Below are 121896 nucleotides of genomic sequence, written 5' to 3' on the forward strand. Positions count from 1 at the left end.
ATCTTATCTTTGGGTGGGTAGAGCGAGAGTATACACAGTGCAGTGGAGCCGCAGGCATAGATGGCTCTGGCGTTACTAGCCCAAATGGAAATAAATTTGGCAGCGGCCCAAGGGGGGGATCACGCCAGTTCCTTCTCGTTTTGATGCCATGGATTCTTTGGTTGCATGCGGATTCAGCATCTGCTCCTGTTCAACCTGCCTTCCTTTCTAGCCAAAGCCGCTGCTTCTGCAATCGCATCCATCCGCTGCTTTGCACAGCCCTGCACTTCCATAACAAGGCCAACACAAAGGGGAGACGCACCGATGGGGGTGTAGACAGTAGAGACAGACGTATCTGTTGGCTGTTTGTTGCATCTGTGCAAAAAGATAAATAATCGGTGTTTTTGACAATGCGAAAAATTGAACTTTTGATCAAATAAACAAAAAATTGTAGTGTGCTTAAGCCCTATCTTCACACCAGCAGCTTTTCTCTTGCACGAAGCAAGTTGAGAAAGGACCTATCAATGCCCAATGACGAGAGGACATTAGTGGCTGTCAGAAGGCATGCAGCTTCACATACACATAAAGCAGCATCATGCCGCAAAGCTTTTTTACTCTGTTCTGTCTCAATTCCAAGGCTTTATAGTAGTAGTTTATACTGTCGCCATGCCATTCTGAATTTCCATATCTACTAGTTGCACGTAATTCCCTCTGCTCATCAGCTCCACCAGCTTCCAGCCCAACAGTGTTTTTCTCTCATATTGCCCCAGCATCAGACTCTAAGCTACCAGCCAGCCAATAGTGTTTTTCTCTCACACCACTCCAGTTCCAGCCCAGCGAACCAAGGGAATGAGAATTTTGTCGTGTTTGACACAAGCAAATTAATTTTTGCAACCATAAAAAATTTCAGCAACAAGTGCAACGTGGGCTACGGCTTCGTCAACATGACCTCGCCGGAGGCCGCCGTGCGGCTGTACAAGGCGTTCCACAAGCAGCCGTGGGAGGTGTACAACTCGCGCAAGATTTGCCAAGTCACATACGCGCGCGTACAAGTAAGGCAGCTGCTGCCTTTCTCCTAGGCCAAAAATATTTTTCTTCGTATCTGCGTGCTCACATTTATTTTTCAATTGTGTGACTTGACACGCTCACGTTGTGGTGGCGCATCGCAGGGCCTGGAGGCGCTCAAGGAGCACTTCAAGAACTCCAAGTTCCCGTGCGACAGCGACGAGTACCTGCCCGTGGCGTTCTCGCCGCCGCGCGACGGCAAGCTGCTGACGGAGCCGGTGCCCATCGTGGGCCGCTCGCCCGCGGCGTCTGGCTCGTCCTCGTCGCCTCCCAAGAGCCGGGCGGCCAGCGTGGACCCGCTGGCGCAGGAGCTGATGCCGGCACCCTCGTCGTCCGGCGACGGCGACGGCGACGGCGCGTCATCCACCACGACGTCCACCCACGCGCCGTCCGACGACGAGCCCGCCGACGACGACAGCGAGGCAGACAAGCTCGCCGGTGAGCTGCGGCGCCTGGGCTACACCGACTAGCTCGCCGCAGCTCTAGTCCCGCAGAGCTAGCTAGCCGGCCTAGCTTAGCGGCGATCGGCAGGCGCGCGTGCGCTGCGTTGCTTCGAGAAGCGGATGCAATGATGGCGGCCAAGGCTTACGCTGATCCGTAGCTCCGCTCCTGCACGCGCAGCGAGTGAAGTGGCAATTCATTTATGGCACATGAAGAACATAGAGGGGTTGGAAAGAGAAGGGGAGGAGTGGGTGTTCGTTGGCTCGTAGAAGCAGAAGCCTGCAGCAGGTGGTCGTGTTCTTTTGGGTTTTGGTTTGAAGTTTCTGTCGTCGTTGAAACTTGGAGCTAGCTAGCGTAGCTTTAGCTAGGACTATCATCAATTCTTTGTTGGCCATGCTTTTGTTCATTACATTGATTACTACAGTTTACTATAAATCCATATATATTCCGAGATAGAGATAGCCTCTCTGATCTGATCTCATCATGAGTTGCTAGATTCTATCGGATCTCTTGGATTTGATGATTCGCACCAGCCTCCTGCCCCCAGGAGATGATGAGATCTTCGCTAGCTCTCCCCTATACTGGCACTTGGCAGAGCCTCTTGTCCTCTTCCGTGCCTCCTGCCCAGTATTTGTTTGGTTGATCTTTTACGGTGCCAGCTTGTATTTTGATGAAATATACTATCTTGTATCTATGATGAAACATTTTTATGGAATTCTGTAATGTTAGAAACTCATTTTTATATCTATTGACTCTTCATGGTTTTGCTTTTTTGTTATTTTACTAGCGTTTTTAGATGTTGCTACAGGTAATATAATATAATACATATATGTGTTACCATTAATTTTTGTGTTCATCCACTTCATCGGACTGTGATTATGAGAATGGATTGTCCGTGTTCCGAATGTGATTCCGATCAATTTGTTCCAATTAATAATATTTCTAAAACATGTATTATTTCCTTAGTCCGTCATATACAGTAGAAATAGAGATTAATCTGATAGGAATTTAATTATCCTTGCTGTCTATACACGTGGACCACGGGTCAAAATCCCAGAGAACTGGTCTTCCATCACAGTGTTGCAAAAGAACTGAGGTGCAGTAATGAATACTCTATGGGTCCTAAAAAAACAAGTTGTTCTAAGGTTCAAATTTATCCCCATTTTACCCTAGTTAGATAGTGTATATGTATCTAAGAATCAATTACTGTCAAATATAGGTAATAAATAGAGGCAAGCATAGTCATTTTGTTTTTTTGTTATTTGTCCTAAAATTTCTAGAATGACTTGTATCTTGAGATGGAGGGAGTACCCAAGTAATATTTAACAATAAAGATAATAACAGATAATCAGCTCCAATTTTTTAAAATTGAATTATCTGAACCGCTGCATCAGCCAAAAGATGTGCACGGTTTTATGTGTTTACCTTCATGCCACCACCTAATGTAGAGTTGTAACATTAATACATAGAGCCTTTTGTATATCTTACACGGAAATTAGCATGCAAGATCCTAAGATCCAGTGGCATGGAGTAAGTTTCTCCTCTCATCTCTTGTCTCGTGGTTCTCTAAAAGGACGTCGATAAAAAAAAGTGCATTCTACTCCGGCAAGTAGATAACAAATTAATTATGTAGATACTGTAATAAAGTGTTACTTGTATTTTTTAAAAATTAATTAGACATTGATTTAGGGTGCATCCATTGCCTTGCATTGATGTAACTTGACTTGATATGACTGGATTCCGTCATAAGGGAGCTCGTGTAGAAACCTTTTAGGGACAATGAAGGTATATCTATCTTTCACCCTTGGCCCGGCTTCAATGTGATTGGTTCATAAGATTCATATGGAAATTGTACCAATGTCACGTCAATATACATACTATTCCTCCACCTGTAACAGAAATTAAAGGGAATCTAAGTTGGTTTAAAGTAAACTATTTTAAGTTTGATAAAAAAGAATACATTTTATATTTCACTAGCAGTGCGCTTGCTACGCATCATATAAATTTTATCCGGGCTTACATAAGACCACCAACATTGTGCTCTTTTCACTCTATGTAAAGACCGTGCTATGCCTGTGGAGGCATTGATTATCCAGGTTCCGGTTGAGATTCCAATTAATTTGTTCGTGTTCTTATTTGAATTTTGATTGATTTGTCTTTTGGTTGTCCGTCTCGGTCCTTCATCAATTGGTAGATTCTGAATGGATTCCGATTGATCCGTCAGTGTTCCAATTAGAATTCCGATCGATGAATTAAGAAATTATTTTTTTACTTTAGAAATAGTAAAGATTTGGAATATATAGTTTGTAATAGGATAAATTCAGATTCTCTTATATGTTTTTTTCTAAGGCAGAGGGAGTATCAGACCCAGCCTACACCAGTTCGATCAGGTCAATGAATTACAAAAGTCGGGTGCTAAGTTTTTTTCAGTTGACATTTACAGCTGCATGTTTCACATCTTTCTTTATAGCCTTGCAGACGACTACAAATATACTACCCCAAAAGTTCTCTGCGAGTGGATATTCGAAACAAGAAGCATATGGGAAAACACATGCATAGACTTCAAGATATTAATTGTGAAAAGCATGATAATATTTTTTTTCTTGGAACGAGCATGCATGACAAGATTTTGCCTTAGCTTCTGCTTGTCCTGCATGTGCCCCCATTTATTTGGTGGATGCACGTACCACTAGCAATCTGCCCGGTGGTGTACTTGTCTATATTTCATGTGTTGGACCTCGCCTTCCTGCCACCGGGGGAGACACTGCCGTGTGGGCCATCCCTCTGGTGTGGTCTCGGCCCCACGCCACATTCTGCCAGCGTTGGCCGCTTTAACGGCCAGGGTGGTGGTACGAGCGCACCGCATTGCCCTCGGGTCACAACCATACAACGGATACCGAGCCGTGTGGGTGCGTGTGTCGGTCGCAGCGCTCCATTTGACCGGCCGGCTGGCTCAGCTCTCTCGCTCACACTGCATGCATGGTTAAATTACAGCCAAGAGGTTGCCAATGATCCTTATTTTCTCGTCATGCTGTACGAGTACATAGAACAAGGATTAGCATGGAGTATAATACGGCGTGTGTCCTGTTTGTTAATTAATTAGCTCGGTGTGGGCCATGTGGCTTCTTCGATGGTCTACCATGGCATGGCACTGCCGCATCAGAGAAGGTGCCACACTGCAAGCTAGCTGCTGCACCCGTGCGGGGACGCCGATGAGTTCAGTACACACCGGCGGCAGGGCTATTTTAGTCTTGTTGCACGTACGACGCTGACACTCTAGATCGAGAGGTTAATTTGTTTAATTAAACAGTTTAGTTTATGGTGCCGAGGTGGAGCGTTTTCAGGTAGGATTTTGTGCTGCGTGCGGCGTGGCAGCGCCAAAAAGAATTGGTGGCCGGGGGGGCAACAAGTTGAGGAAGCTAGGTAGTGGAGCGAGGTGAGCCAAAACCTGCGATTTGCGGGCGCTTTGGGGGTCACCGAGGCAGGCACGGTGGCGACGGGCCCCGAATTCCGAGGCACCTGTGTTGTGACTCGAAACAGTGGGGCAGACAGTCGCATGCAACCAAGGAGAGAGACCTCATGTGTCGCAGGACATCGCAATGAACTCCTTTGCCTTGCTCTCCTTCGTTGGTTGCATAAAACAAATAGGGTTTGGCTGGGGTTTACCATTAGCTTAATCGTTGGTTTCGACCGTCGTTAACAAGGAAGGAACACTGTTGGAGGAGCGTTACAATGAGTCGTAGTAGGAGTGGTAGTGTGGTTCCAGCACTGCCGACCAACCGAAGAAGCCTTTTTGGGATTTTCTACCGGTCATGTGATTTTTTTGGTGATGGAGTGGACCTTCTGTCTCCTGAAAAGCGCTACTAGTGCTTGGCCACCCTGCTTGTACGGCAAGTACTAATTGTAAACACTTTTGCTGCTTGATGGGCATCTAGTGCGTAGAAAAAAGAAATGCAGAATTAAAATAGAGGATTCTTAACATAAAGGAAGCAAATTCCTATCTACTCCCAGAAATTTTATTTCGGAGGTTTAATATGTTTCTGGTCAGAAAAGAGATTTCAACTTCCACTTATTCCTATGCCGTTTTGGATTTCCATTTTACTTTTTTAAAATTCTACCTCTGAATAATAATAAAGAATTACGCAGATTTTTAATAAAATAGAAGAGATTAAATGGACGATCTATAGCGGCCAGACTGTAGTGTTACTTCAAAATGTTCAATTTACTCGCTGGCTATGGTTGGTGGCTGGTGTTGATTTATTGTGGAAAAAAATATTACTGGTTGATTGGTAGCCGGTGGCTAATGTTGATTTGGTGTGAAAAAAATACTATTAGGCGATTGCTGCGAATAGAGTGGCTGTGAAGCAATTCTAGAGAGACTGCATCCCATCACATTCAAGTATCTTCACAACCCCTAGTATAGTAGAACTAGTACACGGCTCCACGTAGCTGTCGTGACAAACCTATCATTCAAGTAAGCGTCGTATCACCACATTTGCACACAAGCACTACGATTTTTGGCTCCCGAGGTCTAGCTGTGCAGCAGCTTGGCATGGCGAAGCGAAGCCTAGCTACAGTAGTACCTCTAGCTGTCATAGCTAGTCGTTATGCACTCCGTACGCTGGACCAGTGGCCGGAAGCTGGTGTTGGAGCGGTGTGAGAAGAAAATACTGTTGGGCTGGAGGCTTCCAGAACTGCCGAAATGAGTAATTCTGTTCCCAAGGACCACAGAGGGTGAGAAAAGCATGAGGTAGCAGACGCAACGGACGAAAGGCTTGGCCAAAGTGGGACTGGGACAAGGTAAACACGACAGTCAAACGTAAAGTCAACGCCATCGTCTCCTACCCCACATGCAGCAACTCGGCGCGCCATCCATCCATCATGTTCCTCGCCTCGTGGTCGTGGCTGCCTTCTCTCCTCTCGCGTCTCGATCGCCCAGCCGAGCTGAGAGAAACAGGCAGGCGCATCCGTGCATGCGATCACGCACCACGTGGAGGAGCCACGTGAAGCGAGGCCCACGCACCCAGGAGGGTCTCACGGCACCGTCGTCTACCTCCCGACGGACGATGTGTGTTCCAATGACGCAAAGGCCGTGCCTGTACAGAAAGAGAGTGAGAGAGACGACGACGACGACGACGCAGGAAGGGGAAAGAGGGTGCAGGCTATTACCCGGTAACAAGGGTGCTCCGGCCATGCAAAAGGGTGATGCGTGTGCTGGCTACTAATAAAAAAAATACTCTCATGAAGAGGTCAATAAAAGAGGAGAGAGAGAGGGGAGGAGCGAGAGATGCTTGGCAGCGCGGATTACGAAGCAGTGGTGGGAGAGGGAAGATGGGTTGGCTGCTGGCGGGATGGGGGAGAAGAGGGGAGGGGGAGGTGGCAGCGGCGGTACCCGCCCCGTAGGACAGCGGCCTCCAATGACATGGCGGTCCGCGCCGTTGACTGGATCCGTACGTCCACGACCTGCAGGAGGGCCTCGGTGGCTAGAGCCGGTGCCGGGGAGGGGTCTTCAGACTTCACTGGGCGCGCACCTGTCAGGGGCTGAGCTGTGGCACCGTGCACCCACTATCCATGCTTGGTTTTCACCCTCAAATTTTTTTCAAAAAAAAATAAATATATGCGTGTAGTACTAAACGAAGTTTATTTGTGAAATATTTTTACGGATAGGTGTAATTTTTCGAGACAAATCTAATAAGCCATGTTCCATCATGATTTGGCTACAGAGATGCTACAGTAACCACCTCTAATCATCTTCTAATTATCTAGTCAAAGGCCTTATTAGCTACAGCACCATAATTGTGGAGATTGTTTTATAATTAGACTTTATTTAATACCTCTAATTAGTAGTCAAAGAGGCAAAAAAAATTTCATAAATTTTTTTTCACCCCCTAACCAAACAAGGCCTTCGCTCAGGGCACCAGGCCGGTGGGGTCCCGAGTTCATTGACTGTATTAGGCCAGTCTCAATGGGATTTCATGGAGAGTTTTATGCCGTTAAATATTATCAATTTTGCTGACATGGCAAGAAGAGAGAAGGATGGAGTTTCATGGGATGTGAGGAGAGTTTCATCACCATAAAACTCATTTAGCACGGTTATCTAATTCCCAGTCTATGTATCTGTGTTCATGAAACTTCCACTAAGACTAACCTTAGTGTGCAGGTGCGCGCCACATTTACTGGCTGCAAGTGCACGCAAAGCCGGTTAAGTTTAGTTTTCACCTGCATAATTACCAGAAAAACTAGGTGATACCCGCGGTGGAAATTTTTAAACAGAACTTTAAGTTGAAATCTAAAAATGCATTATATATGAAAACATGTTAATTTAGTTGAGAAAGGCTCTTAAATGATTCCTCCGTGTAGAAATTTTGTAGCGTGGTACTTACAAAAACTAATAAGTAGTGCATTGATGGTATTAGTCAGCGGAAATCGATACTAGGATGCATGTATATAGGTTATATAGATATGCTCACATTCCGAGTTCATGCTGATTGCATGTGTAATTAGCGGGGACAGTCTCTTTTTGACGACTAAAAGGCCAGACCAACTCGAGGTAGATAGTTCTTTAGAAAAATGATGTAGTTATAATAAACAAAAGTGGCTAAAATTAGCTAGGGGTTATGGTTCTTCAAACGAAATGGAAAAAGGAAACATAAACCGGGAAGAAGAACCAACATAAAACTATTAAAGATTAATTCCAATACTAGCTGGAGGCATCTATCAGATTGCTTTTGTTTCTTGATCTGAACTTGTGGGGAACGAATCATATATGCTAGTGAACTCAAATGACATGTTCAGCTAGCTAGCTACTCCCTCAGTTTCAAAATAAATATCAAAATTTATTTTCAAAATAAAAGTACATCTATGTATGAGACAACTTAGTTCTAGTTGTTTCTTCTACTTTCTATCCTCGCAAAATGTCATCATTACATCTTTGTAGGGGTATATATATAATTTTGCACTACCATTGATCTCCACACCCAAACTCTATAAATGCATTTATTTTGAGACGGAGTAAGTATATAAGTATTCGTGTGAGAGATCTTTTTGTCTGCACACTCACAAAAAGAAATGAGGGATTTTTATATATAGCAGTGGACTTCTATATCGGCACTATAGTATGCCCTATGATAACTTTTAGCTATAGTGCTGAGAAATGGTTAGCCCTGTTGAGAACGGAGTAGCTACTATATGCACCTCTGGATGCATAAGATGAGCTAAGAGGCAGCCAAAATGAAGCAAGGTAGTAGCTGTCCTTCACCCCGTTCGCCGCGCTGCTCCTCCGGTCAGCCAACAGTATTTTCCTCTCATACTATTCCAGTAGCATCCTCCAGCCACCAGCTAGCCAACAGTGTTTTTCTCTCACACCACTCCAGCAGCAGCCTCCAGTGTTTTTCTCTCACACCACTCCAGCAGCAGCCTCCAGCACCAGCACAACGAACATGGTGAGTGGCTAGCTACCTTAATTTCGATTTGCATGGTGATCCAAATTAAAATATAAGTACAGATTTTCATGGATGCAGATCGTTCGCTCGCGGCGGTACCAGGCTCCCAGTCTCTGCGGTTAGCAAATGGTCCGTCAATGCTGGAGTTATAGATGAGCAAACGGGCGGCCTGGCCCGGGCCCGGGCCGGGCCCGGCTCGATCGTGCCGGGCCAAGTTTGGCCCGTCGTGCCACCGTGCCGGGCTGCCCCGGGCTTCGTGCTTGGCCGACGGCCCAGGCCCGGCCCATGGGCTTATTTTCATGCCGGGCCGGCTCAAATGGCCCGACCAAAATAGCGTGCCGGCCCGGCCCAAATAGCTCATAAACATATGACGATATCAATTTCACAAATGTTTAAAGAATCGTATAAGCTAAATATTATTTCTCAAATATTATTAAGTTCATAAATATTAAAAAAACACATAAGTTACACCTATAAGTTAACTTATTGACAAATGACAAATTATAAGTTCATATATAAGTATATAATTATAGTTATATATAAGCTAACGGGCCTCTACCGTGGCTTCCACTAATTGCGGGCCGTGCCGTGCCACCCGACGGGCCTGCCTAGCGGCCCAAGCCCGGCCCGGGACTCGTGCCGTGCCTAGCCCGGGCCCGGTGTCTTCGGGCCCGTGCCGTGCTTGGGCCATGCCGCGTCGTCCGTGCTTGGGCCGGGTTACCGGGCCTCAGGCCTTCTGCTCATCTATAGGTGGAGTTGAGCGCGACAGGTTCACGGATAGACCTGGGCATGGGCTGCCCGACCCGACGGACCCGACCCAACCCGCCCGAAAATAGCTCGACCCGACCCGACCCAAAGAGTTTGGTGGGCGGGCTCGGGTCAAAATTTTTGACCCGGTATGACTGACGGGCCGCGCACGGGCTAAAATTTTTGACCCGAAACCCGAAGGAACCCGACATTTTACATAGGCCCGGCCCGACCCGACCCGAACCCGACCTGACCCGACTGGCTGTCGGGTCGGGTGCGGGCTCAATTTTACGGCCCGGCCACCGGGTCGGGTCGGGCACGGGCCGCTAGAAAAAACACTGGGCTTTTTTTTGGCCCGACCCGAACCCAACCCGGCCCGGAGGATGCCCAGGTCTATTCACGGACCACCGATCGTCCAATCCACCATGCATGCCGTCATAGCACTGGTGAGCTGGAACTGATGATGAGAAAACAGTGAGATTCAAACATCTTCAATTTGTTTCAAACATCTTCATAGCACCTATCGTTTCTTTAATTTGATTTTTTCCCTTGATGAGCATACTAGCAGCAGTATTGAAGGAGTACCTGCTGTCTGAACACCGATTGTCGCTAATTCTATAACATCACATAAAATGTCAAGGCCTCTATTTTTTTCACTAGAAGCATCAAAGTTCAGTTACTCTATCCCATATGCGTCTGAACATTGATGTTTGTTTTGTTGATTCTGGGCGAAAGAACCTGAACACCGATTGTCGCTAATTCTCGAACCACAACCGGCAGCCGAATTATGCGTAATCATTTGGGTCGTTCTGTTTGTGGGGGGCTGAAGCCAGAAAGACCCATTTATTGATTATGATATCTTTTGGCCAGGAGCGGTTGCTTTCCGCAGACTGGTTGAGAAGACTAGGCGAGGTCGATGACACAACTGAAGTGGGTAGCCATGGGCCCGCCCCTGACGCCTGGCCGTCGCCTGCACCGCGCCCTGGTCTGGCTCTGGCCTTTGGCCCCCTCATCACAATTGCGAGCAGCAGCATGCCAGCAACCAGCAAGGCCGGGGGAAGCACACGCAGAGGCCGGCCTGCGTCGATCTGCCATGCACGTACGTGCGCTGCTGCCCCCTGGCCCTGGGTGGCACTGCCCAGTGCGTGTGCGCGCCCGCGCTTGTGATGCAGCTGCTGCGTCCGGCGTGGACACCACACCACACCACGGCGCAGCTAGCAGCAGGGCGCACTGGCACAGTGGATGATGCCAACAAAGATGGCCGGGCTGCGGCGGCGTGTGGGCACTGTACCGGCCGGCTGCTCCGAACTGGCCGGCAAACAGTAGCTATATCGGGCAAAAACTTGCCCCGCCATTTCTGGCGGTGGCGGAGCGTCTCGCTTTGGACGGACCCCCTGTCGTCCGTCGACGACAATAGAGTGTGTGGGCGATTCGCCAGGGGGCGCTACCACTACCGCCGGTCTAGCTAGCTCTCGGCCTCCTGTGAATCTGTGATGATATGCATGCCATGCCATGGAGGCCTGGAGGGGTCGGACTCGGACACTTGGAGAGATCATGAGGCATGGTGCTGAGCTAACCGGGAGTTTAAGTGTTTCTGAAATTAAAGCTGCAACCGCGACATGGGCGGAGGAGAAGTGGGCGCCCCCTGCTGGTAGTAGTTTGTTCAGTCTTGCAGAATACTTGCTCAAACGAAGCACTACACAGCACTACATCAAGTTAGCAAATGATGCCCTATTTAGATATTTACCAGTAAACCCTGTAAACACAAAAAAAAACATCACATTGAATGTTTTGACACATGCATAGAGTACTAAATAAAGTCTATTTATAAAATTTTTTGTATGGATGGGCTGTAAATCGCGAGACGAATCTAATGAGCCTACTTAATCCATGATTTGCAACAGTAATGCTACAGTAACCATCCACTAATTATGAATTAATTAGCATCATTAGATTCGTCTCGTGATTTACAAACCATCTGTGCAAAAAGTTTTGTAAATAGACTTCATTTAGTACTTCAAATTAGTAATATTCCATCGAAAAAATTTTTTGCGTTGAAACTAAACACGACGTGAGTAACTAGGTTAGCAAATGACGGATGCATGCGGCGTGCTGGCCGTGCGCGCGGCACGCGGCTACGAAGGGCTCGGCCGCCCCTGGCGCCTGTCGGAGGCTGTTTGTGTCGCTCGCATGCTCCGGTAACGCCAACTTCGTATCTGGTCCCCGGGCGACATGTATACGCCTACTCGGCTACTCGTGTGCTACCATGCGGGGCGACTGCCCGGCCGGCTCTCCCACGCGTGTCCCCTGCGCCGACGCCGCACTTCGTAAAACCCGGAGCCTGAACTGCCCTAAGCCTAGCAGCACATAAAATTTTTGTGCGAAACCTGATAATCTTTTGTGTGGATCATGCTGAACTGTTTCGTAAAATTTCCGGTGCTATTATATTGGGGCGCTCATCAACCGCTAGCACGGCGGCAGCCAATTTCTGGCTAGGCATACAGTGCAACCTGTGGAGGGGAACAGTGCGTGCGGCTGCTGCCGGCGGCGATCCATGCGCTTGCAGCATGTGGCCGCATGGAATCTGCAGCGGTGGCGAGGCGTGGTGTCATGGTGACACCGCGCGCCGCACCAGCAGGTTTCCATCGCCTCGATCACCGTCAGCTTTGGGGGAGAGGCCGAGGCGCGAGTCCTGTTCCACGGATTTGGATTACGCCTGGATCGGCGTCCGTCAGAGAGACCCAGCGGCGGCTTGCATCCGAGCAGGCAGCAGCAACACTGCAACAGGGAGGGGGCGGCGACTACAGCCTATAGGCGCTCCGCTCCGGCCTACCTCTGCGCCCTGTACATTTTGTCGCCGGCGTTGAGATCCCTCGGCCCCTGTTGCAGCGCCTCCCCCGGCCGGTCTTCGTCGTCCCCACTAGTCTCTCTCCTGCATGCTGGCAGAGAGCAGTGAGTAGGACAGGACAAACTAGCGGTCGCACCCGTATCCCACTATGCATGTGCCATGTGTTCACTTGCCCGGTGTCGTGCTCGTGCACCCTCCCATTCCGAGCGCAAATTCTCAGCCTCACACGGTAATCTGCTTCGGATGGCATGGTATATTGGTATGGAAGAGCACGCACTGCGTTCCACCTTCCGGTCAGGTCCGGGCAATGCCGAGTACTCGTGGTGTGGTGTCAAGGCCCCGGCCGGCTACGCCGAGCGAGCGTTCCTGGTGCAGGCGCCAGGCGGCGCCGGCGACTCGTGAGGATCTCCGCTCTCCAGGTCCGGAGACGGGGGGCCGGCGGCGGCGGCGGCGGCGCCCCCCACTGGGCGCCGCCAAACAGTTCCCGGCGCAACGATGCGAGAGGGCTGCTTCAGCACTGAGAACAAGGAGGGAAAGCGAGGCTGTAGCCTTTCGGCGTCGCGGAAGCTTCCCCTCACCGGAGCACCACTGTTCTGGGATATGGGAGTCTCTGTCACACGAGCACACTGGGATAGTGATGTGATTGATACGCATACGCATATGCATGTCATGAACATGAACCCTACCATACATGGCTTCTGTAGGAGGAAGCTGCCGCTGCTGTTGCAGCTGGCCTGGGAGTATACTTCAACAGTAAAGACGAACGTATAGAAGAGTGACATTGGCAGAGGAGAGACCTACAGTGCGGCTGCAACCTGCAGTTGGGTGCGCATACCAACTGGTACGTCAGTACATGTAACGTGAAAATGTCCCCCTTCAGAACCGAAACCCAACCTAATTGGTTAAGGAGAAATTAAAAAGGGCAACAGATAAGCCAGGCGCTAATTACACCACCTTGATTACTCGGGGTACGTCATCGTCAGGTCAACATATACAGGTCATAGAATGCAACTTGTCGGATTAATGGACAGGTATCATAACGATACATAAAACAATGGTTCAAGTCTGCTGCTGCTCTGCGGCTCAGTGGAAGTTTTCTCTGAACAAGCTAGCACAGCAGCGCTCCACGCCGCCGCGAGAGCTCGCTTCAGTGCAGCTTGTTCGCGACGTACAGGAGGTGGCTGATGTTTGTTGGGGGGTAGTTCTGCAGGAGCTTGAGGTTCGAGGTGAAATCGCCGGCCAAGAGCCGCTTCCGGACAAGGATCAGCATTGCGCAGCATATTCTGAGCAAGGTTTCCTGTGTTGGGCAGATAAAAAAGTTCAGCTAAAGAAACACAGGATCGAAGGCTTGCAGAGTATACCAGGGTTTGTGTTACTACCTGGGGACCGTCAGGATCGCTCAATAGCGTGTCCCATATATGAATAGTATCGGCAAAGTTGAACTCCTGGGTCAGCAGCAACGTTATCCATCTGAATGCATAGAACTGGGGATTAACCTGCAGAGAGCAAGCTTTTGTCAACGAAAACTGCAGGCGCTTAACCCTACCTTAAGATAGTTGACATGATGATTTCAGAAAACAAAATACCCTGGAAACAGGTACAGCTAAACCATTTTATGATATACACTATAATAGTACCACCTACATTTTTGTTATACTATCCTTACAACAGAAATACCGTTCTTACTTGATAGTTTCATTCAGTTCACTACATTTTAAGTGACCTAGAAGGCAGAAGGACAGCAATATGCAGCATGTAAAGACTTACTTCTGTCGTTATTTCCAAATGGTGCTGGAGTTCTGCATCATATTTTCCTACAAGTTGTGATAATTTTGCAAGTGTACCTCGAATGCCAACAGCACTGTTGTCGAGTTTCTGGCAGAAGTTGTCTCTAAACCCACTAAGCAACTCAACGAAGCAAAAGAATGAATCGGCTTCTGCAAATTTCTGCAAAGATTCCAAATAGCAACATTATGATACAGATAGTTGGTTAGTCACTCCGGCGGCACCCCTCAGGTCCTGAGTTCGACTCCTCGTGGGAGCGAATTTCAGGCTGAGGGTAAAAAAAATCCCCTCGTTGGCCCCGTGTGCCAAAGCACTGATTGTGAGATGGCCCAGGTCGGCCTGAGGACCCTTACATGGCCCGGGCACAGTTCCCCCAGGGGTTACGTCTCCCAGTGTCAGGGCGGGGCCAGTGTTCGGAGATTTTCTCGGTCGGGGAAGCCGAGGCTTGTTTTTAAGCTAATACCGGTGGGGCGGTCTTTCCCCACCCGGCCGAGTTTTTTTTTTTTGTTGATACAGATAGTGATGACTAAACCAAACAGGAAAAGCTTCAGCTGTAAGCAGTACAACAAAGGGCACTAAAAATCTGGTAAAACGATCTCTTACTCCATACAGCATTTTTATCATCTGGATCACTCCGAAAGACAAAGAAGAGTGGAGCCAGAATTTCATTCATCCCTTGCACATATCTTATTCCAGCATTCAGCTTGGCAAAGATTAACAGTACATTTTTCAGAGATTCCTGGTGAGAATCATAAAAAGATCAGACAGGCATCTGACAACACTGTTTAATCTCAAAGCGCGTGGTGATTTACCTGATTGGACTTTGCAAAAGATGAATCACCACAGAAGAAATGCATGTCAGGGTGTGTCCGCTTTACATCGCGGTCAATTTGTTCCATAATCTCCGTGTACTGTATGAAAGAAAAATTCCAGACATCATATGTTATAACAATAAGAGCAATGAAGTAAGGTGGGTCAGCTCATACTTGCAACGAACTCAACAGCATATGTGCAGTGTAGTACACACTGCATGCATGTACACTCAGAAATAAAGCTGATGTTTCTGAAAACTATGGCAAAATAAACTAGCTGCAGAATAATTGATTAAAAAATTTCTTAGCATCATTTTCTTTTTCTCTAAGCACGGTGCACCTAGATTTTGGAGCAGAAATAAATGGAGCTGAGAGCCAATTGCATCATTCCTTTGATTCTTGTTATGGTTAAACCATGCATTATAACAGCAAAGCCAATAAATCATAGACTCCACAACCACTGGCTCATGCATAGTTCAAACACAGTACCGAAGAAAGTGTAGTCAAATGCATTCGGTGAACTGAATTCTAGCTACATAAAAAAACATAAACAATTATAGCATTGCAAGGCACTGATGTACCTCAAAAAAATTATTCCAAACACTGGTCTTCCCGAGGCTCAAAGGGTGCTCCTCTTGGGTTACCTCTGACCTGTGGAGCAACCCATTCTCAACATGCTCTGCATTATCGTTGTTGTTGCCTTCTTTTTCCACTTGCCGCGCTGTTTCTACCTACCTAGCAAATTCAGGATTCAGGATCTCTATTTTCTCGACAGGATCCAGTCAGTCACATGTCTAAACTGGCAATCAAGATACCATAGGGATGACCTGAATTTGCAGTGACTTACAGGGTTGCTAAGAAACTCATCTTTGAAAGCTGCGTACTGTGATCTCTTCTTTGCCAGCTCCTGCTCCCACAGCGAGCGGTCGTCGGGCAGATAGCCCAGTAGCAGCTGCACAACAATAACATGCGGTGTCAGTGACTGAAAAGGCAAAACCAAAAGCTTGGACTGCAACCTTTCCACTATGAAATCAGAATGCTTCGTCACCGAGGGTGAACAGAAACGAGTAGACAGTTTCAGTTTCAACCGACCATAAGCATCCAAAGCAAAATGACAGACTTAAATCTCCTACATAATAGAGGGCTGATTAAATTAAGGCCATCCTACAAATGAAATACGAATTAGTTTGTTAGTATATTGCACTGTCATTGTCTCGATGCGATTAATTTCTTAAGTCTGAACTCTGAAGTCTCTGCCCATAGAACAAACTACAAAGGCTAAAAACACAAAAAAGCGAGCCAATCAGGTACCTTCCACACAGTCGACCGGACTCCGGCCGCGTCCGGGACGCCCTGAGCCGCCAGCATCCTCAGCTCATCGAGATCTATCACCTTCTTGGACAGCTGCAAAGAGTCCAGCACGCCTATGAATCCTCAAGCCAGAAGCCGAAAAATCAAGACCAACTGACCAAGCAATACGCAAACAGCAGGAGGCCTTACCGCCGCGAAGATGCGGGACTGCCGCGAGATCTCGAACTCCGGCGGCGGCGGCGGCGGTGGAGATCTCGGCGAGCCCGCCATGGATTTGGCCTTTGAGACGCACCCACCGGCCACCGCCCGCGCGGCTTGAGAAACGTGTCGGTTAGCGAGATATGTTTTGGGATCTATCCCTAACCGTCCATTTGTGGGGCCTAATTGAAATCGACCGTACAGATCGTCCACTCCCTTTGATGCTTCCCTAGTCCCTACGCCTTTCACGGGATGGGCCTTCCTTCTTTTGATGTGGACGCCGGACGGGCCTACGGTCCTCCTGCTGTAAAAAAAAAAGGTCCTTCTTCTCCCGACATAAAAAGCCCAAGGCCAGCCAGTTGAATGTATGGATCCGTATGGACCAATTAGAAGTACAAGTAGGGGTGGTAATGGGCCATGGCCCTAATGGTCTCTTCACAGCCCAATAAAACCCTTAAAATTTTTAGTTCAAAAATACATATGTTTAGAGCCCGGTCCTTTTAGGGCCCGATCCTTAGATTTTCTAGTTCAAAATATTGGGCCCTTTACCACACCTAAGTACAAGCCCATTAACAACGAGATTCGTCCTTATTCTCTTACATTAAAAAAAACTCGACCAGAGGTATGACGGCCCAAATATTAGGGGTCACACGTGTGACTGACAGTTATACCGAGTGCTGCTGCCTGCTGGGGTCACACGATCCCAGCAAACCTGTCACACTAGCCCTTTCCACCTCAGATTTTATGTTTTGGGTCTAAACTAGGCCAACAAATCGGCCCACATGTGTAATCCAGACAAATTTGTTTCAGAATAATTTTTTAATTGTTCCAGTAATACAAAAAATTTGTTCGGAAACAAAAAAATTATTTTGGGACAAAAATAATTATTGAGCCTTCTGTGATGGTTAGATTGCCAGTCACCCGAGCGACTTCTAAAATTTTCGGTAAGCCACCACACAAAGGCTCAATAACTACTTTTTTATTCCACAACAATTTTTTTGTTCTATAGTTTAGGCTCAAAATATAAAATCTAAAGTGGGATAATTTTAGTGTGACAAGTCTATTGGGAGTCACACATGCGACCCCCAACAGCGCACTATGACTTCCCAGCCGTTTTACACTTCATGGGAAGCGACTTCGGCTTCCCGGTCGAGAAAACCCTCCGAAGTCTAGCTTCTATGGCTAGCGAGGAGGATTTTTTTAATCTCAGTCTAAACCCGCTCCCACCTGAAGTCGAACTCAGGACCTGTAGAGTGCTACCAGAGCCATCTAATAAAGTCAGCTAGAGGCCCTCAGCACTGGTGACCGAAGTATGATCAAAGGTAGCGGAATTACCCGACATAATTTTTCCAGACAATAAAAAACTGAGTGATTTTTCATGTCACGTTTTTGCACACGTGTCTCATCAGCAACGTGAAGCAACGAAAAAGCAGGAGATGGAAAAATGGAACTGAGCAAATGACACCATGCCGAGGTCCAGGCCAGTTCAGATCGACCAACCACGCGGCATACAGAGCTTGTGCTTGTTGGGAACTCCTAAATCCTTCTCATGCCCTAGAAAACTTGCTTATTAGATAAGGAGGGCCCCACGATGGAGACAACAATAATATACCGCTCCTACATATACTAGCCTGTGATCATCAGGCAATCTTTTGTCACGGTCAGCAGATCAGTCAGTGCGAGATCAGAAGCTACAAACGGATAGGAATGTCCGGCAAGAAAAGGTATAAATAAGGATAAAACAAATGTATAAAGATAAATCGTACGTGCAGCCAAGTCAGCGAGGTCACCTGGTCATGCATGTGTACGAGTGCACGCATACAGTTGTTCTTGTGCACAAGTACAGACATCTGGACGGTATATCTCAAGCGTAATTAATCCTGCAACAAACAAACAAACAAACAAGTCTGAAACTGAGGCAAAAAAAAAGAGTCTCTGTATATTAGGATGTTAATCAGCAACGCATTTTTCCACAAAAGGAGTTGAATTTGCGCGTCTTTCTCCGTACGTGCGGCAAATTTTATATATCCCAGTAGATTTCAGTTAGGAAATACAGATGGCTATGAGGGACGAAGCAGGCCGGCGCGCCCGCACGTCTGAACCCAACCCAACTCCTCGTCGCAACCGGTTTCAGTGGAGTCCTTTTGAAAGGGGAAAAAAATCATTTCGCCATCGAGTAACACAAATCTTTAAAACCTCAGCATGCATGGTCTCGCGTGTTATGTATAAAGTCCCTGAATTTTACGAAACGGAGCCACACCGTCATAAATAAAATGATAAAGAGTTTTGAATTTGAGCGTTTGACTACGATCCGTGTGACGGTTTATATATACGCTGTATGCACATAGACAAAATTAGTGCAATCCGCCGAGTGGATTTGAGTTGGTATGGTTCGAGAGGCGCAGAAGCATCAAGCAGAGTAAACCCGGTGGTATCCAGGTCCGGTCGTATCCTCCTCTAGCTAGGCGCCATACGCATACGATTTTCTAATCCCCGTGTGGGAGGAGGATTACAAGTGCTAGGTGCCCATCAACTTGCCACTTGAGTACTTGACCCTGATGAGATCGACTCTCAGCTCGTGCATGCACACACTGAGAGCTAACCAGGACGATGATTAGGGTGGCCCCGGCCCGTCATTGTCACTGGCACACACAGCAGTCGCTGCCGCTGCCACGCCCTGTAGTCTACTGTGCACGAAGAGCCGGAATTTCGGAACGCCTCCTCGGAGGGCAAAACGCAGCGTGTCTGAAACGTCAAGATGACAGGGAAACCCACGCTATCCGTCGGTGAACGAAGTGAATACGTGATCAATGCAAATATCTCGAGAGAGATTTCAGGCGAAAGCGTCAGAAGAAAGTTCTTTTTTTTTTGGCGAGTTCTTCTTCTGATCTTGGAGTCATTCCTGGAGGCACAGGAGAAGAGATGAGGGTAGCAGCCTAGCAGGTCAGGCATCAGTGCTAGAGATTGCTCCCCCCGGCAAGATTAAAACGCTATCACCCGGCGCTTTTTCCTACGGAATCGGCTGCGCTTTTGACCCCTGGCGCACCTGAAGAACCAAAAGGCAAGAAAAAGCGCATCTAATTTACTCCACGAGTACTTGTCAATCCGGCTCCTCGAACAGTTTCCACTATAAAACCTTGTGCCCGTTGATGCTCGCAAGTGACGCAACCAGACACTAAATGCTCCAAGGTTAGTGCTACTAATAACGGATGAGATCGACAAAACCTTGCAGCCCAGGCGCCACGTCCGACACGAACGCATGTGGTTCAGACAAAGCCCGGCAGGGAGCCAAGTCGAGCGGTAAACTAATCGCCGCCACGTCGGACCCCGTCGCGGCTAGGCCCGCCGCTCGTAGTCGTAGCGGGCGAGGCCTGAGCTGTCGCCGGGCTGTGCCGTTTTGGTCCCGGGCTGGGCCCATACGGTGGTGATACGGATGAGGCCTGCATGGGGGCCACGGGCGCGCCACGTCGGCGCGGGCGCGGCCACATGTGGCGCTTGCTCGTTCCAAGGGCCGTTTTGGCCTGGCTGCCCGCGCGCCCCTCGTCGCCGCTGCGTCCGTCGCGTGTCAGCGTCGGGTGATGGATCCTCTCGGCCCCCTTCTCCGTCGTCGCCTCGCCTCGCCTCCTCGTGCAAGAACGAACGTTCCCTTTGGGCTCGTGTCGGCCGGGGCGTCGGCTCACCCCTTCGATCGCAGGTAGGAGTAATTAAGGTTTTAAGCTGAGCTGAAGCGATCATATCATAGCGGTTGAATTGTAAATGTACTACCTTACTACACTAACTAATCATCAACTTGCTACTCCGATGAAAAATGATCTAACAATTTGACGAAAGATAACCTAAAATTTAAGCCGAGCTGAAAGCTAAACACTACTGGCATTAACAGTCTTTTACAAGTGCAGGTAGTGATCAGCAGAGCAGACCAGGCGAAGGGCAAGGCAGACTTTTACAAGGCGAAGGGCGTCTGCGAATCACATTTCTCCCGCGGGGCTGCGATGGAAATTAAAGCGTGGTGGGGTGGGACGGTCGGCGCCACCTATATAAAAAGCGTTCGAACGCCGCGGCAACTGGCCCCTCCCTCCTTCCCCTCCGGCCCCCGTCTCCTTCTCCCCTCGCGGGCAGAGCACACGACCCGCCACGCAGCGACCAGCGACGCGACATCGCCCCCATCCCTCCCCCCAAACATCTCGCGCGCTCCCCCGCCCGCCAGATATTTTCCATTCCTCCCCTGCTGCCTCCTCCCATTTCCTCGCCGCCGTCGAGACTCCTATCCGCGCCGGAACACCGGAGGAAGATGTGCGAGGCACCACGGCTCCGCTGCTGCGGCGCCGGCGACGCGGCTGCCGCGGTCGTCGACGTCGACGCGGCTGCCGCGGTCGTCGACGTCGACGTCGTCACCACCGGCGGGCGCAGGAGGATCCCGGCGCGTTCCTCTGTTCTGGTAAGCGTCAGAGCGTCCGGCCGGCGACGGCCGTCTCTCGGCGGCGCATTTGCTCTGCTCGTTCCCGAACGATTAAACAGCTGCTGCTTCGTTCGACCATCCGTCCATCCGGCTGACGAGAGATCCTCGTTTCTGTTTCCGCGCGCACAGGCCTCGGCGTCGCCGGTGCTAGCGAGCATCCTCGAGCGCCGCCTGCGCAAGGACAGGGAGAGCGGCAAGGCCGGCCGCTCCGTCGTCCGGATCCGCGGCGTCACCGACGACGCCGCGGCCGCGTTCGTCCACCTCCTCGACGCCGGCAGGTACCGCGCCCCTGCGATCTGATTCGCTGTTCATAGTCTTATTTCTGGCTGCAAAAGCCCGCCCGTCTGTCCCTTCCTTGCGAGGCTGGGCAAGCACGCCTTGCAAGGACTAATTCTGACGAGTTTATTCTAAACGCACGAGGAGAGAAAACATGGCACACGTTAAATGTTAACAACAGTATAAACTCGCAATTCTAGTTGTCTGACGTTCTAGGAATAGGAAAGCAGTCTATGTGCATCGATCGATCTGAAAATTAGCTAAACAAAATTCAGTCTAATCAAGCTCCCTACAAAGCCTTATTGCACCCCAAACCTTTGGGGGCTTTGGCAGAGATCGCCAAAATGCAGGAGAATCGTAGTAGTACTATGATCAAGGCAGATCCTTGGTATTTTTCTTTCCCTGGGGCATCCAATCATCAAGCCGACCTGTCTGCAAATGGCGCTGACTGGGCCGGGACAGCAACCTGCCTTATCAACTGTCATGTTCCCCCGGATCGGCAGCCACGTCGGCCGCCGTACCCCTCTCTCTCTCGACCACAGCCACACAAGTCTTGCCGAACCCATGGCGAGCCGGCGATTGGCCACCGCCGGAAAATCACGGAAAAAATCCCGTCGCCATCCCGGCGGCGAATACGACGGCTCGCCAAGGCAGAAAAAAAAAGGGAAAAACAAAAGCGACGCAAAGCTCGTGGGAGGAGGGAGTGAAAAAAACATGGCTTTTCCCCCGCCGCTTGCCTAGTTGGTGCGGCGCGGGTGGCGCCTGCCCGGGTTGGACCCTCCCCGGCCGACGTGCGCGTCATCGCGCACCGCACGGCGGCGACTGGCCCGGAGGCGACCGACCGGCCCCCCTTGCTGTCGCGGGCGCGGCCGGCACTGGGACGGGTGGCCTATCATCGTGTTGCTTGCAGGCCTCTCTGCACATGTGGATTCCGAGAAAGGGACTGCCGGGACGACCGTGGCCTTGCCTCCAACGAATGTTCCCCATGGAGCCTGTCGAAGATTCTTCGTATCGTGCTGCTAACTACTGTGGCTACTAGCACGGTAGCACCATACTATGTGGATAGCAGGAATCTAGCAGAAATTTGAATTTATCTTGGACCACTAGAAAAGTTTGACAAAGTTTTAAACAGGGCCTGCCTAAACTGTGGTGCTTAATTTTAATTTTCCGACGATTACGATGAACCCCGGCAGGTGCGGCGACGGCGAGGAGGACATGGAGAAGTACGCGGTGCAGGTGCTGGTGCTGGCGCACGCGTACCAGGTGCCGTGGCTGAAGCGGGCGTGCGAGGGCGCCATCGCCGCGCGCCTCACCGCGGACTCGGTGGTGGACGTGCTGCAGCTCGCCGCGCTCTGCGACGCGCCGCGCCTGCACCTGCGCTGCGCCAGGCTGCTCGCCAAGGAGTTCGCCGCCGTCGAGCGCACCGAGGCGTGGCGCTTCCTGCAGGAGAACGACCCGTGGCAGGAGCTCCAGGTCCTGCAGGGCCTGCACGAGGCCGACATGGTACGCTCCTTTTTCTTTTCTTTTGAATTTTCTCCCCTCCTCCTCCTGCACAACACAACACGATCGATGTAGATTGCGTGCTGACACGTGGGCACACCAAATGGAAGCGCGACGATTTTCACCTGCACGACGCCTCTGTCGTCAGTGCGCCAGTGGGGAGCATGCTTTCTTTAGCGTCAAGCTTTGTTCCAGGAAATGGCGGGCAAGGCCGGACCTCCATGTCGCGTTCGTGCGCGTACGACAGGACACTAGTTTACTAGTGTGTTTTCTAGGTGGTTGGTGCGTCTGTTTGGGGCGGCGGTAGTCTCCATGGTTGGCGAATTGAACGAGTGTACACATACTACTCCGACCGACCTTGCCTTTTCCTCTGTTTTTAAAGTAAAGTTTTTATTTGGGGTACAAAAATCGTGAAATGAAGCAGTTCCAGGCTCCAGGCCAGGTCAAGTTTAAGACTTGAGACCAAGTAACGTTTTAGTTTGACGAAAGTTTGCAGCCTTGGCGGCTACTCAGTTCTAACTTCGAACGGTGTTCAACCCAAGGATAGGAAAGTCGTAAGAAGTATCGTTGATCGATTTGTAGATCCAGTTTGTGACGGATGCACCTTCGTTCTGTTCTGAATCACTGACCCTGTGTGAGCTAAGCGCTGACGGATGGGTGCTCGGTTTCCGACGTGCAGCGGCGGCGCAGGTGGCGGCGGAAGCGCGCGGAGCAGCGCGTGTACGTGGAGCTGAGCGAGGCCATGGACTGCCTCGACCACATCTGCACGGAGGGCTGCACAGAGGTCGGGCCAGCGGGGCGGGCGCCGGCGCCGGCGCCGTGCGCGCGCTACGCCACCACCTGCCGGGGCCTGCAGCTGCTCATCCGCCACTTCTCCCAGTGCCACCGCAAGAGCTGCGCGCGGTGCCAGCGCATGTGGCAGCTGCTCCGCCTCCACTCCGCGCTCTGCGACCGCCCCGACCGCTGCAACACCCCGCTCTGCAAGTAAGCGCCGCCGCCGCCGATCAGAGCTCGGCAGCCATTCGTTGCAGCCCTATGAAGCTCAGTCACACCTGACATTGTTGTGTGTGCTGCCATGCAGGAGGTTCAAGCAGAAAGAGGAGGAAAAAGCGGCCGGGGAGGCCGGTGATGATGGCGACAAATGGGGGCTTCTGCTGAAGAAGGTGAAGGCTGCCAGGGTCTTCTCTTCCCTGGCCAACAGGCAGCAGATGAGCTCCACCTCCCAGTGCTGAGCAAATGCAGTTTCAGCTGGGGATGGTTAGGGTTAGTTAGATTAGTGAGAGTGAGAGGATTAAGTGAGCAGTTGTTGTTTTTTTGATATGCCAGATCTCTGTGAGCTATGTACTGTACACGCGTTTTGGCTATATCCTGTGGTATATACGTACTATATAGTAGTACGTTGCTAGAGTCCTTCAGCAAGGTGTCCAGGTGGGGAATCAATGAGCCCGAAATCGTTGTAAATAAATGCATGTATTGTAACAGAGAAATATGAGAGAAATAAATATGTTTATGATTATCTTTGAGGTTTCTTGCCCCTGAGAGGCAGCAATTCAAAATGACTTACACCCAGGATACAAGGCCTGCATTTATCTACGACTCCAATCATGATTTCATCATCCAACTGACCAACTTGCTCTTGATGATAAAGATGGGATCAACTAAGATTTCGTTAAGCATAGAAAAGCTCAGGGTTTCATTAACATTTTAGGCACAAGGTGGAGTCATCATAACAAAATCAAAAGGCCACTAACAAGCGAACAGGTAAAATGGCTACGCTGAGCTCTATAAACTGCTTTGGATGACACCCAAAAGAGATGGCGAGAAAGAAAGGCATTGTTGCACAGGGCAACTATCAAAGCTACACGGAACAGAAACAGCACTATACGTGTCAAATTAGAGCACAACAGAAAAGCAACCAACATGCTGAGACATGTATGCCCCGAGCACGAGCAAAAGAACTACCTGAAACACAACCACCAAGCATTTTGCGTCCCAACGACAAGGGTTTCTTCAAGTGAACAATGAAATATCAGGACAAAACAACACCCTTATAATCAGACAAAAGATCTGAGTGTCGAGTCGTGCTGTTCTATAACAAGAACAAAAACAACAACAATAACAAAGCCTTTTGATCCAAGCAAGCTGGCTAGGTTTGTGCTGTTCTACAAATTGCAATGATTCAGCATGAACATATCGGCTTGCATTCAACAAAGTTATGGCATCTCACTTTATTGGAGGTGTCGAACATACATCAGTCAAGATATCACTTGGAAAATACAGCAGAGGAAATATGATAAAGGAACTGCCTGAAACCATTGGCCAAATGATAATCATTATTCACTCTCTTTAGCTTGGGCCATTAGCTCTGCCTGCATTCTCTTTATCTCCAGCTCCCTTTCCATCCTCTCTTTCTGAAAGAACAAAACCACTATCAGCTGCTTTCGGGAAAACAATCACAAGTATAACAAGCTACAGACACTGACGGAGCATGAATTTGCATTTAGGGATGTTAGTCGTTTTGGTGGCCAGTTGCATATAGAGGTGATGATGGTGTTTTTGGTGGAAACAGAACATAAAACAAGGGTTTCTGGCCATGAGCTCAATGGGCAAGTTTAAAGTTCGATCAGACACAAAATCAGTTTATCTGTCTGTGTTTCTGCCTAGCACTACAAGGGTGCATAATGCTGTCATGTCTTAACATCAACTTTGAAGAATGGGAACCCAAAAAGGATTAAGCAACAACAACAACAACAACAACATAGCCTTTTTTCCCAAGCAAGTTGGGGTAGGCTCCAAAAAGGATTAAGCATGCATATAAAAACCAAAGGCGTTGCCCCTCCCCCCACCCCCCAAGAAATACAACCAGAGCAACTTTTCATCCCTCACAAGTCTTAATAGTGGCAATTATCCAGTTTCCACAAAATGAACTTTTGGGTGCAATGGAGACCAAAGTTTAATAATAGGATCAAAGTGTCATGGTGTGAACATACCAAATTATTATCACACATAATCAATGTTCTTATGGCGTCGCCTAGGCGACAAGGCGCTCCCCTATTTTGGCCCGCCTAGGCGTCGCCTTAGCCCGCCTAGGCGGCTAGGCGGTGGTGACTCGCCACAACTCGCCTTAACGCCATAAGAACATTGCACATAATGTGTTTTCAAACAGGTTACAAACTTCCCTGGAAATGCACCCCTAATTCTAAATGGCTTTGGAACTGCAATATGAGCACTGAGGACTCAGAACAAACCACAATCATACAGCCCTACAGCAAGAGGCAGCTGAAGGCTAATTTTCATTTCACAGCTAATTTCAATTCACATTTTATTGCAGACATGGAACACTTGAAGGCAACTATTTTGATAGGTGTAGGCCTTGGCTGATGACTAAATCAGCACTAATGTTGCAAATTTTGGGTGCCATAGTTGCAGATTCATGAGGTAAAAATCTCAAATGCTTTCCTACAGTACGTCTTCTATGGATCAAAATGGGCTACTTTCACTTGCGTTTTCTGTCAGAAGATGTATCGTCTGAGCCCATTATGTTTGTCGCATAACTGTATAAGGTTTGTTCCTAGTTTAGGACACAGAATTGGCGTGTCTCTCAACAAATAAAAATGCATATTCCAGAAGAGAATGCCCCCCAAAAGGGTAAACCCGTAGCACAGACCAACTGAAGAAAACCTATGCTTCTAAATGATCCCTTCTCAAAACTTAACACCAGACTCAGAAATAGAATCTCACATATATCTAGAAACTCCTTCCCGAATCTGTTAATCAGGCCATGTCGGATCCAGCAATCCCTAGACCATTCGGAGATTTAAGTGGTTCGAGCAACTGCTAGTCTCAGGCACATAGGACCCAGATCTAACAAGCTAAGGCGATAAGGGAACCCACTAGCGGCACATGCATAGTAACGAGGAATGGATTTGAATTCCGAGGGAAAAGAGGGACAGATGGGGCCAGTGATTAGTTCACCTTCTCGTCCTGGTGGAGAGCGATCCAGACGTGGACCTTGTCCATGGACTGCCAGAAGAGGAACGCCCCGAAGGTCATCGCGAAGTAGGTCGCCACCCGCACCATCTTCTTCCTCCTCTCCGATCTCTCTGGCTGGCTGCGTCCTCTTCTCCGGCTCTCCGCGGCGGATTGGGGAATTTTGGCGACGGCTGCGGCGTCTTCTGGGATTCCTTTTGGGCTGAGTGGAGTGATTTGGGCTGTCCCTTCTTTCCCTACTGGGCCTAAATCATCTGTCCAGTGATTCTGTGTGCCACTGACAACACCGAGTAAATGACCGAAATTCGTGTAAAAAAGAGTAAAGAATAAAGGAATCCTAATAAACAGAAATTTTGTTTCCAGCAATTGCGATTAAGAGCCCGTCAAATGAGTGGACTAAACATAGACTTATTAGCAACATCCCATTTTCATATCTCGTAGTCATAATATGTGGCAATTGCTTGAAGAACCTGAACAGACTATAGTACCACGAACGACAAAAACATCTCGTCATAATGAACAGTCAAAACTTTTGATATGACAACTTTTACTAAGGCCTTGTTTAGTTCCTTTCAAAATTCCAAAATTTTACAAGATTCTCCATCACATCGAATCTTTTAACGTATGCATGAAGCATTAAATGTAACTAAACAAAATAACTAATTACACAGTTTGTCTATAATTTGCGAGACGATTTTTTTGAGCCTAGTTAACCCATGGCGGGACAATAATTACCAAATATAAACGAAAGTACTACAGTGCTTTACACCCAAAACTTTATACATCTAAACAAGGCCTAATTTTCTTTCATGGACTCCAACTCGGTTCTCTATAATCTTCTTTAATGTAAAAATCATCTGTCCCCAAAGTGGTCTCTATAATTCATGATTTCACCCATGAATTATTGACACAAACATTTTATTAATTACAAAAGCTAAAAAAATTACTCAAAGACCATTAACACCCTCCTCTCAGATTATAGCCGTAACCGAGTTGACAAATTCATCCTTGAGGGAAGACAGACTTGTAGCATTTTGTGATACAACACTTCGCACAACAAGCTACAGGTAACTAGGTACAGTACATATACAACTGCTCCAGAAACGATTACAATAGCAAGTGCAGAAACCGCACTAGTATGGTAAACAGTTGCACACCAGGTGCGAGACAAAATAACTGAGTTGCCGCGTCAACTGTGCAGCAGCAAATTTACAACAGTTCTGTTGCTCCCATTACCCGTTTACTAGCAGTACAGAAGATGTTTGCCCCGATTATGTACCGAGCTGCATGCCAATCTCGCTATTGGAGAACTTTGTCAATCTAGTTTTCTTTGGGTGAAGTCAAGATGAACGCTTCTGCCATCATTGCAGCAACCCACTTCTCTTCCCCCAACCCATGGCTACAATGTACAAAATCATACAGCCAGCAACGGTCCCCAAAGTGGTCTCCCAGAATTTCATGTTTGCTGCCCTTTTCTCCTCCTCAGTTGTTGGATCGTCGTAAAGTGATATGCCAATATTCATCCCAAAAAGTCCAACAACAGCCACTCCAGCAGTAATGACGACAGTTGCAGTCGAGAGCATAACCCCCATCTGTAGAAGCTGATTCTGCTTGTCATCCAACATTATGTTGATATAATCTTCTGTGTCGTCAACATACTCCCTCAGCTTCAATCATACAGAAGGCATATGGTTCAGAATACTTGAATAAGACATCATCAGAATCTGATTTATCAATCCATAAATGTAGACCCTACACTAGTGTCCCTGTAACTTATGGCTCATGGCAGACATCAAAAGAACGAACCATGCACAACCACCAGCAAATCAGCAATCAGGTGCAGAACAAACTAAGCCAGTGCCACAGGATTCACTAAATACAGCAAAGTTTCGATCCAACAAAAAACTGCTAATTCTTAAGATTAGATTGTTTAGAGAAATCATGTCATTACTAAAATAAACAGAAATGTTGCCCTAGCAGGCAGTTTATCAAGGTACAATAATGTCAGGGGATGCTCAACCAAACCAAGTCAACCTACCAGTCTATCAAGGTACAATATCTTTTCGTTGTGACAGCGAGGCAGCAGTTATAAAACTCAACATAGTTTATTTTACTTCTGGCACCACTGTCTTAAGCCAAATACTTTCATCAATTTTTAACAATTCTGATGTAAAGTGACACCACATGGCAAATATATATATATATATATATATATATATATATATATATATATATATATATATATATATATATATATAGCTGTCACCAATAAAAGCTTGTAAACTCAACAGTATTAAGAACAATATAAGTATAAGATGCAATGTGAAGGTATATTACATGTGATAGCTTGTTAAGTGTGCCATCAATCTGCACAAAGTAAGCCTCAAGAAGCATTTCCAGTTCTTCAATGTTAGGCTTATAATCAATAAAGCTACCATTGCTTCCATCTGGCTCACTTCTATAATCTTCAGCCCTAGACACAATAAAAGATGATAGAATACATTAACAAATTGGTACACGCAAACTTGCAAAGAGATGCATACAAAACAGTTCAGTTTATTTATGGACATAATGATTGGGGTATGGCTTGTTCTTGTTTCAAATAAAAATATCTAGCTACAATGACTTGCCTGTCCTCCTCAGTCTGAGATGGATCATCAACCTCAACTCTAGATGAAGCCTCACTGATTTCTTGTTGAGTAAGCTTCTCTGTCAAGTACATTTCAGCCATATCCATTTCATCATCCAGCAAATGCTCAAGCTCATCCCTCACCTTGCAGAACATGATGTTTGCACAAGGGCAAACTACATTAGTAAAGTAAGCAAGTCTCTTGCAAGGAAATTATATTGTACATAGGGGAGGTAAAGGGCAGAAAATTTTTGCCTAAATAATTTGGGGGGTAGGCTAAAAAGGACCGGGCTCATAATTTATATAATTTTGAGTTAAGAATAATTAAAGGCTGAATTGGAATATTGGATTGTGAAGGAGGCATTAGGGCCATGGTCCATTACTACTCCTAATTGTAGATCACCTTCCTATTCGACGGAAATAGCACTTAACTGCAATTTGTTTGATAGCAATATGACATGTGCATACCAGGCACCCTATCCCCACCATTATAAGACTCGATTCAAACAAAGGACCTATCGTTGACAAATTTGAAAGAGGATGGCATTACGTATATCAAAGAATCTCAGTTGAGTACCTTCTGTACACGACCAGATATCGCCACCAGGCGGCTCTTGATTTGCCTAACTCGCTCAAGGTTTAATGTACTGATCTTCGATGTCAGCTCATCTAATGCTGGATATGCCTCTTGCTCCAGAGTAGAAGTCTACGAAAGAAGAAAACGTAAGGGATGGGAGTTATTACAGGAATCTGCAAGAAGGATATATTTTGTTTATTTGCAAAAACTACTTGGCTATCTTAAAAGTAATCCATAAGCCTTAATCTTAAATGCACTATAGAAGAAACAAGTAACAGATAGTGGTCATAAGTTATTTTAAACAGATCAGCTTCTACAAGACGCATAGCTCAATCTATCAGTAGCGTCTGGAGAGTATCCGATATTCTACGAACAAGAACAACAAAGATACACATGTCTGAAGAGATTATCCAATATTCTATGAACAAGAAAAAAAATATAATTCCTGAACAGCTAATGCAATGGATAAAAGCATGCTAAAGCACAGAATGCAGGATGTGAGAAATATGAATTCGATTGAACTCAGATAACCTGACAAAAAGATCCAGATGCAAGCACATACTTCCTCTTCCAAAGATCTGCAGGCTGACTCAAGGCAAACTTCAAGTGCTCGGAATTCAAAAGGTAAAACCTTGGCATATCCGTCTTTTGCAGCAGCCAAATTAGGCATACTGGTGCTGCTTGTCATTTCTGGCACTACAGTAGTAGACTTCTTAGTCATCTCCAATTCGTGTCCTTTGGATGAATTCGGACCAGGAAATGGTGAAGCAACAGCTGATGATTCACCCTCCATGTCGGTGAGATCTGCAGCCTAATATAGAAAAGGGGAAAACAATTAGTGATAGATCCCCTAATCGCATTATCTTATAACAATAAGTGACCAATATACCCCATCATAATTTTTTTATCTTTATGCCCCAAATATCACCACTTTCTGTCCACTTCGCAAAACTATCTGCTCATTTGCCCCACATCGCTCCAGTCAAAGTGCTGCATAATCCACAACTGAGGCAGAGCAATGTGGTATTGTGATCGAAGCTCAGGACCAGAGCAGAGCAAGCTTTTTTTCCAAAAAAAAAAAAACACTCAGGAACAACTCTCAAGTACAGTGCCCTCCACACATATTTGAAATCTCACACCACGATTCCTAATATTTTGTAAGACTGAGAAGAAAACATTTGACTACTAGACAACCGAACAACAAACGAGGGGGTAGAAAACGCTACCTGGTCCGAAGAGGATGCGAGGACGCGGGTCTGGAGGTCACGGACGAAGCGCGCGAAGGCGGGGTCCTTAGAATTTGGAAGCAGCACCTCGGCGGCGGTGATCACGGCCTTGACGCGCTCGAGGTTGACGACGATGGCGCGCTCACGGCCCAGGATCGTGGACGGGTAGGAGAGCAACGGGTCGAGCACCCTGAGATCGCGCGCAGGAAGCCCCGTCCGTGCCATCACCGCGTACTTCCCGGCTTCCTCCACCCTCGCCGGGCCCGACGCCGGCACCACCATCCACTCTCGGCTCGCGGCGGCAGCGGCGGCCCCCGCCTTCCGTCTCCCCACGCCGCCGCCGCCCGTCCCCGTGGCGTGCGGCCTCATGGCTTACTTACCACCTACAATTAGGGTTTCGGTCGGGTTCGTCGTCGGCGGTGGCGAATCCGCGGAACGAAACGGACGGGTGCGTGCCCGCGGTGGGTTTGGTGGTGGTCGGCTGGGAGGCGACGTGGGGGTTTGCGCGAAAAGAACTGATGCCGAGGGGGTTTTCGGAAAAGTCACGAGATCGAAACGAGCACAATGGCGTGGCCCAATCTGATAAAGCCCATGACCGCGTGAATAATTGGGCCTGAGTTGTGGCCCACGCAGTTCTCCATTGTGAAGCTGACGAAGTTTCCAGTATAAGAAGGAACTGACTGGGGCTAAAAATCATCTAAACTCCGCTAAAGCAGGATCGCCGGCAATGACGGAAGGAACATGCAGTGCGGCGAGCCGCCACCTGCTCCCTCGGCACCAAGAATCCACGAAGAAGCGCAAGAAGGCTAGCGAGGCCACGATAAGAGAGACTTGGGCGGAGCTAGGCCAAGAAGGAACCCGGGGGTCGGAGATTGAAGGATCTGAGATGGCTAGGTCTGTTTTGTTCGTCTTCCTTTTTCTCTTTCCGTTTTATGGAAATGGAATTGAGATTTTCTATTTTCTATACATGGTGCATGGTGTTTATTTCATTTTCCTCTCTATAGATCTCTAGTGAGATTTTTCTATCCCTCAAATCTGATAAGATTGGGCTCATACAGTAAGATTAGGTTACAGATTTATTAATTTAGGGCTTGTTTGGTTGCACATGGATTCATTCCATGCCGAGAATGATAGAAACAATAGAAGATATAACAAGAGATCGGAATTCACTTCGAATCGGAAACTAATTTTAATAAAATAGACTTATAATAACTATAATAGGGGACCGAGATTAATTTCACACTTCTAGACACATGGATTGATTCCCGGTCTCCTATAGTAGCTATCATGAGTCTATTTTATTGAAATTAGTTTCCGACCCGGAATGAATCCCGGTCTCTTGTTATATCTCTTATTGTTTCTATCATTCCCGACATGGAATGAATCTATGTGCAACCGAACAAGCCCTTAGGGGATTGAGGTTGGAGATTTGTGATTTGGAGAATTAAACGCAAGGCTAAAGGATAAAGGTTGGCTCGGCGGTGGAGGCGATTGGGATGCTATTAGGGAGAGTTGAATTGAAGAAATTTGCAGCGATAGATCAGGAGTAGATCTGGTGGCGGTAGTCACCAAAGACGGTATAGGTGGTGGGAGTCGTCGAGGATGGTACAGGGTGAATGAGGAATAAGGGAGTGAGGGAAGGACCATAATTTGACCTTGCTGGTTATGGGTGTATTTGCTTTGGTACCTTGTAAATCTAAATATGCCTTGTTTGACTTTGGCACCACTTGGTTGTATCAAAATTTGCCTCATTTGGCATCTCATTTCGTTCTAATAAAGAACAAAACAGACCACTTAATTGTGAATCCCAATTTTGCATGCCAATTTTTTTTTTTTGCTTGGCTACTAGATACCAAATGTGGGTATCAAAATTAGTGTTTCAAAGGCGTCCGCCTAAGCATCGCCTTGGCGTTCGGGCGGACTGACCTAGCTTGCCTTGGGCAATAGGCATGCCTTGTCACCTAGGCATCTAGGCGTACCCAACTCACCTTGGGTTGCCTTGTCGCCTTTAAAACATTGATCAGATTAAACTCTATTGTTTTTTTTTCAAAAAAAGAATACAGAGATGCCTATATTGATTGAGATTCATAATTGGCCACTTTATCCATGGTATAAAATTCAATTCAAAAGTCGTCATGATAAATAGTTTTTGCAGAGTTGAGATGAGGATTATAGAACCCCTGCCCAGCACAAAATCCACTAATAGATGACATCTAATTACACAACTATATATTTCATTTAATATGATGCCCTAATGCATCAAGTTAAGTTTTGGTCTCATGTTGGTCAAAAACTATAGTTCTTCTTTAGTATAGATCCAAATTGGTTATCAACTATTGACAATTGCCAATGTTGACAACAAATTCAAAAACAAAGAATTGCAAACCCATCAAATTAAGGTATTGTAGCCAACTAAAATAGTAATTATTGACAAAGAACTTCCTATTATGCTTGCTTCCCATGCTCCACGTATACAAAGATTTTTAGCTAGTATTTGCATGTGGTTGGCGTTGCCACCTTCAACGACTATATAACCTACCTTGTAACCAACATCATAGAGCCAAGGAAAAAGTCTACATAACCCCCAACATATCGAGGGTAGACTACATCACCCCTCAACTATAAAACCGGATTTTTAACCCCCTGAGGCGGTTTTGCATGGTGGTTTTGCCATGCTGGTGCACTGAGGTGGACCGATTGACAGGTGGGTCTGGCTTGTAAGTGGCAGACCACATCCCTCTCCTCTCCTCCCCCTCTCCTTATCCTTAGGCCACCCGCTGCCCGACTTGCTCCTCATCGCCGCCGCCCGACATGTTCCGCCCAACGGCACCAGAGCCCTACTACCCGACCGGCTTGGCGCTGTTGCGGTGTGTTCACGCTTTCTGTTCATGCTGTTGTCGATTCCATCATTATCTTCGTTGGACTCCTTCGTGGCTAGAAGGTAAGGAGAGGGAGAATGGGAGTGAGGGATGTGATCAGCCACTTACAAGCTGGGCCCACCTGTCAGTTCGTCCACATCGGCAACTTGGTCCACCTCAGCACACCAGCGTGGTACAAGCACCAAGCAAAACCTCCATAGGGGTGTTTTAAACGGTTAAAATGAAGGGGTTAATAAACCCGATTTTGTAGTTCAGGCGGTGATGTAGTCGACCCTCGATATGGGGGGGGAGTATGTAGACCTTTTCCTAGAGCCAATTGGATACTTTGTTCCATGGCAAGTCAGGATGGGCATTCGGTTGACAGAACCAATCGATTAGGTTCTTTAGTTTTTCTTAAATTTCGGTAACCCAAAAATAAGGACCGATGAGTTACTTTGGATTCTGGAGACCGAGCAAATTCGGGCTCGGTTAGTTCAATTTGGTCTCGGTCATGACCGAACTTACCGAGCCAGTTAGCCACGACATCAAACAGATATAGAAAATCACAAATCGGTGCCAGATTAAGCTAGCAAAGAACATGGATGAAGCACAAATCAATAACGACGACACACAAATCTGGATAAATCAACACAAATTGAAGAAGGATGAGATGTCCCCCACTCCCAATCCTTCAGAGCCGTTGTGACGCCGTCCATTTGAGTGGAGTTGGAGGGCAGCGAGGCACCGCCGGGCGTCGGAGGTGAGTAGGGCGATGAGGATGCGGTGCTGCTCGTCGCAGCGGAGCAGGAGTGCAAGGATGCGGCGCTACCCATAGGAGGCGAGCAGGAGGTGGACGCGGCGCTGCCAAGGGTCAAGGGTTTGGTGGGGGGCTGTTCGTCAGGTGGGTTGAGAGATGGAGGTGCAGTGTGGGAAGCGGCTGACTGGCTGAGGGTGGAATGTAGGTTAGATGGTTAGGGTTTGCCTTGTTAGGCCGTATTGGGCCTAGAATTCGGAGGCTGATAAGTGTAAAATGGGTAGATTTCTGTTTTTTAGAGTAAATTGGTTAGGAACCGAATTGACCAGACGAATTTCGGTTATTAAGAAGTGGAGATTGAAATTATGACCAAAATTTTTGGTTTCAGTTTCGGTTCCTGTTTCGGTCATTTTGGTTTGGTTTTTCGGTCTCGGTTAATTATGCCCACCCTGAATGGCAGGTCAATGACATTGGCCATTCTCTCTGCTACCAAGAATTTTCTTATGTGTATATCAGGATCTATCTACCATTCTCTATGGTATCATTTTCTTTGGAAGCTACGATATCTTTCAAGTTGATATCTTTCAAGTTGATATCTTTCAAGTTGTGGATGTTCTCATTAAACTCATGAGATCGGAGAACCTATTTCACTTTCCGTCTTGACATGTGTAGCCGCATACAATATAGGAATTTGACAAGGAAATCTTTCGAGGAGAATGAATCCAATGTTGATCTTATGGAGCACTACAAATGTATTCTATCTAAGATGTTGCGAGGGCAAGATGACTCTTTTTGTAAAGGAGTTAATAACGAAGTTCAAGGCACTAGTACTCAAAATAAGGGCAAAGAAGGCTACATTTGCAAGAGAACTTTTCCATTGTTTAAGGAACAATTCGGTGGTCTGTCAAAGAATGATAAGGAGAAAATAAAGCTTGCTCTTCATGAGATTATTACATTCCTCAACAATGATGTGGATGAGGTAAAAACTTGATGTTATACTCTTATTGTATCCATCATACTTTATTGAGTTAGTTTGTCATTGAATCCTTGCAATGCTTTCTTGAAAATGTGCTTATACTTGTCAATGTATGGTAATAAATGTACGGGAGTTTGAACATATGGAGTTTAGTATATTTCTTTCCATAAACTGAATTGTGAGGTTGAGGTGGAAAACATGACCTTCTACTTTGTTGTCCATGCTCGCAGACGTTGAGGCTCCACTAATGTCCTTGTTGAGCCCTACCCCAATCTTGTTGAGTGTGCTATTGACAGTAAGCCCTGCCCTATCCCTCCCTCCACTCGCCATCCATTAGCAGGGCCCTATTTTTTTGTTGGCCCGGTGCGGAACAAAAATGGGGGGCCCTATTCACCATGAAAATACTAGATACTCCCTCCATTCAGTTATCATAGCTATATTTCCGATGAAAAATTTAAAATTAATCGCTATATTAAGCCTTTGCCTCGAGAGTCCGCAATTAGTCTGTTCGGTATCCCCCCCAGTAACTTCGGCGCCAACATGCGTGCCTCGGGAAGAAGAAAAACTAGATCTGTTGGTTTTCCATTTGGACCGCGGCAATTAATAATCGCTGGAAACGAGGAGTCTTGCCAAGAAGAAAGTGCAAAAAACGAGGAGCCTATGGTTAACGTGATTAATGCATTGATAAGCATATTTGGTGCCATTGGTCGCTGTGCCTTGTGAAAATATAGCTGTCATAACTAAATGGAGGAGTAATATTGAAAAACTCATTGTCATTAATGAACTAGACTATCTAGCTGCACCTTCTAAGCTATGTAGCTCCACGTACTAAGATTTGTTGGCATTTATATCTTGACATGTCTGATAGCATAACAATTTTTGGAGGCCCGGTGCGGTCGCACCGATCGCACTACCCAGGGCCGGCCCTATCCATTAGATCCATGGCCCCTTCCACCTTTTTCCCTCCCTACATTGTGGCATGATGATGAGAAAACTAGGTCGGGTGTGCGCGCCTCTTCTGGATGGCTATGGTTTGGTGGGTGGAAGTCTAGAAAGAGGGGAATTGCCTTTTCTTAATTTGTTGTGGGTCCCCTAAAGAGAGTAAAGGAAACCTCCACTAGATAAGTGGACATGAGGGTAAATCTATCTTTTCCCAACACCAATTAATCGACGCTTGAGGTCTTGCTGACGGAAGTGGCTTAGCGGAGTGTTTGGCAAGCGATAGTAATGGTCATGGGAATTATAAGTGGGAGTTGAGTGGGAATTCACGTGGGAGTTGTACTTTTAGTCCCAATCCCTTGCTTGGGTTGTGATGAGAATCGAGATGAGAAGTTTAAGGGAGAATTCTTATCTTCGGTTTGGTTCGTAGGTTCTGATGTACCGATCTTACACTTAAAGCATAATTCCCATCCAATTACCACCCCTCACCTGGTAATAATTCCTTAGTGGGACTTACCCCCTAAACTCTCTTTCCTATCCCACTAAAACTCACAATCCCACCAAACAAACAAGAGATCTTTAAACCCTCACCTCTCAACTCCCAGTCCCTTCCATTAATTACCTCCAACCAAATAAGTCTTAGTGGGGCATAGAAGGGATCCTTAATTTTCTAAGTGGCAAGTCGAGTATTTCGCTGTCTTTCGGTGGCACGCAAGGAATTATCTTTATAACTATTTGATAGCAGTGAGCACGTATCTCTTAATGTCACGCCTCATAGGAATGTGTAAAAAAATGGACTCAGATGTTGCCTCTTTAGGTTGTTCATACCATAGGCTATAGAGCTTAGCTAAGTGCAGTTCTATATTTTTTTGCTTTTTCTCGTGTCTTTTTGAGATATCTCAATCATACTTAAGCATGCTCAATATTTCTAGACGTGATGATGCGGACCATCTATGGTATGTTAACCTTGGGTGTCTAACACAAGTAATCCATTTTTGTTGGGTGTCTACCTTCTCTTTCCCAGCTTGCATTTGGCCAATTCTGACACAATATGTCAGAGATCAGGTCAAATATCTAACCAGTTTAGTTGAGGTCAATGCTCATGCAATTGGATGTTGCAATTCCAAATACATGTGATCGATTTGCAGTTGGAGATTGCATTTAAGACTAGCATCCAATTTGTGGCTGACTTTGTCTGAAACATTATTGTTCCTTTTCCTTTGATAAACCACAACAAATAACAGTAAAAGCACAATGAGTGACTTGCTGGGGACAAATATGAAAATGAAAATGTAAAATGTTGGAAATTCATATATTTTTTTCCTTGAAAAGTGAAAATGAAAAACTAAGACCTTTATTCTATCAGATGCTCATGTAACCAAACACGAGCACATTAGTTCAGGCATCTTTCAACAGGTGGAGTAAACTATTCTGGAGCGAACTGTTATGCTTCATAGACCATGTTAAACCAACATGCTCGAGAAGTTACTCATCTCCTCGCCCTGGCTCCTTACTCCTAATTGGTCAAGTGATCTGGTCCTGCTTTGTTTCCTTAGAAAGACAGACAGTTTATAGCGTTTTTCAGGGCGTGCTACAGGCCCTCTCACCCTGGAGCTGTTTTGTACTTGGGGTTCCTCCCCTTTTTTCTTCTTCTTAATATATTGATGCGCAGTTCTCCTGCGCATTCGAGAAAAAAAAAAGCAGGTGTTATGCTTGGTATCTTTTTTCTGTTTTCTCTACTGGAGAATCCTAGTAATTTTTGCAGAGACCAAATGTATTTTGTGACGATGTGTTAATGCGTAGACTGCAGGAGAGTTTATCACTTTTGTGATATTCACACATGACAATTGAAATAGCCAATTCTACCAGATTTACTTGGTACTCTGGCTCTGCCATGTCAAATTATGTCAGAAGACAGTATATTAAGTTAGCCAACTGTGGAAAGTTGTTCACAATTTATCTTGTCAAGACAAGACATTAACATGACTTCTTGCAGGTCGATCGAGATATTCAGGCAATGGAAGAAAGTGGCGAAACATGTCAAGAGGTTGTGAAGAAGTTATCTACTGGTTTATTGGGAAAGGTATACTTACAGAGCATGGCGTGATGGTTGGATTGTCCTTTTTAGCAGTAGTATGTTAAAATATGTTGTAAGAATTCTATTGGATACAAGTGAGAAAGTTCTCTTTTTCCAGCTCGGCAAAATGGCGCAAGGTGTCGATGACTTGTTAAATACAGCAGCATCCAAATGCAGGTGCCATACTCTTTCATCTCAAATGAGCCGTGTGTTTATTTTATTGATTTAAGAATTTGAGATCCTATAAGTTCTATAGACTGCAACTGTACGTTCAAGTCCTCACATTTCACTGACCTGTGTGTTATTTTTTCCTCCCCTGCAAAATTACAAAGCGATTGTTTACAGTATGTGATGTAGAGTTAATACCCTTTTGTTGAATTGTTATATATTGGAAGACCTATGAGTACTGAGGAGAAAATTGAACTTGGTAAGTGCATCCGAAAGCTCCCAGAGGAGGCACTTAATCGCCTTGTGGAGATAATTACAAGAAGGAAACTGGCAAGTGAGAATTCTGATCGGATAACCATGAACTTGGGAGAACTGGTATGTTCCATGTAAAATACAAGCAGTTTCTGAGTAATGCAACCTATCTATGCCTGACCCTTGTTTGTTTCGTTTTGTTAGGATGATGCAACATTATGGAGGCTGTATTACCATGTGGAGTATGCGCTAAAAGAAAACAAGAAATGATTCTCGATCCTCCATGGCCATAGCATCCAGGATGGAATCCAGTGTAAGCCCTACCACAACTTGGAGCACTTGCAAGCTCGTTATGATCTTGGGCGCAGGACATTGGGATCCCCATGTTTCGCAGCATTAGCCTTGACGAATCATTAGTACTTCAGCTTGTAACATCTGTATGTGTGCATGGACTTGTGCTATCAATGAGGACTGTGGCGTGAAAACAGCATCATGGATACCGTGTTGGGATTACCGGAAAAAAAATAGTGCATAGAGTTAGAAAATAGTGTTGTAACTTGTAACCCAAGGGCATTGGTGGCAGTATTGTGTTCCATGCCACAGTGCAAGCTCCTTCGGATGAATGGGGTTTGTTCCGGCATTCATGCCTGCAAAAAGACATCGCATCAGTTACATGGTTTGGCGACCCTAGGTCCAAGCATAGAAGATAAAAAGTATCTTGTACTGCAATGACACCACACTAACGAACGGTGATTGGTGGATGGTCGAGTGTCACATTGCATCAATCAAATCCTCTTCCTACTTTGTGGCTTAAAGGAAATTCATCAAACTTATCGCCACGTTTTTGTTTCCTTTGCTTTTTTCAAAAGGTGCGGTATGTGCTTTGCACCGAGATAATGGGGCGATCAGACTGAGAGTAACAGGATATCTGGTGATAGATTCCAATCATATTTTAGTGCTGAACGTTATGGTCAGTACCGTTATTATGGAATTAGCTTTGCTTTTAGCCTACATAAAAGCCACTCAGGAAGAATTGGAGACCAGTCGACTGTATCTGAGTAGCATAGACCTGCAAACGTCATGAACAGACTACCACCGCTGTCTGTCATTCAGGTGCTGTTCGGTTTTGCCCTGGAGAGCCAAAATTACCCAGCTCAAATTCTTACTAGTCTTACACTTGCTAAAAAAACACTTCGACAGCACTAGCTTTGTTGCCCGAAACGGCCGGAAGCTGCACCGGTGAGCAAGATCGGCTTCGCCTCTCCCTCCGCCGGCATCGCATCATCACCTCGCTACCTCACGCAACTTTCTGCCACTCTCGGCTATACCAGACACGGAAAAGAGGAGACGGCTGACGCGGCGGGAGAGCAAGTGGTGGCGCGAGGGGCTACGACACCGCGTAACAGCACCAGCACGACGTTGCTAGCGGAGAGGAGGAGATCGCAACCGAAACACTAGCCCCTCCTCGCTATCTTAGGGAAATCCAGTGACGGTCCAGTATTGGTGGTTACTGGTCACACAACTTTCTCTCTTAGCTATCAAGCTATGCTTATCAATGAAAATAAGCTTTTGGATTTTGCGAGGACGAGACAGCTTTATTCGTCGCCCGGAATCGGCATCATGGCTCTCGCGATTTCTTTGCCTGCCTATATATGCGTCGGCTATGCAGAGTGTGAGGCCATGCCTCTCCTGGGTCGTGCAAGCTTAGTTCATCTGAAGGAGCTGAGACAAGAGGAGGGAAACAATGGCGAGTTCTTCCATGGACACTGAAGCTGCAGGCCAAGAGCTCAAGGGCGGTGGCTACACCGTCGCGGCTACTGCTCATGCAGTAGACTCAGGTACGAAGCATTCAGGATCAGAGAGCTGGCGTGGTTGTTCTGAATTCTGATCAGGTTCAGTTCAGTTGATCGCTGTTCGTTGCTGTTGGTGAACACAACAGACTCGTGGCAGCAGGTGGGGCTGCTGCTGGTGATCGGCTTCAACTGCGCCTACGTGCTGAGCTTCTCCAACCTCATGATGGCGCCGCTGGGCTGGGGCTGGGGCGTCGCCTGCCTGCTGCTCGTCGGGGCCGCCGCCTGGTACGCCAACTGGCTCCTCGCCGGCCTCCATTTCATCGACGGCCAGAGGTTCATCCGGTACAGGGACCTCATGGGCTTCGTCTTCGGTACGCACTAATTGATCGATCACAATTCATGTGAAGAAATTGTTACGAGTTAGCTGATAGCCTGACACTGAACAAGCAGCTGATAAGTTATGCTCTGTTCTGAATCTGAAGGGAGGAAAATGTACTACATCACTTATTTCCTGCAGTTCACCACTCTGCTTCTCTGCAACATGGGATTCATCTTACTTGGTGCAAGAGCACTCAAGGTACACCAATTTGTTCTTGATTTGACATGTGCACAAGAACAGGACCGACAGTTAACATAGGAGTCAGCAGCAACACAACCAGCTTTGCTCCAATGGTTATTAACCAGGCAATCAACGTGGTCATTAACCAGGCAATCAACGTGGAGTTCACCCACTCCCCCGCCAGGCTCCAGTGGTTCATCACCGCGACGGGAATCGTCTACTTCGCCTTCGCCTACTTCGTGCCGACGATTTCTGCCATGAGGAACTGGCTCGCCACGTCGGCGGCGCTGACGTTAGCATACGACGTCGCTCTGCTGGCCATCCTAATCAGAGATGGTGACCACACCTTCTGCTGATCACCTTCTAATCAGAGATAGTCAGAACTTGCCCAAACTTAATTTGCATTGTTTTCTCGATCGCTAGGGAAATCGAACAAGCAGAAGGATTACAACGTCCATGGCAGCCCAGCCGAGAATGTGTTCAACGCGTTGGGCGCCGTCGCCGCCATCCTCGTCTGCAACACGTCCGGGCTGCTCCCGGAGATACAGGTCTGGACTCTGGGTCGATTGATCGACCTCTCTTTTGTCAATGTCTACTAGCCGGAACTTTTTCCTTAATAATCTACAAAAAAAAAGGTCTCGTCGAGTGCTCAAACCCGTGCGTCGACGGCGACGCGCACGCCGACCGACGCGTGTGGCCGGTGGCTGTGATTACCCGTGTCCTGTCTCGACGGTGGTTGACGCTTTATATAATTATACATGTGCCTTTTGGTTTCAGTCGACGGTGCGGGAGCCGGCGGTGCGCGGCATGCGGCGGGCGCTGCTGCTGCAGTACACCGCCGGCGCCGCGGCCTACTACGGCGTCAGCGTGGCGGGGTACTGGGCGTACGGGTCGTCGGTGTCGGAGTACCTCCCCAACGAGCTCGGTGGACCGCGGTGGGCCGCCGTGCTCATCAACGCCACCGCCTTCCTCCAGAGCGTCGTCTCCCAACACGTGCGTACGCTGCGCTTCTTTTTTAATTTCCTACGGGCGCCGCGCCGCCGCGCGCCCGTGTCGTGCGTGGCTGCCGCGGGGAATCCAGCTATAGCTGACCGGAGCTCCGGCGTGGTTTGCCGTCGTGTATGTGCAGCTGTTCGCGGTGCCGATCCACGAGGCCATGGACACGCGGCTGCAGCGGCTGGAGGAGGGCATGTTCTCCCGGTACAACCTGACGCGCCGCTTCTTCGCTCGGGGGCTCATCTTCGGCTTCAACATCTTCGTCACCGCGCTGTTCCCCTTCATGGGCGACTTCGTCAACCTCTTCGGCTCCTTCGCTCTCGTGCCGCTCACCTTCATGTTCCCCAGCATGGTCGTGCTCAAGGTAGTGCTAGCCTGGATCTCGTTGCCGAAGCATGCGCTGAATGGCTTTAATTAATTTGTCTGAATTGCTTGTAGCAGAATAATGGCTGCTGATTTGATGGTGTTGCAGATTGAAGGGAAGAGTAGTGGGAGATGGAGCAGGCTCTGGCATTGGGGCGTCATCGTTTTCTCCTCTGTTCTCTGCGTCGCGACCACCGCCGCCGCAGTTCGTTTGATCTTCAACAATGCCAGGATCTACCACTTCTTCGCCGACATGTAGGGGAGTGAAAACACCATGGAAGAGATACTATATATGAACATGGTGCAGCATTTTAGGTTATCAGCTTATCGCCTTTTATAAGGTGTTTAGGTTCAGGAATAGCTAGGTTGATCAATAATTATCTTCTCACTCCTTTCATTTTTGTTAGGTTTGAGGAGTGGAATATGGTCAGCTCATTCTTGACAAATGTATGATTAGGATGAGGCGGATCCTGAAACAAAATACCTTCTATACGAAAAGATGAACTTTTCGACAGCACATGTGGCTCTTACAAGGACCAAGAATAATGCACCATAATTGATTTACAAGGACCAAAAACATTGTGATAATCGTACACCGCTGCTTTTGTGCTTTTATGAAGAATCTAATGCGACCTTTGGACACAAAATATGCATGTCATCATAATGCTAAGTCATATCATATTTCGATGTTGAAATCTTAAGAAGTAATAACTTGATTTACGAAGAGAATCGAATTGGTCGGGATCAGAGTTCAGCCACGCACGCTGTGGTGATCTTGGTCTTGGAAACCAAGTTGCGGATTTACACCAGATTTAGGGTTCCACGAGCGCTCATTATTATGTATCTGAGAAAATTCTATGTGGACCTATATGTATATTGTATCCGAAGAAAATAATAAAAGAAAGATGGCTCTCCCCAGATGTTGTGCTGTTTGTATCAATTTTATTTACTTTTATATCCCCCTCCCCCTACTGTCAGGTGCGTCCAGTCAGCACCACCCCTTTTGTTGTAAGTTTTTTTTTCTAACAACACTGCACACAACAACTAGCACAAGTCCATATCCATAAAAAAATCACATTTACAAACTTCTATCTCATAAGCTCGTGAATCGTGATGGATTATTCATACAGCGGCAAGAAGAAGAATACTACTGTTATAACCCATTTTTTAAACTTGGATTTTATGATCATGGAGCTTAAACATTATATACTGACTTACTGAGAATCAAAATGAGAGCCATTTAGAAAGTAATACTACTCTCCCTCGGATTTCTGATAATTTTCGTTTTGACATGTATGTGGTCAGCACTTTTTAGTTTTGACCATCAATTATTTGAAGACTAAAGAGAGTAGTACTTGCTATTATTGGGAATGTGATTCTTTGTTCTGAAAGAAAAGATAGCTTTGTTAACCATTCGCGAATCGGCTTTTGGGCCTTCTTTGCCTGCTTATGTATATGAGCCATACAGAGTGTAATCCGCGCATCATTCCTGACCTCTCTGCAAGCTCAACAACGCACATGGAAGCAGGTGCCAAGAGAGAAGCAATGTCATCTTCGCTGGGCACTGAAGCGGATCAAGAGCACAACGGCAGTGCCTACACCATTGCAGCTACTGCTCATGCTGTAGACACAGGTACACATGATCAGCAAGATTTATTTTTAACCTGCTCTTTGAATAGTAACTGCTTGAATCTGTACCGGCACGAAAACCTGCACTATATGTGGCAAACTTGTCACTAGCTGCTTGGTTCTGAACTACGATTGTTTTTTACTTTTGACTGAATTTTGGTCATTCAATTCAGACTCATGGCAGCAGGTGGGCCTGCTTCTTGTGACCTCCTTCAACTGCGCCTATGTGCTTAGCTTCTCCAACCTCATGCTGGTCCCCTTGGGCTGGGGGTGGGGCATCGCCTGCCTGCTTATCGTCGCCGCCGCTGCGTGGTATGCCAACTGGCTCCTCGCCGGCCTGCATGTCATCGACGGCCAGAGGTTCATCCGGTACAGGGACCTCATGGGCTTTTGTCTTCGGTAAGTGAGGTTCTTATACATCTCCCTACTACTAGTCTAGTACTGAATTGTGACTATAATCAGGCAATCTTCAGTATACTACAACACTTCGATTAACAATATCTACGAAAATGCATTCCAAATGGAAAAGGGGAGAAAAAGTTCTTTGTAATTTCATGGTGAATCTAGTGGTCTTTTCATAGATTAAACTAGTTAATCTTATTTAGTACACAACCGGATTAACTTATAGGCAATCTTGTATGAATTTGTAAAGATGCAAGCAGACATGTTGGTTAAGAATTAAGATCAGATGCCTCATTATCTGTCCTCCAAAACAATTGAGATTCCAAATCGTTGCTCACTTGCGATGCCCACTGATCGTACGAGCTGTACGTATGGATGAAACGGCGTCCGTGCCATGGCGCACTGAAAAAGTGGAACTGAACTCATTCGTGGCACACTAAAAACTCGGGGGGGGGGGGGGGGGGTTGAAACAGTCCCCACCTATTTCATAAGAAGCAACTGCTTCGGCTTCTACCCCGATTGAGAAACCCCCGAACCCTGACCCACCAGCGAGGGAGATTTTTTTACCCCGCGGCATCGGAAATTCGCGTCCCCCAAGACTCAAACCCACGCCGCGGGGGTGCCACCAGCCCCAGCCAACCAGTCGGTCGTAGGAACTTTAGGGTCCGTTTGGTTGGGTGGTTTAGCCCCAACCAGACTTGCTGGGGGCACCCTGATCATGTTTGGTTGCCTGTCCAACTCTCCTAGCCTGGCTTATCTAATGCAAACCAAGCCAGGCTTGGGCGTGCGGTGGCATGAAGAGTGAATCTTATCACCTCTGCTCGTCCTTCCTCTCACCCGATCCAACTTCTCTAACTTCATGAAGCGAAGTCACAACGAGGAACAATGTTCTAAGTCTGGATGAACAGCACTTCCTACCGTGATTGGTACTCAGAGCGGGCGGCCCGCAGAGCCTCGAAAGTCACGGGAACAGTGTTCACTGGCTTTTCCTTCAGCAAGTTAAGGAATGCCGATTGCCTCTCACCTCCGTCAGGCATATCTCCGTCGATCTCCGCCTCCGGCGTTTGCCATTCCGCCCCAAACTGCTTCCTCCGCCTCCGCCGCGATGGGAAATGCGCTCCCGCAGCCGGCCGCATCCCCCGCGCGGTGGGCGGAGCTCATCTGCGCGGCCGGCGGAGCTAATCCGCGCGGCCGGCGGCGCTCGCCCGCGCCGCCAAGTGGAGCTCTGGCGGGGCTCGCCCCGCCGCCGTCCGCTGGCCGGAGCTCGGCCACCGCCGCCGCCGGAAGCAGGAGCCACATGTGGGAGCTCTCCGCGACGTTCCAACCAGTGCTGCTCTACGGACCTCGACCACGGCCACTCGCGTGTGCAGCTCCTGCCCACAGCCACCGGGCTTGCCCACCGATGCCACGCCCACGGTTCCTACACGCGCCACTGGGTCCTGCCCGCGCCGCGGGGTGGAGCTCGCTTGCTGCGGCCGCGCACGGCTCCTGCCCACACTGCTACGAATAGCGAGAGGGGTAACTCCACCTCTATGTAGTACAGGGTCGTTATATCACTCGTAGCCAACCAACCAAACAGAAGCTAACCGGCACAAGTCTATCTTGAGCAGACAACCAAACACCAGCTGATTGCCCTGCCAAGCCATGCTTAGCCGAGCCTGGCTTAGATTTTAAGCTTGGCCAGACTAGTACAACTGTACAAGCAACCAAACGGACCCTTAGGCGTGCCATGGCACACTAGGTAGCTAGCTCTCTTGGAGTGGACATTCATCAGCTGACTCCTCATGTTTATGCTTTGTTGTTCTGAAGGCAGGAAAATGTACTACATCACTTGGTCCCTGCAGTTCAGCATCCAGCTTCTCGGAAACATGGGCTTCATCTTACTGGGAGCAAGAGCACTCAAGGTATATATGCTAATCTGACTACTAAAATTAACCCCATCATCAGTTAGCTCATTGACCTCCGTGATTATATATATTAACTAGGCGATCAACGTGGAACTCAGCCACTCCCCTGCTAGGCTGCAGTGGTTCATCCCTGGAACCGGAACCGTCTTCTTCGCCTTCTCCTACCTCGTGCCGACGATCTCGGCCATGCGGAAATGGCTCGCGATGACGGTAGCTTATGACGTCACCCTGCTGGCCATCCTGGTGAAAGATGGTAATAATAACCATGCGTTTTTTTTTCTTTTTAGAAGATTAATTAACACAGTGCTTCAGCCTTGAGGTGGATCAAAATCATTTGTTGTGTTGTTGCTTGAATAATTTTGATTCTCCAAATTACAGGGAAATCGAACAGGCAAAAGGACTACGGCGTCCATGGGAGCCCAGCGGAGAAGGCGTTCAACGCGCTGGGCGCCGTCGCTGCCATCCTCGTCTGCAACACGTCCGGGATGCTCACGGAGATACAGGTGACGATCTCCATCTGTTCCTCCGTTTGTAGGTAGGCTGTACTAGCTCCGACCAATCCGCTCGTAAGTTGGTAGCTGCATGCGTTTGGTTTCAGCAGTCGACGCTGCGGTCGCCGGCGGTGCGCAACATGCGGCGGGCGCTGGCGGTGCAGTACACCGCCGGCGCCGCGGCCTACTACGGCGTCAGCGCGGCGGGGTACTGGGCGTACGGGTCGGCGGTGTTGGAGTACCTCCCCGACCAGCTCGGCGGGCCGAGGTGGGCCGTCGTGCTCATCAACGCCGCCGCCTTCCTGCAGAGCGTCGTCTCGCAGCACGTACGCAACGTAACCTTATTGGCTAACTGGTGGATCAGTGGATGGCATCATGGTCATGGATGTGTGCGTGTCTCTCTCGGTTTGTGGCAGATGTTCACGGCGCCGGTGCACGAGGCGCTGGACACGCGGCTGCAGCGGCTGCACGAGGGCACGTCCTCCCGCTACAACCTCACGCGCCGCCTCTGCGCGCGGGGGCTCGTCCTGGCCTTCAACGTCTTGGTCGCCGCGCTGCTCCCCTTCATGGGCGACTTCGTCAACCTCTTCGGCTCCTTCGCGCTCGTCCCGCTCACCCTCGTGTTCCCCAGCATGATCGTCCTCAAGGCACGTGCAAAGCTCTAGCCTCTAGCTGGCAGTATTTGTTTAATCTGAAGGTGGATTATTGCTTGCTGGTGGTGCAGATCAATGGGAAGAGCCGCGGGAGATGGAGCAGGATCTGGCACTGGGGCATCATCGCCGTCTCCACGGTTCTCGGCGTCGCCACCACTGCCGCCGCCGTCCGTTTGATCTTCCATAACGCCAGGGTTTACCACTTCTTCGCCGACATGTAACGGCACCAAACCAAAGATCCAAAGAGCGCAGGGTGCAATGGGTTCAGCCGTTCAGGTGCTTCCGCACGGCACCCTCCATAATCCATATGCTTGCTATAGCTCGTATACTAATATACTATACACCCAGCGGGTACAACATCCATGCACGCTGCACAATTTCATGCTGGTTCATTACAAGAAAAGGCCAACTGACGAGCATGTCAGCATCAAACTCTCGATCTGTTGCAGCACAGCAATCAGGTTTTTACAACATGCATCAAATCAAATTAACAAATTTCGGACGAACAAAAAAAAACTGGCACAAAGAATCCCCTAAATGCTGAGGTCAGAAGACCAGAAACGAATGAATATCCATATGTACAAGTCGTCGGTTGAGCAACCACACAGTTGAGTGCCATTGCCCAACACGCAATAGCAAAACACACCAACTCTTTTTTGCAAATTTCCTCTTTCTTCTCTTTTGTGTTTTCCCATTGCTTTGGAAATATCCCTTGATAAATTCTGAAACCCACTGCCTATTGCACTGTGTTCGGATCATTCCTGGTGGGTATCAATACTGGGACAACCCTGCTCCATCTTGGAGCGCTGGATCAGCGGCCCTGCAGTCCTCGGCCTGAATTGGTGGGGGTCCTCACTGGACGGATTGCAAATGGGTCTTGCTGTCCCGGTCTCAGCGTGACGCAGGGTGGCTCCAGTATACCACCCATTTTGCATTGCAATGATCCAAACCACCACTTGCTAGTATAGCTTTATCCTTGTGGTGATGGGAGTGCGACAGATCGGGCACGACTCGAGACTCTGTCCACAGTCACAGCAGGTCTGCAAAGAAAATGCTTTCTTAGGAGGGATATGAAGCTGACGTCTCAACACACTTCCACAACCGAAAATGACTCGAGCAACCAGGCACTAATCTATTAGATATCATAAGAAAAATGGCACTGGCAGGTATACTGGTTTTCATTAAAAAAGAAAAGGTACAGATTCACTGTAGCACAAGAAAGGAAAGAGATTCACCTGGTGTCCACAGCCAAATGCCATGTCTTTGGGGTTCCCAAGGCAGATAGGGCAGACCTACAGATGCATTTAGATGATAAGATATAAATGCTACGTAAATGCCTCTATTCAAAAAGCTTTAACGAGATCAAGCAGAAATCTTTTCTTTCTAAAAAAGATCAAGCAGAAATGAAGTATTTTTTTTCAAAGCACACGGGGTTGTACCTGGTTGTCGTAAGTGGAAGTAGGTGCAGCTGGGGTGGCGCTATGTGGATTTTCGTAGTGAGGATACTGTGATGAGGATGATGAACTCTGTGGGTAGGTGGTTGGCTTACTAAAGCTTTTAGATGAATAGGAATAAGCATCATCAATTCCAGCAGGAGGCGGCAGAGGAACCCTGTCAGGAGACTTGAAAGAGCGACGACTGCTCGCAACATGTTGATACAAGTCAGCATGTATTTAAAAATGAAAAAAATAAAAACGAGTACTGTAATGTACATTCAAGGGGGTGAAAGGCATACCCTAAAATTCCTAATTCCACGGTTGCTTTATACTGTTGTGGTATCTCCATCAATGCAGAAAGAGCAAATGCAGCCTCTTTCCTTGATTGTGGCATGTTCTTGGACATTATCTCCGAGAAATTCACAAACTAGAGAAACAACAGATTTCCAGCATTAGGAAGCAGGAGTTTATCATTTATCATCTCAAATTTACGAGCAGATTTTTATCTGAAACCAATCCTCAGGTATGACACATCAACTTACTTGGAAATTGTCAAAAGCTCGAGCAGGAATATTGTCATCAAATTCCTTCATCATGTCCCAGGGGCCATCACCAACTCCTACTAACACGATGGACAAAGGCAGTTCACTGCATAAAAGAAAATGAAACAATCAGCGGCGCCCCATCAGACTTGCAGCTGATAATGAGTGACATTTATGCAGGTTTTACCTGGCCTTCACAATGGCATCAACAGTCTTCTGCTCTTGCGAACTTAGCTGTCCAGATGCAGTATCTACACTCCGTGTAACCTGAGTTATTATATAAGTTAATTAGTGAACAGAAAGGAAATGTTCTAATTCCAACATACATACTACAGTTCAAACCACACCAAGTAATTCAATAAGAAAAGTAAATAGCTAGAGGCTACAGGATTCATATTTACATACTAGTCGGAAAAAGATAAAGTACAAGTGAAAAGCATCAGATAGTACACATTAACACATAACTTTAAGAAAAACACGATTGTATTTGTTGTCTCATGAAAAACAGCATTTTGCAGTAGAAATGCAACAGTGAGTCTAATCTATGTGTATCATATATTAAAACCACTGCTCATAATACACAATCATGGAATTACTTGCAGCATCACAACAAGAAAAGTAAACATGGTACCTGCCCATCGGCAATTATCAATAGAACATGGTATTGGCCACCACTTTGCTCCACAATGGTCATAGCCATCTCAATAATTGGTGCAAAGGATGTTGGTCCTGTTCAGAATCATTTGCAAAAAGATGAATTAGCACACATGCCCAATCCAGTCAAATGTCTGAACAGGGCAATAGCAACTTACCAGCTAAGCGCAAATGTGGTACAATTTCCCTATATCGATGCAGAGCTTCTGAGAAACCATTGCAAGGTCTCTCATCAGGATAAAAACAGAAGACATCTTGATCATGTGTTGACGCTGAAAAAAAAAAAGTGCACAGTTGGATTAGGTTGTAGAGAAATTATGAAATAGTGTAGTAAGTCAAATATTAAAATTCATTACCATCTCCGAATCCAAAGCATGGGATCAAATTGTCTTCATCAAATTTTGACATTGTCTTCCCTATGATCGAGATGGCTTGTTCATAAGGATTTGGTGTGCTGCTAATGTGATGTAAACTATGTCCATGGAAGGAGAATTTCCCTGATAATGGAAAATAAATCATTAGCATAGGTAGGCCAGGCATTGCACCGAACTATTGCATTAAGCAATAAAACAAACAAATAGTCCATAAGCGCTAACCTGTCCACTCATTGCTCTTTGTGAAATCAATGCCGACAATAAGATTCGACGATTCAAGCCCAGCTTGAGCTAGGGCATCAGTAACCTGCAAAAGGGAAATGTTTGATCTTCAGAATAACAGTAGCATATGGAGGAATAACAGTAGCATAACTGAATTTAGTATGCGCCTAAAACTTGCACTAATGGAACACAATAAATCTTTAAACGATCAATTACAACATTGATTTTTAATAAGGTGTGGTCCACATTATAATAATTAGATATGGAGGGCGGATGTAAAGGGTTAATCCCAGAGTAGAAAATTGTGAAACATATGTCTGTGTCATGAGGTCGATTATATAACTTCCATGAGCCCAGCTACTACTTTGTCCCGCATAGCCATAAACTCATCACAGTCTGGCCAGTTTGGCGAGGAGAAAGCCAGGCAATCAGACAACTCAGCAACTCTAACCAAACACAACAGCAAGCCAAAGGCTGGTGCTCCCGATAATGCCAAGTTGCCAACCTTGCAGAAAAATATTGTGTATTTTTCCAATGAGCTGTGGCCACAAAGTCGTCAATCTACTTTCGTGTGCATGAATACTTATCAACAGTAATCTATCGTTGACCACCCATTTAACCCGCCATCCCAATCTGAATTTGCGCTGCATCAAATCGGCTGACCCACGACGGAGCATTTTAACCTCCTTTGACATTTCAATTCATTGTAGATTGAGGAACTACGGAGGAGGAGAAATCAGTCATGGTCTCCAAACTTGGTTGCAACATGGAAAATACTGGGGACTTCCGAGATCTAGACACAGCGAGCCAGCGGTGAGTTCAAATCGATCCGATTCACCGCGCTGCCACTAACTAAGATCCAACCAACATCCTAACGGAAGGCCTAGAGACGCAGCTGCTGGTACGATTCATCGAGGACCAATAATCGCAGGCGTACCTGATCCACCGAGTGGTAATCGTCGGCAATCCGCGAGTACCGGCGGTCCAGCTGCCGCGGCTTGGCGGCCGGCGGCGGCAGGGCAGCGGCGGGGGGCTGGTACGCCGGGGCCGGGTACGGTGCGGCGTACCCTCCTCCTTGCTGCGGCGCGGCGTAGTAGGCCGCGCTCGGGTCCTGGCCGTAGTAGCCTCCATACTGAGGCGGCGGCGGCCCCGCCGGCTGGCCAAAGGAGCGCGAGTGGCCGTAGCCCCGCCCGTGGCCGCTCCCGTCCCGCGGGCTGCTCTTCGATGGGCTTCCCCCCATGGCTCTGCTCCCGGTCGGTCTAGTGGATCCCGCGTTGAATCGTCGAAGGAGTACGAAGAAGAGGCAACCGCTGTTCGGGGTATTTGTGCAGGACGCTCTCAGCGGCTGTGGCAACGGCAGCGGCGGAGACCAGACCAGGTGTGGGAAAGCGGCGAAGCTACCGCGGCCGCCGCCTCGCGAGCGGTTGTGACGAGACGCGCGGCGGGCGAGGCTTCGCGTCTCCTTCCTCCGGCGGCCGCGCACGGCACGGGCGACGGGTCCGTGTGGATTTGGGAGGCGCTGAGCTGGTCTGCGTGGCTGGTCTGCGAGAGTTTTTGTGAGGAGGGAGTATTCGATCACGGGTCACGCCATCACGGGCAGCTTGCAGCCGGGGTATATACGGGCATCTCGGTGGGACCACCCACGAAGCTCCCCTGGACTTGCCAGCCTGCGTGGAAAAGCACAGCAGCTTTGGGGAACTGAATGTGGGCCCGTGAGCGCGTAGCACGTGCGAGAAAAAAAAGGAAAAGAGGATGGAGCTTTCCGTCATTTTTGCTACTACTATGCGGAGCAGACAGCAGAGCTTTGCGTGTCTGGGATCTTGGAGAAAAACTGCGTAACTGCAGCGGCATCTTTCTCGAAAGAAATCCTGATTGTGTAAGACTGTCTCCATCGGAGACCTGCAAACCGCCCGGTACCGAAATTTAGAGGGCGAAATTACATGTACACGCTCCAGCGGGGAGCTCCATCCGACCCGGCAAAATAGGGGGGAGGAGAGAGAACCTCCAAATCTGGAGGTGTACGGGTTCGCCTCCATCGGAAGTGCGGGGCCCGTTGCAACGGTCGGAGGTGGGCGTCGGTGCCTCTCGCAAGCAAGAGGGGAGGAGAAAATATAGTATAATATTGGATAGCGGGGTATAGGGGTATTGTTTAGATGATATTATTGGAGAGGATTTTGATATGGAGTGCAGAATCTGTTTAGAGGAGGAGAATCAGTCTAACCCCGGAGAGCCCGGATTGGCGGCTAGGCATCCACTGAGAGACGAGAATGCTTCTGTGGGAATTTGTCGTGATTTCCTCGCGTAGTTTACTCCAATCGTGTTGATCGTTCCGGCCTATACCAGTCTTAACTCTTAAGTTTGTCGACCTATTTAATTTAGGTCAATGTGCAATAATTCCGATCTAAATTACGACTAGGAGGAGCAGTGGCCTCTTATTAATCCGGAAATAAGTGCCACTTGCCCATGCGACGCTATCTCCGTGTACGCAATCAAGGCCGTCAAGAGGGCGAGTGTTCTTCTTCAACTGCGCGTTTGACGGGTCGTCGTGAAGGAAATCAACTGCGAACAGCCGGCCTGTTTTGCTGCCACACAGATCTAGATATCCGACGTCATATCGAGGGTTGTGGATACCGATCTGATGAGTTGATATAGAAAGTATGGGCTCCACTAAAATGTAAAATCTTCACATGGCTAGCCTACCAAAACCGGCGGTGAACTGCAGATCGGCTTGATCAGAGGGGGTGGCCGAACCAGAAGAAGTGCCCATTTTTGTAGACATACGAATGCATCAGCTCTACATCTATTCGCGCAATGTCGCTACACCAGACGCCTTTGGGCCGAGCTTAGGGCCAGTGTTCCTACGGTGACCGTAAATATGGCTTCGTGGGATACCTGTGATAGCGCAGCTAGCTCACTGGTGGGGGGTTGGGGGGGGGGGGGTTGCAAGCGCAACTGAACTGCCACCTAAGACGATGTGATTGCTTTTGCTGCTCGTTTTTTGAGAAATTTAGAATGAGAGGAATGGAAGAATCTTCCGACACAAAAAGTCATCGGTCCTAATGTTGCTCGCAAAAATTAAGGAGGAAGCTCATGCCTGTCGCTTGGCAGAAGCTAAATGCCTGAGAGATTTATGGCCGAGAGTATAGGCTAGAGCTCAACTTGTTTTTCTCTCTTTTGGCTTAGGCCGTTTGATTTGTTCTCACACTACTATATTAATACAAAAACGGCAAAACTCTTGCAGCTTTCTTTAAAAAAAGATAGATATCCGACGTCAGATAATCAGTTGAAACACACAAAGCGTACGGCGGTATATGACGCGTATACTTGGGTATGAAGAAAGTATATTTATTATCTGTGAGTAGTAAACTTAGCGGATACGGTTTCTCGAGAGCATTTGGTTGGTTGGCGCAGCACCTGATATGCATTGTTGTTCATCTGGCTAAGTAGCGTGGTGGACTGAGATTCTTATCAGAGGGCCCCCTCCTGCTTGAGTCCTGGCAACACTTTTGCCCTCACACCTGCTTTCGATAAATAATAACTAATGTTTTGCTAGCTGCCTAATTTGCAGGACCAGCGTCAAAGAATTAGGCACGAGCCGGGACCTGATGATGGATCGATTCTATCTGCCACCATTTTAATTATCTTGGCCATGGCAGGGGCCAAACGGTTGCTGGATATCCACACGCATCACTGGAGGCCTGAAAAGCAGAAAAGGTGATCGCAGGGCACTACTGGGCTGCAGGCAATCTGATGCGGCGCGAATGGCCAACGGCACGTCATCGCGGGGCTGGGTTACGTGCCGTCGCGCGCAATCTCCACGCGGGTAGGCTGACGGTCGGAGCCTGGAAACCCAACGCGGGCTCTGCCGCGGCGTGCAGTGTGCGCGGCTGTGGTTGCGGGATTCTGGATGCTGGAAGGCTGGTGGTGCATATTTGATGCCGACTTTCTCACCTACAGAATGTTTGACTATGCTCCTGTTTGTTTGTTTTGTTCAATCACAAAAGCAGGTCGGGTCCTCTGCACGTGCTGTATCTTTTTTTTTTAACAAAGCACGTGCTGTATCTATCTTCTCAGATTTTATTCTCGTCCATCTCTCGGTACCTTTTTTTTTTGGCACTGCAAATGTGCCGTGATTTCTTCACATGGTGCACTCAACTGTGTTACACCTCTCCGCCTCTAATTTGCGTTCCAAACTGCTCCCTTGTTAAAATATTTACGTAAGTCATTTTTATTTCTGTTGACACAGAATCGCGCCAATACACTCGAATATGCTAAAACACGCAACGATCGTCAAAACGATCAACACAGCGAAAACCCTGGGCGGACCGGTCTGACCGGTTTCGCCGACCGGTCTGATCGGTGCAAGCAGGGAACTCGCGAAGACCTAGAACAACGAGCTCGGGAGGGCCGTCGGAGCTCGTGGATCCAGGGTTGCTCTGAGGTCGGCAGGCCACTCAGAACGTCTTCAAACGCCGTCGAGACGAAGGAAGAAAGCAATCTAGGGTTGGGAAAAGGCTAGGGTTTGAGAGACAAAAAGTAATGCGATATTTTGATTTGATTCGATTGGGAATACCTCAATCGACCTTAGCCTTTATATTTATAGGCCCCGGGGAAGTCGTACCCCTCTCCAAGTTGGTTTATACAAGAATTTTCAAAATGAAACGAAGTCTATTCGGATTACAACTGGACAGACCGGTCTGACCGGTCGGCCTCTGAACTGCCAGAATTGGCTGTCAACATATGACTCCCTGCTTTTTGGTGAGTTTCACAAGCCAAAAAGCAAGAACTATCCTGATGTACATGTTTTACACAGAGCATACAAGTCTAAAAAATAAAACTAAGTGCGATATCCAATATCGGCCATCTTCGTCCTCATGCACTTTGTCATACGCTAGGATATAACTTTTTCAAGTACCTCCCATTGATAGCCCTTGGTAGGTGCTCACCTTACACCGTCTCCACCATATACGAATTACCGGAGATAATTTTGATAATCTTGTATGGGCCCTCCCAACTTGGCAACCATTTGCCAAACTTGTTGTTTTTCATCCCAAGAGGCAAAATTGTCTTCCAAACCAGATCTCCAACCTGAAAAGATTTAAGTTTTACCTTTTTGTTGTAAGCTCTGGCCACCCGAAACTTGTCTTTCTCAATCTCCTTCAAAGCCTTCAAACGCTTGTCGGTCACCTCATCAATATTATTCATCATCAAATCATGGTAATCAACAGCGGAGAGGTCATTTTGCTTTGCCAATCTATATGTATCCAGATTTACCTCAACGGGTAAAACGACATCTTGACCATACACAAGCTCAAAAGGAGTAACCTTAGTAGCATCATGTCTAGATATACGATGAGCCCACAATGCTTCGGATAACACTCCATGCCACATCTTAGAATTTTCTTCTATCTTCTTCTTGACAAGTTTGATCAAAATCTTATTACTAGACTCGGCCTGTCCATTAGCCTGAGCATAGTATGGAGATGAATTGAGCAACCTAATCTTATAAGATTCGGCAAAGACACACACTTCTTTTGATATAAATGAAGAACCTTGATCCGTTGTCAAAGTTTGTGGAATGCCGAATCTATGAATAATATGCTCTGTAATAAACTCAATTACCTCCTTATGCGTCATATTCTTCAAAGGAACCGCTTCGGTCCATTTAGTAAAATAATCCGTAGCAACCAACACGAAGCGATGCCCCTTTGAAGATGGAGGATTAATTTGTACAATAAAATCCAACCCCAACTTCGGAACGGCCATGGTTTAATAATAGGATGCATCAACGCAGCAGGCACCAATTGCAAATCACCGAACCGCTGACATTCTTCACATCCTTTATAGTATTTGAAACAATCGGATAGCATGGTGGGCCAATAGAAACCGGCTCTTCTAAGTAACCACTTCATCTTGGGAGCCGATTGATGAGTACCACAAATACCTTCATGAACCTCACTCATAGCAACCCAGGTCTAATCCGAGTCTAAACACTTGATAAGCAAATCTTTGGCAGTTCGACGATAAAGTTCATCGTCAATTAAAACGTACTTGAAAGCCAAATGCCGAATATTTCTCTCTGCACCACGACCAGGATCTCTCAAATACGACATAAGAGGAACCCTCCAATCCTGGGCTTCGGCCGAGACAATTGAATCATCTTTTTTTGCCGAATCAGAACCAGCAGCTGCATCACCGGTCAGACCGGTCTCGGGACCGGTCAGACCGGTCATGGTGGTCAGACCGGTCTCTGGACCGGTCTGGGCGGTCAGACCGATTTCGCTGACCGGTCGGACCGGTGCGTACAAAACCAGACACTCGGCTTTCGTTTGCATCGGCTTGCGAATGTTGAAATATTTTTTCGTAATATTATAGCCAGATGCTTGCTGAGCCAGAGTATTTGCCTTTCCATTCTCTTCCCTGGGAATATGTTTGATAATAAATTCATCGAAAGAAGAAATAATATCTTCTCAAACGCTTCTTGCTGTTTTGCCCCCCCCCAAGTAAATTTGGTTTCATCTTTTAACCGAAGAATAGGAGTAAAAGTGTCGATCTTCCCGGACAAGTTAGATATAAACCTTCTCAAGAAATTTACCTTGCCCAAGAACTTATGTAAATCCTTCTTGCATGCAGGGGCTTCAACCTTCCTCATGGCTTTAATTCTTTTAGGATCAACCTCTATTCCCTTCTCATGAATAATGAAGCCAAAAAACTTTCCAGCCGATACACCAAAAGCACATTTGAGTGGATTCATCTTCAAACCATACCGGCGCATCCTCTCAAGAGCAAGTCTCAAATCGGCTAAATGATGATCCAAACCGGCCGATTTAATGACAATATCATCAATGTACACTTCCAAGATGACACCAAGCAAATCATGGAAGATTAAATTCATACCTCTTTGATAAGTAGCACCCGTATTTTTTCAAACCAAAAGTCATAACAACCCACTCAAACAAGCCGACAAATCCTGGACATCTAAAGGCCGTTTTAGATATATCTTCTTCGGCCACGAATATTTGATTGTAACCGGCGTTACCATCAAGAAAACTAATGACACGATGTTCAGAAGCCTCATTGATCAACATATCGGCTATAGGCATAGAGTATTCATTCTTGGGAGTAGCTTTATTAAAATCTCTAAAATCAATGCACACTCTAATTTTCCCCGAATCTTTTTTCTCAGCGGACACAATATTAGAGATCCAGTCAGCATAACGACAAGACCGAAAGCATCAAGTAAATGATTAATTTCAGTTTTAATTCGGTCATAAATAATGGGATTGAAATGCCTAACCGGTTGTTTATAAGGTCTAAAACCGGCTTTAATCGGTAAACGATGCTCAACAAGATCACGACTTAAACCGGGCATTTCATGATACTCCCAAGCAAAGCAATCAACATATTCCTTCAATAAATTAACCAAATCGGCTTTATATTCAGCCGATAAATTTTTGTTTACAAAGGTCGGCCTAAGAATAGTTCCATCACCAATGTCTACTTTTTCTAAAGAATCGGCCGGTGTAAACCCTTGGCCCAGCTTATCTAGATCACCAGAATCTTCAATGGCTTCGCACATATCGTTCGTACGCGCCCGATATTGATCTAGCCTCTGCCGCAGCCACTCTGCGTTGGACCGGTCTGACCGGTCGGCTCTGTGCTGGACCGGTCTGACCGGTCGGGGTGTCCGGTCTGACCGGTCGGCTCTGTGCACCGAACGGGACTGGACCGTTCTGACCGGTCGGCACAAGCGGTCTGACCGGTTGCTTTTGGAGCTTCTGTTGTACTCATCTGATTTACATTAAATGATTTAGCCGATTATCCGTCGGCTTTAGTACAGCAGAAACAAAACCATCCTTAGTGCAGCTAATCAAATCATAATCGGACAGATCCACGCCCAATAAACACTTGAAGTTGTAGTGTGCACTAATAGAATCCGAATCGGCTAAAGCAACAAAGGATGAAGTGTCCCCAGGGACAATCTCAACCTCATTGCCGATCCACTGAACAAGAAACTGATGCAAGGTAGAAGGAACGCACTGATTTGCATGAATCCAATCCCTCCCAAGAATCAAATTGTAATTACCTTGCACCTCCGAGACGAAGAAAGCCGTAGCAAGCGTCTTTCTCCCAATGGTGAGCTCCATTGAAGCAACTCCCTTGGCGCTCAGGGGCTCGCTCCCTCCAACACCACTGACCGTCATGTTTGTCTTGATCAAGTCCTCGTCTTGGCCACCGAGCTTCTTGTACAGCGAGTAGGGCATAAAATTTACAATGGCCCCACCATCCACTAGCATGCGAGTCACCGGCTTCCCGTTGATGTGTCCCCTCAGGTAAAGAGCCTTTAAATGGTTGTCCTTCTCGCTTGGCTTCTGGAACACAGCTTCACGGGGCCCAAACTGAAGATGAGCCAAATCCTCTTCCGGAACCACAAAGTAATCCGAAGACAAGTGCACCACATTAATCTCCAAGTTGGTGCGCTCCGGAGACCCTTCATAATCCACCAATTCCTCATCTTCTGTTGTTAGAGGAACTGCTGAGGCTTCGTCTACAGAAGTAACCGAAACGGGCAGTGCCGATTTGGCTGCTGGCTCTGCAGTAGGCTCTACCGGTCTGACCGGTCGGCTGCGGCGGTCCGACCGGTCTGGCTGGCTGATCAGCTGTCTTGACCTTCCAAACCTTGCTCTGAGGGAACATGGGTCAGTATCTGTTGAAGCCTTCATCCCTCATCTTCTCTTCTTTCTGCTCCTTCTTTTCCTTGTTACGAAGGCGCTGCAACTTCCTCTTCTGTGTATGAGTTAAACCCAAGGGCACCACCTAGGCTGATGGTACCTATCTGTTGCGCTCTTGATGCTACCGGCCTCATGATCATTGGCCATGACCGGCTTTTATGAAGGAACCTCAACCGATTTCTCTATGTCCATCGGCTTTTTGCCCGTATCCTTTATGGGCACCTTGATTTCACCGATTTGAATAACATCGGCTTTAGGCTTCTCTGGATTAGCAACAGGCTTCTGCTCCTCTTTCTTTTCCTTGATGCGATACTCGAATCTTGGAACAGGAACCTGGCCCGGCCTCTGGTGAGACCGGTCTGACCGGTCAGAGGTGACCGGTCAGACCGGTGCAACCTGCTGCACTGGACCAGATTGGCGTGGTCCCAATCGGTCGTGCACGGGCACCGTGGAGCTTTTCCCTTGATAATGTGGAGGATAAGGCATCGAGAAACACTGCATCCATATCCCTTCATGCTCCCATGCCGGATTTGTTGCACTTGACGCCGGTGGCACCCATGGTATGGTAGCATACATCTTCTGGGGAGGATACAATGTGACAACATCACCTCTGTGCCTGCTGGATTCCCTCCTTGGAGACACTGGGCGATCTTGGCGCGGTGGCGATCGCAGTCTCTTTTTTAGCGGCCGGTCGTTTTGAACGGCCTTTGTGTACTTGTTCAACAACTGGTTCAAGGTGGGCTTCTGATTAGCAGTTCTTCCCTACACCTTCACCTCGTTGGTCTTCCAAGTACCCACTTATGGACGCTTTGGCTTGAAAGTCCGGGGACGGTCACCAAAGCGGTCTGACCGGCTGGAGGAACCAGTCTGACCGGTCGGAGACACCGGTCTGACCGGTCGTGCTTGATCAGTAGACCGATTTTCTGGTGGAGAGCTTCCTTGCCCCCCGAGTCTGGGATTTCTGACTATGATCTTCAGAGTATCCTTGCCATCATCAGTCTTCTCCTTGATGACTTCCCGGGCAAGGATTTTGTCACTCGTATTCATCGGTCTTGGATCACCGATGACAACATGCTTCCCCTTAGCTCCTTCGGCTTGTTCCGGCCGAATGAGCATCTTTGGATTGTTCAATTCCAGTGTATGAACAGGGAAAGGAGCCTTGTCAATTTGCATCTCAGAAAGTATCAATCGTCCTTCATTAATGGCCGATTGTACCTGTCGACGAAAAACATTACAATCATTAGTAGCATGAGATGTAGAGTTATGCGACTTACAATATGCATGTCGTTTTAGTTCGTCAGGAGATGGAATAGCATGTGACAATCGGATGTTACCATTCTTAAGCAATTCATCAAAAATCCGATCACACTTAGAAACATCAAAAGTAAATTTCAGCTCCTTTTGCCAATTCTTTTGAATCGGCTTGAGAGACGGAACTGAACCGGGTTTGGCCTTTGATGGCCAAACAAACTCAGCAGCATATACTTCGTTGCTATCATCGTTCGAACTATCCGAATCATGATAAAAAATATGTGTGTTGGACCGATGAGGCTTGAAAGTATCTTTGGCATTTTTAAGTTTAAACTCTAAACCCATGACTTTGACTTGCAAGAAATTTATAGTTTGATTTTCAAATCCCTCGAGTTTCTCTTTCAAATAAGAACGTAAACCATTAAACGCCAAATCCGTCAAATCCTTTTCGGAAATTGTCAAACTAAAACACCGATTTTTAATTTCTTTAAATCTTTTGAAATAATCTGAAGAAGATTCATCACGTCCTTACTTAATCGATGTTAAGTCCAACAATTTTGTTTCGGTTTCCCCACTAAAGAAGTGATCATAAAACTTATGCTCCAATTGAGCCCAATTGCGAATAGAATTAGGAGCTACGAGGAAAACCAAGAGAAAGCCGTTCCAGTCAAAGATAAAGAAAATAAACGCACACGCAAAACATCATTGAAACCGGCTTCTCCTAATTGCAAGACATATTGACTAACGTGCTCCCAAGTTGTATGAGAATCATCACAATTAAATTTAGTAAACTCAGGAATACGCCAACCAGCAGGAAAAGGAGTAAAATCAAACTCAGCAGGATAAGGTTTTTGATATAAACGTGTAGTACCCATATCCACCACAAGCTTACTTTTAATCGCATTTGCCAGATCCTCTTTGAACTTAAGGAGATCGGCCTGATAGTGCTGGCTAGTATAAAACTCAGAAAAACGATGCGCATTAGAATTTCCATGCGCCGTCGTTTGTAAAGAAGTCAGGATCGGTCCTTGGTTAGGTCCAGATCCTCGTGGCCCTCCCGCTACAGTAGTAGTGCGAGGTGGTGTATACAGTGACAATTCATTAGTTCGGCTAGGAGCAGCCGAACCTGGAATTGTCTCGAGAGGCGTCGGCGACGGCACTGAGTAACCGGTCTGACCGGTCGTACCGGTCTGACCAGCCTGTGGAACCGGTCCGGCAGGTGCTGTGTGCACGGTCGACGGTGGCGGGGTTTGCCCTGAGAACGAGTTCGGCGGCATACCATAGAGTGGTTCAGATGTGAACTTAGGGGTAGCCGAACTCGGATCTAATGAGTTAGACTCTGACATGGGTTGTTTACCTTTAAGCGCATCAACATCACTACTCAATTTAATCAAAATGTCACCCGCGGCAGCTTGCGCAGCAACAATCTTTTGATCCATTATGGATGACATTCTATCAAACATATCAGAGGGAGAGAGGCTTACATTGGATTGCTAAGCTTGAGAGACGGCAGTACGAACTCCTCCACCCTCTTGACGAGGCCACCACGATCCTTCTTGAAGCCCTTCAAGAATTGTGTCTTGACGTGCTCCTCTACAAGAAGGTAGGCCTTGCGCTCCTCTTCGGTGAGCTCCTCCATTGTAGCCGTGATGATGTTTTCCTTGTCGATCTCTGAAGAGCCCATCTTCTTCGGGGAGTTGATTAGATCGGTTTTAAAACCAGATTAATCTTTCCCCAGCGGAGTCGCCAAAAAGTGTGTTGACACAGAATCGCGCTAACACACTCGAATGCGCTAGAACGCGCAACGATCGTCAAAGCGATCAACACAGCGAAAAGCCTGGGCGGACCGGTCTGACCGGTTTCGCCGACCGGTCTGACCGGTGCAAGCAGGGAACTCGTGAAGACCTAGAACAACGAGATCGGGAGGGACCCCGTCGGAGCTCGTGGATCTAGGGTTGCTCTGAGGTCGGCAGGCCACTCAGAACGTCTTCAAACGCCGTCGAGACGAAGGAAGAAAGCAATCTAGGGTTGGAAAAGGTTAGGGTTTGAGAGACAAAAAGTAATGCGATATTTTGATTTGATTCGATTGGGAATATCTCAATCGGCCTTAGCCTTTATATTTATAGGCCGGGGAAGTCGTACCCCTCTCCTAGTTGGTTTATACAAGAATTTTCAAAATAAAACGAAGCCTACTCGGTTTACAACTGGACAGACCGGTCGGCCTCTGAACTGTCAGAATTGGCTGTCAACAATTTCATCCTAACTCGATCCTCTAATTTTGATCACATTTATCAATATAATGCACAACCACTATAGCATCTAATCGTTTTATTAAATTCACTGTGAAATGTTAGATTGTCAACTTAGTTAGAATTAAAAAAATTGCTTTAGACGAAACTGAAATGGCACGCATTTTGAAACAAGGGGCTAGTAGACAATGACCTTCGCGCGACCACAAGGCCACTGACTGTTTGTATTGAGTGTTGATATGCCTGCACATTTGGCGTATTGGTAGGTCAGCAAGGCTACTGAATGTTTCATGTTTGTATGGAGTGTTGATTCCTGCACATTGGCGTATTGGTAGGTCAGCAAGTGTTTGCCCATTTTCAACAAAAAAAAGTCTTAGTTTCCTGCAGGGGTCTATCATAAGTCCGTATTATATTATACACGACCTTAACGGGGTCATAAGTCCTTCAGCTGAGGTGGAAGAAATAATGCTACTTGGTCATTTGTACGTCACGGCCTACATACGTAGACATGCTTGCGTCATCGCCGTATCCCATCCGTATACACGCTATATTTAAGACCAGCAGCGGTCACCAAGGCTCAAAGCTACTAGGCTAGGAAACCTCTCAACAACTACGCGTCAGTTACACGGACATATATACTGCTGATTTCTTTGTAACAAACTACATAGTGGGAGACGTCAGTGATATTTTTGCTGGTTTCTATGTATATATAAACAGAGTCGTCACTGTTATTTCTTGTTGGTTGTGTGCATCCATTTCCAAGAGGAAACGCGTGTGTGTGTGTGTGTCTATATATATATATATATATAGATATAGATTACGTAGTGGGAGACGTGTAACTGCTAGTGGACCAAAAGAACGCGCGACGCATCATCGGCTATTTTTTCCAATAACATAAACGCGATATACACGCATATTCTTAGTTCAGAAGTAATATATAATCAGCGGATCGAGTTCGTCGTCGTTACGCATCAGCGGGTTGGCGCGGCCGCTGTTTTGTTCTGTCCATCGGCCACCATTTGGTTAATCGATCGGATCACGACAGCCTGTGTGGTTGACCAAAGACCTTAATTATCACGGCCCTACTAGTCTCCGGCCCCCTTTTATCAATTACCTGCAGTTACTAGCTCTGATCTGAACAGTCCATCCATTATTTCATTGCTACTAGTACAAGTTGGCAGGAAGAAGCGTCCAATGGTTAGTTGGAGAAGGATCCCGGAAACTGTGGAACTCAATCAAGCAGCTGATGGATCGACTCCGTGTGAACGGAACCGTCAAATTAAAACTCTCAATTAAGCATAATGGTCGTCATTTCAACACATCAGACGCATTAGCTTAATGGTTTAATTTGACAGTTCTTTCTCAGCCCACATTCCGATCGAAACAACACCGATAGTCCCACGTGAAGGTGAGCGCAGATGGTACAAGCACAACATATAATTGAAAATACAGCAATATTCATGAGACTCTGCCATAAGTTTTACAAATCAAGTTTGAATACATATATAATTTACAAACTTTATATTACTGAAATTCAGGTTCGAACAGAGGGCAAAAGCCTACAACTGCCACAAGGGTACACCATAGGAGAATCCTAACTAAGTGTCTGGCTCCACAACCTCCCATCCCTCAGCGTCGCGGCGGATAAACTTAACGCAGCAGGGACAGAAGTCTACGTCTGTGTGTCCTGAAATAATATTTCAACAAGAGCCCTGAGCAACTAATACTCAGCAAGACTTACCCGACCAGTGGGTATAACTTAGCCCACATACCTAGACATATAAGTCATTTGGCTGGTGGTTATTTTGTAGAAAGGCGACTAAAGTAATTCCTTATTTTTATTATTTTAGCCCCAGATTCTATATAATTTAACTCTAATCTAATATTTGCATGAATCAACTATAACAAACATAGTGGTGCAATCAATGATAATTCAATGTGCACTCATCATATATATAAATATACTCATCATTCACTCGTAACACTACCATGCGACGCAGTGATCAAGGTGCTCATATCCGAGAGCGACTGACGGCGATTCGATTTGATTAAACCTTACAAGGTGGACATAACCAACACGGCACGCATAAGCCCTGTCGGACTCCACGCACCAACCATTCCCCTCCCTGCCTCGAACTACAGAACCGCCCCACCTACTTACAGTCAGCCGAGCTCAACGAAAGACCACCAAAAGTAAACACATGCATCCCGTTTCTCCGCGACTACTCGACTCGCCCTAAGGGGTGGTGATGAAGTTCTGTACTTTCGAAGCAAGACAGTACTCGGCTTACCGGTTTCGACTACCTCCTACTCCCGGCATGCAGTTAGTATAATTCAAACATGATCAGCAGGGCCAACAACAGTACGGTCCTTAACCGACACGGACGGGTCTAAGACACCCAGGAATCATGTCCTGCTGCCATACCTATGTACCATCATCAATTCCCGTCCGGTCTCAAATTTCCATGCATTTTATATCAATTTCAACAGCTCATGTATTGGAATATAAATATATCTCATATGGAATATAAATATATCTCATATCTCGCGAGTAACCAGAAATTACTCGACTTCTAAATATCCTATATCTCGCGAGTGTCATGAAATCACTCGACTTCTACTGAGAACCATTAAGCATAGCATTTCTATCGTCCTATACATACTAGTATAACTCAAAAAAACCTAGGGATCATGCAACTAGGTTCACAAACTATTCCTAAACCTAATGCATAAGTAATAGAGACATATATATGTGTCATAAGTTGAAATAATAGGTCATGCACCAGGTCTTGCCTTCGGACTGATGCTCAGAGTTAGGGTCAGACAGGCCTTGGGACGGGTTCTCACGCCTCTCCTCCTGGGCTTGGTCCAGCTGCTCCTGCGGTGCCGCTATCACCTCATACACGACTCCCTCGGTGGCAGTTTCTACATGCACGCATATGAAAAATGATTGAGTGCAACACAAACTATACAATCACTAAACTTCGAAATGAAATGTCCTGCGGACTGTCTGCGCCCAAGTGGCGGACCGTCCGCGGTTCAACTCGGCACACCCACCAGAACCACCAATGTTTCTGGAGAATTTCTATACTGGCTGGCGGACTGTCCGCTCACCCTTAGCGGACTGTCCGCAATACACCTACGCCAATCCACCAGAGACAACGACGTCTCTGTACAAATTTCTAATCCTACCGGCGGACCGTCCGGCCCCCCCTTGGCGGACCATCCGCAGTTCACTCTGCCAATCCACCAGAGATGACAACGTCTCTGGACAAAATTCTAGACTCTACGGCGGGCTGTCCGCTCTCCAATAGCGGACCATCCGCAGTTCAACCCTGTGAAACCCACCAGAGACAACATCGTCTCTGGACAAATTTCGAACTCTACGGCGGACTGTCCGCTCTCCAATAACGGACCGTCCGCAGTTCAATTCTGTGAAACCATCAGAGACAACAACTTCTCTGGACAACGTTTAACCTGACTTGCGGACTGTCCGGCCCTCCTAGGCGGACCGTCCGCGATTCCTATCTTTTGACACCGCGCGCCGCCACCAGTGAGGCCGGCACGGCGCCGCGGCGCGCCGCTCCCTCCGACGGTAGCCCGACCGACGGCAAGGCTAGCACTACACCTTCTACTAAAAGAGGCGCACACGGGCATAGGTGATGCACGCGAGGAATTCAAGCCAAACCTAGTCGGCGACGTGCGGCCCGTGGCGGTCAAATGAACTCGTCGAGAACGTGCGTGGAAACAACGTGAACGAGGAGGAACGAGGGGAGCACGAGCATGAGTGGCTCACTTACAGTCGATTTGAGCCCTTGGACGAAAGAAACGGTGCCCGGACGATGGAGTTCCATGGTGAGATCGAGTTTGGGCGAAACTCGAACTGATTGCCGGGGAATCCGAGATTCCCGGCGAGGTGGGGGTTGTGGCGGTGGTTGGAGGGGTTGAGGAGGAAACTAGGGAGGTAGTTGAGCTTCGGGTGCGGTGGATTTGAAATCCATGGAGGGAGCTCGCGGAATCGGCCGGCGACGTCGAGCTGCTCGAGCTCGGGAATAGCGGAGAGAGGAGGAAGACTGAGCGAGATAAAGACAGAACTGAGAGCTGGGATTGGGGGTTGAGATTAGGTCGACTTCAATGCGCGTTGTACTAGGTTGGCCGGGCAAAAGGCTCGACGGCCGGCACGTAGCGGCGACCGGCGAACCCCTGTCTCTAATTAGGTGAAGCAGAGCGCGTTCGGGCGGACCGTCCGCGGTCCTAAGCGGACTGTCCGCGTGGTGAACACAAGGGGTGTTACACTCCGTCCGTCGTCTGCTCCTTGTTTTAATTATCGAAATCGATCAGGCCGATTTTTGGCAAATGGCAGGTGGTTGCGAATATGCATCGCTCCAAGAAAACCCCGAAAAAGAAAAAAAAAGAAAACGCCAACCAGAAAGCGCTTACGCCGCCTCTATCACGTCACGGGTCGGGGTTACGTGCGGTTGCCCGCAACTCTCCACATGGGCACGCGAAGATCTAATCCTGCGGCGTGCACGGACGCGCTTGGTTCTGCGGTGGGGAGTGGAGAACCAGCAGGGCGGCAGGGCACGTACGCAAGCTGCGCCCGTGCGGTGCGGCGTGCAGGAATTGACGGGACCCGCGATATCTGAATCTGATCATGTTATACTTATCTGACTAGACTTCGTATCATTTCGAGAATGTTTGACCACGTTTCTTTTTCTTCTGTTCCCAGCAGGTCGTTTATTTCCGGTCGATGCTGCCATGCTGCATCTATCTTCCGAGATGGGTAAATTGCCACGAACACTCCGAATTTTGTGATGTTTTTTCCACACAATCGACCAATCCCCATGTCCCTACCGATGACCTACCTATATTATATGTTCTGATGACTTTGTCTTTTTTATCATATATGCTCTTTTTTTAATCAAAACATACCTGTATTATACGCTCTGATGACTTTGTCGACGCAAAAGACACCGTGCTTTTGGCAAGAAAAACTGCATAGGCCCGATATGTATGTAGCCCATCTTGGTTTTGGCAACCACGGGCCTTTGATGATTATTACGGCCCAGGGACTTTTAGATGTGTAGGGATTCGGGCCCAGTTCACGCCGCAAGGAACAGACCAACTCGTTGGCTCTAAACTGGTCTAACAAATTGGCCCATAGTCAAATTTATTTTAAAACAAATTTATTTTATTTCAAAATGTTCTAGCAAAACAAAAAATTTGTTCAGGAACAAAAAAATTTTGTTCCGGAACAAAAAGTAGTTATTAAGCCTTGTGCGATGCTTTGACTGCCAGTAGCCCGAGCCTCGGACCCGCCACGCTCCGCCAACTGATGCGTCGCCGCTCGCCGCCAACGGAGCAGTGGCGGGCCCAAAGTAGTTGGGATCTACCCAGATGATTCTAAATTTCAGGCCCAAAAGTTTCTAATACTTAAAAATTAAAATCTAGATTTGACAAATAGCCTAATAATCAACTCTAGCCCAATATGTGATCACGTCTCCCTCAGCCCAATTGCCCAAAGTCCCCCGTCCCTAAGGATGGCAACGGGACCCGATCCCCGATGGGGATTTCATCTATTAGGAGATCAAATTGGGGACGTTTTACTACCCGCGGGGTTCCCTAAAAAAAAAAGAAACCGCGGGGGTCTTAACGGTCTAAAAATGGTCCCCGTCGGGGGAGGCGGGGGCGGTAACGTTCAGCAGCTCCCCGTCCCCATTCCCCGTCTGCCCCGTTTACAATGCTAATTGAATGCCGCAAATGTCAATTTGGCCCAATTCAGCCCATGAAGCAGACCACCTATGCACGGCCTATCCACAATTCCACATCCCTTCATCCATCGGCAGCTCGCAGCGGCCGTGAACCCGTGATCCCGTCGCCTCCGGATTTTTTACATTTTTGCCTCCGGATTTTTTACATTTTTACCATCATACTGAATGTCACTCATCTAAATATCACTCTTACAATAACATCTATAATTTTAACACTCTTATTTCGCACCTTTTACAAATTTACCACTTTGACCAACGTGGCGTGACACGCTAGCGCTGGGTTAGCAAGCTCACGCGAAATGTCCTTTTCTGCCTCTGACTTACTCCTCTCTCATTCATCTCCGACAGTTAGGTCCCTCAGCTCCTCTCGCTGCCAGATGGGTCCCGGTTGTTAGCTTCGTCTTCCTCCTCCTGGCCCGCAACGCGCTCTGCTCCACTGCTCTGCTCCCCTGCGGCGCCTGGTGCTCATCTATGATTCGAGCAGTGGCATGGTGCTCATCTATGAATCCTATTAACGGCCCGTTTAGTTTAATGAGGACGTGGGTTCCCGATCTTCCGTCAGGTTCTGGATAACTCTCGTTGTAGGCGGAGCGAGACACACCGATCCGGCTTCAGATCCTAAGACCCGAATCTAGCAATCTTAGCACCACAACTCCTCTGGTTATCAACCGTGTCACAACCCGGTTGACCTCGCCAAGAAGACTAATCCCTGCAAGTGCAACGAAGAACACAAACAAGAACTCGAAAGAACACAGCTCAATTGAAGTGACTCTGCAGATGAAAGATTAATCTCAAAGTTGGGGTTTCACAAACCGACACGGCGGCGAAACTATTCTCGACAGAATAATCTAAGCAAAACCCAAGTAACATAATGACGGCTGCTGTGTATATAGAAGAGAGAGGCTAGGGGGGCGGCCAAGGGGGTGGCCGGTCAACCCTAGGGAGTACAAGGCCTTCTGGCCCAAAAACTGGCGTCGCTGCATCCAGGCAGATTCTGGTCGTCATGTTGTTTCGACGATTCCCATCGACTCCGAGTGTATTTTGATATGGGATCAGTTGGGTTGGAAAGCTTATCTCCTTAGCTTTCCAACGATATATAGAACGCCCAAAACGGAGCCTGTATGTGGCCTGTGCGTCCGTTTTTGTGAGGCCTGCTCCTGCAGTCCGAACCGAACTCGCGAATAAATCGGACTTCAATGTGGATTGGGCTTTGAACTCTATCTTCGCTTGGGCCTTGGTCATATGCGTATTGGTCATGTCCACATCATTCTCCCCTTTTTGGTTTTGAGTCGTCCTCGACTCAAAGTCGCTGATGCTTGCGGAAGTAGTTGTTCCCATTCTTGACATGATCCTGCGTTGCTCCCCTTCTTGAAATTGAACCTGTTGTGACAAAACAAACAAAGAAAAACAAGAGGAACTCTGCGTGATAGGATTAGTCTTACAATAGCCCTCTTTTTCATCAAATTGTTGCACACCAAAAGGAGATTTCAGATTTGAACACATATAAACACGATGCACCATGTACTCTTCTTTATAATTATAATTGCCAATAAAGTGATATGTACATCGAGATAACCATGGCAATCCAACACATTTAAATTTCTCCTCCAAACTACTATGTGCACACAAAGTATCAAACTCTATATAACCCAAAGTATTTAAAGAAGACAACAATTTCCTTTCATCCTTTTCTGTAGCAATTGGAATCAAATGTTTATTTTTAGCATAAGTCTTTGGTTCCAAAACAAAAGGATCAGTTTCCTTCACAAGTTGTGGCACAGGGATAAACATAGAACTATCACACAACTCTTCTTTATCACAAAAATCAGTAGAATATTTATCATGTGACAAAGTCAATTCAAATTTGGTGTCCACTAAATATTGCTCTATTATAGCATGAGTGGTGGACAATTTCAGCACATCAAGAGAGCTCTTACCAGAGACAATTACTTGTTCATTCTCTATCACCTTGTCTTCTGTTTTAGATACATGCTGCAAAATATTAGGTCCAAAAGAAGACAAAGCGATATCTTTAATGTGTACAAAATCAGATTTAGAGGAAGGCACTGTAACATCTGAAATAATCCATTCTTTTCTAAAAGGCTCATTCTTTCTTCTCTCCGCTCTTTCAAGATCGGCTTCTAAAATTTCAGTTGCGGTCATAGATTTAAGTGTAATTTTTCTTCCATTGTAGTTGAAAGAATATCTATTTGCAACCTTTTTATGTACCACATCATTTATATTAATCCATGGCGTTCCTAGCAATAAATGACATGCTTGCATGGGTACTATATCAAAATCAGCACTACTCTTGTAAAAACCAATGCTAAATTCAATATGTGCAAATTCAGTTACCTTAATCTTATCGTAAAAATTTACCCATTGCATGTAGTATGGATGTGGATGTGGCTTTGTGGTCAGACCGAGCTTCTCGACCAGCTCTAAACTTACAAGGTTGTTGCAAGTCTCACCATCAATGATGACTCGGCAACGTCATTCCATCACGGCAAAGAAAGTCTGGAACAAATTGTTGAATTGATTTTGCTCCACTTTCTCCATTTGAGAACTCAACACTCGTTGAGCAATCTCAATGTTTCCTGACATTGTTAGTAAGTAGACAAGAGAAAACACAAAAGGTTATCCCTATCAACTACTATATGTGGATGTAGATGGTGGAAACACAATCTCGCACGTCTTACCAAGCTCTTACAAGTGTTCTTACCAATGCAAAGCAGAGGATGGTACAACCGGTGGCTGGTTCGTGATACCTGTGAGGAAGTGGTACCAAGATTGCAAGATCCTCTGGGTGTACTGATCTGAAGTAATATGTGGAGCTTCAGGGGGCTTTATTTAGTAGCAAGGATTAGCACAATTGAAAATCTGATAGCAAAAATTGAATAAATATCCAAAGTACTTATCAATGTTGCTGGCCTAAACGTGTTCCTAGAACTAGTTCAAGCAAGCAAGCGACATATACCAAGCACAAAGGACACAAAAGGATGCAAGCACTTCTTTTTTTTTCTTTTTTTTGTGCGGCTCTTTTTTATGCACTTGCCTTTTTCTTTCTTTTTTTTTCTATTCAAAAGTGCCACAAGAGCAAGAGACAACTCCACACTATCACAAAATTGTTGCCTGTAAATTACAGATTTGCTACACAAACTTATACAGGCTGTTTGACAAATTTAGAGACCTCAAACACGAAAACTTACAACACGAAAGTTGTAGATCCTCCTTTTCTCTTTCTTTGCAATATATGGAAAGTCTCTTTTGGATAAAGGAAGTAGAAGAAATTGACCTCAAAATACAGACTACTCAGAAATTTCTGGGTCACTAACAGATTGACTTCCAATACAGATTAGGCGAAGATAACTATGTTTTCTGGAATTCTCACAATTGATAAAGTTGTAGATAATTTCACAACCTTTCTAGAAAGTACTAGGACACAAAAATCTGATTTCGTATGCGAGAGATATCAACAAAATACCAAACTGGACAGAGACAAGTCTGAACCGGACGTGATGACAGGATGGAAAAGGACACGGTGACACGATGCAAAACTCAAACCAATCTAAGAACTCGATCTAAACCAGCAACAAGACCACGACTATGGACACAAACTCAATGATGCGGACTCCGATATCAAAATATGCAATGGCTTAAAAGGGCTAATGGGATGGGAAAACAGCACGAACACAAAATTTTCTAGGACTTTTTGGTGGACTGTGGGACAATGGCGAAATTGATGAAACTAAAGATAGATGTGAAACCTGACAGTAAACCTGAGTCTCTGAATACCAAATAATGAGGACGTGGGTTCCCGATCTTCCGTCAGGTTCTGTATAACTCTCGTTGTAGGCGGAGCGAGACACACCGATCCGGCTTCAGATCCTAAGACCCGAATCCAGCAATCTTAGCACCACAACTCCTCTGGTTATCAACCGTGTCACAACCCGGTTGACCTCGCCAAGAAGACTAATCCCTGCAAGTGCAATGAAGAACACAAGTAAGAACTCGAAAGAACACAGCTCAATTGAAGTGACTCTGCAGATGAAAGATTAATCTCAAAGTTGGGGTTTCACAAACCGACACGGCGGCGAAACTATTCTCGACAGAATAATCTAAGCAAAACCCAAGTAACCTAATGACGGCTGCTGTGTATATAGAAGAGAGAGGCTAGGGGGGCGGCCAAGGGGATGGCCGGGCAACCCTAGGGAGTACAAGGCCTTCTGGCCCAAAAACTGGCGTCGCTGCATCCAGGCAGATTCTGATCGTCATGTTGTTTCGACGATTCCCATCGACTCCAAGTGTATTTTGATATGGGATCAGTTGTGTTGGAAAGCTTATCTCCTTAGCTTTCCAACGATATATAGAACGCCCAAAACGGAGCCTGTATGTGGCCTGTGCGTCCGTTTTTGTGAGGCCTGCTCCTGCCGTCCGAACCGGACTCGCGAATAAATCGGACTTCAATGTGGATTGGGTTTTGAACTCTATCTTCGCTTGGGCCTTGGTCATATGCATATTGGTCATGTCCTCATCATAGTTCCCAAAAATTTTCGCTCGCTACAGTACCTTATAACGTTTGACCACTAATTTGGAGTATTAAATGTGGATAATTGGCAAAACCCATTCCACAACCCCCCGGCAGAATCGTGAGACGAATCTAATGAACCTAATTATACAATGATTAGACAATGTTGTGCTACAGTAACCAACCTCTAATGACGGATTAATTAGGCTTAATAGATTCGTCTCGCGATTTCTCGTCCATCCATGTAATTAGTTTTATAATTAAATCACGTTTAGTCTTCCTAATCTTCAATTGAAAAAGTGCCACAGTCGCGCGGAGGTGTCGAGATCCAGTCGCGCACTGACGTCAGCGACCTTGAACTCGTAGAGGGAGAGGAAGAAGCGCACGACCTCCTCGCACTCGGCCTCCACGGCCACGTACGTCGCGGCCTCCCCGGCGAGCGCGGCCAGGGAAGTGCCCGACGCCTCGGCATCGGCGAGGAGTGCGCGGGCGGTGTCCACATCGCCGGATCGGACGGTGGCGAAGAGCGCCTGGTGTTGGTGGGTGGGCGGCGGGGGATCCGTCGGGCTCGGCTGCGGCCGTGCGTCACGGGTGGCGCCGGCACGGGGAATTGCCGCGCGCTCATGGGTCGGGAGCCGGGGCCACTTTCCGTCGGATGGAGGGTGGGCGGGCGATGCCCCCGCAGCCGCCCCACTCCTCCGTCTTGGAGCTCCCCGCCACGCACTCCAGCGCCACGACCGGCGTCTCCACCTGCTCCCGTCCTCCTGCTCCGCCATGGCTCCCCTCCCTTCCCTGCCCAGAATCACCTCTTGCGGTCCGCTTTATCGCGCAGGCGGCGGCCGGGAATCTCGGACGCGCCGCCGCGGGGGGATACAAAACAAAGGGCACGGCGGGTTCGCAGCGACCTGCGCATGCCTCCGTGCCGCGTGCTGCCGCCAGGGTTTACATACCGACCGGTCCGGCCACATCAGCGGGCGGATCGGTTTGGCCGGAAACCGATCCAAACCGGTCAAAGTCAAATTTGAATTTAAAATCCTCTGTACAAACGGTTCGTACCGGTATATCGGTCGGTTTGATCGGACCGGTCGGTTTGACTGGTAACCCGCCAAATTCAAATTTTTTTGGTTTAAATTCAAATGTCCGTAAAATATACTAAATGAATGTTTGTATAACATGTTTTAGCTTAAATGACCCCTCTAATCCTTTTTTATACTACTTTTACATTGTATTTGTATATTTTTGTATGCGCGCTTTTTTTGTTTAACTTCAAATCCCCGCAAATTATACTAAATGAACGAATTTTTGAGAAAAGTTGACACCATTAGATTCGTCGCACCTTGAATTATTTTAGGAATTTTTTGGGAATTTTTTTTCATTTTTTGAATTCAAATTTGAATTTTGAATTTGGGCCGGTTTGATACCGGTCCAAACCGGAACCGGCCCGGACTGGTTTGACCAGTAACCGGTCAAATCGGACCGGTTCCCAACGATTTTGTGAACCCTGGCTGCCGCCCCCTCCGCGCCGTGGGGCAAGCCCCGCTCCTCCGCCTCAAGACCGCCCGGAGGTAGACGACGAAGCTGACGAGTTGAGCCCACCTGGTAGTGAGAGGAGCAGCGGGACCCGGCTATAAGAGAGGAAGAAGAGAGGAACGTGTGAAAGATAGAAAGAACATTTCACATGTTGCTGACCTAGGGACGTATTAGTCCAGGTGGCTTGTCACATCGAGCAAAATGGTAAATTTATAAAAAGCGTGAAATAAAAGTGGTAAAAATGTAAATATCATTGTAAAAGTGATATTTATACGAGTGTCATGCGATATGATGCTAAAAATGTAAAAAACCCGTCGCCTCCTCCTCTCCCCCACCGCCTAGTCTCTCTCGCCCAGACCTAGGCAGCAGGCACTCAGGCTTCCTCCAACGGCGCTCTGGACAGCGCCCCCCACCCTACGTAGGGGGGGCTTTGGGGGAGGGAGCGCTCCAACGGCTCCCCCTATAGCTCCCCCTATATACGGGGGGAGTTGAAACTCCCCCTACGTATGGGGTGAGTTCCAACTCCCCCTATATCTCTAATTACACCGTTTCTTCGCGATATTAATCCCGTTTGAGTCCCGTAACATGATGATAATGTGTATTATGACAGTACAAATACTGTATGATTTTTTTTAAATTCAAAAATGTTAAATAAATAGTTAGTTAATGAGTGATAGTATATAGGGGGAATAGATATGGGGGGAATGGTTGGAGAGAAGGAGTTAAAGGGGGAGGAATCTTTTGGAGGGAGGTAGTAAAATATAGTAAATAGTACGTTTGGGGGGAGTTGGATGGGGGAATGGTTGGAGAAAGCCTCAGCGCCGTAGCTCGTCCTCCCGGTGCCGGTCGCCAAGCCGAGGGCCGAGGCTGCGCAGCAAGTGCGCCCGCGCCACCGCCACGCGCTCCCCCACGCCGACGCCTCTTCGCCCTTCCTCTCCCCCAGTCCCAACGCCAGGCGCCGACGCCGCGCGTCTCGTCCTCTCTCTCCCAGTCGCCGGAGGCCGGACCGCAGCCTCGCACGCTCCGCACGGCCGCGCCTCGCACGCCCGTTGCCATCTCCGTTCTGAAGGCGGCTGCGGGATCCGCCGTTGACACCCCAACGCCGGGTCAGCCCCTTCTTCCTCCTCTGTGCCCCTTCCGTGCTCAAGTTCTTCGGGGATTTGTCGGGGTCGAAGGCCCCGTCGGGTACGTAATCCCCGTTCGGGGACGGGGATGGGAGAAAATCCTTCCCCGTGAGCGGGGACGGGGATTGGAACGGGGAGAATTTGCTCCAGCGGGAGCAGAACGTTCTCCAGATCCCCGGCGGGGATGGCCCCGTTGCCATCCTTGCCCGTCCCCCACTCTCGGCTCGGTCTCTTTCCCGTACGGCCCTACCGCCCTTCCGCCCCCGCGAGGCCGCGACTGCCCGCGCCCCGGCTTTCCTGAGGGCCCCGCCGGCCGCCGCCACCCGTGTCTTCCGCCGGCTGCCGCCTTACGCCGGCCGGCCCGCCCGCGGCCCCTGCTGTCTGCTGGGCGAGCGTGCCTCCCGCCAGCGCCGTGCGCGGCCCCGAGCCCCGACCGTCCGGCGCCCGGCTGCGGCAGCTAGCTGCCCAGTTCGATTGCCCAATTGAATCCGTCACTGGTCAGTACTTCCTTTTCTCATTCTATTCCACGAGACCGTGAGTCCGTGATTTCATCTCAATCTCACTTAATGTAAACATTGCTCTATTTTTTTTTTCAAAAAATTGCACTTAAGTCATGAAGAACGGAAGCATTGCTTTGAATCCCTCCAATTCATTTGCCTCTTTTGATTTGATACACATACACAAAAATTACTTCGGCTTACAACTTTTTATCCCAAAGACTTTTCAAGTGCTCAATTGATGGAACTTGAACTCCAACTTAAATACATATATTGATGATCTGGGAGGGGATGATAGATTCCAAGGCCTAAACTCACTTAGTTAGCTGATTATTAAGCTTGTTGAAACACAGAAACATGATTTTTATGGTAGGGTGTCCTTGATCCTTAAATTGTTGGCATCGATTCTACCAATGTCAACTGTAGCTGTGGAAAGAGTATTTTCTGGATTGAATATAGTGAAGAATCAAATGAGAAATTTTATTGAGTGATTATTTGGCCACTTTTATTGAGCGTGAAATTTTCTCTATAAGTGAGGATGACACAATTCACAATTTTATGGCCATGAGGAAGTGTAAAGCAAAAGCATTAGACTAGACTAGTATTGTAATCTTCTTATTTATGTAAGTCTTATTGATGTTGCAATTTTTTATGTTGTAAAATATTCGAGTTCTGAACTAATTTGTTGAATTGAATGTATTATGGGACCTTTTTTACTTATGTTATTGTAAATTTGATCATTATATACCATATTATTGTCGAAGTGCTATTAGATTATACCGAATTGTGCTTTAAATTTTTTTGCCAGGACAGAGTTTCAATTCCTGGGTCCGCCACGAACACGCTGCCACGCTGAGGGGAGGTCAGCCGTCGCCGAGAGTCGAAGCCGCCATGAAGCTGGTTAGCACCAAGCTTTCTCCCTGAGTCTTAGGCCAAATGTTCAGATCCTGACCCTAAAGTCCGCACCCTCGCAGACCTGCTTGTCCACCAGCGGCGGTGGCGGCAGTAGCTACCACTCGCCGGCAAGCCATCTCCTGGAGATGGAGGGGCTCCGCTTCCTCCTCGACTGCCCCATCGATCTCTCCGTTCTTGCGGCTTTCTCCCCGGTACCCCACACCAGTGGTGAAGGGGGCCTCATCCGCGCTGTGCCGCGCTACTGGTCGCCAGCAGCGGCGGCTGCCGCGAAAGCAGGCGGCGTGGACGCCGTAATCGTGTCCTCCGCGATGGGGATGCTGGGACTTCCCTTCCTCACCCGGCTTCCCGGATTCGCGAACACCAAGGTGCATCCTCTGCTGCTTACTCTCACTGTGTAGCATACTAGTTGTTGTTTCGGCTGTTGCTCAATTGTTTAGTTGATCCTCGAATTTTCTGGCTGTTTGTTTAGCTAATAGCTATGGAGTTGTGTTTGTTATTCCAACGATAATGAAAAATACCTCACTCCTGGAGCAATACAAAGTGCATGCTCATTGGCCTGGCCGTCACTGCATTGCAAATTGATAACCTTCATAGGTAGGCACTATGTACTAGGAAGTAAGGCACAAAAATGAAATATATTGGTGGGAACATTTGGACTCTTTTTTTATATACAATAACAGGAAGACCATGCTTCTGCTGTATGATTAGATGTGTGATGCTCAGTGTACAATATTCTACAAGGTAAGAAATTAACCATTTTGCAGTTATTGATTGTTCTGTATGGGTAGATTTATGTAACAGAGGTAGCAGCGAGGATCGGAAAGCTAATGATGGGGGAGCTGGTAGAGATGCACCGCGAATTCATAAGGTACTATGGGCCAGATATGGATGGGTTACCCAAGTGGATGGAAGGGGAGAAACTCAATGAACTCCTGCCAGTGTTTCAAAAGACAGTGACTGAAGACGAGGGAAAGGATTTAATTTCACTGATGCCTCTATACAGGTGCGTCATAAAGTGCCTTCTAAACTGTGCATCAATGGTTTTTCTTCCTGCAGAATAATTTATATGTTAGAAAGCTTGATACAGTGCACTTTTGTCCTCAACCTTTGATATAGAAATATAGTTCTAATGGACTAATTAAAGTTTGTTAGTCCTAGGAGTATAATAGGAGCAAATAACATCCAATCATCAAATCAGCTTAATCTAATAGGACACGAGTTGTTAAGGAATTTTGTCTTTCAAGCAATAATTTTCTCTGTCATATGTGAATCTAAACCCTGATCTGAGTGTAATACCCCATTACCCATATCACAACTTGATTTTAGTGAAATAATACTAGTAAACAGTGAAATATATGCAATCCATGATAAACGATCATTCAAAAGTGAACTTTTTCTTCAAATATACATTTGATTCATGGCATGTCCAAACACTCAAATTCACACCAAAATAATAGGAGGCACTACTAAATATTAATAGATACCCAAGTTTGATGTGATTTATATGGTTAGTAACATCTGATTCGTTTTTTAATTCAAGTGTCACTTGATCTCAATCAATGTGTGAATCTGATATCACCTTTTTTAACTGATTATGTTTACACCCCTAGTCGATCTTAATATCGTCTTCTTTTTTGCCACTTAGTTATCTGCATTTTGCTAGTGTCTTTGTTGCAATGTAGATGCTTTCATCCTGCAAGAATATTTCTATTAGATTCACCATGATGATACCATCCACTAGTTCATATCACTGTTTTGTTATCATGGTTTTGGTCGATTTAATTGGATTACATCTACTTGGCAGTCCAGGAAACATAGAAGAATGCATGCAGACAATACAGCCTGTTAAATATGGGGAGGAGGTTTGCTTGAATGGCATATTTGTGCTGAAAGCCTCTAGTTCAGGCCTGGAACTTGGCAATTCTGTCTGGACAATAAAAGGTCCAAGAGCTAGTATTACCTACTTGCCAAGTTCAGTATTTGTGTCGGCTCATGCATTAGATTTTGATTACAGCTCTCTGAAGGAAAACGATGTGATTTTGTTTTCGGATCTCTCATCCTTGAATGACATGGATGAGGATAATGAGAAACTGGATGAGCATGCAATGGATGAAACAGCGTCTTCGTTATGTCGCCACTCAGTGTTGAGGTGTGCTAGTTTTTGCACTTCTGTTTTGCCTGAAATACATGTGCGCTATAACCTTCAATTCTTTCTTTGGTTGAAATGTCAACCTTAAAATCTTCCAGGGATGATGGTGCTGATGCGGATGAAAAGATCCTATTCCTGTGCAACAGTGATGACATCACAGAGGAGATTGAAAGAATCAGCTTTATATGCTCATGTATCATCAGTGCAATAAAATCTGGAGGCTCTGTTCTAATACCAATAGGCCGCCTTGGTGTTATTCTTTTACTCTTGGAGCTTTTATCGGAAACTCTACATTCTTCCAGCATCAAGGTAATTGTGTCCCTTGTAAATCATATAGTGGATTTCCATTGTAGAATACCGTAGCATTTAATTAATTCTGCATGAGAGTCTCAGCTCCCAAGGTTCGTGTAGCTGGCTAGCATTCACGTCAATACTGTCCTGTATCTCTAGTTCTCTACTTATGATGTGCCATGTTTTTCCTAATGTGGACCATGATGCCAATATGTCAATTCTAGTGTTTAGGGATGTTTAACTATGCATATGATTCAAGTATCTTAAGTTCTTCACTGATAAGTAATAGCTAATTTAGTATTTGACATAGCACTACTTGTCTACCCTTTGTAGAATTCCACACCATGAAATGTGAATATTGTGTCAATTTTCTGCAGTAATGCGTACCTTTTCTTACATTATTCATTTTCTTGTCCTTTGTCTGATTATTGTTCTTGTCTGAGTCAGGTACCCATATTTATGGTTTCTGAAACAGCAGCAGAACTAATTGCCTTTACCAATGCCTTGCCTGAATGGCTATGCAAGTCACGCCAAGAGAAGGTATCACTTTTGATTCTTGAGTCTTGAAACATGAAAGTAAGATGGTCTCACTTCATTGCTGGTTATATGCTGCAGCTATTCTCTGGTGAAGCATTATTTGGCCATGTGGAGCTTTTGAAGGAGGGCAAATTATTTCTGTTCCCCCATTTACACTCGAAGGGCCTGCTGTAAGAATTTCACAAATTGTGATTCACAGCTATCTCATAAAAGACTTAGGGTTGCATGATTGGAATTCTTTTTTGATCTTTGCTACGCTTCTTATAAATGATCACTGAAGGCTTTGATCTTAATTTTATCGAGCATATGAGCTCACTTATACTTTAGTAACTGTTTTTTACTATATTGTTTCCTCCATTGGTTCTGCTGTGTGACAACACTATAATCATGACAGGGCAGCATGGAAGGAGCCTTGTATTGTGTTTTGTCCACACTGGAGCCTTAGGCTTGGCCCGGCTGTACACTTGCTTCGTCGCTGGCGTGCAGACAAACGGTGCCTTCTTGTTTTGGAGGTAAAGACTGTCAACCCTTTTGCTGAACCTAACATGTAGTATTATTGATTGCTGTTGTTGTGTTGCTAAAGTACATAAATCTTTATTTACAGCAAGGGAATGATGCTGAGTTGAGTCTTAAGCCTTTCATGCCCTTGGCAATTCGAGTCCTTGAGTGTTCTTTCCTTTCTGGAGTAAGGTATGTTGGAACTTCAAAAGGTTGTGTTTGTGGTATGCAATGTTCTAGAGTATAAGCTAAGAGCTCAACTATTTTGTTTACAGGGCAGCAAAAATTGATACATTACTGGGAATGCTCAAACCGAAGTTTGTAATGGTATGCAGTTCTTGTTTCCTCATATCAAGTAGAGCTACATTTTCATAAGTTGTCGATCCATTCCTTACGGTCTACTTTATTATGCAGCTTCCAGAAGGTCTTAAGTCACGATATTCAGCAAAGGAGAGGCCATGGTCATTCTTGTATTACTCCAAGGGAAAAACCATCGAGCTCCCAAATTTTCAGGAAGATTTCGAGGTGCACTTGGCAACTGATGTTGCTTTGGGATTGCAGCCTAGGCAACTGAATGAGACCACTGCAGTGGCAAGATTGAGAACAAAGCTGTATGTAAGCAGTGGACAGTACCAGCTGGCTGCTGCAGAGAAGCAATCGGATCAATCAAAGCGGCACTTGCTACACCGGGACGCTGTTGATCCAGATCACTTGTTACTAGCACTACAAGAAAAGGGGATGGTATGTTCGTTTGCTGCAGACGATAAGACTGCAGGTGAACGCTCTGTTCTGATTACGAGTCCAGGATATGCTCTAGTGAAGATAACATCTAATAGGACGGTTATATACTGTGATGATGAGAGAACATCCAAGCATATTTACGATGCACTTAGCAGCATTTGTAATGGGATCTGACTTCATAATTCATGTGTAATTGTTGTTTGTCATGAGATTGAGTATGTGAATTGCCATGAAGTGTCATCTGAAATGTGCCTGAGAAAGGATCCAGTGATTCGGTTCGGTCTTCCTCCATCCAATTCAAGTTTCTAGTTCGATCTGATTTCTGGGCCCATGGACTAGTGAAAGCTACTTTCACTGCTGGGCCGGTTAGCCGTAGCCCATCTCCTTGACACATGTCGGCCACCTCACTGGAATGGAATCCCCTCTTGTTCACCTCAATGGCCGGTCAAGGCTAACCTTTCCCTCTCGGGTCTCGGCTCTCGGTTCCGGCGATGGCTGCCTCCCGCCGCCTCGCGCGGAAGCTGCCCTCGCTGATCTCCAGGCATCAGCGCCTCATCTCCCCGGAGGCCGAAGCACCGGAACTCACTGAACCCTCCACCACCTCCACACCCATCCCACTCGACCCCTCCCTGCCCGTCCTCCCGCTCGCCGTCTCCCACCTTTCGCCGCCGAGCCCGCTTCCGATGCTCCCCTCCGCGCACGCCTCCTCCCCGGTCTCTCTCCTGCGTCTCCTCCGCCGAGCGCGTCACCACCCGCGACTCGCGGCGCTCGACCTCCACATCCTCCTGGCCGCCGCGGATGCGTCCCCCGCGTTCCGCCCCGACCATGGCCTGACGTCGCTCCTCGCCGCTCGCCTTGCGTCCTCCCGCCGCCTACCCTCTCTTCGGCGCCTCCTCGAGCTCGTTCTCGCCCGACCCTGCCCCTGCGCCGACGACTCCATCTTCGCATGCCCCGAGCTCCTGCCCACCTTCCGCAAGGCCATCGTCGCCTTCTCTGCCTCCGGCGACATCCCCGCCGCGTCCGAAGTCCTCGCATACCTCCGTCGCGCCGCTGACTCCCCACTCCCCGCCGAGTTCTACAATATCATCCTCCACGCCCTCTCCCGCCTCCGCCGCCACGACGATGTCATCCGCTTCTACGGCGAGATGACCTCCGTCTACCGCGTCGCTCCGGATGCCTACACCTTCAATATACTTATCAACAGCTCCTGCCGCGCGGAAGGCGTCAACAGCGCCAAGCGGTGGTTTGGCGAGATGCAGCGCCGGAGCTGCGCACCGACGGGCGTTAGTTTCAATACACTCATGCGCGGGTTCATCAGAGAAGGCAGGTACAAGGAGGGAATCAAGGTCGCACGCGAGATGCTTGAGCTTGGAGTCGGGCTGTCGGTTGTATCCATGGAGATTTTGATCGGTGGCTTGTGCCGTGGTGGTGAGGTTCTAAAGGCGGCTGAGGTGTTTGCTGAGTTTTTGGGGGATGGGGTGGTGCCAGAAGGGTTTGATTGCTTTGAACTTGTTGAGGCTCTGTGCCGTGTGGGGAAGATGGACAAAGCAGTAGAAGTGGTGGACATGGTATTGGAGAGGAATATGAAATGCTGTCTCAGCGTGCCTGCTGGCGTTACTATTTTGGAGTGCCTGATGAAGGCTGGGAGGCTGGATAAGGTTTTCCACTTGATGCAGAGAATGGTTGAGCAGGGAATTATTCCAGATACAATTTCTTGTAACTGCATCTTTGAGGCACTTTGTGAAGCAGGGAGGACAGCTGCTGCGAACCAGCTTAGGGTGCTGGCTAAGGAGAAGGGTTTTGAGGCTGATAGCGAAACCTATCGTGTGCTGGTGCAGGGATTTGGAAGGCAGGGGAGAAGGAAGGAAGGGGAGGCTGTGTTGGATGAAATGCTTGATTCAGGATTTATACCAAACATTGCCTCTTATAATAGGCTTCTTGATGGCTTGCGTAAGGGAAGATCTTTGAGGATACAAGAGAATTTCTCAGGGGATGTGAAAGCACCAGATTGAAAGTATGTCTCAGAGGGAGGGAGGGACAGTGGTGTGCATAACTGCAAGGATACAAAATGGGAGGCTTGAAATGAGGTATTGTTCTGAATATGTTCTTCATTGCAAATAACTCGTTTCATTGCATTGCCTGTACAGTTTTTTTTTTAACTCCATATAAACACCATATTTCCTGCTTTGTCTATCTTCAGCGATATTAACAGCAGTTAAGAGTTTCCAGCCCTTCTATGCCATGAGAAGGTGTCATATTGAAATTTTCGAACTTCCAACATGGTACTTTGGAGACTACTTTATGATACATCCTTCACTTGCCGGATTTGAATTTTGAAGGCTCCCTTGCTTGGACACGAGTCCCATCTATTTGATTTGGGGTAGCATTTTTCTGACATCTTGCCAAACCCATCGTTGCTAAGGTCTGTATCACTGTATGGATAGAAAATGCTTCATTCTATTGGGGATTTCAATTTTTTTTAGATAGGTATACATATGTCTTCTCGAGCGCTATATTAACATTGACGTTGATTTTGTTCCAAGTTCTGTTTGGCCTAAATTAGATAGTGCAAAGGTAGGACACTAGGCCTGAATATTATCATCCTAATGAGCTATCTTAGTGTTGTATTTTCTATGCCCAGTGTCCCCAAGTATCATGGGCTGATATCCACAAAGTTGGGAGTTAATGATATTCGGAGGCAGTAAACTGTGCACAGAAGGAAGTTAGTAGTAATGTGGAAATTCAATAACCTCATTATGATGGTATCTTCCTATTCCCTCCTTTCATATATGCAGTCTCTGGATATTTTAATGCTGCCAAATGTTTCAGTCGGAGTATTATCATATTTCGAGACTGCAGATATAGAGATGGCTCTGGTGTTACTGCTTCCAAAGAAACAGACATAGGAACAAGCGTCACTGCTTTGAAGTAACTTGTCTTCCAGCCATCAATTGATCATAATGCCTAGGATAGGGGATTTGCAAATGTTAATGATGAAGAAAATATTTTTCGGGGAACATGCTGAACATGGGAAGATAATCTTCTCAAGGTTTGCAGGAGGCAATGCAATGCTTCCATTTGGATCGGACGGTCTAAGGTTTTCTCTTGTGTCTACTTTCTAATTGAGGATTCAAAGGAACTAATGTTTGTTGGGGTTTTACCCCTAAACAGACGAGAGATGAGATAGAATGAGAGGACCAGCAAGTCAAACAAGCAAGAGAGCAAATAAGCAAGGGGCTAAGAGTCCCCCACCTCCTCCCCATGGGGGCTATTTATAGGGAGGAGGAGGTGGTTGTTTATACTTATTCCATTGGTGGGGTCGAATATTACAAGAAAGTCCTTGATGTTTACAAACAGGTCTCTAGAAGCTGCAAATAAGTCCCTAGAACTCATAAACTAGCCCTTAGATCCTCTAACTTAGACTCTTTTACACAAAGGGGGTCCCTAGCCTTAGGTGGCAGCCAAGGCGCACCCCCAACAATGTTGATTGAAAATTATCATGCAAAGCTTGTCAGCAACCAGCTACCCGTCGATACTATTACCCAATCTCCACTAAGCAGTAATTGTCTTCTCTCTATTCACCACCATGACAATACAGTTCTATTGCTACAAATTTCAACAGTGGAGAAACTTGTGTAGATGTTCATCTCCTCAGCGTTAGTCTCTCTTAAGGTACATGCAGATTTTTTTTTTTTTATGGTTCACATTGTTAGTCCAGGCATTACTGATATGCCATTGGTTTCTGTAGTGACCATATCCACAATGTTTATGTGCGTTGCCGGCCGGCGGGTGCTGTCCAGCGGACGCTTCCATGCGTGTGCATGGCGGCTGCGAGACCAGCCGGTTGCTTGGCCCTTCCGGTGAAGGTGTTGCAATTCTGGCAACTTGGCATGGCAGCCAGAGAGCAGGGCGGTCGGTGCCGGTGGTCAAGGTGAAAGAGTGCAGTTGTCCAGGGTGCGTGTCTGGAGGGACAAGGGAAGTATCTCTCAGTTTGGCAAATCGAGAAGCAATGGAGCAATCTGTGGGGTCATGTCTCTGGCGCGCTTCACTTCACAAAGCATCTCCTCTGCATTGTAGGCATAGACAAACACGAACTGACAAAGTGACAATGCACGCACGATCACTCGATCAGTGTCCAACCTGTTGCCTGATTTAATTTCTAGACAGAATTGTCACTGGCTCGACCCCTGATTCCATTCGATTGACAAAAAAAAAAACAAGAACCCCAAATGTTTTTCAGCCAAAAAATAACTAAAATCCAAAATCCAAAATACATGAATTCATTCTTCTAGCTCTAGCTCTGAACTGACACGACCATACGCGAAGCAACCAATATAATCAGATGCATATGCACCCCTAGTGATGTGATTCCAATAATGGAAGCGGAGAAATCATTGCCGGCACCGCGCCCTGCGCAGCGCGCCCGCCGGCGGCGGGTCGAGCCAGAGCGCGCAGCTGGGCTTCACCATGTACCTGAACGGGAGCCATCGCCCGAAGTTGAGCTGCACGTAGAACCTGCCCTCGAGCTGCATCTGCACGAGGCCGCCGGTGGACGTGACGTTCTTCCACACGTCGGCGTCCTCCGGCCGCATCACCACCTCGCTCACCACCAGGTGCACGGACCGGAGCGCGGAGTCCCCGGGCCTCTCGTACAGCGGCGGCCACACCGCCTGCGTCCCGATCAGGTGGCCCTGGAAGTAGAGGTCGAACTGCATGTAGTGCAGCGCCACGTCGATCTTGGTGTTGGGGTTGTAGATGGCGGCGAGCACGTAGAGGTCGGAGTTGAGCGCCTGCCCGAGGTGGGGCGGCGGGAGCTCGTCGATGTACCCGGCGTTCAGGGTCGCCGTGCTCACGTGCAGCCGCGGCGGCCTCGGGTGGTAGAGGAGGTAGATCACCAGGATGGCGAGGCCGATGCAGACCACCACAAGCCAGAAGAGGATGCAGCACAGGGTGAAGAGGAACGCCAGCGGCTTCTTGGAATTCTCCTTCCTCCTCCTCCTCTCCGTGGGGCCGAGCATCGGCGACGGCTGCCACTTCTTGCCGTGCGGCGGTGGCTGATGATACGGTGGCGTCGGCTGTTGGGGGCGCGCGTCATGCGCGTGCGGCGGCGGCAGGCGGGAGTCCGCCGCCGCCGGCACCTCCGTGCCGTATCCCGTATCGAGAGTGCTGACGCGATCGATGGTCTTCGCGGTGGGGAGCCCGGAGCCGAACCTGCGCGGCCCTTCCGGTGCGGTGGGGCTGCCCCCGTGTGGCGGCGCTGCTTCGTCTCCAGGTCCAGGTGTGTCCGTGTGGCGGCGCGCATCCGACGAGTCCTCCGGCCGGTCCGAAGCCCAACTAGTCGGGGCGAATCTGAAACGTTTCGGCCGGCGCGGCGGTGCGGCTCCACCAGGTGGCGGTGCCGCAGGCGCAGCTCCTCCAGGTGCGGCGAGGCTACCTGGCGGCGGGGCAGCTTCTTCGTCTCCAGGTGCGTGCTTATGTGGACGACGATGCTGGCGCGCGTCCGCAGCCCAAGTCGTCGTGGCCATTCCGAAATGCTTCCGGCGCGGCAGCGCAGCTCCAGCAGTTGGCGGCGCAGCTCCTCCCGGAATAGCGAGGCCGCTCCCCGTCCCGGGTGGCGGGGCGCCTCCCGGTGGCGGCACCGCCTGCTGCCGTTCTTCGGCCTGCGGGTACGGTCCATAGGCCGGCGGCGGCTGCTCTCGCCGCCTCTGCGACGGCGGCACATAGGACGGCCTGGGGCGTGCTGCCGCCGGCTGAGAGACAGGAGCCCCGTTGCGTCCCTCGCGCGGGTACTGCGCCACCTGCTGCGGCTGGCCTCCATCCTGCGGCGGCACCACGAGGGTCTCGCGGCGCCCGTCGCCCCCGTGGGCCGCCATGGCCGCACTGGTCGTCCCTGCGCCGTCGCGCAGCGACGACGACCCCGCCGCAGCCTGCCCCTCGCCCTGCACGCTCGCCTTGCGGGTGCGGCCGGTGCCCGGCGGAGACGGCGCCGCAACGCCGCCGCGAGCGCGGCTCGGCGTCAGCGGCACGCCGCCGCCTCCCTCCGGCGCCACCGGCTGTTTGCTCATGTCTCGGCAAAGGGCAAGGACCAAGGGAAACCAGCCGATCAAGCAACGCAGCAGGTGGTACGTGACTGGAGCGAAGCAAGGAAGTGGAGATTGGTGAGTGGCGTTGTGCTAGCTAGCACTTGACACTTAGAAGAAGAGTTTTGGAGGGAAGGGGGGCAAGCAAGGAATCATTTGATTTGTAACCGGGGCAAGCAACTTAGCCATGCATCTGGTGCTTAGTTATACAGTTATACTGGCAGTATCACCACCCGTAGCCAGGAATTTCGGTTGGCTTGGCAGGAGAGCTTCCTTGCCACCGCGGAAAACCTTTGCTCCATCTGAGCACTCTACTTGCAACCAAAAATGGCTGCAAACATCTTCTCCAAAAGCGCTTTCTGCCTGACGGTCATGGAAATCGTGTTGCTTTTATGATGTCTTGATGCCGTTTCTTCACAATCTTGCTTGCCAGCTAAGGCTGTGTTCTTTGGTTTTTGGGATGCAAGGTTTTATTTCTGTTTTCAGAAAAAAAAAAGAAAAGCATTATTTGGAATTTTAGATTATCCTGCTGTCGGGGAAACCCATATGGGCCATAAACTGCCCACATGCACAGCCCATGGAGGCCACCCTACGGGCCTACGATGCAAGCCCACGGTCCACACAGACGTCTCGTCGTCTTCCTCGCCTCCTCCTTTCTCTCCGTACACTTCGCGCACTAACCGCGCCCCCCAAAACCCTCTTCCAGAAGCAGCGCGGCGGAGATATGCGACTGGGAACTCGGCGCCCTTGCCCTCCAGGCAAGCCATGGGGGCCAAATTGCAGCAATGGGGGTGCGTGCCATATGGGTTCTCTCTTTTGCTCCATCCGGTCTTTCTAAGGATGCTCGCGATCGTGCTTGTTTATTATAGGGCGCATGATCCGACTATCTGTTTTTTTTTTGAAAAGAGATCCGACTATCTGTAGTTGGTTTGTATTTTTAGTCGGCAATTGCGGACGTAGAAGAGAATAAAGTGAGCTGGTCAGTCTGATCCCAAATTCCCTAGTACGTGAAGAACAGACCCGGATTGCTCAAAAAGCGTACACCTTCAACCAGTGACAGGCCACGTACCACGTACCAAGCCCATTACGGACCCAAAAAAACGACGCCAGCCCACTGGGCCAAACCAGAATTCGCAATCCCAGTCTCCCCCAGACTCCACTCCAAGCGGCCGCTCCCCTAAACCCTCTCTCCAGATCCCAGAAGCAGCGGGGCAGAGAGAAGCCGCCGGGGATTCGGCGGCGTGGCGTTCCTCCTCCACAAGCCATGGATATTGCAAGATGTCGGCACTGGGGTGCGTACCGTATCCTGCGATTCTCCTTCCGTTTTTTGTTCTTTTACTCCGGTCATGCCTGGTTAAGTGGTTATTAGGGAGAATCTTCCCCTATCTCGTTGTTTGCTATTTTGTGCTGGTATTGGAGATGCTGGATCCAATTGAGACACAATGAGATAGATTTATAATCAAGCAGTCCAACCATTAGGGTTCTTAGGTGGCTGTTGTACGATTTTTCGTTTGTCTTGATTGTCGATTGATTGGTTTTGGGAAAGGCTGGTTCAGGTTAGTCTACGATTTGTCTGCTACTATGAGGCAGTAGTTCTTGAACATGTATTGCTCCTTCAGTAAATTTCCTAGATTTTGCGATTGCGTCGTTCTATTTCATAAAATTGTTGTTTATGTGATATATTTGCTCAATCAGTCCTGGAAAATGGTAAATCTGACTCTCCCTGACTCCCTGAGTGACCAAGTTGAGATAAGTGATATGTCTAGTTTATAAAGGTTTTTAGGAACTGTGGGAACTTTCTGATCAAGTTTGATGAATGATGATGCTATAATGACATGGTGCATTACAAATTTACAATTTCTTAGATGCTCGTAATTGGAGCCTGCGGCTACATTCTTATTGTGATCTTGTATCCTTTGAATTTGTAATTGGAACTTGGAAGTTGACAGTTTGGCACTGCTAATGGCTTTTGTACCCCAAGAAATTTCTCTGTAATTTGTGCATCCATAGGTTATCTTACTTATGGCTACTAAAAGCTATTCTAATATTTCCAGGAGTTCTAGTGAGACCTGGTGAGACAGTGAAGTGTAATCCAGGAGAGTTGTATTGTCACATTTCACAGGTCTGATTTAGGAGGTTCTGTAATGTTTGGTCATTATTTTACTTATTTGGGTTGGATCCTATCTGTTTACCGTTCATTTGTTCGTCCAGATAGCACTGCAGGATGACAAGGGGAATGAGGATGTCAGAGTTTTTGTGAAAATCAATGAAAATAGAATTCTGATTGGCACACTGTCAGTTGACAAATACCCTCAGTGTAAAATTGGCTTGGTATTTGAGGAGGAGTTTGAGTTAATGCACACCTCAAAAAACAGCAACATCTCTGCTATTGGTTTCAAATTTAGGGAGGGCAAGAGAAAATATCCTTTCATTTCACGTTCTTCAATGTTTGGCAAGAAGCTCTAGAACAATGTTTTGTTCCTTAACTACTTGCTCTACTTTGTCCACATCTTATTCATACACTAGTACTGACGAAGGTAATGCTCTTGTTCTTTTATTTTTGGACTTCCCTGATATTTTTCCTCATCACTTCGCATAAGTTGCATGGTGATTGATGTTTCAGATGATGACTCTGACGAGGAGGTTCCACTGGCTATTCCATTATATCCCAATGCAGATGGTACATCCTTTGTTCTACATTACAATTTCTTTTAAGAGTTAAGGCTGCTGCTTTGCTTCTCCTGACTCCTGAGTATATTAGACTGATTCAACTTTGATAACGCATACTTGTACACCTCTTTGTCCGTGTGCCAGAATATGCTAAAAATAGCTGATTGGATCCTCAAAGCACTCACTTGCTTTACATTATTTACCTTCAGATGATAAAAGCAAAGAAACTAAAAGTGGTGTGGAGAAGCCTGTTGCTACTCAGTTGTGTAAACCAAATAATATCTTGGAGGAAACAAAGGATCCTGAGAAACTGAAAGCTGATGTTGGTGGCACTGGCGATGATGACAGTGATGGAAACGCTGTTGATTCTGCAGAGGGTGAATCTGGTGATGATGAGGTTTGTATACGTGATGAATCTTGTCTAAACTATTTTTGTATCGATTACCTGATGCTTGTACCTTGTTTAGGGCAAAACTTAGATTTGTTCTGTACGCGTGCAATGCGGTACATTTCTACCAGCATAGATATCACTTGTACTCCGAATCTCTGATCGTATTGTTCTTTTTCGTGACATGGTTGATGCTCAGGATTCCAGTGATGAGGATGACAGTGAGAGTTCAGATGAAGTTGATGGTGAAGCTTCGAAGGTGTGAGATTGCTCAAGCTTGCATGTTATTTTGACATGCTCCTTATTTTGCATGATATCCCAAACCTGAGTTTCTATGCAGCATGCTACGGGCAAGATCAGGCCAGCAGAAACACCCTTGAGGACACCTGTAAATAAGAAGGCAAAGATCGCAACACCTTCTATGGGCAACAAAACTGGTTAGAAATGTTACTTCTAATTGTAAACTTGTTTAGCTTGTGGTTCTTTTTCATCCCACGGAAACTTTACTGCCTGGTGAACTATGATGCAGGTACTGGCAGTACTAAGAGAAGTGGCTATGTCCATGTTGCGACCCTGTATCCATCATCAAAGCAAGTGAAGAAGATACCTTCAATCATTGACAACTCTAAGCGAGCCACTGGCTATTCCTGCAAGTCGTGCAGCAAGTAATTTCTCGACGCTTTATATCCGAACCTTCTTCCATCTGAATGCTGTCATGTAATTTCACGCATTGATGGACTTTTTTGCTTTTTGTTCAGAACTTTCAACTCCTCAGTCGGTCTGGATACTCATTGCAAGCTGAAGCATAATGCTCATCACTGAGCCGAAGCATTCATGGTCTGGGTGTTAAATGAGGTGTTAGGTGGTAACTGAATTGTGGGACTGGATAGCGATGCAAAGTTGTGTTTCTTGCGTAGACTGCAAGGCAGCATCACAACATACACCAATCCTTTGGAACTAGTTTTGTAGTTGGCCAATAAATTCTCGAAGAATGAAAGCCTATTGGTATTTTGGAACTTTGTGCAAAGTTACGGTGAAGGCTCAGATTGATATGCTGCATGAACGTCCTGGTTTTCACTTGCCTTTTGAAGCGTGAACGCAGTGAGTAGTGCTTGCTCAACTGCTAACGAACTGTTGACCCTCGTGAATTTTTTTTGTAAGCTAATTGCGTCAACTTTTTAAGATGGCTAGAAATAGTAATCTTCCACAAAAGAAATAGAAATAAGTGTATATCCTGTTGCGAAGGAATTAGTAATTTTTTTAAAATATGGGTTAGTGAATGGCTTAAATTAGCACTTGTAGCACTGATTAGAATCGTGTGTTTACGGTTGTAACAAATACTCACAAGTATAATCCCAGGTAACTCTCGGAATAGTCATGATGTGCAATGCAATGACAATAGTAGATGCATCCTAACGACAGGATTATAGAGCATAAAAAAAAATTACGCCGTGAAAGCTGACGATAGCATCAAATAGAACTACTCTCTCCCAGATAACAAAGAATATCTCTACCAGATCACATGCTCATTCAAAACATAGACATCCAATGTCAAAAAAAAAACATAAACATCCCATGACAACCAAAATTGGGCATGTTCCAAACTCAATGACACTTCCCCTGTTCAAAAGCAGGTCTTACTAGCCTGCTTTGTGGGATGAGGAGTTGACACATGCCCTTTCTTGTCACCTGCGGTAGAAGAAAATTTAGCAAAACATTCATGAGGTAACATTTCACATTTATTAGTAAGGTTTTAAGGATGAGTAGGGCACCTATTTTCTGACTAGATGGTTCAACCTTTGCCTTCTTACCAGAAGGTGTCACAGCTTCAATTGCTCTTTTCTTGCCAACTACTTCAGGCTACAATATAATAAATAAGGAGTAAATATGGTCAGACATGATTGAACTAAGCACTATACTAAAGGACAAGGGCAGCTATCGGGTGTACACCTTCTTCTGTGTAGGAGTCTGTTCTTCCTCCGATTCTTCACTTTCAGCTTCAGAATCACCACTGAGATCAGCATCGCTGGATGTTTCTTCATCACTGGACTCATCTTCAGACATTTCACTACCATCTGAATCATCAGTGAAACTGTCATCACCATTGGACATTTCTTCATCAACATCTTGTTTGACGATTTTACCATCCTTCACAGGAACAACAGCTTTGGCTTAGAAACAAACAAAAAAAAGTTAGTGACACTCATGCGATAAATCCCTTCTGTACACTCAACATCAATGCACAATGAAATTTGTGGTGCAAAAAGAAAAGAAAATAACTTACTAATTTCATCCTTTTTAATTGGGATTTCGTCAGTTTCCAGCTCTTCATCTGAACTAATTTCATCATCACCAGAGTCATCCGTGGATAAAGCAAGATACCAGTTAAGGAAACGAAAGTTACCAAGTAACAGATTTTAGGTTATTTTAAATAGATTTGACTAAACTGAAAACCAGAGGTCATATGATAAAGGATATTCAAACACTGGAATCTGCAACTTGTAACCACATAAGAAGACACTAGTAGTCTTTGAACTGTGTGATAACTCAAAATCACTCTCAAATATCAAGTCACACGTAATCTGAGGGTGCTTCTCAGCTGACAGAGTTCCAAGTTCCAAGCACTAATTTCTTGTCACCAACTTTGACAGAAACAACTACATTCTCACTTCCTTTCTTTGTTTCCCCCAGTGCAGCCTAAAAGCAAAAAAGGAACAAATCAGCCATGGGACCTCACACCTCAGATAAAGATAGTAAGAATTATAACAAGAAATGGAAGTGATCAGCAGTGAAGCCTATAAACCTGTGAGAGGTGGATAACATAACCCTCATCAGCTTTGCAAGAAACCTTGGTTCCTGGCTTCACTTCTTCACCTGTATGATTCAGTCAATTCTTAAATTCAGTATTGCAAGCAAGGGATTTTGAACTGAAAGCAAACACGAAATAATGCACTTGAACAAATCAAACAATGATAGCAAATAATCAAAGTGGTAATAGATAAATGAACTATCCAGAATCAACAAGTGCACAACAGCTATGTCACAAATACAACAGCCTAACAAATAAAACACATACAAATAGAATGAAAGCACCGCACTGGTGGACGACCGCAGAAAGCAGATGAAAATTTTCTCGCTTTGCATTCTGGCAAAACAGATCCTACGTAGTGGATAAGTAAGCAGTGCAAGCACAATTTTCATCCATGGTTAAGTCAGTATAACTTCAGCTGAGGCTAATGAAGAACTGTGTGATGTACCATGTCTCAACAGAATTCAACTTACATCATTCAAAAACAAAAGACAACTTTCACAATACCTACCCCCCTAACACAACGGAAATTTCCATATCCTCCATCACAAATTCATAGCTCAAAAAGGGAAAGCTACATCCGAATAATAAAATTTCCACATAATAGTTGCATATTTCACAGAAAGTACAAGGAATACAACTTATATTATGCCTACCCTACACAACGAGTTCCATCTGTTTCACCCATAAAAAGTTCACAGTTCAATTCCGAAAGTTATTACATAACAACTAACAAAAAGCGGTATATATGCAGCCTCAAAATCAACCAGGAAGACACATTGACGGGGTATCACAGAAAAAAGGGAAACAGAGACTAAATAGAATCGTGGAGCAACGCAAACAAACGGACAAATACAACTAGAAACGTGTGCTCCTATGCATAAGACGCGATGAATCGATCGATCCTCAACGCACAGCGCACAGGGGAGCGGTGAGTGAGAACTAATCGCACTAGAAGGGGGGCGTCAAGGAAAAAGGAGTGAAGCGATTACCCCGAAACTCCATCGCGCCGACGAGGAAGTGGAGGTGCGGCCTCGCAAAACCCTAAAACCCTAGGCGAGTTCCGGGAGGCGCCGAAGAGGGGTTTATAAAAAAAAACTTACCTACGGGGGTAAGACCACCCCTACGGCATTGTTTGAGAGGTAGAATGAACTTCTCACAGCAGGTCAAGAAAACCCCCGAACCCCTGCCCCACCTGTATACGGGGGGCCGTCGCCTTGTGAGTTAGACCGGGCTCCACAGTGCTTTGGACATGAGGCAGGCGAGGAGGTTTTTTTAACCGGAGACGGAAATTCGCCCCTTCTGAGGATCGAACCCACGACCTCCGGATTGCCGCCGGACTGCCGGAACCAACCGGCCCGACATCTTTGGCCCGAAGAGGGGTTTATGGTTTAGCAGCGCAGCCGAATTGGGGCAAGAGGTGTCCTGGGCGGAGGCTCTTAAAGGATCGCCGGAACGTGTGGGCCGTCAGATTCGTTTCTCGAGGATTTTGACCGTTCGCTGTGGGGTTCCGTTCATACGGTGCTGCGGCTTTTGCCAGTTTTTGAGTTTCAGAGAGGGAAAGGGCAAAATGGGAAAAGCAAAGGAGGGTTTCTTCGCTCTGGGCTTGGTCTTAAGGCCCATATATATTTGCTTTAGGCCCGATTCTAAATCTGCCATATTCAAGCCCCCAAAAGAGAGAAACCGGAGCAAATGCGGAACGAGAATTTAATTTTAATCAAATCCACTTTCTCCACGTTTTGGGTGTTTTTCATCTCCGTTATATCATGATGCCAAAGGTGATCAACTGCGTTATGACTTCTGACTGCAGAAGAAATAAAATTTGCCCATAAATTTCCTTTGCGAACTTATTCATTTGCTGGCTTGCTAAGTTACTAGTATTGCAAATTCAAGTGTTACGGCACGCAAGTGAATAAAACCCGTGTGTAGCATTGCAGAGCAAGGAAAAATACATACGTTTGAGTATCATAGGAAGATAAGTGCTCCAGTCAAGATTAGCATGTAATCATTCTCACTGGCTTCCCAGAAAATTTCACCTAAAATTTCGAATCTGGAAACCAAGATGATGCCTATATTATATATTACTACGAATTGCATATGGACACACATCACGGCGGACAAAGGACACAGTTATCCCCTCAGGTGCCCACAGAAGACATGTCTGAATCCACACGATGGACACGACAGAAGCCAGCAGCCCAGCACTACATTATTTTTCTACACCGGCAAGAAGGGCGACTGGTTTGGTAGTACTATTATTCCAATATGGCCACGCGAATAATCACCGTAGCATTATATCTTTTCACAACTAAACCACGAATTTGTATTGGCTCCTCATACTTCTTGAACTTGGAATCTACCTCGCCGCTGTAGCTCATAGAGCATGAGCAGCGCAGCAGAATCCTGTGAGCTCTTCTTATCCGGGCGTCCATCTCCTGTAAGGCTGATGACATCGCCGTTTGGTATGTGCAATGTTATTGTCGAAGCGAATGCAAACCCTTGAGGCGCAGCCTTTTGTGAGGAACCACCGGAGGTAGGGCACACACTGATATTGTCAAAAAAAATATTAGATAGTTATTTACACAAGCTAACAACAAATCCAATGTCAAACAGTGGCACCTTGGTTCGACTTTCACATATTCAAATGTAGGCATTGGCCACTGTAACTTTTTACATGACTCGTACAATGATATACGAGGTCCTCCTTTACTCAACTTAACCTTCACAACCACTGCACAAGATAAGATGCATGATGAGTTCTTGTGAACACTCTAAGTGATATGCAAAGGTGAGGTCCCAATGAATATAGGATAACAAACAAAACAAATCAACTAAGACTAGAGCACATACATGCTTTATCAAAAACAGAGCAGGGGCCAGAACTTGACATGGTTAGGTCCTTTTGCCTAGGTGGTGCTATATTCTGTGTGCCCATAGCATCAAACAAGTTCTTGCGATGTTTTGGACTACCAGATTTCATTTCAGACTGTTCTGTTCTGCTGGCATTCTTTGGAATCACAAGCCCTTTTTCCTGCCAACAAGAATAGATGTTGAGCTATTGAGTCCCAAAACCAGTCAGATGAAGTACCAAAAAATGGAGCATAAAGGAAAAGGATACCTCCAGATCCCTGAGCAATAAGGAAGCTGCGTGTGCTTTTGCATCTACTTTGTTCTTACCACGACCTTGCCTCACAAGAAGAATGTCCTTGAGTTGTAAATTAAGAGTAGCCACTATATTGTCTTCTCGATTTTCGCACTTAATTCCTAAAAAGTACCCACTCTTGTCGCACCACTCATGAAGTTCTCTGAATGGGGGTAACTCCAGATTCTCCGGTGTGACAATTGGGGAAAGAAGAGGTTTGAAAACCCTCCAAACTACATCCAAATCAAATTTGGTGTCTATAAGAATTGCACCTGCAATACTTTCTACAATATCACCTAAAACCTGTGTAAAAGAAGACAAAGTGAAATGTACATAAGAACAATGTTTCAACCAAGGTTTTAGGAATGGTGTTTCAACAGTATCCTGGGCTAGGCCAAAAATCAGGATTACTGGTTGGCAAACCGCCTACCATTCATATTTCGAGATTTCAACAAATCACAATTTGAAACTACATAAAAAAGCAAGTAGAACAAGAAGCCTAACAGACTGTAAAGAATATTAATAAATAATGCGCCAAAGGCTATTAATAAATAATGTGCCAACATGCTACTGCTAAATGAAAGCACATGCCATTGATGTGGTCAGGAATTTGATCAGTTCATTATAAACTATCATAAGCAGAGGGACAGAGAGGGATTGGAGCATACTTTTGGCCCCCTAGATGATCCACTGGATGGAAGGTTCGTTCTGTCCATGGATGAACCTTCCAGACTATTCACATATTCAGTGATTTGGTCTTGGAGAAGCCCAGAAGAATGCTGGAGAAAGTGGTGGAGATTATGCCTTACTGCAACCTGTGCAAAATTTTCATTATTTACTGATGCAGACCGTAAATCTGTCAGCTCCCCCTCATCGGTGTCTTTATGACTAAGGAAAAGGTGCTGCGTAAGTAAAATATCCAAGACTGCATCGCCAAGGAACTCCAAGCGCTGAAAGTAAAAGGTCTCCCATTAGAAAAATGGATCCAGTTAATAATCAAATATGTCAAAGTAGCTAATTACCATTCAAGACTATTGAGTATCGACCATACCTGGTAGCAGTATGTTGCTCCTGATTCTTGCTGTGATGGGTGGGTGAGAGCCTCTATCAGCAAACCTTTCACCGAAAAAACATAGTTTATTTTTGCTTCAAGCAATTCAACTACATCAACTTTCGGAAGATAATTGCGCACAGAAGCACTCAACATGGCTTTCACAATCAGGTCTTTCTCAAATTCAATCTCAATCTGCAACCATTTGAGAACAGAAAAGGCTGCTCTTAATCCGCCTCCCACATAATATGCTCCAATTAAAGCCTCGACACAATCAGATATGGTTTTGGAACATATCCATCTGTGTCCCTTGTCACACGCCTTGCCTATAATTATAGATTTGTCATCAATCCTATGAATATCCTCAGTTACAACCTCAGAGTTTACTGGGCATTCACAAGGACAGGGCCAGATGGACAGCTGTCCTGGTGCACACCATCTACGAGGATCGAATGCAGCATCACGTATGTAACTCTGTGGATGACATTCCACCAATAACAAAGTTAGCTAAAAAATAGTGTTAAAGCTCATTTTGAAGCAAAATGAAGCATTTTGTTATATTGCCAATTATGAGATGCAAATTACCTGTATCTTACGTTCAATACCAAACCTATGAAGTGTTGCATTACATATAATTTCTTGCCTTCTGGACGATAACTGCCCCTCATGCTTATTAGGAAATCTGAGGAAGAGATCAGAACTCACTGCATACTTAAGTACAGAGTCCCCCAGTAACTCTAAACGCTCCATAGAGAAGTCCTCACAGCATCTAAGGGTTGTAAGAGCTTCCAGAATCTGAGGAAGTGTAGGGAATTTGATTAAAACATTTTAAGGAAATAACAGGATACCATATACAGAAATAAGGAACGTGTATTAAGCACAATCTCATACCAGGAAGCTTGATATATCAGATCCTGTGTATGCAATTTCACTTCTTAGTTGGCTGGCTAGCATTAGTGACTCAATGCGATACATCAGAGACGGAAACAAATAGAATACTCTCAAAACATCAGCCGGTAAATCAATAGGAATCAGCAGCTCTGGAGGCATGTGAACAAGGCTATTTGCCCTATTTTTGTTTTCCACACGGTTGCCTACAAAAAAAGCATAAACAATGTGTATCTTTGTAGGAAATTTTCATCTTGGTTACAGTTAAAAAGGAAATAGTATCAATGGAATAGCACAGTTTATTCAAATTGATTATATACCATCATAGTCAAAAGTAAAATGAACAGAAATGCTTAAAAAAAATTGCTTTGAAACAACAACATAACACATTATGCTTAGTAGCCATCAGGAGATAAGGACCTTCATCTCTGATCTTTGATGAAAGAAGGTTGTGAGGATTATGAGTGGGTTTCAACACTAGCAATGGCTGTGACGGATGACAAAGAAATATGTTGTACCTGCAAATGAAGTTTGTTAGCTAAGTATGGGTTAATTTTGTCTACTTGAATGAGTATATTAAAATGCAAAAGATTTAGCATACTTCTTCAGAAAATATTCTGCAAACGTCCGAAATTTTGCTTCTTTCTTATCAGAAGCACCATCAAATGTGCTATTAGCACATAAATCAGCTACATCAAGAGCAGTATACATCTTCCCTGTGTGAACTGCTAGGACTACCATATTTCTAAGATCATCAACCTTGCATGACTTGTTGGCCAAATGAATGAGATCTCCACCATTAATTTCAGGATTAAGTTTACCAATCAGGTTCTGTTGGTCCTCTGAATAAATGCTCCTCATAAGTCCAACAGTTGTAGCTGCTACATCAATCACATTCCAGTTAATGCACACACTTTTATGAGAATCCGGAGTAGGATCCACAGGTAAAAGCAAATACATATTTGCATTGTCCCAAAGGAATGTATCATCTTTCTTGAGAATAAACTCCCTTGGGGTTTTGGATGCTTTTGATCTGGTGAACAGTTTTCCAAACAAACCATTAAAGAGAAGTGCTTGAAATAGTTTTGCTTTTTCCATCTAAGAGAAAATGGAAAGGAATCTTTCAGGTAAGAAGAAATTAATCTGAAGCAAGGTAAATAAATGATACATGGACTTGACCAGACCTGCTGAGGATCCAACTCAAGAGATCCACATGGAGAAACTGAAGCCTTTACCATCTTGTCATGCAAATATAGATCAATATCCAAAGTGGCTGCTTCTTTTGCTATATTTGCATCAATTAGCAGGATAAAGTCAGAGTATTTCTGGCCAACTTGATCACAAATAAAATTCAACTTGTAGCCTTGAAGCTTAGTAACACTTGTATCTGAAGCCCAAGAGCCAGACATAGAAAGAACCTTGGTTGTACCATGCAGCTCTTTCCGTTTGGTTGTACCTTTGAGAATGCCCGTTGTTAGCGATAATGATTGTTTCTTTTAGTAAATAAGTAAATATTATAAAATCAGCTCCAGTGTGCATGGCAATTACAAACAAGTGTGTCATAGAAATATCTTTAGGACTTACCTAAACCTGCACCGGATGAGCAGATACTAGCTTTGCTCAAATTTTCTAGTGGTGGCTCTTCAGCGGATGGAGAAAGGTGGTCATCAAGCTCTCCCAGCTGATGCAGCCTCTTACATGCATCAAGGCAAACAAGCTGCTTTGCTTTCTGCATGCTTCTTGCTTTTGGACCTACTAAAAGCTGAAACATGGCGCTAGATGGTAATGTTACTGTACACTCATAACCATCACCATAATGGGTGAACTGAAACGTGGGTCTTGGGGTGTAGTACCTTCATCAACATGATAAAGTCAGAAAATTGGGTTAGAATCTTACACAGGGAAAGGAAAAAAAAACACCAAACAAATGGCACATTTTTTTAATGTATAGCCATGTAAAACAATAAAATTGAAATGTAGTCACCATACTTGTCTTTTGGAAGTTTGTCACAGTACTGGTAGAGAACACTGATGCTGGAATCAGTAGTTATTTTGGCTCCTGTTGTGCTTATATGGTATTCATTTATTTCTTCAGTGGGAAAGAAACTGGGGTGTGAATCCTCAGGCTCTCGGTTTGAAGCAATCTCGGCCATCGATGTCTTACTTCTCATAAGGGCAGATATTAAGTCATTTTGTTTCACATTTCCCCTGCACAAAATAGTGACATTATGGCTTCTTGTAATCATTTCATTGTCATGGCAATCATTGCATTATCACAAATATTAAGTAGTCCAGACAATTATATAGATTAGGGTTTACTGTTCAATCATTAGTATGTACTGAGAGTCCTTCTGTCGGGCTCGTCCTCGTGACTGCACATAGCTGCGGGTAGTCTTTGGCAAATCAAATCGTATTACACACGAGCAGTCTGGGACATGGATACCCTCTTCTGCAACATCTGTAGTAAATAGTAAGTTGACCTACATTTTATTTCAGGAGGGAAAGAATAAACAAAGTCAGATCATGAGAACAATGTTTCAGTTTACTCAAATGTTGACACTCGACCAGATGTTAAATACCTTTCCAGAGCGGAACGAATCGAGTGTGTCTTTTTGCTCTTTAGTGGTCAGTGCATCCACAGAAGAACTCCCACCAGTTAGAAAGGAGATTCTGAAATATGCGAGTCGGGCAATCTTCTTCATAGTACGCTCAATGACTCTGGCAGTAATCTTTCGATCCACAAAAATAAGGCATCGGACATTATCGAAGTCACTGTTAGACGCAGACGTATGCCATGTCAGTGTAACCTCACATTGTTGGAAATGAACAGGTAGAGTTAATAAAAAATATCACTTCACCTGAAAGAGAGAAATACTTTGATGAGCTCATGGAGCTTTGGTGAAATATAGCCCCTTTTTGTTGCTTCCACACATCCACTCTCGGAGTTCAAAAGTGTATCAATTCCTGAAATATCAGGGAATCAATGCTGATGCAACATACACAATATAGGATGTTGCAATGCTACACCTTAGCAATTAGTACTGCATTGAATTAGCTTTATCTAAGTAGTCGCACCTTGTTGCTGTTGGAGGCGTTTATCAATTATATGCAACACTTCCTCAAAGAACTTCATATGAATCCTTGAATTTGCAAACAAGCCTGATCCATTTGTGTCACTTTGCTGATCGGTGGAGTCACCGCCTCCCTTCAGCCAACCCTTTTTGTGACCCCTTTCGATGCAAATTTTAGTAGCCTATACGAGAAAGATAAGCCAAATAAATGCCATGGAGTTCTACAAAAAATGAATGAAAGATAAAAGGAAAAGCACAAAAAGATAACATTCGAAAGCAAAAGAAACAAGGGCAAACATTAATATCTCAAAACCAATCTAATTAATACCTCACTTGCACAAAGAAGACCGACATCTTCAAGACAATAGCAAATTTTTGCTAAGGAAATAGAGAGACGCCTCCGTGATTCCTTTGTTATTTGATCAGCATCTTTGTATTGGTTGGTCAGTGTACAATGCACTTGTGCTATCAGCATATCGTACTGCACAGATAAAAAGATTGATTTTAGACGTCAATCTTAAAACTTTGGTAAGGACTTCAGCAACAGAGCCAAGAATTAAAGATTATCAAACCTTGCAATACAAAATTCCTAGTTCTGCACTTAAATCTTCAAAAGAAACAGTTCTTGGCCCATAGTATATGTTCACTTCTTTTGCCGAAGGAACGCAAAGTTCAATCTCTTCTCTATCCACCACAGCGTGTATCTGCAAATAGGAGCATGTTAGTACAATGGCAAATTGGATATATCTCACCTAAAAAAAAGATCTAAATAGTAGCATACAATTAAACAGTTTTCATCTTCTAGCTTGAAAAAAAAGAAAAGAAAGCTCAGAGAAAAGGGGGCGGGGGTACCTTGGAATCTAAAATACTTTCCAGTTCAGAGAGCTGATTTTCGCAGTCCAAATCAGAAGAAACGCCTGTACAAATGAGAAAGTAAAATGGCAAAATGTCAGCAAATATTTACAAAGGGAAGATATGGAATCCATGCTATGGAACAGACAAAATTGCAGGAATTTCAACAGTATACGGTGGAAGCACATTCAAAGATTATATCCTTGGAATTTCTCTATGAGTTTCTAGTTACTTCACTTAGCACATTCAAAGATTATATCCTTGGAATTTCTCTATGAGTTTCTAGTTACTTCACTTGAACGTTTCAGATTTTATTATGTGACCCAAATGCCATGATTTGCGATGTTTTGGTTAATTTCTAATGCATTTTCATCAAGTAAGGCCAAGTCCCCACCAACATCATCATCATATTTCTCAAATCTCAACAATGTTATTACATGCCAGCATGATTCAACTCAGTAATTGTCAGCTCAAATTCCATTTCTGACATAAAGTTCATTAGTTCAGCCATTTCAGATGCTAGTTAACAAACCAGGGAATTTTGTGATGTCATATAAAGGACGTTATATACTTTTATCATCGATACTTGCCTTTCCTTATAACAGGTGATGCTGTCATACCAAACACATTTGGCTTATGCTCAGATCTGTGATAGAACTCCTGTTCAGAAGGTAAAGATAATAGAAATTACTAATTAATTAAAATGGAGCAAGACAAAAAGAAAGTGGTTTGTAACTTTTTAAGTATAACAAAAAAGTGGTTTTTGCATAATACCTTCATTATCCTTGCATAAGGGTGGTTACCAGTTGCATGATGGCATTCATCAAATATCATGAGACTAACCATGTCTAAGATCAAGAAAGCTTGGCGTAAAGCATCTAGCAGCACCTGTGGTGTCATGACCACAACCTGCAATTTTTGTAAGTGAATGTCAATCAATCAAGTAACAGGAGTATCTCTAGTTACAAACCAGGGTTCTGAAACTTTGCGCAGAAATTTACTTTGAAATTAATCAAGAAACAATTCCCTATTATCAATTTACCACATTGATTGAAGGTGCCATGGTGGAAGATTGAGTAATCATATCTTAACAAGGGAAAACAATTAAGAGCAAATACACACACACAAAAAAAAGTTTATGGGTCAAAATCACAGGCGAAGATAAGAAAAGGGACTTGCCTGATATTTTGCGAGTTGCTCTTGCCAGCTGTGAGCCTTCCATTGATCAACACCCTTCGCACCATGATAGTGCTCCACCTCAAAATCAGTGTAGCTTTTAATCACCTCACATTGCTGTTACAGAAAATATCAGCGCAAATTGTTTCATTTCAGTGAGAACCATCAGCGGACAGCCTGTGGTACCACCTGTGTGACGAGTTGAACTGTTGGCGCAAGGAATATGATGAGCTTTCGGTCATTATTTGTTTTACTAATCATCCCAAAATGCTTGATGAGCATGACAGCAATCATTGTCTTCCCAGCCCCTGTGTCAAGCATCGCAATTGTGTTTTGACACGTCGCAACCTCATAAAGATCAAGCTGGTACCTGACCAATTTCAACATCACAAGCACAAACACCATATGATACTCTATTCTCCTGAACGTATATAATAGCGTAATTGCTTGGGCAAATTTGCAGAACCTTCTGGGGGTGAAATCCTGACACTCCCTCTTCTGCTGTTTATGCCTGCCTGCTTCATCTTCTTGAAGTAATGATTCGAATGGCCTCTTCAAAGGATTCATGCCTACTGCCCATGCAACAATCAACAGAAATCCATCAAGCCTCAGCACCAAATGCATCAGGGTAACATCCATAAAGTAATGTCAGGAAAAGGTCGGCATCAGAGGAGGAAAGGGGCGAGGCGCTTAGCCCCCAAACCCTCCCAAAAACCTCCAGCGATGCAGAGACCCCGAAGGCACGGCCCCGACAAAAGAACACGCGCGCCGTGTGCTACTACTGGGGTTCCCCATAAGCCCCGTCCCAAGCACCACACCATCCAGACCCGGTGGCAAAACGCTCCAGTTCACCCGCATTAACGTGCGATCGAAGCCGCTGGAATCGAGCGTGCATTGCATAACCCAGCCTAATCACGACATACAATCCCCGGAACACTGGGGACAACAGCAGACACAAAACCCCGAAAAAACCACAGGAAAAAAGGACGGTTACCGTACCATCGTCGGCGACGGTTGCCTCCGCCGCGGAATCGGAGGCGCCCATCGCCTCGTCCCCGCCGCCGCCCAGCGCTGCCCCTTCCGCGTCGCTCATGTGGGAGGGGGGTGGTCCGTCGTCCCGATCGATCAGGCACGGGCGCTATAGCTCGAGGTCGAGGAGGGAGCCTACTCGCCTGCTCCTTGGGAGTCGGGACGACGGGGTGGTGTGAAACTTAAAGGCAGGAAAAGTGGAAGAAATCGTTGTGTTCAGTTTGCGAAAAAGTTTGTATTTTGGTATTATAGCATATTTCGTTGTTATTTGATAAATAATATTCAATCATAGATTAATTGGGCTTAAAAAATTTATCTCGTGCTAATCAGTTAGACTGTGTAATTAGTTATTTATTTTAACTATATTTAATGTTCCATGCATGTGTTCAAAAATTTGATATGGCGGGTACTATAGGAATTTTTTTGGGAACTAAATAGGGCTGTCAACGAGCCGAGCTCGAACCAAGCCTGAATTCCGGCTGAGCTTGTCCAGGGCTCCATTTGTGGTCTCCATGGCTAGCACTTGACTAGTTTAAGTTTAGTTGCCTTTCCTGCTAGCTGGAGCTACTAAACACATCCATAAATATGGCTACGAGAGAGAAGAGAATCGGTTGAGGTGAACGGAATCTAATCGAGTACGTATTCGAGTAGCCAAAGCTTGGCTCTTTGAGTTGGCCCCGAGTCAAGCCATAGACGAGCCGAACTCGAGTGGCTCACGAGCCTGGAGCGGTCGAGCCGCCATAAGTGAGGTGGATAACGCACATGGTGCGCGTGTGACGCCGTAGTCACTGACAGTGGCACAGTGCATGGGCCCGCCTTGGAACCTAGAAATGGTACTAGATTCTTTCTCAGACGCGTTGATGGCGTGGATTTCGGCCTGTTTGGTTTGTGCTAAGAAACTTTAACTGTTAATTACTAGTATTAAATGAAGGCAGTTTGCAAAATTAACTCCACAACTCCTGCGCTAGGAATTCTGAAAAATCTAATGAGGTCTTTGACCGCGTAATTAGAGGATGGTTACTATAGCATCACCATAGTCCATCATTAATTAATTACCGTCATTAGATTCGTCGCGAAAAGTTACACTTATCCCTAAAAAGATTTTACAAATAAACTTTATTTAGTACTTCATGCATGCGAGATTCTTTTCTCGGGAAAAATGCGTTCTAGGATCTAGAACTATCCAAAACTGCCTCTCTTTCCCGGGATAGGATGGATCACGGGCCGGGCACTTCTACGCGTTGGTATCACTGACAGTAGGGCCATATAAGGGCTTGTTTTTTTTGGCAGAAGGGCTCGTTTTGTTTGGAACTAGCAAAATATCCGTGCGTTGCAATGGAAGAAAAAAGTCCCCTTCAACATCTTGTCTATTTAACAGGGAAAATATTCGGTGCAAACCACCTTCTCGGTGAAAACGTAAAAAACTTTTAAAAAATTATAGTTACAATTTCCTAAAAAAATTCAAACGATGCACATCCATAGTGCATCATTAAGTGTGCTTTGTATCAAAAGTTGAGATGCAAAGTCGTTTTGAAAAAAATCATATGAAAATAACAAATTCCATATGCAAGTGCACTATAAGACAAAATTGTCTTCTAGTGCTTTATGCACTTTGAGTTTGTTGTTTTTGTTTGAATTTTTATAGATTGAGTTTGCATCTCAACTTTTGATACAAAATACATATAATGATGCACTATGGATGTGCATCGTTTGAAGTTTTCATGTTTCCACCGAGAAGGTGGTTTGCACTCAATATTTCACCGAACAACTTAGTCTTCTGCAAGAAATAAAATTAATAATTATTCAATGTTATAGTAATAAAATGGTATATTAAATTAATATCAACATTATCCAGACAATCCATCTAACCAAGTAGAAAACTATAAACGTGTTTGCATATCCACTTGGTAAGACCCATTCTATATTTCTCCACACCCCTACAAACTCATCAAATTTGACCAGCTAAGTTTGTTTTCCAATTCCAATGGTTATATGTCAATAGTCTATATGTTCGAAATGATGTTGTTTTAACGGTTAGAATTCATACAACTTTTTCCGATGAAATTCATACGGATGGTTCGTACAATAAATAAATCACGAAACTTGTTTGTTCAAAGAACGTGGCAGCGTCTTAGTACACCATGCAGCTAGCACGTCCCAATCTAATTGCAAAAAAACAACAGTCAGCTTCACCTGCATTTCATTGAATAATTTTCATTGAACAATTAAAGTGCATACAGCAGTGTTGTTCATGAAGTATTGCGTAACAAAAATATAGATTGAAGGCTGTGTTAATTTTTTTTTCTGGGCAGGTCACGGCCGCTTAACCAGAAAAAGGTCGTGTGCCGAGTCCCCGACCATGCAGCAAGTCTCGAGGTGGAACATATCCTGCTTGCGCCTGCCCTTTCAACAAAAAGGTTGGACATTTTTCAACCGAAAAATAGTACTACCTCCGATTTTGTATATATGACGTTAGGACAGCAAGTTTAGTTTAAAAATGAGCTAACGATGATGTCCTAACGACATATATATAAAACGGGAGGTAGTAAAAGACTCGATGGCGAGGCATGTGCCTGTGAGATCTTGCAACTGCCGCGCCAGAGCGCGGGACGTATAGGCGGGTGGGCGACAGCGCTAGCGCCCGAGTAGAGTCAGAATCGGTCACTGAGAGATTGGTCGGGGCACCTACGGATGGACGGCTTGCACGGGGTATCGATTGGATCCACTTGTCAATGATTACCAGCGTACCAAAAGTTAATATACCGTAGAAACGGTCCGTTTTTTATAAATAGATATAGATAAATTCCTTTCCAGAGTCACGGAGGAAAAAAGGAATCCCGTCCCTCCTGCGCGCTAGAAAACGGGCGTACCGCGCACTAGTACTGTCATTATGGTGGCTGCCCTTGTCAGGTAGTATACGAGAGTGCAAACCAAAATACAAAGCATAAATCTTTGGTTTTTCTGACAAATATTTTACAGAATATGGGGAAAATGAGATATGAAATGGGCGCTCTTCACCTTGATGTGAACTTTTTTTGACGATGCAGCATCTAGGGAAGAGACGACATCGCTCAGTCATTGCACCATCCAGAAGACTTGGAGCACATCGTTTGGATTGGAATAAATCGCTTAAGACCAAACATATCCAGATATTAGATGAAAATGAAATTGTTGGGAAGGGGGAGTTCGAACCGATGGCGCCGCGCCGGCGCCGCGCCGGTGCCGGCGGGTGTCGTAGAAGCCAACCCATCTTCATCGTCGGCGGCAGGTGGGTGAAGCTCTAACGTAGCTGCATCGGTCGGCCCCCCAGCCGCGCGACCTCTCCTCACCGCACTGTGGGCCTCGGCGCCGTGTGGTGCGCCCGGTCGGCGCCGCGTTGGGCCGCCGTCTGGAGCTTGGCGATGGGCAAACCACTCGAGCCGGTGCAGGCGGCGAGGCAGGCGAGCATCGCCGCGTGGTGGTACAGGTGTTTTCGGGAATCTACTGACTGGACTACAAATCCTTTGGCCTTGCTATTGCTACCAGGGTTAACCGAACCGTCGGTAACCGGTCCTGTTTGACCGGTTACCGGTCAAACCGGTCCGGACCGGTTCCGGTTCGGTCCGGTATGAAACCGGTCCAAATTCAAAATTTAAATTTAAATTCAAAAAAATAAAAAATTCCCAAAAAATTCCTAAAAATATTTCAAGGTGCAAAGAATCTAATGGTGTCAAATTTTCTCAAAAATTCGTTTATTTAGTATGGTTTGCGGAATTTATAAGTTAAATAAAAAAATGTGCATACGAAAGTATACAAATACAATGTAAAAGTAGTATAAAAAAGAGTTGGAAGGTTCATTTAGACTAAAATATGTTGTACAAACATTTATTTAGTATACTTTGTGGGCATTTGAATTTAAACAAAAAAAGAAAAAAATTTGAATTTGACCGGTTACTAGTCAAACCGGCCGGTTATCATCCAAACCGGCCGGTATACCGGCCAAACCGACCGGTAGGAACCGGTTGAACGGGGAAGTTTGAATTCAAATTTGAATTCCACCGGTTCCGACCGGTAACCGGCCAAACCGGACCGGTATACCGGAACCGGAGGCCGGCGGTTACCGGTCACCGGTCGGATACGTTAACCCTGATTGCTACATCCGCCTAATCTAACATAAGCATTATCTCACGTACTATATATATTATACACAGTGGCGAATCTAGCAAACACATCTAGAGGGGGCTCATCTCCATTTTCATCTTCTTCCTCCCCTTCTTTTCTTCTTCTTCTTCCCCTTCTTTTCTTCTTCTTCTTCTCCCCTTCTTCTTCATAATTTCTTCCTAAAAATGAATGGGGTTTTAGGAGGGTATCCATTGATGTTGGGGAGGTAGGGGGCTTGATCCCCCCTAGCCCCCCTTTGAATCCGCCCCTGATTATATATAGTTATTTTAAGAGACATACAAAATATTTGAATATATTATGCATTATCTCATGTATGCAACAAAATAACTACAAAGATTAATTATGTAGTAGATCATCATGAATTTGTGTGTCAAAGGATGAATTAATCACCCAAGGCAAACAAATAACCTATTGTATAAGCTGTCTGTTTGTGATAAAAAGACAAAAGATGCCTGCACAGTTGTACTTACCCAAGGGATCGAAGGACTATACTTTCGTCACCGTTATATGATTAAAGAAGAAGACCAGCCCAGATTAAGAGAGCTGACGAACAAGTGCAACGACGACCATGGAGCAGGTTCTTGTCAATCCTTGAGCTGGACCGGCCTTTCTTGGCGGCCAACAGAGTCAACTTCGAGGACACCGAGTGGTGGACAGCGGAGGACATGGTAAAGCGGTGGATCTTGGCGACCAAGCTCGTCGGGAAGGTCCTCGCCGTCATGCAAACCCAGCTTATGGCGCAGGAATGCGGAGCCTTCGACAGGTTCAAGGACGACTACTTCATGGCCATCGCGAAGCAGAGCATCCTCGTCCTGCTCAAGTTCGCGGACGGGTTCACCAGCACCAGATCACCGGATAAGCTCATCTATGTCCTGGAATTGTACGGGGCACTAGGCAGCTCGGCTCCTGGCCTCCTGGCTCCTGCCCCTGTTCACCGGGAAGCACGGGGAGCTCATCTCCCGGCAGGTGCCCGTCGTTCTCGCCAAGCTGGAGCGCGCGTTGAGGGCCGCGACCGGCGGCCTCGTCGCCAAGATCCGAACAGACTCTTCTCGGGCAGAAGGCGTCGGCGTCCATCCGCTGGCGCGCTACGCCCAGGGGCGTAGACAGGGGGGGGGGGGGGGCGGGCAGAGGCCTGGCCAACAAATTCCTGGCTACGCCATCACCTGCGTCGAGCTGCTGGCGCCGCACCGCGTGGCGCTGGACCCTCGCGGACGCCGGCGAAGATCCTGCCGGCGGACCCGAGGGCGTGACGTCGTTTGGCGGGCTCGTGTCGGAGCTGATGGCCGGCATGGAACGCAACCTCGAGGAGAAATCCGCGCTCGCCTGCTGCTGCCGTAAATCCAAGCCACCGAACGGCTGTCGACCGTTGTCTCATCAGCGAGCTCCATCCACCTGCAGCTGGCTAGCGTATGATATCCTGCCGTTTCGCTTTCGCGGCAAATCACACACCCTCGGAATGACCGAGGAACGATACAAGACGCCGCCCGGCCCGGCCCCGGCCGGCCGCGACATCTGTTGACGCGCTCTCACCAACTCGCCAGTCGCCACCACCACCCTCTTCATCTCCGCAACAAAACCTCCCGGAACTCGCATCCAAACCTTGGCTGGCAGAAACATCTCGAAGTACCCAGCAAAGCTATACTGGCTGACCAACCGCGGTGTCCCAGCGCGGAAGAGCGAGAGTGTAACACCCGGATGCTCCGGCCATTAGCCCGGATATTCCGGACGTGGAGTTTCTATTTTTCTAATTTAGTCATCTGAGTCCCACAAATATAATAAATATTCTATTTTTTCTCTCACCCTCACCAGCACTCTCTCCCTCTCTCACGATACTCCCTCTCCCTCTCACTCCCTCCCCGTGGCCTCCCTCTCACTCACAAGCTCTCCCTCTCCCCAAATCCCAAACTCCAAATCCCCCACCCGAATCGATCCCAAGACCAAGGAGACGTCGAATCCGCATGGAGGGCCATCTTCCCCACGTATTCCTTCCCGGGGTGCCCTCGGTTTCAAGTTCTTCGCGCACGGAAAGCTCATCCTAGGTATTTAAACTTGTGCCGCCCCGATCTATGTTTCTAGGAGGTTCTAAGTGATTTCTTTTGGTCAATCAACTCTATATGCATCCCTCAACTAGGATCTAAAAGAGTTTTGATTTTGGTGGGTTGGTTTTGTCAAAATCAAGATTTCAGTTTTTGGGGCGAAAATGCTGTTGGGTCCGGAGACTCCGGGTATAAGCCCGGATACTCCGGGTTTTGAACACTCCGGGCGAAACTCCGGGTAGAAGCCCGGATACTCCGGGTTTGGGATACTCCGGGGGAAACTCCGGGTATAGGCCCGGAAACTCCGGACTTGGGGGACCAGATACTCCGGGTATTCGTCCGGATACTCCGGATTTTTGGGGAATGTTTTGGGCCAGGGAATGCAATTTTTGTGTAAATTACTTGCGGTTGCATCTAGTCATTGGCTATTTTAAGATTTCAACCCATGTATGCATTCTCATATCATTACGCATACGTATAGCAGCCGCGGCAGAGGAGGTCGTATACGAGGTGGTTGCGGAACCACAGGAGCCCCGAGGCAAGCCCCGCAGCAGGAGGATCGTGGGGAGTCGGCCCAAGGCCCCACTCACCCCAGTGTTGAGCAGTAGCCGCAAGGCAAGCCCCAGTGCACATCCTTTTATTTCAAACTATGACACATATATTTATGTTGTTATTACTTGTGCATTAGGTTTAGGAATTTGTTGGAACCCTAGTTGCATGATCCATATATTCCTTCGAGTTGTACTAGTATGTAGAGGACGATAGAAATGCTATGCTTAATAGAACTCGGTAGAAGACGAGTGATTTCGGGTCACTCGCGAGATATATGGTATTTAGTTATTTTGAATATATGGAATATTGAATTAGGTAAGAAAGGAAAAGAATTTGGAGACCGGGCGGGGAAAAGTTAGCCCCGTATGTGTCAGTTAAGGACTGTTCGTTGTCTGGCCCTGTGATTAAGTTTGAACAGTACTAACCGCATACCGGGAGTAGGAGGTAGTCGAAACCGGTAAGCCGAGTACTGCTTTGCTTCGAAAGTACAGAAACCCGCACACAACTCCTGGGCCGAGTCGAGTAGTCGCGGAGAATTGGGATGCATATGTTTATTTTTGGTGGTCTCACATTGAGCTCGGCTGACTATATGTCGTTGGGCTGGTTCCTGTAGTTCAAGGCGAGGAGGGGAAATGTTGGTGCGTGGGGTCCGACGGGGCTTTTGCGTGCCGTGTTGGTTAGATCCACCTTGCAAGGTTAAATCGGATCGATTCGCCGTCAGTCGCTCTCGGATATGAGCACCTTGATCGCAGCACCGCATCGTAGTAATGTTATATGGAATTTTAAGTGATGTTTGGAAATGACTATCATAAATTATTATCCCATGTTTGTCATGATTTGCTTAGCAGGTGCAAATACTAGTTAATGATTGTTGTATAATAAATTTGGAGCTAAAAGTGAAAAAATAAGGACTTATTTTAGAAGCTTTTTCTGCAAAATAACCACCAGCCAAAAGCCTTGCATGTCTAGTTAGGTGGGCTAAGTTATACCCACTGGTCGGGTAAGCCTTACTGAGTATTAGAATACTCAGGGTTTTTTGCCACATCTATTATTACAGGACACCCGGACGTCGACTTCTGCCCCTGTTGTGTCAAGTTCATCCGCCGGGATGTAGAGGGGTGGCAGGTCGAGGAGCGGGACCCTTAGGTTAGGGCGCTGTGGAGTTGTACACTTGTGGGCTGAGGGTGCAGCCTTTATGTTTTGCGTAGACCGGTCTGACCGGTCCGTGGGACCGGTCTGACCGGTGGAGTTGGCAGCGGAGTGCCGACCGGTTCAACCGGTTGGGTGAACCGGTCCGACCGGTCGGGGTGGATCAGAACTGATGTAAGCTAGAGTAGTTGTAGGATCTTTGTATTCGACTTCAGTCAGGTCTATGTAAGTGTTAATCTTGTAGATTATTTATGTATTTGAACTCGGTTTGTAAAACTAAATGTTTCGTGTCGTGATCACTCTTGTATTTTCAAGTAATGAGTGGTGCTTGTACCATATGCGCCCACCTTCGCGTGGGACTACCGGTGTTGTTTCGATCAGACCGTGGGTTGAGAAAGGATCACCAAATTAAGCCGTTAAGCTAATAGGCCCGATGTGTTCAAATGACGGCCATTATGCTTAATTAGAGTTTTAATTTGGCGGTTCTGTCACAGAGAGCACGTCCGTCCGCCGGCGAGGAGTTCTTAGCTTGGCTCCTCTTGCACACGTACAGCTGCTGCCATGGAGGTGGACGGGGCGCCGGACCTGACCGATTTCATGAGCGACTGGTTCTTCGGCATGGTCGGCGCACGGCACAGCGACGGCGGGTACGACCTGACCGGCGAGAGCAGCAAGAGGCCAGCATCGCCGGCGGGGAAGAATAAGCAGGGGAAGAGCGGCGGCGGGAGCGCTAGCAAGCAGACGCAGGATTGGCTGGAGGAGGCGAAGAGGATGGTCGGGGCCGGATCGCCGGGGCGGATGGGCTCGCCGTCCAGGCAGGTGCCCCGGTTCGCCGGCGGGTCCGGGACGACGGAGCCCTCGCCGACGCTCGACCGCCGGGACCCGATGTCGCGGTCCGCCAGAAGGTAAAACAAGCGCTAAGACGCATTTTTATGTGATCAACTGAATGATGCATAATTAGTCTTTTCTTTTAATAAACCTGCACGAGGCCAGTCTCAGTGGGAGTGTCATCGACACAGTTATTTAGACTGGAATCTTAAGAACCATGCCAGTAGAGTGTCATGGTGATAACACTCCTCTTACATTTCATAACACTTCTCTCTTCTCTCTCCTCATACTATTGGTACATGTTAGCAAATTTAATATTCATGACACTCTTATGACACTCCCACTGAGACTGACCTGAGAATGTGCCAATTTCATTGCACAGAGAAAAATTCACTGTTTTCTTTGAACGCACCATAATTTGTTTGTATATCCTTAACTCAGTGCTACTATTTTGGTCTTTGGACAACTGAATATTTGACTGTATAAATTTTGTTGTATTATCAACTTAGTAATGTTTCTATAGCCCTAGAAATATATTTATGTTTATGAAATTCGCTAATTACTATATTTTTGTGCATCTATTACTTATATTTTTTATGGTTTAGTAGTAAACCGCTATTTGCCATAACCCGCTATAGCCTCTTAGTCTCGAGAAAAAATACACCGCTATTTTCCATAGCCCGCTATTTAAAATCATGCTTTATACCCAACAAGCCCAATAGGGAATAAATCGTTGTTTGCGGCCCAAAAGCAATTTCAGTGATTCTCAAAAAAAAAAAGAAACAAGTTCAGCGTAACAATTTGCCGCCCTTGGTGCCAGCGGCATATATATAGCCCGCCGCGAACAGCGGCAATCCTCCGAGCCCCGCTAATCGAATCTTCTTCCTCCGGCGTGCAGGAACTGGCAGCCGGGCGGTATCGGCGACGAGATCCTGCAGCGGGCGTCCCTTTCGTCCCCTCCGCGCTCCGATCCCTTCGCCTCCTCCGCGCCGCCCTCCCCGACTCCCTCCCTGCCCCCAAACCCGCAGTTGTCACGACGCAAGTCCCGCTTCCGCGACGGCCCTACCCCCGAATCCCCCCACCGGCGCACCACCTCCACATCCACCTCGCCCACCTCCGCGGCGCACTCCCGCCACCGCCGCCGCGCCTCCGCATCTTCTGCCCCAGCATTCGCCGCCGATGGCTTCGACAACGGTGTCGCCCGCCTTAACTCCTTCCTCCACCGTCAGCGCGCCGTGATCGACGATCTAGCCACAGGGAACCTCCCCGCGTCCAGGCCCACCAAGCTCGTGCTCTCCGACACCTCCAAAAGTAAGATTTTTCTGGACTTCTGGTCCCATGGGAAAATCCGGCCCCATGTTTGGAATTTGCACTGAATCTGTGCAGTGTCGACAATTATTCGAATTTTCGTTTTGAACTTTGGTAGGTGTGAGCTCGATTGTGGCGGCGCTATGCTACGCGTGGATGCTGTCGAGCAAGGGGGGTGGCCAGGCAGCAGTGCCGGTGGTGAACATGCGTCGAAGCAGGATGGCGAGGTGTAGGCAGGCGGCTTGGCTCCTCTACCACGTCGGGATCGACGCCTCAGTGCTTCTCTTCGCTGACGAGGTACGTCATGTGATCTTACTGTGTATGCACTGTGCTTCTTTGAGACAAATTCGACAACTGTCTACTAGGTCCCGGAGTTATTGGGCATTTATTTAAGGCAGAGGCGACAGGGATGAGGCATATACAGCAACACATTTCAGTCGTGTCATGTGGGTGTCCTCAATTTTGATTGGCACCATGTGGTTGTCATTTGAGTGACCATGACCGATAATAGGCTTCAGAATTCCGCATTTTTCCTTGAAGCATAGTGAGACTTAAAGGGGAATGCTTCGAGCTGCAAGTGGGGGGCAATATTAAATATTAAATTTATACATTTAATGTATGCATAAGAGACCAGGAACAGTTGAGAAGAACAGTGTGTAGCAGAACAAGCAGTTAACTCTATAATTTTATTTACTCGTTAATTTCCAACTGACTTAGTGGTGTGCTGCAGCGAGGAGTGTGTGGTTGTTTTCTTTTTCTTTAGGCGCGAATGTAACAAAAAGCTAACCAAGCTGTGGATTCGGTGTTGTAATCGGACTGTTTTTTCTTTCTATTAATACAACGACACGTAGTTCTCCTTTACGTTCGAGAAAAAGGAACTTCCAACTGCCTTTTCAATTCCGTGGGCATGCATCAACATGTATCCTTTTTAGGAATAATCAAGTCGTAAACATATACTGTGGGAATCATCATTTATATGATTCTGACTTTGAGAATCTTAATTAGGTTGATATGTGTCGGGTGCCACAATTAGGGACACTCTAATTGGAGTACTAAAATCACTTTCGAAAACACAAACACATGTTAAGGCAACTGGGCCCACAAAGGCCCCCGGCCTCCTTCCAAATCTGGAAGAGAGGAAAGGACTCAAAGAAGCCCAGCATGTGGCCCATTCGCACCCCTCTCAGGCCCACCGAACAATCTCCGCCCCGCTCGAGGGTAGCGAATCTACCCTCGGGCGGGTCACTCATCTCCGCCTCGCTCGAGGGCTCCCCTCGGACCCTCGACCGCGCAATCGCATTTCCGCCTCGCTCGAGGACAGCGGACCTGCCCTCGAGCGGGTGGCCAGTCTCCGCCTCGCTCGAGGACAGCGGACCTGCCCTCGAGCGGGTGGCCAATCTCCGCCTCGCTCGAGGCCATCTCTCGGCACAAGGGACAAGTGGCCCCGCCGCCCAACTGACCGCCGTACAAAGGCATTAAAGGCTAGCTACTCCGCCACGGCTCAAAGGACGGGCGGCGTCAGACTGCCACTCCCGCAGTGGATGTGACCGGCGTCCCGTCCACTGACCCCGGTCACCGCTCTGCCACCCCAGCCGCTATAGCAGCACTGTGGAGCATTCAACGCGGTACAAGACAAGTTGGCGCCGCCCCCGTTACTGTCACGCCGACATCAACCATCCGAACACACCTCCCCCTGGGGAAGGGGTCTGGCGATGTCACGTGCCCTTCCGGGAGGGGCACTCCGCATGCGCGGACGGTCCCGGACCTCCCTCTTGTGGGGTCCGGGACCTCCACGCGCCCCCGGACCTTCTAGTGCGCACGCTCGCACCCCGACCAGGGGGTCCGGGACCGTCCCACGCCATTACTACCGCTGGGACTCTGCAGGACGGCCGCCGCCATCTCCACGAGACCAAGGACGGAGCCCAGGATGACGGCGACGTGCGTCGCCTTCCCACAGTACACTTCCTACAGTGCTCGACCACTGTACCCGCGATTCAGGGGAAAATGACGACTTCCGCGCCCCTACACTCATGTACGCCGCCCCTCCTTACAACTATAAAAGGAGAGGGTGTGCTTCCTTTTGGAGAGGCTGATCGACTCTCTCCAATCAAAGGTTGGAAGTAAGTTCTCTGAACTCCCCCTCAGAGGACTCTCAGCACGACTGAGCACTCATCTCAACCAACTCCACCTCTAGCAGAGACTTGGGAGTTTCTCTCCCTCTCTCGCCTCGCTTGTATCCCCTACTACGAGCACTTCGGGTGCAAGATAATACAGTGCCCTCGCACACCCCCTTTGCTGGACGTACGGCCCCGCGGCCGGAACCAGGATAAAACCGTGCGTTACTGTGATTGGCATCATCATCTGGGACGAGGAAACACGCAGCATTTACTGCAGGGATGTGCCATACAAGCTACCCTCGAATGCGGAGTTCGAGACATCCTACGCAGTGTTCAAGGCCAGTCGAGGGTGCCTAGAAGGGGGATCCCATCGAGGGAGAGCGTCGAGCCCTCGGACCCTATCGAATGGGTCCGAGCCCCACCTAGTGAACCCTCGCAAGCGCTTTATGAGATGTGTCTATGGACCACGAGCCGACCCCTATCGAACGGGGCACGGACCTCCACTTGAACAACCCGCTAATAGCTCACTGAAGCAGCCATAGCTCGCGGCCCGGGCATGGGTAGCATGGTGCGCTTCACCCCTCCTCCCTGCGGAAGGGCGACGAGGGTCGTAATTAAAGTCGAGGGTTTCCCCTGAACGCCTTCACACGGGCCTAGGCTCGGGGGCTCCTCGCACACCACGGTTCAAAACCACACCCTCGAATAAATCGACAACCATCACTTATGAAGCTCCACGCGTAATCCGAACCCACCGCTATTAGCGTACGTCCCCCTAACGGCTAAAGCTGAACGCCAGATCGCCGTACCAGCACTAAGAGTGCCGAGGCCGACTGAAAAAGTGCCGATGCCGGCTGAAAAAGACGCTGGACGGCCATCCCAGTAGAGCTACCCAGCGGGACAACGTTTATAGCCCTTGGACGAGCACAAACTCTCCTCCAAGGCCTCGGGGGCTACACCCGCGGGTGCGCTGACGCGCCCCCGCGAAGGTGACTTCACACATATTCGAGGGTCGTGACTCTCTATACACCCCTATACCCTCGGTAATCCTCCCCGTAGAGGAGAAAGGGAACTTTATTTCTCAAATGCAAGTAAAGATTACAAAGGATCACCGGCGCGAAGCCATCGAAAGATACAAACACATTGCCACCTACGTGGCAATTTTCCCTGTCTTGGGGAGGAGCGAGCGACGAAGAAAGGCACCAAGCCCCTAGCTGACGCAGCGGCGGGGCTGCTAGGGATGCGAGAAGCGGCCCCCAGACCTCACGGGTCCAGCGGGACGCTCTCCTCGCAAGCCTTCTTCTAGCGTCTCCTCCACCGAAGACCGCGCGGGGGGTCAAGCTGGCGGACACCGCCCTCCGCACCGTCTCCCCGAGAGCAACCTTGTCGCCGGGGGGGACGATGCGAAAAACAGCAGCCGAACCTGGCGCCAGCGCCCCGGTCAGGCGTCTCCATCCCCCTTCAGGCTAGGGGACATCGCAGGAGCAGGACCCCACGGGCCCAATGCTCTTCCGCTGATCCCACTGAAGCTGAGGGATGGTGCGCACGCCCACTCCGGTCTTCCCCAACCACTCGCAAGCATTCTTCTAGCGCCAAAAGCTTAAAAAAGCCAGGCCACCCCATCTGGGGGCCGGTCGCAAAAAGGCAATGGAAACATTACAAGATTTAGGCAATGCTGGAAGAAAGAGTCGGAAGGCTGGAGAAGAAGGGAAATCCCACGACCCCTATTTATAGATGTGCCGGGCACAAAGCTTCGAGCTTTCCGAAGAGCGGAGGCTTGTATCGCCCGTGACAAAGCGGCGCTCCACGAGCAAAGGATGTCCTCGGTCCCTGCGCCGAGACACGACCGAACGAAATAAAGCGGAGCTGAGTCCCCGGATGCTAAGCGGTGCAGCATCGGCCCTGGCCGGATGCCCTCGAACGGCGCGCCGTAAAGCAACCAGGAACGCTGGGGCCAAGGCCCTACGTACGGGACAGCACGATGGGAGCACCAGCTGCCAAGCAGCGGGTGCCACCGTCGCCCTGGCCCCCCTCAGTGCGCGGACACGTCTTGTCCTTCAAACAAACAAACAAAGAGGCGCGCGCCTCGAAGTACACCCCCCACGGGCGTACTATCCCGACCGGCGTGTTGTCGCACCCGCCGGGCCCGCGCTCAGGCGCGCCCAGCAGGTGCGCGACTTTGACTAAACACGTCGAGAGAGAAACCGCCGAATTACCCTTTGGACGAATCCCATGACTCGACCAAAGCCTCGGGGGCTACTGTCAGGTGCCACAATTAGGGACACCCTAATTGGAGTACTAAAACCACTTTCGAAAACACAAACACATGTTAAGGCAACTAGGCCCACAAAGGCCCCCGGCCTCCTTCCAAATCTGGAAGAGAGGAAAGGACTCAAAGAAGCCCATCATGTGGCCCATTCGCACCCCTCTCAGGCCCACCGAACAATCTCCGCCCCGCTCGAGGGTAGCGAATCTACCCTCGGGCGGGTCACTCATCTCCGCCTCGCTCGAGGGCTCCCCTCGGACCCTCGACCGCGCAATCGCATTTCCGCCTCGCTCGAGGACAGCGGACCTGCCCTCGAGCGGGTGGCCAGTCTCCGCCTCGCTCAAGGACAGCGGACCTGCCCTCGAGCGGGTGGCCAATCTCCGCCTCGCTCGAGGCCATCTCTCGGCACAAGGGACAAGTGGCCCCGCCGCCCAACCGACCGCCGTACAAAGGCATTAAAGGCCAGCTACTCCGCCACGGCTCAAAGGACGGGCGGCGTCAGACTGCCACTCCCGCAGTGGATGTGACCGGCGTCCCGTCCACTGACCCCGGTCACCGCTCTGCCACCCCAGCCGCTATAGCAGCACTGTGGAGCATTCAACGTGGTACAAGACAAGTTGGTGCCGCCCCCGTTACTGTCACACCGACATCAACCATCCGAACACACCTCCCCCTGGGGAAGGGGTCTGGCGATGTCACGTGCCCTTCCAGGAGGGGCACTCCGCATGCGCGGACGGTCCCGGACCTCCCTCTTGTGGGGTCCGGGACCTCCACGCGCCCCCGGACCTTCTAGTGCGCACGCTCGCACCCCGACCAGGGGGTCCGGGACCGTCCCACGCCATTACTACCGCTGGGACTCTGCAGGACGGCCGCCGCCATCTCCACGAGACCAAGGACGGAGCCCAGGATGATGGCGACGTGCGTCGCCTTCCCACAGTACACTTCCTACAGTGCTCGACCACTGTACCCGCGATTCAGGGGAAAATGACGACTTCCGCGCCCCTACACTCATGTACGCCGCCCCTCCTTACAACTATAAAAGGAGAGGGTGGGCTTCCTTTTGGAGAGGCTGATCGACTCTCTCCAATCAAAGGTTGGAAGTAAGTTCTCTGAACTCCCCCTCAGAGGACTCTCAGCACGACTGAGCACTCATCTCAACCAACTCCACCTCTAGCAGAGACTTGGGAGCTTCTCTCCCTCTCTCGCCTCGCTTGTATCCCCTACTACGAGCACTTCGGGTGCAAGATAATACAGTGCCCTCGCACACCCCCTTTGCTGGACGTACGGCCCCGCGGCCGGAACCAGGATAAAATCGTGCGTTACTGTGATTGCCTCTTGCATCATCATCTGGGACGAGGAAACACGCAGCATTTACTAGTTGGGATTCAGGCCCCACGGGTCGGAACGCCGACAATATGGATGGACTAATAATGAACCAGCAAGTTAGCTTGCTTGTGGTGGGGCAGGATGTTCTTAAATCAAAAGCTGAGGTAATAATGCATACGTGTACTTTTAAAGTGTCTGCAGAGGTTAATGTAAATGATATCAGCATTTACTTCATAAGTATGTTTGATTTTGTCTCCTAGGTGAGCTCGGTTTGCACAATCCTGACCAGTACCTATTGTGAAGATGCTTATAGCCTGCTTCAGAGCTTGGACATAAAGAAATTTCTGGTTAGTGCATTTTCAAAATGTACTGTCCTGTGTAAATTACTGGCATCTCCTGATTATATCTTTTGAGGGAACTCTACTGATTATACTTTACGGGTTTCCCGTCAGCTTGCAGGTATCCTATTAGATACGAGCAACCTTTCCAAGAAGTGCACAAACAGAGATTCAGAGGCTGTTTGTCGGGTGCCACAATTAGGGACACCCTAATTGGGGTACTATGATCGCTTTAAAAAACACAAACACCTGTTAAAGCAACTGGGCCCACAAAGGCCCACGGCCTGCTTCCTATTCGAAAGAAAGGAAAGGACTCAAAGAAGCCCAGCATGCGGCCCATTCCCATCCCCCTCGAACCAGAAGAACGATCTCCGCTTCGCTCGAGGGTCCCTCTCGGGCCCGCTGGGCAATCTCCGCCTCGCTCGAGGGTAGCGGATCTGCCCTCGAGCAGGTGACCAATCTCCGCCTCGCTCGAGGGTAGCGGATCTGCCCTCGAGCAGGTGACTCATCTCCGCCTCG

At 47.2% G+C, this 121896-nt stretch overlaps 16 protein-coding genes and 1 pseudogene across 43 annotated transcripts in view; 9 read left to right on the forward strand and 8 right to left on the reverse strand.

The window, feature by feature from the left end:
- The window catches only part of LOC120708988 (protein terminal ear1-like), a 4787-nt gene extending 2826 nt beyond the window's left edge, over nucleotides 1–1961 (forward strand). The window contains exons 5-6 of the mRNA XM_039994462.1: nucleotides 890–1031; nucleotides 1149–1961. Of these exons, the coding sequence (XP_039850396.1) occupies nucleotides 890–1031; nucleotides 1149–1514 (508 nt within the window). The 3' untranslated portion in view covers nucleotides 1515–1961. The remainder of the gene's footprint in view (nucleotides 1–889; nucleotides 1032–1148) is intronic.
- An 11474-nt stretch (nucleotides 1962–13435) lies between these two features.
- On the reverse strand, nucleotides 13436–16786 carry LOC120708989 (TBC1 domain family member 13-like). 3 transcript variants are annotated; one of them, XR_005689545.1, is made up of 9 exons: nucleotides 16620–16741; nucleotides 16431–16523; nucleotides 15967–16283; nucleotides 15701–15854; nucleotides 15120–15218; nucleotides 14911–15046; nucleotides 14290–14469; nucleotides 13902–14018; nucleotides 13436–13819 (listed from the first exon to the last, which is right to left on the reverse strand). XR_005689545.1 is itself a non-coding variant. In XM_039994463.1 (9 exons), the coding sequence occupies exons 1-9, from the start codon at nucleotides 16698–16700 to the stop codon at nucleotides 13670–13672; spliced, it is 1104 nt and encodes a 367-aa protein (XP_039850397.1). In that variant the 5' UTR covers nucleotides 16701–16786; the 3' UTR covers nucleotides 13436–13669. The 3 variants fall into 3 exon arrangements, 2 of the variants coding, with proteins under 2 accessions (XP_039850397.1, XP_039850398.1); XM_039994463.1 differs by having other exon boundaries at nucleotides 14918–15046; nucleotides 15701–15850; nucleotides 15967–16071; nucleotides 16620–16786; XM_039994464.1 differs by lacking the exon at nucleotides 14911–15046 and having other exon boundaries at nucleotides 15701–15850; nucleotides 15967–16071; nucleotides 16620–16786.
- Nucleotides 16787–20690: 3904 nt separating this feature from the next.
- Nucleotides 20691–24379, forward strand: LOC120708990 (BTB/POZ and TAZ domain-containing protein 1-like). The gene is made up of 5 exons (XM_039994465.1): nucleotides 20691–21066; nucleotides 21217–21365; nucleotides 22557–22866; nucleotides 23543–23847; nucleotides 23945–24379. Exons 1-5 carry the CDS (start codon nucleotides 20920–20922, stop codon nucleotides 24093–24095), a joined length of 1062 nt encoding a protein of 353 aa, XP_039850399.1. The 5' UTR covers nucleotides 20691–20919; the 3' UTR covers nucleotides 24096–24379.
- Nucleotides 24380–24892: 513 nt separating this feature from the next.
- Nucleotides 24893–27123, reverse strand: LOC120708992. Its single transcript, XM_039994467.1, has 2 exons — nucleotides 26839–27123; nucleotides 24893–25274 (listed from the first exon to the last, which is right to left on the reverse strand). The coding sequence occupies exons 1-2, from the start codon at nucleotides 26941–26943 to the stop codon at nucleotides 25197–25199; spliced, it is 183 nt and encodes a 60-aa protein (XP_039850401.1). The 5' UTR covers nucleotides 26944–27123; the 3' UTR covers nucleotides 24893–25196.
- A 555-nt stretch (nucleotides 27124–27678) lies between these two features.
- Nucleotides 27679–31654, reverse strand: LOC120708993 (magnesium transporter MRS2-F-like). Its single transcript, XM_039994468.1, has 6 exons — nucleotides 31286–31654; nucleotides 30622–30870; nucleotides 30060–30188; nucleotides 29484–29626; nucleotides 29191–29326; nucleotides 27679–28520 (listed from the first exon to the last, which is right to left on the reverse strand). Exons 1-6 carry the CDS (start codon nucleotides 31652–31654, stop codon nucleotides 28215–28217), a joined length of 1332 nt encoding a protein of 443 aa, XP_039850402.1. The 3' UTR covers nucleotides 27679–28214.
- Nucleotides 31655–31977: 323 nt separating this feature from the next.
- Nucleotides 31978–40110, forward strand: LOC120708994. Of its 2 annotated transcripts, none has more exons than XM_039994469.1 (6): nucleotides 31978–32179; nucleotides 35570–35876; nucleotides 38809–38895; nucleotides 39008–39066; nucleotides 39285–39432; nucleotides 39514–40110. In XM_039994469.1, the coding sequence occupies exons 1-6, from the start codon at nucleotides 32013–32015 to the stop codon at nucleotides 39577–39579; spliced, it is 834 nt and encodes a 277-aa protein (XP_039850403.1). In that variant the 5' UTR covers nucleotides 31978–32012; the 3' UTR covers nucleotides 39580–40110. The 2 variants fall into 2 exon arrangements, with proteins under 2 accessions (XP_039850403.1, XP_039850404.1); XM_039994470.1 differs by having other exon boundaries at nucleotides 35585–35876.
- A 658-nt stretch (nucleotides 40111–40768) lies between these two features.
- LOC120708995 (proline transporter 1-like) lies at nucleotides 40769–43639 on the forward strand. Of its 6 annotated transcripts, none has more exons than XR_005689546.1 (9): nucleotides 40783–41147; nucleotides 41249–41473; nucleotides 41585–41679; nucleotides 41787–41997; nucleotides 42085–42209; nucleotides 42439–42654; nucleotides 42791–43021; nucleotides 43130–43335; nucleotides 43428–43639. XR_005689546.1 is itself a non-coding variant. In XM_039994473.1 (8 exons), the coding sequence occupies exons 2-8, from the start codon at nucleotides 41323–41325 to the stop codon at nucleotides 43277–43279; spliced, it is 1179 nt and encodes a 392-aa protein (XP_039850407.1). In that variant the 5' UTR covers nucleotides 40769–41147; nucleotides 41263–41322; the 3' UTR covers nucleotides 43280–43613. The 6 variants fall into 6 exon arrangements, 4 of the variants coding, with proteins under 4 accessions (XP_039850407.1, XP_039850405.1, XP_039850406.1 ...); XR_005689547.1 differs by having other exon boundaries at nucleotides 40990–41147; nucleotides 41811–41997; XM_039994473.1 differs by having other exon boundaries at nucleotides 40769–41147; nucleotides 41263–41473; nucleotides 43130–43613.
- Nucleotides 43640–44432: 793 nt separating this feature from the next.
- Nucleotides 44433–48614, forward strand: LOC120708996 (proline transporter 1-like). Of its 5 annotated transcripts, none has more exons than XM_039994479.1 (8): nucleotides 44433–44653; nucleotides 44834–45048; nucleotides 46865–46955; nucleotides 47037–47211; nucleotides 47337–47461; nucleotides 47557–47775; nucleotides 47866–48096; nucleotides 48174–48614. In XM_039994479.1, exons 2-8 carry the CDS (start codon nucleotides 44897–44899, stop codon nucleotides 48321–48323), a joined length of 1143 nt encoding a protein of 380 aa, XP_039850413.1. In that variant the 5' UTR covers nucleotides 44433–44653; nucleotides 44834–44896; the 3' UTR covers nucleotides 48324–48614. The 5 variants fall into 5 exon arrangements, with proteins under 5 accessions (XP_039850413.1, XP_039850412.1, XP_039850411.1 ...); XM_039994478.1 differs by having other exon boundaries at nucleotides 44434–44653; nucleotides 44837–45048; XM_039994477.1 differs by having other exon boundaries at nucleotides 44442–44653; nucleotides 44823–45048; nucleotides 46861–46955.
- Nucleotides 48470–52919, reverse strand: LOC120708998 (E3 ubiquitin-protein ligase RGLG5-like). The gene is made up of 11 exons (XM_039994480.1): nucleotides 52268–52919; nucleotides 51331–51415; nucleotides 51091–51231; nucleotides 50893–51006; nucleotides 50712–50809; nucleotides 50268–50347; nucleotides 50081–50186; nucleotides 49838–49965; nucleotides 49542–49740; nucleotides 49338–49394; nucleotides 48470–49142 (listed from the first exon to the last, which is right to left on the reverse strand). Exons 1-11 carry the CDS (start codon nucleotides 52568–52570, stop codon nucleotides 49062–49064), a joined length of 1392 nt encoding a protein of 463 aa, XP_039850414.1. The 5' UTR covers nucleotides 52571–52919; the 3' UTR covers nucleotides 48470–49061.
- Nucleotides 52920–76210: 23291 nt separating this feature from the next.
- On the forward strand, nucleotides 76211–82390 carry LOC120708999 (integrator complex subunit 9 homolog). Of its 4 annotated transcripts, none has more exons than XM_039994483.1 (12): nucleotides 76211–77012; nucleotides 77826–77912; nucleotides 77987–78292; nucleotides 78716–78930; nucleotides 79732–80076; nucleotides 80175–80385; nucleotides 80815–80907; nucleotides 80983–81074; nucleotides 81299–81416; nucleotides 81509–81594; nucleotides 81678–81729; nucleotides 81817–82383. In XM_039994483.1, the coding sequence occupies exons 2-12, from the start codon at nucleotides 77904–77906 to the stop codon at nucleotides 82315–82317; spliced, it is 2028 nt and encodes a 675-aa protein (XP_039850417.1). In that variant the 5' UTR covers nucleotides 76211–77012; nucleotides 77826–77903; the 3' UTR covers nucleotides 82318–82383. The 4 variants fall into 4 exon arrangements, with proteins under 4 accessions (XP_039850417.1, XP_039850415.1, XP_039850418.1 ...); XM_039994481.1 differs by having other exon boundaries at nucleotides 76222–77012; nucleotides 77821–77912; XM_039994484.1 differs by having other exon boundaries at nucleotides 76222–76497; nucleotides 77821–77912.
- Nucleotides 82391–82553: 163 nt separating this feature from the next.
- Nucleotides 82554–86327, forward strand: LOC120709000 (pentatricopeptide repeat-containing protein At2g36240-like). 9 transcript variants are annotated; one of them, XM_039994489.1, is made up of 5 exons: nucleotides 82556–84230; nucleotides 84344–84565; nucleotides 84785–84905; nucleotides 85003–85815; nucleotides 85892–86327. In XM_039994489.1, the coding sequence occupies exon 1, from the start codon at nucleotides 82635–82637 to the stop codon at nucleotides 84153–84155; it is 1521 nt and encodes a 506-aa protein (XP_039850423.1). In that variant the 5' UTR covers nucleotides 82556–82634; the 3' UTR covers nucleotides 84156–84230; nucleotides 84344–84565; nucleotides 84785–84905; nucleotides 85003–85815; nucleotides 85892–86327. The 9 variants fall into 9 exon arrangements, with proteins under 9 accessions (XP_039850428.1, XP_039850425.1, XP_039850423.1 ...); XM_039994492.1 differs by having other exon boundaries at nucleotides 85742–85815; XM_039994494.1 differs by lacking the exon at nucleotides 84344–84565 and having other exon boundaries at nucleotides 82554–84230; nucleotides 85742–85815.
- Nucleotides 86328–86403: 76 nt separating this feature from the next.
- LOC120710297 (nascent polypeptide-associated complex subunit alpha, muscle-specific form-like) lies at nucleotides 86404–88208 on the reverse strand. Its single transcript, XM_039995931.1, has one exon. It carries the CDS (start codon nucleotides 88206–88208, stop codon nucleotides 86535–86537), a length of 1674 nt encoding a protein of 557 aa, XP_039851865.1. The 3' UTR covers nucleotides 86404–86534.
- Nucleotides 88209–89351: 1143 nt separating this feature from the next.
- On the forward strand, nucleotides 89352–92344 carry LOC120710809 (histone deacetylase HDT2-like). 2 transcript variants are annotated; one of them, XM_039996380.1, is made up of 10 exons: nucleotides 89352–89515; nucleotides 90278–90345; nucleotides 90435–90643; nucleotides 90732–90760; nucleotides 90847–90903; nucleotides 91103–91290; nucleotides 91481–91540; nucleotides 91622–91718; nucleotides 91811–91946; nucleotides 92040–92344. In XM_039996380.1, exons 1-10 carry the CDS (start codon nucleotides 89488–89490, stop codon nucleotides 92101–92103), a joined length of 936 nt encoding a protein of 311 aa, XP_039852314.1. In that variant the 5' UTR covers nucleotides 89352–89487; the 3' UTR covers nucleotides 92104–92344. The 2 variants fall into 2 exon arrangements, with proteins under 2 accessions (XP_039852314.1, XP_039852315.1); XM_039996381.1 differs by having other exon boundaries at nucleotides 92057–92344.
- A 561-nt stretch (nucleotides 92345–92905) lies between these two features.
- LOC120710298 (histone deacetylase HDT3-like) lies at nucleotides 92906–93713 on the reverse strand. Its single transcript, XM_039995932.1, has 4 exons — nucleotides 93566–93713; nucleotides 93232–93429; nucleotides 93054–93141; nucleotides 92906–92970 (listed from the first exon to the last, which is right to left on the reverse strand). The coding sequence occupies exons 1-4, from the start codon at nucleotides 93641–93643 to the stop codon at nucleotides 92906–92908; spliced, it is 429 nt and encodes a 142-aa protein (XP_039851866.1). The 5' UTR covers nucleotides 93644–93713.
- LOC120710810 lies at nucleotides 93697–95169 on the reverse strand (annotated as a pseudogene).
- A 921-nt stretch (nucleotides 95170–96090) lies between these two features.
- Nucleotides 96091–105455, reverse strand: LOC120709002 (endoribonuclease Dicer homolog 3a-like). Of its 3 annotated transcripts, none has more exons than XM_039994496.1 (26): nucleotides 105270–105455; nucleotides 104737–104839; nucleotides 104460–104640; nucleotides 104274–104387; nucleotides 103869–104003; nucleotides 103685–103754; nucleotides 103095–103159; nucleotides 102815–102946; nucleotides 102571–102723; nucleotides 102247–102424; nucleotides 102030–102135; nucleotides 101751–101943; nucleotides 101491–101651; nucleotides 101161–101379; nucleotides 100756–101024; nucleotides 100356–100627; nucleotides 99773–100269; nucleotides 99592–99689; nucleotides 99175–99377; nucleotides 98869–99078; nucleotides 98284–98757; nucleotides 97901–98182; nucleotides 97209–97535; nucleotides 96941–97121; nucleotides 96710–96821; nucleotides 96091–96635 (listed from the first exon to the last, which is right to left on the reverse strand). In XM_039994496.1, the coding sequence occupies exons 1-26, from the start codon at nucleotides 105361–105363 to the stop codon at nucleotides 96425–96427; spliced, it is 5040 nt and encodes a 1679-aa protein (XP_039850430.1). In that variant the 5' UTR covers nucleotides 105364–105455; the 3' UTR covers nucleotides 96091–96424. The 3 variants fall into 3 exon arrangements, with proteins under 3 accessions (XP_039850430.1, XP_039850429.1, XP_039850432.1); XM_039994495.1 differs by having other exon boundaries at nucleotides 104737–104842; XM_039994498.1 differs by having other exon boundaries at nucleotides 96106–96635; nucleotides 96974–97121; nucleotides 104737–104842.
- An 8219-nt stretch (nucleotides 105456–113674) lies between these two features.
- On the forward strand, nucleotides 113675–121682 carry LOC120709003. 2 transcript variants are annotated; one of them, XM_039994500.1, is made up of 6 exons: nucleotides 113675–114102; nucleotides 114924–115336; nucleotides 115452–115634; nucleotides 121103–121203; nucleotides 121300–121386; nucleotides 121492–121682. In XM_039994500.1, exons 1-6 carry the CDS (start codon nucleotides 113759–113761, stop codon nucleotides 121588–121590), a joined length of 1227 nt encoding a protein of 408 aa, XP_039850434.1. In that variant the 5' UTR covers nucleotides 113675–113758; the 3' UTR covers nucleotides 121591–121682. The 2 variants fall into 2 exon arrangements, with proteins under 2 accessions (XP_039850434.1, XP_039850433.1); XM_039994499.1 differs by lacking the exon at nucleotides 121103–121203 and having other exon boundaries at nucleotides 115452–115630.
- Nucleotides 121683–121896: the final 214 nt, after the last annotated feature.

This window comes from Panicum virgatum, chromosome 5K (genome assembly GCF_016808335.1).
Source record: "Panicum virgatum strain AP13 chromosome 5K, P.virgatum_v5, whole genome shotgun sequence".
Lineage (NCBI taxonomy): Eukaryota > Viridiplantae > Streptophyta > Magnoliopsida > Poales > Poaceae > Panicum > Panicum virgatum.

Excerpts from the sequence above, each read along its gene's own strand:
- LOC120708989 (XM_039994463.1), bottom strand. The coding sequence starts at position 16,700 with ATGGCGGGCTCGCCGAGATCTCCACCGCCGCCGCCGCCGCCGGAGTTC. Across the intron at positions 15,219-15,700 it reads TTTGGAATAATTTTTTTGAG|TACACGGAGATTATGGAACA; the intron begins GTACATCAGTGC and ends TCTTTCATACAG. Across the intron at positions 14,019-14,289 it reads ATTTGGAAATAACGACAGAA|GTTAATCCCCAGTTCTATGC; the intron begins GTAAGTCTTTAC and ends TGCTCTCTGCAG.
- LOC120708990 (XM_039994465.1), top strand. The coding sequence starts at position 20,920 with ATGTGCGAGGCACCACGGCTCCGCTGCTGCGGCGCCGGCGACGCGGCT. Across the intron at positions 21,366-22,556 it reads CACCTCCTCGACGCCGGCAG|GTGCGGCGACGGCGAGGAGG; the intron begins GTACCGCGCCCC and ends GAACCCCGGCAG. Across the intron at positions 23,848-23,944 it reads TGCAACACCCCGCTCTGCAA|GAGGTTCAAGCAGAAAGAGG; the intron begins GTAAGCGCCGCC and ends GCTGCCATGCAG.
- LOC120708992 (XM_039994467.1), bottom strand. The coding sequence starts at position 26,943 with ATGGTGCGGGTGGCGACCTACTTCGCGATGACCTTCGGGGCGTTCCTC. Across the intron at positions 25,275-26,838 it reads CTCTCCACCAGGACGAGAAG|AAAGAGAGGATGGAAAGGGA; the intron begins GTGAACTAATCA and ends TTGTTCTTTCAG.
- LOC120708993 (XM_039994468.1), bottom strand. The coding sequence starts at position 31,654 with ATGAGGCCGCACGCCACGGGGACGGGCGGCGGCGGCGTGGGGAGACGG. Across the intron at positions 30,871-31,285 it reads TCGCATCCTCTTCGGACCAG|GCTGCAGATCTCACCGACAT; the intron begins GTAGCGTTTTCT and ends TTTCTATATTAG. Across the intron at positions 28,521-29,190 it reads CACTTAACAAGCTATCACAT|CTGAGGGAGTATGTTGACGA; the intron begins GTAATATACCTT and ends GTATGATTGAAG.
- LOC120708994 (XM_039994469.1), top strand. The coding sequence starts at position 32,013 with ATGACGGAAGGAACATGCAGTGCGGCGAGCCGCCACCTGCTCCCTCGG. Across the intron at positions 39,067-39,284 it reads ACAGCAGCATCCAAATGCAG|ACCTATGAGTACTGAGGAGA; the intron begins GTGCCATACTCT and ends ATATATTGGAAG. Across the intron at positions 39,433-39,513 it reads CCATGAACTTGGGAGAACTG|GATGATGCAACATTATGGAG; the intron begins GTATGTTCCATG and ends TCGTTTTGTTAG.
- LOC120708995 (XM_039994471.1), top strand. The coding sequence starts at position 41,054 with ATGGCGAGTTCTTCCATGGACACTGAAGCTGCAGGCCAAGAGCTCAAG. Across the intron at positions 42,210-42,438 it reads GGCTGCTCCCGGAGATACAG|TCGACGGTGCGGGAGCCGGC; the intron begins GTCTGGACTCTG and ends TTTTGGTTTCAG. Across the intron at positions 43,022-43,129 it reads CCAGCATGGTCGTGCTCAAG|ATTGAAGGGAAGAGTAGTGG; the intron begins GTAGTGCTAGCC and ends ATGGTGTTGCAG.
- LOC120708996 (XM_039994475.1), top strand. The coding sequence starts at position 44,470 with ATGTATATGAGCCATACAGAGTGTAATCCGCGCATCATTCCTGACCTC. Across the intron at positions 44,654-44,822 it reads TGCTCATGCTGTAGACACAG|ACTCATGGCAGCAGGTGGGC; the intron begins GTACACATGATC and ends CATTCAATTCAG. Across the intron at positions 45,049-46,864 it reads CTCATGGGCTTTTGTCTTCG|GAAAATGTACTACATCACTT; the intron begins GTAAGTGAGGTT and ends TTCTGAAGGCAG.
- LOC120708998 (XM_039994480.1), bottom strand. The coding sequence starts at position 52,570 with ATGGGGGGAAGCCCATCGAAGAGCAGCCCGCGGGACGGGAGCGGCCAC. Across the intron at positions 50,810-50,892 it reads ACCACATTTGCGCTTAGCTG|GACCAACATCCTTTGCACCA; the intron begins GTAAGTTGCTAT and ends GATTCTGAACAG. Across the intron at positions 50,348-50,711 it reads TGATAATTGCCGATGGGCAG|GTTACACGGAGTGTAGATAC; the intron begins GTACCATGTTTA and ends ATAATAACTCAG.
- LOC120708999 (XM_039994483.1), top strand. Across the intron at positions 78,293-78,715 it reads CCGGATTCGCGAACACCAAG|ATTTATGTAACAGAGGTAGC; the intron begins GTGCATCCTCTG and ends CTGTATGGGTAG. Across the intron at positions 78,931-79,731 it reads TCACTGATGCCTCTATACAG|TCCAGGAAACATAGAAGAAT; the intron begins GTGCGTCATAAA and ends TCTACTTGGCAG.
- LOC120709000 (XM_039994494.1), top strand. The coding sequence starts at position 82,635 with ATGGCTGCCTCCCGCCGCCTCGCGCGGAAGCTGCCCTCGCTGATCTCC.
- LOC120710297 (XM_039995931.1), bottom strand. The coding sequence starts at position 88,208 with ATGAGCAAACAGCCGGTGGCGCCGGAGGGAGGCGGCGGCGTGCCGCTG.
- LOC120710809 (XM_039996380.1), top strand. The coding sequence starts at position 89,488 with ATGGATATTGCAAGATGTCGGCACTGGG. Across the intron at positions 90,346-90,434 it reads TGTATTGTCACATTTCACAG|ATAGCACTGCAGGATGACAA; the intron begins GTCTGATTTAGG and ends TTGTTCGTCCAG. Across the intron at positions 90,644-90,731 it reads TTTAGGGAGGGCAAGAGAAA|ATCTTATTCATACACTAGTA; the intron begins ATATCCTTTCAT and ends TACTTTGTCCAC.
- LOC120710298 (XM_039995932.1), bottom strand. The coding sequence starts at position 93,643 with ATGACTCTGGTGATGATGAAATTAGTTCAGATGAAGAGCTGGAAACTG. Across the intron at positions 93,430-93,565 it reads AATTAAAAAGGATGAAATTA|GATGGTAAAATCGTCAAACA; the intron begins GTAAGTTATTTT and ends GTTCCTGTGAAG. Across the intron at positions 92,971-93,053 it reads ACCATCTAGTCAGAAAATAG|GTGACAAGAAAGGGCATGTG; the intron begins GTGCCCTACTCA and ends CTTCTACCGCAG.
- LOC120709002 (XM_039994495.1), bottom strand. The coding sequence starts at position 105,363 with ATGAGCGACGCGGAAGGGGCAGCGCTGGGCGGCGGCGGGGACGAGGCG. Across the intron at positions 99,079-99,174 it reads CTGATATATCAAGCTTCCTG|ATTCTGGAAGCTCTTACAAC; the intron begins GTATGAGATTGT and ends ACACTTCCTCAG. Across the intron at positions 96,822-96,940 it reads CTCTGTTTTTGATAAAGCAT|TGGTTGTGAAGGTTAAGTTG; the intron begins GTATGTGCTCTA and ends TATCTTGTGCAG.
- LOC120709003 (XM_039994500.1), top strand. The coding sequence starts at position 113,759 with ATGGAGGTGGACGGGGCGCCGGACCTGACCGATTTCATGAGCGACTGG. Across the intron at positions 115,337-115,451 it reads GCTCTCCGACACCTCCAAAA|GTGTGAGCTCGATTGTGGCG; the intron begins GTAAGATTTTTC and ends GAACTTTGGTAG. Across the intron at positions 115,635-121,102 it reads TCTCTTCGCTGACGAGGTAC|GCCCCACGGGTCGGAACGCC; the intron begins GTCATGTGATCT and ends GTTGGGATTCAG.